The sequence below is a fragment of the Mirounga leonina genome, unplaced genomic scaffold, assembly GCF_011800145.1.
Source record: "Mirounga leonina isolate KUSES-001 unplaced genomic scaffold, KU_Mleo_1.0 Mir_171, whole genome shotgun sequence".
Taxonomy (NCBI): Eukaryota; Metazoa; Chordata; class Mammalia; order Carnivora; family Phocidae; genus Mirounga; species Mirounga leonina.
Window position 1 is genome coordinate 22,068,315 of NW_023270436.1, and position 129,686 is coordinate 22,198,000.

General features: G+C 51.9%; 5 protein-coding genes and 1 non-coding gene across 20 annotated transcripts in view; 3 read left to right on the forward strand and 3 right to left on the reverse strand.

The window, feature by feature from the left end:
- The window catches only part of EWSR1 (EWS RNA binding protein 1), a 79,529-nt gene extending 72,470 nt beyond the window's left edge, over positions 1-7,059 (forward strand). For 5 of the 8 annotated variants that reach the window (XM_035017290.1, XM_035017289.1, XM_035017292.1 and 2 more), the window contains 6 exons: positions 3,782-3,911; positions 4,719-4,841; positions 5,324-5,486; positions 5,927-6,024; positions 6,316-6,568; positions 6,659-6,698. In XM_035017290.1, coding sequence (XP_034873181.1) covers positions 3,782-3,911; positions 4,719-4,841; positions 5,324-5,486; positions 5,927-6,024; positions 6,316-6,568; positions 6,659-6,698 — 807 coding nt within the window. Of the gene's footprint in view, positions 1-3,781; positions 3,912-4,718; positions 4,842-5,323; positions 5,487-5,926; positions 6,025-6,315; positions 6,569-6,658 lie in introns of all 8 variants that reach the window. The other 3 variants (XM_035017288.1, XM_035017295.1, XM_035017287.1) reach the window with 2 other exon arrangements.
- A 6,135-nt stretch (positions 7,060-13,194) lies between these two features.
- On the forward strand, positions 13,195-18,765 carry GAS2L1 (growth arrest specific 2 like 1). Of its 3 annotated transcripts, none has more exons than XM_035017304.1 (6): positions 13,195-13,315; positions 14,079-14,928; positions 16,294-16,401; positions 16,490-16,586; positions 16,685-16,856; positions 17,413-18,765. In XM_035017304.1, the coding sequence occupies exons 2-6, from the start codon at positions 14,185-14,187 to the stop codon at positions 18,446-18,448; spliced, it is 2,157 nt and encodes a 718-aa protein (XP_034873195.1). In that variant the 5' UTR covers positions 13,195-13,315; positions 14,079-14,184; the 3' UTR covers positions 18,449-18,765. The 3 variants fall into 3 exon arrangements, with proteins under 3 accessions (XP_034873195.1, XP_034873196.1, XP_034873194.1); XM_035017305.1 differs by having other exon boundaries at positions 14,277-14,928; XM_035017303.1 differs by having other exon boundaries at positions 13,195-14,928.
- Positions 18,766-18,926: 161 nt separating this feature from the next.
- RASL10A (RAS like family 10 member A) lies at positions 18,927-21,700 on the reverse strand. Of its 2 annotated transcripts, XM_035017307.1 has the most exons (4): positions 21,002-21,700; positions 20,459-20,563; positions 19,827-19,951; positions 18,927-19,556 (listed from the first exon to the last, which is right to left on the reverse strand). In XM_035017307.1, the coding sequence occupies exons 1-4, from the start codon at positions 21,218-21,220 to the stop codon at positions 19,289-19,291; spliced, it is 717 nt and encodes a 238-aa protein (XP_034873198.1). In that variant the 5' UTR covers positions 21,221-21,700; the 3' UTR covers positions 18,927-19,288. The 2 variants fall into 2 exon arrangements, with proteins under 2 accessions (XP_034873198.1, XP_034873199.1); XM_035017308.1 differs by lacking the exon at positions 20,459-20,563.
- Positions 21,701-30,973: 9,273 nt separating this feature from the next.
- AP1B1 (adaptor related protein complex 1 subunit beta 1) lies at positions 30,974-86,005 on the reverse strand. 5 transcript variants are annotated; one of them, XM_035017309.1, is made up of 23 exons: positions 85,865-86,005; positions 65,261-65,322; positions 61,939-62,044; positions 59,385-59,520; positions 58,389-58,634; positions 56,820-57,010; positions 55,769-55,990; positions 52,890-53,010; positions 52,304-52,399; positions 51,185-51,300; positions 50,660-50,825; positions 45,070-45,168; positions 44,286-44,545; positions 43,249-43,450; positions 42,468-42,488; positions 41,770-41,913; positions 36,941-37,086; positions 35,000-35,129; positions 34,618-34,702; positions 33,806-33,892; positions 33,545-33,699; positions 32,857-32,865; positions 31,924-31,998 (listed from the first exon to the last, which is right to left on the reverse strand). In XM_035017309.1, the coding sequence occupies exons 2-23, from the start codon at positions 65,295-65,297 to the stop codon at positions 31,924-31,926; spliced, it is 2,850 nt and encodes a 949-aa protein (XP_034873200.1). In that variant the 5' UTR covers positions 65,298-65,322; positions 85,865-86,005. The 5 variants fall into 5 exon arrangements, with proteins under 5 accessions (XP_034873201.1, XP_034873203.1, XP_034873202.1 ...); XM_035017310.1 differs by lacking the exon at positions 85,865-86,005 and having other exon boundaries at positions 30,974-31,998; positions 65,261-65,297; XM_035017312.1 differs by lacking the exons at positions 42,468-42,488; positions 85,865-86,005 and having other exon boundaries at positions 30,974-31,998; positions 65,261-65,297.
- On the reverse strand, positions 36,295-36,391 carry LOC118018726. The gene has a single exon (XR_004681472.1). It is a non-coding gene; the product is annotated as a small nucleolar RNA SNORD125 (small nucleolar RNA).
- A 37,197-nt stretch (positions 86,006-123,202) lies between the features above and the next one.
- Positions 123,203-129,686, forward strand: part of NEFH (neurofilament heavy) — a 7,938-nt gene continuing 1,454 nt past the window's right edge. Inside the window, 5 exon segments of the mRNA XM_035017477.1 lie at positions 123,203-124,085; positions 125,928-126,127; positions 127,130-127,254; positions 128,884-129,684; position 129,686. The exon segment at position 129,686 is cut by the window's right edge and continues 1,454 nt beyond it. Of these exon segments, the coding sequence (XP_034873368.1) occupies positions 123,203-124,085; positions 125,928-126,127; positions 127,130-127,254; positions 128,884-129,684; position 129,686 (2,010 nt within the window).

A 129,686-nucleotide genomic window follows, 5' to 3' on the forward strand; every position in this document is an offset into this window, starting at 1 on the left:
AGAGGGAGAAGCAGGCTTCCCAGAGCAGGGAGCCCGATGTGGGGCTCGATCCTAGGACCCTGGGATCATGACCCGAGCCGAAGGCAGACGCCTAACGACTGAGCCACCCAGGGCGCCCCACTTTAATTTTTTTTTTTTAATTTAAATTCAGTTAGCCAACATAGAGTACATCATTAATTTTAGATGTAACATTAGTTCAGTAATTTATAAGTTGTGTGTAACACCCAGTGCTCATCACACCACCTGTCCTCCTTAATGCCCGTCAGTCATCCTGTTAATAATGTTCTAATTACATGCTGTCTTCTATGAAATGCCTGTTAGTCTTGTACTCAGTCTTCATTGGGTTATCATTTGTTGTTTTACATATAGTTCTTTATAAAGAATTTTTTTTTTTAATTTAATTTTACTTTATTTTTGAGAGAGAGCAGGGAGTAGGGGCAGAGGGAGGAGGAGAGAATCCCAAGCAGGAGCCCAATGAGGGGCTTGATCTCACAACCCTGAGATATGACCTGAGCCAAAATCAAGAGTCAGACACTTAACTGACTGAGCCACCAAGGCGCCCCTACATACAGTTCTTTATGTTCTCTGAAGGCTGATCCTTGTCTGATATTGCACATGTATTCTCCCAGTTTCTAACTCCTTTTCTTTTGACGAGTAGAAGAAGCTGTTGATGTAATTGAACTTATCGGTCTTGTCCTTACTGGTTTGTGTCTATTTGTAATACAAGACCTTCTGTTCCAGCAACATTTATTGAAGGATCCATCCTTTCCTTGATGATACATACTTAATCTATCACTTAAAATTCCACCCGTACCTGGATATATTTCTTTTTTCTTTTTCTTTTTCTTCTTTTTTTTTTTTTTTTGTAAAGATTTTACTTATTTATTTTAGAGACAGAGCACAAGAGGGGGGAGGGTCAGAGGGAGAAGCAGACTCCCTGCTGAGCAGGGAGCCCGATGCGGGACTCGATCCCAGGACCCTGGGATCATGACCTGAGCCGAAGGCAGTCGCTTAACCAACTGAGCCACCCAGGCGCCCTCTTTTTTCTTTTTCAAGATTTTATTTATTTGACAAAACAAGCAGGGGGGAGCAGCAGAGGTAGAGAGAGAAGCAGGCTCTCCACTGAACAGGGAGGCCAGTGCGGGGCTTGATCCCAGGACTCTGGGATCATGACCTGGACTGAAGGCAGATGCTCCACCTAATGAGCCACCCAGGGGCCCCCCCCCTTTTTAAGATTTTATGTATTTATTTGATGGGGCAGGGGGTTGGATCTATTTGTAATGGTCTTGTGTACTTGAGTTACTTTGTATGATTCTGCACTAATAGCACAGCTGTTTTTATGCTAATTCTTGATATCTGTAATAAAGCAAATTCTTCTGTTTTGTTCTTTTTCCTCAGGAATGCTTTGCTATTTACACCTTGTTCTTCTATATACATTTTAGAATTCTACTTACGAAGTTCTTTAAAAACCACAACTGGGTGTTTATGGAATCTATAAGATAGTTTGAGGAGAACTGACATTTTTATAACACTGAGTAGTTTAAGGACGCCTGGGTGGCTCAGTTGGTTAAGCGACTGCCTTCAGCTCAGGTCATGATCCTGGAGTCCTGGGATCGAGTCCCGCATCGGGCTCCCTGCTCAGCAGGGAGTCTGCTTCTCCCTCTGACCCTCCTCCCTCTCAGGCTATCTGTCTCTCATTCTCTCTCTCGCAAATAAATAAAAAATCTTAAAAAAATTAAAAATTAAAAAAAAAAAAACTGAGTAGTTTTTTCCATGAATATCATATGCGCATTTACTTAGGTCTTTAGTAAAGACCATCTCCTTAAAGGTTTTGCAAGTCTTTATTATTAGTTTTTGTTTTTTGTTTTTAAAGATTTTATCTGGGGCACCTGGGTGGCTCAGTCGGTTAAGCGACTGCCTTCGGCTCAGGTCATGATCCTGGAGCCCCATGATTGAGTCCCAAATCGGGCTCCCTGCTCAGTGATGAGTCTGCTTCTCCCTCTGATCGTCCCCCCCCTCATGCGCTCTTGCTCACTCTCTCATTCTCAAAGTCTTAAAAAAAAAAAAATTTTTTGTTGGTGGGGAGCACGAGCTGGGAGAAGGGCAGAGGGAGAGGGAGAAGCAAGCAAGCAGGCTTCCCAATGAGCAGGGAGTGCTACATGAGGCTCGATCCCAGGACCTGGAGGTCATGACCCAAGCCAAAGCAGACGCTTAACTGCCTGAGCCGCCCAGCCCCAGTCTTTATTAGTTTTATTTTTTTAGATTTTTAGTTGTTATTGTGAATGGTCTTTTTCAAATGACATTTGTGGTGGTTACAACTATATAGAAATAGATTTGATTTTGGTAGAGCATAGGAGATGCATAATGAAGGTTTCTCTCTACTTGTGATGTATATAGTATGTTGTTTATTCAGGTATGTGTGGGTTTTTTCCCCTGGTTAAGAAAGTAGCATATAGGGCGCCTGGGTGGCTCAGTCGTTAAGCGTCTGCCTTCGGCTCAGGTCATGATCTCAGGGTCCTGGGATCGAGCCCCACATCGGACTCCCTGCTCGGCGGGAAGCCTGCTTGTCCCTCTCCCACTCCCCCTGCTTGTGTTCCTGCTCTCGCTATGTCTCCCTCTGTCAAATAAATAAATAAAATCTTTAAAAAAAAAAAAAAAAAAGGAAGTAGCATATACTGTCAGTTTTGTAAAATGAAATTTTAAAAACACATAGCCCCATCATTCGTACCGCTATTTTGCCATATTTCTTTTCAGTCTGTATATGTCCTTTATAAAAACATAAGTATTAGTATGTATATCTTATAAATGTTAGCTTTAAAAAAAAAAAGACGCCCTGTAAATCAATACTCTCAGGTATCACTAGGTGTTATATAAACAACATGTATAAATTAGACTTTGATCATATGCACTTTTAATGCAGAAAACAAATGAAGCCATATTCTTCTTTTTCTTTTTTTTTTTTTTTTTTTTTAAGATTTTGAGAGAGAGAACAAGTAGAGGGGAGGGGCAGGGGGAGAGGGAGGAGCAGACTCCCTGCTGAGCAGGGAGCCCGATGCGGGGCTCAGTCCCAGGACCCTGAGATCATGACCGGAGCCTAAGGCAGACACTCAACCGACGGAGCCACCCAGGTGCCCCGAAGCCATATTCTATAGTGTGGCTCCTGAATTCAAGCCAGTTGGATCTGGTGTTCAGCTGAAAAGCTATGGTGTGTTCTACCTGTGGAGGAAAAATTGGCTGTGTTAGGCTTAAGGATGCTTCTAGCACACTCACAACCCTGTATACTGTACTTACTGATGTAAGGGTGATTTTCACTTTATGCTAGACTGGCTTGTGTGATGGCATCAAAGCCTGACTGCCTCATAAGAGGCGGCTGTTGTCACTGGGAGTCTGTTAGTGTGGGCACAGAAAATGTTGGGGCAGGTGCAAGGACACCAGGAGATGACAACTAGGGAAGCAGTGGGAACCGTACTGTTCACTTACACACTTTGGAACTTTAGGCCTGTTTTGGTTTTCATGACACCTACACCTAAGAGGAAAAAATCACCTAAGTATATATTTGTTGTGCAATTTAGGAAATAAGGCATGCTTAGTTCCACTATTCAGAGATAAACTAACGTCCTACTGAATGTGTCTATGAAAAATTACTACTTTTGGCAATTTAGGGGACTTTTCTGAATTTCACGTGGACTTTTCCCCCAAAAAGCAGTGTTTCTGGTCACAGCCTGACTGTGCTATTTTTTTTTTTTTTTTTTTTCCTGACTGTGCTATTTTATGTGCCTAGATGAACAAGAGAACCGGACAACCCATGATCCATATCTACTTGGACAAGGAAACAGGAAAGCCCAAAGGTGATGCTACAGTGTCCTATGAAGACCCACCAACTGCCAAGGCTGCTGTGGAGTGGTTTGATGGTAGGAGCCCCACAGTCAACAGGGGGTGCTCACTGGGGCACATGAAGGGTCTTGTAGCAAATGTTGCCCATGTCAACCTGCTTGCTTATGTATGTAATTCTGTTAGAATATCATTCTCCGAAGTGGTTTTGGGGACAAGGGACAGGTACACGTGGCAGAAAGGAGGAACTTGAGAGCCATAGGAGCGGGAGACTGGAGGAGGAGCACCAGCTGGCTGTTGGGAAGCAGTGTGCCTGGCTCCCTTCTGCCATGGGAGGGCCCCATTGCTGGCCCTGGGTTAGGAGATCCCTTATTTTGAGTCATTATTACAAATCCATCTTGCCTAAAATTGTAAATACTTCTCTAAGCATGGGCAGAAGGTACAGATCACCGCACAAAAATCCGGTATACATTTGAGTTTAAATATATCCATATTTGGCCTTGGCATTGATTCTGGAACTTTCCTGCAGACAAAGTCAACTTGAAAGTGTCAAGGGACAGGTCTGGCTCTCATCTCCTGGCCACTCTCTACTGTACTCCTGTCCCTACTGCTCACCCTTTGTGGGGCAAGGGTGCCAGTGCACTCGGCCTTCCCCTGGCTTCCCTCCCTAGGGTGCAGGGGTTTTGACGTATCTTTTGACAATGTTTTGTGGCCTTACTGGTGAAGATCTTCGAGAAGGTTGTGGATGGGGCACATGCTACCATGGGGGTGGTTGAGAGTGACGGTGTGGTGGAGTCGGGGAGCTAGGAGTGGTCTAGCCTTGCCCAGTCCCTCAAAGATGGAAGAGTTGCAAGTTGGGAGTAATTGGTGCTGTTCTCTTGATCCAGGGAAAGATTTTCAAGGGAGCAAACTTAAGGTTTCTCTTGCTCGGAAGAAGCCTCCGATGAACAGCATGCGGGGTGGTATGCCTCCCCGTGAGGGCAGAGGGATGCCGCCGCCACTTCGTGGAGGTATTTACCAGACATCTTTCCTGAGCTGCTTTTGTGTTGCTGTCAATGTTTTTTTACGCTTGTCTTTGAGAAACTTGATTTCTAGAGTGTAGACAAGCCCATTAGAAATAAAAAGGCATGTAAAATCAATACTGAACCACTGAATGCTGACAGTTAAAAGTTTGCAGGACTGAAAGAAGAGAAGAACAGGTTTCTTGGTTAGGGGGGCTGGAGTGCCTGGCTGTCAGCCCCGGGCTGCCATTTATTTACTCTGCTTGGGTATCTCTGTCTGCATGAGAATGCCCGTTCTGTACGGGTTGTGGGAGCGAACTAAAGTAATGTGCACAGGAGGCGTGCAGCTGGGTCCTTGAGCCTGCAGAAATGTCTGCGGCAAATGAAGGGACGGTGACAGCTGTGATCTGTATGAATTCCCTTAATGATAGAGATTTCCTCTGCAGCAAATCTAATGCTATACAGAGGTGACTGGCTCTTTCTTATTGCAGGTCCAGGGGGCCCAGGAGGTCCTGGGGGCCCCATGGGTCGTATGGGAGGCCGTGGAGGAGACAGAGGTGGCTTTCCCCCGAGAGGGCCTCGGGGTTCCCGAGGGAACCCATCCGGCGGAGGAAATGTCCAGCACCGAGCTGGAGACTGGCAGTGCCCCAATCCGTATGTACTTCTCTTGACAAATTGAGACCCTACACTAGTGAAGTCACTCTCTGTCCCACCCGTTCCCATTGTGGAGAGGAGGACTGCTGGATTCTTTGTCTTATCTCGAGGAGTATAATGATGACCCGGATTCATGGGGTGGGTGGGTGGCCTAATCAGTCCATCTTCAGAGCCTTCTGAAGGAAGTCATGATCCCACTGGATTCCTGGGGTCCACGTGTACATACAGGGTTGTGCATTTTCTGGATCCTCCACCGGTCTTTCGGGTGCATTGCTGCATGAGGCTGTGGCTCTAAAGCCATTTTCTGTCAGCAGATCCTCTTAATGGTGTTTGACCAGGCTCCAGGGTTTGTGCTGGCGGAATACGGTGTGTGCTTGCTCACGTTTGCTTAACTGCCTTAGCTCGGTTAGCGATTTCTGTTGTGATGTAATTTTATGCAGGGGGTGTGGAAACCAGAACTTCGCCTGGAGAACAGAATGCAACCAGTGTAAGGCCCCGAAGCCCGAAGGCTTCCTTCCACCACCCTTTCCACCCCCGGGTAGGTACAGGTTTTGGGCGCATCCCCTCAGCATCTTGGTTCTAAACCTCTCTTGTTGCCTTGGTGGGCTTGGTAAACAACTGCCGTCCACTGCTCACAGCCAGGTCGGTGTCCCAGGAAGTGTAGTCTTGGCGCTGGAGCCCTTGAGATTCCATCATCTGTTCTAAAGTGTGCCCCAGAGATGCAGACCGAGTAAAGCGTCTGCTTTGTGTCTGCTCTGGGAGAAGGCAGCAGATCCTGAGCAGCCACTCGTCCTCCCCGTCTTGCTGCTGATCTGTCCTTTTCCTTCAGGTGGTGACCGTGGCAGAGGCGGCCCTGGTGGCATGCGGGGCGGAAGAGGCGGCCTCATGGACCGCGGTGGTCCCGGTGGGATGTTCAGAGGTGGCCGTGGTGGAGACAGAGGGGGCTTCCGTGGTGGCCGGGGCATGGACCGAGGTGGCTTTGGTGGAGGAAGACGGGGCGGCCCTGGTGGGCCCCCTGGACCTTTGATGGAACAGATGGGAGGAAGAAGAGGCGGGCGCGGAGGACCTGGAAAGATGGATAAGTACGTGATGGTGCAGGCTTGGGGCGGGCTCTGGTGGGAAGCTCCCTCTCCTTTGCCCCTTTTCACCCCTCACCCCTTTTGGCCCTGCAGAGGCGAGCACCGTCAGGAACGCAGAGACCGGCCCTACTAGACGCAGAGACCCCGCAGAGCTGCATTGACTACCAGATTTATTTTTTAAACCAGAAAATGTTTTAAATTTATAATTCCATATTTATAATGTTGGCCACAACATTATGATTATTCCTTGTCTGTACTTTAGTATTTTTCACCATTTGTGAAGAAACATTAAAACAAGTTAAATGGTAGTGTGCCGAGTTTTTTTTCCTTCTTTTAAAGATGGTTGTTTAACTAAGACTAAACAATGGGAACCCCTTGTGAGCATGCTCAGTATCATTGTGGAGAACCAAGAGGGCCTCTAACTGTAACAATGTTCATGGTTGTGATGTTTTTTTTTTTTTTTAAATAAAATTCCAAATGTTTATAAACAGTCATCCTTCTCGGCCTCTGTTGCACAGTCGCTGCGAGTCTACTTGGAGTGCACCCTGACCCGCCAGATAGGCGCTCCTTCCAGCATCCTGGGAGGGGAAACCCGAAATGGTCAGGATGGCACCATGTCGGGTGTGGTACTGCCAGCAAGGAAACGGGGGGTGCGTGGTCACCTTCACCCAGAACCCTAGCTCTAGCCACGGGGACACTGGCCCAGGTCTGGCTGATTTGCAGGGAGGAGCTCCGTGGCAGAGGGCCAGGCACCGTGGCTGCCTGGCTCCCAGGCCCCCAGGCCATTGTCTTGGTTTAGCGGGCGTTCCAAGTCGGGCTCCACATGCTTCAGAACAAAGGTCTGCATCAGTGACCGCTAATGGGAACCGTTTGATGTGACGTTTTCTTGGTGTTACCAGGTCAGAGTTTGTGAACTTGGTAAATAGAGGCCGCTGTTCAGCTCTCTCTGATTGCCTTGTGTGAGGTCAGAAGCCAGGGCTTTTCCCCAGGAGCGTGTTTCTGAAATTGCGGAGATGAGAAGAATCCCAGACCCTTTACCTCTGGGCCTTTTTGGTCAGTCTGGTCTGGTCTTGGACTTGGTGAAGACTCTTTAGACCCAGGCCAGCAGATTTTAAGTCTTGAGGCCCTCCTGTACATGCGTGATTTCAGGCGTCCAGAGATTGAGGCCCTAAAGTGCCTTCCTGGCAAGAGAGGTTTTCCAGGTAAGCAACTGGATGTAACCCAGTCTGCAAACAGTTGATCACCAGATGCTCAAGGAAGAAATGCAGGCCTAAACGTAACCCAGTCAGCAAAGACCAGCTGGGGCAGGGCTGCACACAAGTCCTGAAGGGGGCTGGGCGCTTCTGGAAATCAGATGTTGGCAGCTAGGACTCCTGGCTCAGAAGCGCAGTTGCTCAGTGTGCTGACTTGAAGCAGTGGAGCGAGTCCTGCGTGACCTAAAGTCGCAGCCGCAGCTTCTCAGCATAACTATATTAGTCCATATTTCCAGAGTCCACAAATTGTATCTTACTCTGGTTTTTCAGAGCTTAAAGAATGATAAGTGAAACCAGCTAGTGTTTGAAGCTTTAAGGAGAGATTGTCACCTTTGCCAGCGGAAGGCACAAGAAGAATTTGGAATAAATTATTTCCTCTCCATCCCTTGGCCCACGAGAGCAGGCCTTGGGAAACCTCTTAGCCCGGGCGCCCCTCCCTGCTCACAGTGGCCCTGCTGTCCTTAGGGTTTGCACTACTCGCCCGTGCTCTGAGGCAGACAGGGACGGGTCCTGGGCGCACTCCCAGCCCTCCTGGACGTACGCGCGACACCTCTGTGGCTTCATCTTTTGCGTGACGAGTCATTTCTCAAGAATAGGCATTGCTCTCCCACCTCTGGGAAACCCCTCATCAGCCCCTCTAGGTGCCAAGCCATTTTTCTGTTCCCCTAGTGCCCACCCACTCCCTAGAACCGACTTCAGTCTTGCTTCTACTGATAGGGTAGTTCTCAAAGTCCCCAGTGACCACGTTGCCAAATCAGTGGTCCCTCCTCGGCCCTCTGGTGGCTGCTGTCCCCCCCCACACACACCGACCTCGAAAGGTAGGAAGGCCGCCTCTGAGCCGCACTGCCTGGCTGGCCTCCTCCTGAGTGATGGGCTCACAGAGGGGCTGGAGCTGGCCCCTTCCTCCAGCCCAGCTCAGCAAACCGGGGCGCCTGCCGCCTCGCGCGGAGCCTCACCGTCCTCCTGGCCGCCCTGTTCTCGTGTTGCCCCGGCCCCCGACCCAACCCAGCAGGCTCTCTTCAAAGGACAGTATCTAAGTCACCAGCGCCCCCCACCTCTCGTTCGCCACCCCTCGCCGGGCTCCCCGCTTACCCCGGCCCCTCCAGCCCTTGGCCCCAGACGCCAGAGTGACTTCTTGACACCTTAAGTTCCCGCAATTCTTACAACTGGCCAAGGCCTTCCAGCCCACGTGCCATGACCCCCGAGGCCCCTGTGACCTCAGCTGCCCCGCTCAGCCTTGCTGGCTGGAGTCTGGCCACACAGGCCAGTGCTACTCTCCAAGGGGCCCTGGCGGGTGTCGGAAGCATCAGAGCCCGGGTGCACACCCTGAGGCCCAAGTTTAACCACGACATCCCGGGCTCGCGCGGGGTGCCCAGCACCACCTCGCTGCATTCCCTAACCGGGAAGCCGCTGAGGAGGGAGCCTACCCGCGTCTCCCGGATGAGGCGGCGGGCGAGGCCAGAGTCGAGGGCAGCGTCCCTGCAGAGCCTGCGCTCCCCGCACGCGGGTGTCCTGTGTCTGGGAGGCCGGGGCTCTGGCAGCTCGGGGTAGGGCTCAGCCACCGCCCGGCCCGCAGCCCGTGCTAAGGGGTGACAGGCAGCCCTTCGGCGTTCCCTGGCTCCCGCCTGGGGCTTGAGGCTGCCCCAGGAGTGGCTCGTGTCCCTGCCTCGAGAGGGGCTGTCGCCAGCACCGAACAGTCCTGCGAGAGGTGTTTATGTCCTCGGCGCCTAGGCCCGGGGTTTGGTAGTGTTCATGTCGGAGGGCTGACTTCTCTCAGCCGAGGGGAACGTCTGCCCGGCTTCCAAGCTCCGTCTCCAAGGGCGGCGCGAAGCCGGTCAGTGCCCCTGGAGCCGGACGGGGAGGAAAAGCGGGGCTGCGGCCGCCAGGGAAGGCCTGCTTCCGTCCCACAGCCTGCTCCGAACTCTCCAGGAGCTCTTGGTCGGGCACACAGAAACTGTTTCCGTCACGGCCTCGTGGGCCCGCGAGGCCCCGCTCCACAGTCCCGGGCAAAGGCTGAGGCGTCGGTGGGGACAGCGACCGCGGACCACAGCGAGTGGCTCACCTGGCCCGGGGGAAGGAACGTGGGGCTCCAGGCCTGCAGCAGCTGTGGGGCCGAGGACAGGGCCGTGACCGGGGCCAGCAGCCGAGGCAACGGGGAGCCAGGCTCCCGGACACCGGGACCCCAGGGCCAACGGCTGGCTCTCCCGCTCCCCCCACCCCTCAACACACACACGGAGCTGCCGGGCACAGGGCAAGTGACGGACAGTGCAGCCGAGGCAGGCGGGAAAGCGGGCCCTCTGGGGCTTTCCGGCTTCGATTTCTCTCCTGGAGGGCACAGGAGGCAGCCCAGGGAAGCGGAGGGTCACTTGTCCCACAGCCGGGGCGGGAGCAAGCAGCTGTCATGCTTGGACCCGCCTTGGAACAGAGGAGCCCGAGGAGCTCCTCCCCCAGGGCTGTGCTCACAGGCTCAGGCTAACCCGCCGGGCTTGGGGTGGACCCGACCAGCCCCTGAGCTGCCCGGCACCAGGGCCGAGTCCCGCCAGTGAGGGCTTTACTTGAAGACTCCGTGGCCATCGTCTGACCTCCACCTGCAACCCAGGCCAAGCACACAGTTCCCCGGCACCCAGCAGTGGAGGCCAGAAATCCGGCCATGTGCCCACTGGCCACGGGCAAGACCAGGTCTGCCTTGGATGCACAGCCTCCCGCACACCCTGCGGGAATGGGTTCAGGACAACCATAGCCCTAACCTCCTGTCCCTCCAGCAGTTTCTGTGACTTCCCTTGGTCCTGCAAGGAACAGCAGAGGTCACCACACAACAGAGGGCGTCAAAGCTGAGGCCCTCCACAGCCTGGGCCAGGAGTCTGGCCATGCCAGTCAGCCCTACCCCTGCTACCTGTCCTATAATCAGACTGTTGGAGTCTGTGCTCTGGAGGGGGCCTCTGCGATGGCACGCCACAGCGCAGGGGATGGGAGATAGGGAGCAGCAAGCCCCCACCCCCGTGTCCCCTCTTCCTCAGAGGAATAGTAGACATCTGTCCCGACTGCTAACGAACGATACCATTTTCACAGCTCTATGATGCAACTGTCCCATTGTACACGTAGTACAACTGAGACTCAGCTTAACCATCTCACCCAACGGTGACCAAGAGCAGGGCCTGGGTTCAATCTGACCTCTCTTATGTCTAGAGCCCTGTCACTGAGCAAGGTAGATATAAGCAGGAATCAAACTCCTGCACAGCTACTGACCGCACACATCCCTTGCCCTCTCTGGGCCTCAGTGTCCCCACATGGTAAGATGAGAACACATAAAATCATCCTACCTCATGGGATTATTTTGAGAACTAAATTACTTCATCTCCACACCTTGCTCTTCCCCCTGAAACCGGAGTTCCCTTGCCCCATCTCCAGCAGCCCTTTCTCCCAGGTATCAGCTGTCCCAGATCTGGGAGTCATTCTTGACTCTGTCCTCACATTCACACCCATTCACCAGCATATCCCATTAGCTCTCCCCTCAAATACAGCCAGAATCCACCATTCTCCACCATCCCCACTGGTAGCACCTGGTCTCCTCGGGGGTTCCTGCCCTGCCCACCACAGCAACCACAGGGAACCGGTTGAGACCTAAGTCGGGTTACACCCCTCCCCTGCAATAAATCCCTCCATGGCTCACATGTCCCTCCAAAGAGATATGGCCCACAAAGCCTTACTCGCTCCGCCCCCCAATCTCTCTATCCTCATCCCTCCCTCCACCCCAGCCTCACAGGCCTCCTTACTCCTTCTTGAACAACCACATGCCCACCTCAGGGCCTTTGCACTGGCTGTTCCCTCTGCATGAAACACTCTCCTTCTAACCATCGACACGGTTCCTTCCCTTAGCTCCTTTCCTGACCACTGATTTAAAACTGCAGCCTCATCCCACCCCACACTTCCAGGCCACACCCCCTGGCTCCACCGCTCTCTCTTCCCTAGTGCCTCATCCCTGTTTCAGCCCAGGGGCTGCCTCCCGACCGCACTGTGAACCCTTAGAGCTGGCTGTTTCCTTCCCCACATTTTGCTCTTGGTTCCCAGTGCCAGAAGAGACCCAGCACACAGTAGGTGCCACCTAAGTGTCAGGCATTACTATTACTAGTTACCGGCCTTCCTCACTCTTTGTGGGTAGGAGTGCTGAAGGAGAGGGTAGATCAGAACCTGCACCACTTGGGTATCTAGGACACTGGGCTGTGAGCCCATGAGTCATGAGGACTCAGTGAGATGATGCACGTGATCAGGTCTGGCACACAGTAGGTACTCAACAAATGGCCCTGATCCTTGAATGAGGATATTCCCATTATAGCCAGGTTCAAACCCGGACTCCACCAGCTGCTCTCTTGAGCCCGTCTGGGCAAAAGAGAGTCCCTCCTAGAGGTGACTTGACTAGTTTAGGTCAAGGGCACAGAGCAGGCCTGGTACACAGGAGGAGCTTTATGAAAGCTCTGAGACTTGGCTATGGGTGGTGGTGCTTCCCCCCAGGCTGGCCAGGCCTGGCCAGCGAGGCTGCAGCCCAGCCAGGCCTGGCCTCCCCGCCCAGCCAGCAGCAGGGGGCAGGATTTCCCGGTGGTCCCAGCCAGGTCCTTCCTCTGCAGTTTGAAAAGAAACCAGCAGCAATTAACCCTCCGGAGCCAAACCGACCCAGGCCACTTCATTATCCTCCTCTCCCCTTAATTCTGTGCCTGACCTGGGCAGCCAGAGGTGGTCGGGGACGGGCCTCCCCACAAAGGGCAGGGGCCAAGTTGTCAGATCCGCAGGCCTTAGCCACCTGCCTACCCCTCTGAGCCTCAGTGTCCTCATCAGAAAGACGGGTTCTCTTAACCTCAAGGTTAAAGATGAGCATTCAAGTGAGGAGTGGCACGCCAGGCGGGCAGAATAGGCCATCCTCCCCCTCCATGAGGCCTGCCCTGCTGGTAGGAAGCTCGCACCCGGAGTCACGCTGGCCTCACTTATCTGACCTAGGAAGGTTCACTCCAGACGGAGGTGACTTTGCAGCCCCGGTCCCTATCGCTTCCTGAGTTCTTCTTGGGAACAGGCCGTGCGGCCCTCCCGAGGAGGCAGCTCTCCGGGGAAGGGGTGTAATTAAAAAGGCCCAAACCTCCCCAGGAGTCCAAGGAGGTTTGGAAGGGACCGCAGAGACCAGCCTGAGCGGGGATGGGGCGTCCGGGCTGGTGGGGTCGCCTGGGGGCCCTGGTCCCGCCCCCACTCCAGTCAGGAGACTCCAGCTCCTCCCTCGGTCCGCCTCGCCAGCCCCGGAACACCTCTGGCCCTTTAAGAGCGCGCGGCCCCGCCCGCCCCCTCGGGCCGGATCCGAATTCCAGGGAGGCGGGGCGGAGACGGCGGGCGGGCGGGTGCGGAGGCCTCAGCCGCGGGACCGGATCGCTGTGGCTCGGGCGGCGCCTCCCTGCGGCGGCCCGGCCCCGCTCGGCCCCGCCGGGGCGATGCTCCCCGAGGCCGCAGGATGAGCGAGGTGAGCGCGGGGACCCCCAGCAACCCCTGCCTGGCGCGCACTCACGGGTACCTGGCAGCTGCGGCCTCCGTTCCCCGGGGCTGTGTGACCTTGGGCGGCCCCCGAACCCTCTCTGGGCCGAAGCCGAGAGGCCAGCGGGGGCTGTTAGAGGCCCTTCCGAGTCCCGGCCCCGCACGCACCCGGTCTGCGGTGCTGGGGAGGCTCCTCGGAGGAGGCGGGGCCTGGCTCCGGCACCCCCGGGGCTGCCCCTGGCTCTTGCGATCCGCAGCGCGGCTCAGGTCGGCCTGGCTCTGCCACGCACTGCTCTGCGACCTTGAGCGAGCCCTTGCCCTCTCTGCTCCTCAGTTTCCTCATCTGTAAAATGGAGATAAAATCACTAACACTCAGCCCTGGGCAGGGGCATTGCGGTTACTGTTACTGCTGTTATGTCGTTGTTATAATGACACAGTCCTTAGGGAAGGGGAGCTGACGGAGTACCCGGGACTTTCGCAGAGGAGGTGGGCCGAGTACCAGCCCTGAGTGATGGCCCTAACCATTCCTGCGGTTGGGACCCGGATTCCTGGACAGGTCCTGCCTGTCCACTGTGAGTCCACGCCTGTGGGCTGCATCTCTAAGGCTCTGCTTTCCACTTACCATGGGGGGCAATAAGGATGCATGTGTGCCTGCCAGGGAGGGAGGATTCAGCCAAGTCCCCCACCACCCCCCAGAGGGAAATAGCAAACATTTACAGATACTAAGTCATTCATACAAATTATCTCATTAGGTCCTGCAAGGAAGGTACTATTATTGTACCCATTTCACAGACGAGGAAACTGAGGTACAGTGAAGTTTCTCACAGCCAGCACACAAAACCAGGCATCTGGCCTGAGATGACTGGCGAGTTGCAGGTGGTCAGCGGCTTAGTCTGTACTGAGTGCTTCCTGGGTCCTCACAGCAGTCCTGTGTCCCTGCCCACCCACAGTGACTCGGCTGGCCCGAGCATGGCGGACCCCGTGGCGGGCATCGCGGGTTCGGCAGCCAAGAGCGTGCGGCCGTTCCGCTCGAGTGAGGCCTACGTGGAGGCCATGAAAGAGGACCTGGCCGAGTGGCTCAACGCCTTGTATGGCCTGGGTCTGCCCAGCGGTGGTGATGGCTTCCTGACGGGGCTGGCCACGGGCACCACCCTGTGCCAACATGCCAATGCTGTCACCGAGGCCGCCCGCGCTTTGGCCACTGCCCGTCCAGCCCGCGGGGTGGCCTTCCAGGCGCACAGTGTGGCGCCTGGCTCTTTCATGGCCCGCGACAACGTGGCCACGTTCATCGGCTGGTGCCGAACAGAGCTGGGCGTGCCTGAAGTGCTCATGTTTGAGACGGAGGACCTGGTGCTGCGAAAGAACGAGAAAAGCGTGGTGCTGTGCCTGCTGGAGGTGGCGCGGCGTGGGGCCCGCCTCGGCCTGCTCGCCCCTCGCCTTGTGCAGTTTGAACAGGAGATCGAGCGGGAGCTACGTGCTGCACCCCCGGCCCCCCATGCCCCCACGGCCGAGGAGGATGCCCCCGAAACTGCCACCCCAGAAGGGGCTCCCGCCCGCGGGCCCCGCATGACACCCAGCGACCTGCGCAACCTCGACGAGCTGGTGAGTCCGCCAGTGAGGGCGCGCGCCCATGGCCCTGCCTTACGCCCGCACCGCGTGCCAGGGACGGGACAGCCTGTCCCATGGGGTGGTGCACATGTTGAGCATCAAGTGTATACCTGGCCCCAAGGAGATGGGCACCACCCAGAGAGGGAGAAGTGCTGGGGGAGGGCACATGGCCCCGCTGGGCCAGGGATAAAATCTGAACTGCACTGCATGATCTCCCCGCTTCCTTTAAGGGCTCCCCGTGCACCAGAGAAGTGCTGTATACTCCCTCATCCAGGGGGCCGCATGATTTGACCCCTTCTGTATGTACTCGAGGGCTAGACAGTTGCATCCACATCACAGAGCTTGAGGTTTGAGTGGGTGCCTGTGACCCTTGGCTCTGAGCAAGATGCCCGGCACACAGTAGGCTCTCGGTGAGTGCCGAGGGAAGCTCCCCAGGGCTCTACAGGCCCACGCACTCCCCCCGCAGCCCTGCGCACATCACCGATCTGGGAAGCCAGGCCCAGAGCTGCTGCTAGGAGCCAGAAGTCCTCTTAGGAGGACGGGATCAGCTCTACTGTGAGCACAAGAGGTGCCAGACCGTACCCCCAGCTCCCTCCTCCTCTTCTCGGGACCTAGGTATCCCTGCCGCCCCCGCAGCCTGGCCAAGAGTTTCCTTCTTATCAGGAGGTTAGGACTATGATGTGCCTATCCCAGAGGGGGTAGCCGGTTGGCCATGGGCAGAGGCTGCCACCCCACCCCTGTCTTGGGCCAGGGTCACCCGATGCTCCACCTGCTCATTTCCTCGGGCTCCACTGTGGGCTGGGAGGCGGGCAGGGCCGCCCACATAGCCAGCCTGGCAGCTCCTGGCCTTGGCGGGGGCATGTGGGTAGATGTGTGCTTGCTGGGCGTGTGGCCTGTGTGTGTGTGTGTGTGTGTGTGTATACACCCACCCTACACGTCTGCGGCACCGATGTGGTGTGGGTCCCCTGCACTCGTGTCCCACGGCCTGCCTCCTCCCAGGACCTGGCCTCCCTGTGGGGCCTCAGCCTCTGTGAAGTAGGTGAAGGGGGAGTGAGGACGGCTTCCAGGACTGCCCCAGGCTCTGGGGCTGGAGGGATGCGCCTCACTGGGGTCCCAAGCCCCCACCTGACCACAGCGCCACCATCCTTTCCTGGTCAGCTCCCTGACCTCTGACAGCCAAAGGGGAAGGGGAGCTGGGGAAAGGTCAAGTGTAGAGCCCGCACCCAAGGCTGGGGCAACGCAATCCGTGCCCCGTTTCCCCGGAAGGACCTGCTTCCTCCTAAGCCTCGAGCTGCTGACATCAGGCCCCAGGAGGAGGGACTGGATCCCTGACCACCAGTCTCTCCTGTCTGACCTCAGGTGAGGGAGATCTTGGGCTACTGCACCTGCCCAGACCAGTTTCCCATGATCAAAGTCTCGGAGGGGAAGTACCGCGTGGGAGACTCCAGTCTCCTCATCTTTGTGCGGGTAAGAGCTCGGGGCGGCCCTGCAGGCCCACGGGGGGCTGCCGGGCCCATCCGACAGGCCGTGACCTGCCCACGCTGGGCTCCCACAGGTGCTGAGAAGCCACGTGATGGTGCGCGTGGGTGGCGGCTGGGACACTCTGGAGCACTATCTGGACAAGCATGACCCGTGCCGCTGCTCGTCCTCGGGTCAGTGCCCATGGCGGGGGCGGGGGGGCTGGGCGGGCAGAGCACTCGTGTCTGTGGCACCACCCTTCACCTGCCACCTGTTCTCTCACCCCCCGCAGCCCACCGCCCGCCCCAGCCCAGGGCTCGCACCTTCTCCCCACAGAGGGTGTCGCCCACCCCCAGCCCTCGCGCTGGCAGCCCAGCCCCTGGGGGCGAGCGACGGAGCTCCCGGCCAGAAGTGACGCCCATTAGCCTACGCACCTCAAAGGAGGGAACAGAGACCCCCCTCAGGTGAGAGGCAGGACGGCCAAGGGGTGGTGGGGGGTGGTGAGGGGTCCCGAGGGTGGCGGGGGGGTGCGTCCGCCCTGGCCTGGATGACGAAGGAGCCTGTGCTCCAGAGTGACTCACACCCTGGGAAAAGTTCCCGTGGGTGGGGGCAGGCCTGGCTTCCTATCTCCATGGCAACCCAAGCAGCCGAACAACACAGCTGGGGCAGGCCCTGGGGGCTGGGTGGCGGCCAGTCCTACCCGCTTCCCCTGGCCTGCCTAGGAAGCCGGAGGCCTGGGGACGGGGAGCTCGGAGCCTGGCTTCTTCCGCTGCCTTGGGGCGGGGGGTGGCCCCGGCTGCCGGAAGCTGCTGCCGAGTCCCTCACTTCTCTCTGGAAGTCCCCAGGAGGACCGAAGCCCTTGACAGCCCCCACCCCCACCCACCCACCACCACCACAGGTGTCTTCCCCGCCCCCAACCACTTGGCTGCTTGTTCCTTCCTCTCCCGGCCCTTTCTGCATGTCAGTCCTGTCTCTGGATGCCCCATCTCTCTCTCTCTCTCTCTCGTTCCCCTGCCCCAGGGCCCGGGACCAGCTGCCCCCCCACCCCCGCTCCCGCCGCTACTCCGGGGACAGCGACTCCTCAGCATCCTCAGCCCAGAGCGGCCCCCTTGGTGTCCGCGGTGAAGACTCAGGCACCGGCCCCCGCAGGGAGCGGCCCAGCCAGCGGCTGACCACAGGCACCCCGGCCTCCCCGAGACGGCCCCCCGCCCCGCGCAGCCAGTCCAGAGACCGACTGGATCGGGGGCGGCCCCGTGGGGCCCCCGGAGGCAGGGCAGCCCAGCTGTCGGCCCCCAGCCCCGCCCGGCGGGCCCGGAGCCAGAGCCGCGACGAGCAGGCCACGCTGCTGGTGCGCAGGGACCGAGACGGGCAGCACTCGTGGGTGCCCCGGGGCAGGGCCAGCAGGGGCTCGGGCAGGAGCAGCCCCCAGACTGCCCGGGCTCGCAGCCCTGCGGCGCCCCGGCCTCTCCGGGTCTCCAGCCCCACCCCAGAGGCGGGCGCCACACCGGCCAGTGCCTTCCGCACCCCGCTACAGCTTGACCCGAAGCAGGAGCAGCAGCTGTTCCGGCGCTTGGAAGAGGAGTTCCTGGCCAATGCCCGAGCCCTTGAGGCCGCTGCTGGCGGGAGCCCCGCAGGACCAGCCTCTGACCCAGCTCGGGCCCCAGACCCCTCAGCTCCTGACTCGGCCTACTGTTCCTCCAGCAGCTCCTCTTCATCCCTCAGCGTCCTGGGTGGCAAGTGTGGCCAACCTGGGGACTCTGGCCGGATGGCCAATGGGCTGCCCGGGCCCCGAGGCCCAGTCCTGTCCAGCTCTTCTGATGAAGGCAGCCCCTGCCCTGGTGTGGGGGGCCCACCAGACGCACCTGGAAGCCCCCCGGCTGGCCTGGAGCTCCCAAGGACCTGGGCACGGGGCCGGATGGACACACAGCCAGACCGAAAACCCTCACGCATCCCCACGCCTCGGGGCCCTCGACGTCCATCTGGATCCACAGAGCCTGGGTCCTGGCATGCCCTGCACTCTGTGAGCCCAAGGGCAGAGCCGGATTCCTGGATGTGATGAAACAGCCCAGTTGCCCCCTCCCCACCCCCGGCCCCACCCCAGGCCCACATTCCTTCTCTTCCTTTTCCTTCGTGGCCTTAACCCCTCTGCATCAGGGAGCCCCCCCACCCCTGTCTCTCGGGTACCAGACCTCATGGGACCAGACCCCTTGGGACCACATGGCACAATGGGACCTCTGTCGTACATTCCGGTTGGGGGATGAGCGTTGCTATTTAATTACTAATATTATTGAATGCCTTAGAGGAGGCCAGTGAGGACCCCTCCTGAGGTCCTGTGGCCCTGCAGAGCCTGACAGTAAAGTATTGTTCCAGCCACTTGTGTCTGCTTCTTGGGATCAGCCTTGGGGCCATCACACCTTTTGGGGAACGCTTATTACATGTTGGGATTCAGGCATTAGGTGCCAGGGAGCAATGCCTGGCAGCTCTGACCTCGAAGCTTGAGACCCTGCGGCCCATCCGAGAAATGGGAGGTGCGCTTGCATTGTTTTCCCCTTTATTACCTCCCGAGAGGTGTGACTTAAGAGTTTGTCCAGTGAAGCCGCAGGAGCAACCTGAGAGCTTCCAATCAGAATAACCAAGTCCAATGGGATTGTAACCCAATGAGGCCCCAGAAAGGACTGCTTGAGCCCAATGTAGCCTGGGGCCTGGCTAGGTCCAATGAGGCTCAAAGAGAGTCCTGTCGCCCAGGAGACTGACTGGGAGGTTTCCTCATCCAATCAGGGAGGAGACTTTGTCCTGTCCAATCCGAGAGAAGTTGGGCAATTTCGTCCAATCCAGGTACCCGGTTGTTCCAATCAAACCACCCTCCCCCCACCATCGGCGTCGTCGTCCAGTTCAGTCACATGAGGCTGCAGCGCGCCGGGTGCAGCGCCCCCTGCAGGCGCAGGGCCGGGTGCGCAGGGCGCGCGCGCACCAAAGCGCAACGCAGCAGCTCGCGGAAAAGACGCAGCACGTGCCAATTGTACTTGGCGGAGCACTCGAGGTAGCCGCAGCGCCAGCCCCTGCGCACCAGGGCGGCCAGAGCGCGCCGAGGCCCGAAGCGCAGCCGCTGCCGGTCCCGCTTGTTGCCTACCACGAGGATGGGAGCCTCGGGTGCGCCCGCCGGCCTGTGGGCCAAATGAGGACGCGGGCTGCCGTGCCGGACACCCCACGGCCCGAGACCCCTCCCCCCCAGTGGGTATATACACTCCTGTGGCCAAAGACACCCCCCCCCAAGGAAATACCAGACCCGAGGGGCCCAAAGACCCCATAGCTGGCAGGCCCGAGACCCGGCCAGGACTGGGGAAGAACCCACCCACTGCCCTTGGGCAAAGGCCCAGCCAGTCTGGCAAAAGCTCCCCTCCTCTGCCCACACACACCTGTGGCCGCGTCCCCACCTGGTCTCCGAGATGCGCTGCCGAAGCGCCTTCACGTAGTCGAAACTGTCCGGGCTGCAGATGTCATAGACGAGCACGAAGGCGTCCGTGTCCTGCAAGCTCCAGTCCTTGGGGTCTGGCCACTCCTGGGGCGGGAGGCCAGAGTTTGCCAGAAGACCCTTTCTCACTCTCTGACTGCCAAACCCTCTGAAGGGTCTTGACGCTAAACCCACAGTTCATCCTCAGGCCCCGGCCGGCCCCACCCCTTGTGCGCCATCTCCCCCCACCAAGCTCCCTAGGCCCTTACGGTCTTCACGGTGGCTAGGGTAAAAATTTCTAACCCGGGCCTGAAGCCCGTCAGCTACCAGCCCTCCTCACTCTCGGCCTCCTCTCGGCCCACCCCCTAGCTTCCTCCTTCCAGCTTTCCAAAGCTCGGCTCGGGGCCCCTTGAGCCCTCCCTCCCTATTTACTACAGCTGCCTCTAAGCCCTGGGCTCCCTATTCCCCAGGCCCTCGGAGACCATGGATTATGGACAGCTGTACACATTCGGGCCTCCCCCGCTAAGCACATGCTGTTCCTTCCACCTGGCAGGCTTCTGCCACTTCTTTTAATCAAAACTTCACTCATCCTTCCAGGGTCAGCCCCAACGTCACCCCTTCCAGGAAGCCCTGCTTAATTCTGCATGCTCTTTCCTCTTCACCTCTCGGAGGCCTCCAGCTCCAAGAATTCAAAGTCTGTCCTGGACTTCGCACAAATTGCTAAACGAGTCACAGGAATAAGGGAGCAGAGAATGACCGCCCTAGAAAGTACACCTGTGTCTGGCCCCATCCTCCCCCCACTGAGGCTCTGCCTAAGGCCCCAAACATACAGTGCTCACCCTCAGGGAGACACAACCATGCTTGCCGTGCACTGATCCAGAGCCACCAGCGGAGGCAGGCAAATATACAGGCACTTTAGGCGAGTGAGAAAAAGCCGCTTTTCAAAATCGCAGGGCCTCGGGCCTGATCTTGGGCAGCTCCAGGCCGTCAAGAAGGAGAGAGACACACACAAACCCCCCAGGACACGTTCATCCTTCAATCCATGAACACAGTTGGGCACCCCGGGGCTGTCCAGGCAGACACGCACGTGTGCACCGAGCACCCGTCACACATACACACACGCTGTTACACGCCCCTGCCCGCCCCTCGAGCGGCTACCTCTGGACCCCCGGGGTTCTGACCCGGACGAGCGCCGTCGCCGTCGCGGATGCTCAGGTCGTAGACCGCGCCGTCGAGCAGCACCGCGGGCCGGTAGAGGCGTGGCCCGTCCGTGGGCCGGTGGCGTTCGGGATAGTCACCGAACAGGAACTGGCGGATGATGGCCGTCTTGCCCACGCCCGGGGCGCCCAGCACGGCCACCCGCAGGCTGCCCCCCATGGCCCGCGCGCCCTGCCGCGCCCAGCGCTGGAAAGCCTCATGGGCCAGCGGCGCGCCGTGAGCCCCGCGTGCCCTGCCCGGTGCGCTCTGGCCCCGCGCTCCTCATCGCCGCCCGGAGCACCGTGGGCCGGGAGAGGCCGGGCCAGAGGACTGAGCGGGCGGTGGTCGGAGGGCAGACAGACAGCCGAGCAGGCCGACGGAGGACGCGCGAGCAGCTCCGGCAGGTGCCGAAGCTCGGGAGAGAACAGACCCCGCGCGCCGAGCAGACACCGCCTCCGCCCCGCAGCGCGGCTGGAGGCGCCGCCGGCAGCGCGAGCACCGAGGTCCGACCTTCTGGCCGCGCGGGTCCCGCAGCGGATCGGGGCGCGGGGGCGGCGCTGCCCCTCGGTGCTTCCGTCCCCCCGTCCTTCTGTCGCTCCGGCGCCCTGAGTCGCCGCCCCAGCCAGCGGCGCGAGCGAGCGAGCGAGCGGAGCTTCCCGGAGGCGGCGATGAGGTAACCGCCGGCCCGCCCCTCCCCACCTCCCCCCTACCCGCCCGGGACGCTCCTCCCGGGAAGGGTCGCGGGAAGGTGACTGGGGCGCAGGGAGCCGGGGGAGGGATCCAGCCCCCTCCGTGTCCCGCGCTCCTCTCACCCGCTCCAAAATAGAAGTCCCTTCCCGCCCACGTCCGCGTCCGCTCCTCCAAACACCTTTCCGGCAAGCTGGCTCCAGACAATCCCAGCCCGCTGGAGCCAGGCCGCCCGGGTCGGATCTACAGCCCCAGCTGTGTGACCTTGGGCGAGTCTCCGCGCTGCGCCGGCTCTCTGCTCCGCAGCCATCAGACGCAGGCACCTTGCTTGAGATCCTACTACGTGCTGGGCCCTTTACTAAGCTGTTGCCTAGTGATCACTCAATCTACAGCCTTATCCTGGTTATCTCCGTTTGAGAGAGGAAAACAGGCCCGGGAGGGGGCTCTCCAAGGTTGGGGGGCAGTGGGCGGCCCCTGACGCACAGCCTGTGGTCTCCTCTGAGGAGCCCTCCCACTTTGGTCCTGCACACAGAGGTGAATGTCCAGCATGAAACAATATATCAGGTGGCCGTCATACAGGTGGGGCTGGACAGAGTGTGCTGAGCCTGGTACACACCGGGTCACAGAAGCTCAGCCCCGAAGCCCTGTCCCAACAAGGCTGAAAGATCCAGAAATTGGTCAGCATCACCTCTGTCACTGCTAAGGCCAAGTTTTCTCCACCTGTAGCCTGTAGCTTCCCTCGAAGCCCAAATTCCCCCTTCCCTGGAGCTAGTGAGAAGCTCCTTCACCATTACAGCTTGGAAAGTCTGGGTTTGTCCAGCCCCCATCCTCTGATTCTGCTTGCCTCCTCCCTGCAGAGGGGGGCTCTCCCGTTTCTCTGACCAGATGCACAGGTACAGACAGCTCTATGTTTCTGCACTGACCAAGGTTTTCACTTGGGTGTCTCTTCAACAAGCATTCCCAGTCTTAAAGCTCACCGGAGAGGCAGGGAGGGAAAGAGAGGGAAAAATCCTACCTTAGGAGAGTAGGTTCTAGAACACATGGGATCCAGGAATTGTAGGAGTGTAGAGTGGGCAGTGGAGGAGAGAGGGGAGCTTAACCCTGAAGTGAGGAGAGGGTGCATCCTCCAGGGAAGCAGGTGATGGCAACAGAAGGTTGTGTACTGGTTGTGTTTTCATCTTCCCATACTGGGTCTGCTTTCACTCTTCTCCTCAGCCACTAGGGAGCTCAGAGCCAGACTTGTGGCTACCTCTGGCAGGTGTTCCAGGTCTTCAAGCCCAGTGAGTGGGGGACTACTGGCTTCATCTTCCTTTCCTGCCATGATTCTTTCCCTTCACCCAACTTCCCTACTCTATAATATTTCAGACTTATGGGTTTTGTGAGCTGCCTCAATTCCTTTGGCGAACAAGGCTGAGCATAAATAAACTAAGCTCCCCTTCCGTTTTGGCATTCAGGAGGGTGCGGGGCTGACATCAGGACAGTCTTCCTTAAGGCCCTGGGTGGGACCCGCATCTCTGACTGGAGCACCCTCTCTTCTCGCTCCTTGGGAACAAGACCACCCTTGGGAGCTAGTTCTGCATGTCCTTCCTCCGGAAAACCTTCCTTGCTTCACTTTCTGACAGAGTGCCTTACTGGGCAAGGCTTCTTCAGAACCAGCAAACAGAGCTGTGTGTGGGTGGGTGGGGGGCATCTCTGGGTCCCAGTGTGCTTTCTCAGTGCATGGTTTGCATGGTTTGGGAATGATGGAGGACACTGGACGGGGAATGTCCTAAAGCTCCTAAAAAGCCCTGCAGACCGCACAGGGGTGACCCATTCCCTAGGAAACTCGTGCGCCAGCACCCCTAGCAGCAGTCCCCGTTTAGCAAGGGCCTGTGAGGTCCCACGCCCTGACCCATAGCTGCATGCTCACTGAGGCCCAAGGGTGCAAAGGTTTTCCTGAGATTTCCCAGCAGGAGAGTGGTGGGGCGGGCACTGGAACCCGGACATTGAGCCATCAGGTCTGACTATCTGAGCAGCCCAGGGACCAGAGGGCCTTCAGGAAAAGATCAGTTGAAGCCTGTGACCCCGTGGGAAGGGACTTTGAGGAAGCCCCTTTCATTCGTGGCGACTGAGCCGAGCAGTGATGGGAGTGGGCCTCCCAGGTGCCAGGCTTCCCAAAGACTAGCAAGCCAGAGAACTTGGGCTGGGATGTGAATTTCTAAGTTTCCCTTGGCGGTCCCCTCACTCCTTCCCCAAGGAGAGGCAGCCGGAGTGCTGTCTGTTGCACCACGGCTCCCAGGCTCCTCACATGCTTCCCATTCGGTGCTCCAGAGAGCACTCATCAAGCATCCATACATCTGTTCCTGTGGAGCATAGGACCTGGTGCTGGGCCCATGGTGGCCAGGCTGGTTCCTGCCTGCCCTCTGTGGCTTGTGAAGGAGCCAGGCATGCAGCCAGGCACAGACAGATGGAAAGGCCTGGGGTCTCTGGGGCTGAGGTGACCCAGGGGAGGCACCAGCCTACTGAGGTTGGGGGCTTAGGAAAGGCCTAATGCCACACCTAAGCTGAGCCCTGAAGGGTTAAGCCACAGAAAGTGGGGTAGGCTGGGAGGCTGTTGGGAGGCCCTGGGCAGGGGCAGGGCAGGCACCGGGTGGAGAATCCTGAGCCCACAGCCTCCTGATGCCAGCCTGCTGAGCACCGCCCTTCCCTGCCACCTGTGCCCACACAGCTTCTCCCCAGCTGGCCTGATTCCAGCCCTTTCCTGGGGTCGAGCACCCTGGACTGCATCCAGCTCCCAGGAGCATTTGCTCTGGGCCCCATCCCGACCTTGCATCATGGTCTGTCCTGACCTTTATCACTTGTCCACAAGTCCACTTGTCCCAACAGTGACTCACCCCCTGAGCCCTGGATGGGGGGTACCCCTCTCTCAGATGCTTGGCATATAGTGTGGGTCCTTGGTCATCCTTATAATGCCACCCACTGAGTGTAGTGGGCAGCCTTTTGAAGGCCCTCAGGACACGAGGAGGCAGCACAGAGTGGGGCTGAGTTTGAGGTCTCCTCCCAGGAGTGTGTAATCTGTGCAAATTACTTAAACTCCCTAAGCCTGTTTCCCTCTCCATAATGGGATAACAATGGTCTTGACTTCACACAGTTGTGGGAGGAGATGAGATAAAACGGAGAAAAAAACAAGATAATTTAGTAAGGTGGGAGGGGTAAAAGACTTGTACATATAAAACAATTTCATTTTTATATGCAAATAGCTACTAGTTACAAAACAACGGAGGGACATGTGTGTCTACATGGGTAAGTGTGCACACAAATATTTCCCAGCTCTGTCTGCTGAGAGGTCCTAGAAGTGCTAGCCCAGGAGCCACAAACACACCCAGCACTTAGATCTTGGTTTCTAAGGCCACTCGCCAATGAAAGGCACCATGCTCCTTGGAGAAATGGCTGATGCTAGGGTTGGGGCAGGACAAATACAAGATGAGCCTGGAGCATCTTGTAATGCCAGAAAGCAAGGGAAGCCGCAAAGTAACGGAAGGATGGGCCACATCAAAGGGACGCAGAGGCTACCCGAAAGAGCTCCCAATGGCCAAATTGGAACAATGTATGCAACAAAATAAATAATGCACTTTTGGATTAAATCCAAATTGGAAAATAAATATCCATTAGTCCAGACTGATATAAATGACTGAATTAATAAATAAATATGGGAGAAGAAACCAATTCTTTCCTACAGAAGGATTTCAAGTCATTCTGTAGCTACTCCCTGCCCCCACAATCCTTCCCAAGTGTAGGCTGCACTTAGTGACTTGCTTCTAAAGAACAGACTAGGGGAAGGGGAAGAGAGTAACTCCACAGTGGAGAAAGCTGGAAACACGACCTTGGCCAAGTGATCAGGCTAACGTGACAGTGATAGACCGATGTTGTGTGCCCCTGATCTGATGTAACAAAGAAGGGCAACTCTCTGGTCTTAAACCCACAACCCCGTCTAACCACGAGAAAAACATCAGACAGACCGAAATTGAGGGCTAGTCTACAACATACCCCACCAGTACTCCTTGAAATTGTCAAGGTCAGGAAAAAACAAAGTCTGAGAAACTGTCACAGATTAGAGGAGCCTGAGGAGACATGACAACCACATGGAATGTGGGATCTGGGAACAGAATGAGGACATGAGTGGGTAAACTAGTCAAATCTGAATAAAGTCTGGAGTTTAGTTTACAAATTATATATTACATAACTTATTTTATAAATATATATTATTCTTTTTTTAAAAAAAGATTTTGACAGAGAGTATGAGCAGTGGGAGCAGCAGGTAGAAGGAGAAGCAGGCTCCCCACTGAGCAGGGAGCCTGATGCGGGACTCCATCCTGTGACTCTGGGATCATGACCTGAGCCGAAGGCAGTCGCTTAACCAACTGAACCATCCACGCACCCAAGGACAAACTAGTTTTAAAGTTCAACTGGGACAAAGAGGGTGAATAAGAGGGCACTATAAATATAGAAATATAAAGGTACAATACTTTTTTTAAAAAATGCAGTGGCCAATGAATAGACAAAATTCTCTGCGGCAGAACAGGGTCCACAAAAGCACTCATATACATATGGAAATGTAATACATGTTACAAATGACATTTCAGCTCTGTGGGGAAAAGATGAATTACTCAGTGAATGGTGTGGAGACAACTGGGTAACCATCTGGGAAAAGAGAAAGTTGGATCCCTACCTTGTCCCTAACATAAAGCCCAGATGGAACAGGATTGAAATGCACAAATGAAGATCAGACAAGCACCAGATCAGGCAAGTATAAAAGAGATTAAAGAAAGATAGCATACAAAAACAATTTCGGCATGGTAAAGTAAAAGACTGTAACAAAATGGGGAGAAATAATGACAGATCAATAAGAAGAGGACCAATAATTATACAAATGGGCAAAAAATATGAAATATGAATATGAAGCAGCTCACAGAATGGACATGCAGGGGCACCTGGATGGCTCAGTCAGTTAAGCATCTGACTCTTGATCTCAGCTCAGGTCATGATCTCAGGGTTGTGAGATCAAGCCCTACATCAGGCTCTGCACTCAGTGCAGTCTGCTTGAGATTCTCTCTCCCTCTCCCTCTGCCCCCAACCCCCACGCGTGCGCATTCACTCTCACTCTCAAATAAATCAATAAATAAAATCTTTTAAAAAAAGAGAATAGGGGGGTGCCTGGGTGGCTCAGTCGTTAGGCGTCTGCCTTCGGCTCGGGTCACGATTCCAGGGTCCTGGGATTGAGCCCCACATCGGGCTCCCCGCTCAGCGGGAAGCCTGCCTCTCCCTCTCCCACTCCCCCTGCTTGTGTTCCCTCTCTCACTGTGTCTCTCTCTGTCAAATAAATAAATAAAATCTTAAAAAAAAAAGAGAATAGGACATGCAAATGGCTGCAAACACACAAAAGGAGGCACATTGAAAACACAGTAAGCGAGGCGCCTGGGTGGCTGTCATTAAGCGTCTGACTTCGGCTCAAGTCATGGTCCCAGGGTCCTGGGATCGAGCCCCGCATCGGGCTCTCTGCTCGGCGGGAAGCCTGCTTCTCCCTCTCCCACTCCCCCCCGCTTGTGTTCCCTCTCTCGCTATATCTGTCAAATAAATAAAATCTTAAAAAAAAAAAAAGAAAACAGTAAAGTACCACTCTTCACCATCAGTTTGGCACACATCTGTACACTGGGTTGTCTGTGACGGTATGGGGGAACGGAGGCATCTCACTCCTGGCTGGCAGGAATGTAAATTGGAGAATTTTTAGCAAGAGCTATCAAAATTATGAGCGCACCTACCTTTGACCCAGCAACTTGTGCCTGAGGAATTTATCCATGTATGAAAGTGAATATTCGGGCGCCTGGGTGGCTCAGTCGGTTGAGCGACTGCCTTCGGCTCAGGTCATGATCCCGGAATCCCGGGATCGAGTCCCGCATCGGGCTCCCTGCTTGGCGGGGAGTCTGCTTCTCCCTCTGACCCTCCCCCTTCTCATGTGCTCTCTCTCTCTCTCTCTCATTCTTTCTCTGTCAAATAATAAATAAAAAAATCTTAAAAAAAAAAAAAGAATATTCTTTGCAGTATTACTCGTACTAGCAACACCCAAGACCAACTCAATGGGCATTGTGGGGCTTCTGCTTTGGGATAGTACCTCCATTCGATGGAAAACCACACAGCCATTATAAAAAGGCATGAGGACCCTCTCTGTAATGGGCTGATAATCTAGAAGTCTCCAACATAGAATATAGTGCAGATCGGGGTGTATTCTATGCTACCCATTGTGTATAAAAGGGGAAAAAGCCGTATTAGACATCTTTGAGTCTCTTTGGAAGGTAACATTGGTTCCTTTGCAGAGAGGAATGAGGAGTAGGATTTTTCACTTCTTTTTTTGCCTTTTGGATTTTGAGCCATGTGAATACATTGCCTTCTCAAAACAAGAAGTACGATTTAAAACAGAAAATGCTATACTCTCCGGTCTAGCAATTCTGGAGCTAGATCCTACAGCTACATCTGTTGCCCATGAGCAAGGGCGTATGTAGGCAGATATTTACTGCACTGTTGCTTGGACTCACAGAAGATGGAAACAGCCCGAATGTCCATCCATAGGCACCAGCTAATGGCAACCTGTTCACACAAGAAATTCTGAGGTGGGTCTGTTTATACTGATAGGTTAAGAAAAGCAAAGTGCTGGTAGTATCTGGAATGTGCTGCCATTTGTTTGGTAAATATCTCTGTGGATCTGCTTCTAATCTAATACAGAATATTCCTGAAAAAAAAAAAAACCAAATCTAGCAACAAAGTTTGCCTCTAGGGAGAAAAACTAAGAACTGAGGAAGGGTGGGAGGGATCTTTTGTGTGGCTTATCTTTTACCAATGGTCCAGAATCTAGCCCTCTCCATAGGAAAAAAAATTTTAAAAAGCAAACCACTAGCTGAAGATAAAGAAAAGAAAATGAGGTCACCCCACAGGCCTTAGCCCAGTGTCTGGCACACAGGGAACCCCTCAGGCTCCTGGCTGAATTCCCTGACTGGCTGGGAAGGCTCAGAACCTCGGCAGGATGCTAAGGCTCCCGAGAGGTGTCAGGCCCTGAGGGGGCAGGCCCGAGCACGTCAGGACCAGGCAGTGTGACCTGAGGAGAGAGAAGAGGCACATGATGGGTCCTCAGTAAGGTGGGGGGAAACAGGGAAGCCAAAGGGTACAGAGTTGGGACTGACTGGCTATCCCCTAAAGCACGTCTCCTAAAAGCCTGGGCCTTAATGGTGCCCCTGGATGCTTGTTTTTCTGATGCAGTGATGTGGGAAGGCCCAGGCTTGGGGAACTGGGAGTGAGCATGCTCTCTGCCTCGGTTTCTTTTTTTTTTTAGATTTTATTTATTTGAGGGGTGCTTGGGTGGCTCAGTTTGTTAAGTGTCTGCCTTCGGCTCAGGTCATGATTTCAGAGTCCTGGGATTGACCCTGGCATTGGGCTCCCTGCTCAGCGGGGAGGCTGCTTCTCCCTCTGCCGCTTCCCCTGCTTCTGCTCTCTGACAAATAAATTTTAAAAATTAAAAAAAAAAAAAGACTTTATCTGAGAGAGAGAGACAGACAGACAGAGCATGAGCAGAGGGGAGGGGCAGAAGGAGAGGGAGAAGCAGACTCCCTGCTGAGGAGGAAGCCTGACCTGGAACTTGATCCCAGGACCTGGAGATCATGACCGGAGCCTTCATCATGACCGGAGCCGAAGGCAGATGCTTTAATCGACTGAGCCACCCAGGCGCCCCACTCTCTGCAAGTGTTAAGACTCTGCTGGGTCCCATCATGCCAGGTGCCCTGTGAGTGGATGAAAGGCACAATCATGGTCAGGTCCTGCCCACAATGGTCTGAGGCCTGAGCACAGCTTTACACGAGGGCAAACCCCAGGTGCTCCATTGGAGCAGGCCAGACTTTCTCCTCACCCCCAGCCACGTGGTCCTGGACCTGTTCACCCAACACCACTCCACTGCGGACAGCTTTTCCTGCACAACTCCGCCCTCGGTGGTAGAGGGGTGGGGAGCCGTGACCCTGGCAGTGCACGCACAGGGCTCTTGGGTGGGAGCCAGGCCCCCTAGCAGTCAGGAGCAACAGGTGACAATGCAGGCCAGGGCGAAAGTCTCCTCAAGGGCTCCAAACCCCTCTCCTCTAGTCCACAGCCGGCGGTACTCCAGATGCATCAGTGAAGGGTCTTCTGAGCCCTGGACTTGCAGGTAAACTGAAACCTGGATTGTGCCATCAAGGGATTTGGTTGGCTCTAGACTTTTCAGCTCCGGGGGTCAGAGGTGGGGCAGTGGAGGGCCAGGTACTCCGGCTGATGCGCTCTTCTTTCAGCCCCCCAGCGCTAGAAGGCAGCAGTGGGTCAGAAGTGGGCAGTGCAGGGAAGAGCTGGGCTGAAATGGGGTGAGGGCACCCAGGCTGCTCCTCCCTTAGAGGCAGGCTGAAGGTCCCAGGGCCACCAGGCACTGAGAACCACAGGCAGCTTTGCCATCGGGGCCCTGCCCAGGGTCTGGCTGCCCTCCCCTGGGATCCAGGCCAACGCCAGCACTGGGCCACAGGGGATGTCCTTGGTGGCAGCTGGGTGGGCACCAGCTTAGTAGCCCCACTCAGCCGGCTGCAGATTCAGGGTGGAGAGGAGCCTGCCCAGACAGGCCTGGTGCCCCGCCTACCCGACCATTCCCTCTCTCCTGCAAAGACCCCCCCACCAGAGTACCTCCCCTCGGCTCCTAGGAGCCTTCGTGATGGCAGGGAGTGGAGGAAAACCAAAACAGAAGTCAGCCCTCTCGGCCAACATCAAAAGGCGAGACAGCTGGGTGGAGTTCCGAACAAGGGCAGGAGCGGTGCCTGGGAGACCAGCAGGCCTCAGAGGTCTGTTTTTAAGGACAGGGTAGAGGGAAAGGCGCTGTCCTCAGAGTGCCAGGGGAGGGGCTAAGCACACAGCTCGAGCCCTTGATCCTGGACCCAGGACCCCACCCACAAGAGCCTCAGGACCTGACACACCGGCCAGGGACACACTTGATGTCATCATTTTTATTCACTTTCTCTTTTTGAAAATAAGAGTAAACATACATTATATATACGTGTGTGTATATTATGTATACTGTAGTATACATATATACGTATATGTATGTGTATGTATGTATACTATGAATATTACAGTTACTGCAGGGATCAGAAAACAATCCTCCACCACTTGGAGGCAATTTTCAGTTCTGACATTTAGTGGAGGGGGAAAAAAGTGTCCGTGATTGCCAAAAGCAGAATCTTTCTTTATTATTAAACAGCAGTACAGGAAAACCTAATGCTCTGTCCGACACAACTGAAATCTGGGAGGCCACGGGGAGGGCAGCAGACACTAAGGAGAAACCCCAAAGAAACCCCAGATGGGAAGCACCCCGCTCACCCACGTGCCCCATCCCTCAGTCCTGTCTCTGCTCCAGGAACACAGGGGACGCCAAGGACTATATTGTAGGCAGTCACCATCTTCAGGGGCAAGAGGAATGGGGTGAGTGGGTATGTGCAACTGCCGGGGAGCAGAAGCCTGGGCCGAAGCTTTGGACGTTTCTGCCCATCTTGCCCGTATGGGTCAGTGCTCAGGAGGCTGAGGCCCGACTGGCACAACCACAAGGGCCCAGCCTGGGTGGATGCAGAGAGGGAGGGTAGGGGTGTAGGCCCCAGGAGCCCCAGACCCGACAGAGGGGCTCTCCTGGCACACCAAGGGACTCTCCACACACACCAGGACAGCCTGGCCCGAGAGCGGGCATGGGGAGGCCCTCTAACACTGACCCAAGAGAGACTGAGGGGCGGGGGCTTCATGAGAAGCCAGGAGCCCGAGGAGGGAGCCACACAGTCACCCTTCAGGCATTGGTCTGAAAAAGGAAGAGAAGAACCCTGGGTCTGCCTGATCAGCTTCTGTGGCCTCTCTGGCTCTATTTCCTTTGGTCCCCTCCTCACCTGACCCTGTCAGCAGCAACGGAAGAGGGGAGTCCCCGAGCACAGGGGTACACTGAGATTTCACTCCAGGAGGAATGCTGCCCTGCCCTGAGGACCCACGCGGGCCCAGCAGTCAGGACCAGGGAACTCCATGGTGGCCAGGAGCCTTGCTCAGCCTCTCCAGAAAGGAGGTGCTGCCACTCCCAGGGACTCCTTGTTGGGGCTGGCAGAAGGCTGGGGTGGGCAATGGATGGGGCCTCAGTTCTTGAGGATGGTCTCGTAGGCTTGGAACACGTGTTGGGACACCTCTGGCGCTCGACATTTCAGGGACAGCTGCAGAGGGAGAGAGGTCAGGGGATGGAGAGGGCTCAAAATTCCCCAGGCTCCTCTCTGGGGCTGGGAAGGAACCCAGGGAGGGAGGAGAGAGCAAGAGCCAGATGGAAGAGTGTGGTGCGCACACGTGGCCTGCTGGTGGCGTGGCTGGGACAGCTGTGTAGTAAAGCGGAGGGGGTGGCTGCCACGGCCAGCTGAGTGTGGACCAAATATACTCGCAGCCCACACACCTGCCGTCAGCCCAGCCCCCGTGGGCCTCGCAGCATGAATCATGAGCTGGTGGCCGGCGGGGAGGGCCCGGTCCCCGGCCCACAGAGCTGCTGGGGCCCCTTCTCCCCGGGAAAGCCTGGGGTCTCCGAGGAGGTATGGGGGCTGAGAGAGCGCTGGCCTCTGCTTGGAGAGATGGGGGCAGGGGCACCGGGGAGTCTTCCTGGGTTCCGGCACATGCGGTGTTGCCGCAGTGGGAGCCGAAGGGCGGGCAGAGGAGAAGCAAGTGCCACCAGCACTTCTGCCCAAATCACTGCTGCCCCAGGGGGTGATGAGGAAGGGGAGGAGTGCATGGCGCTCCGGAAGCCGGCATGGCCCTGCGAGGCCCCGATCTCCTCTGAAGGGCTGTGTGTGTGCTGTGCGTGCTGGAAAGTGGGAGTACCAGCTCCTCAATCGGGTTCACCTGGTTGGGAAGCTCTGGGGTGCTCCGTGCCTGCGGCCTGCACGCATGGCTGCCCGGCTTTGGGGAGCAGCAGGGGGAGGCGGGGCTAGGAGAGGCAGAGTGCACTGGAGCCAGGCCAGGAGATGGGCTGTGCAAGTGTGGCTGGGGAGGGTGGAGGGGAAAGAGGAAGAGAAGAGCAATCTGCTAACCTCCAGGTCCTGCACCACGGGCACCAGCAGGGAAGGTGGGCATGCAGCAACCAAACACAGGGAGATGGAAGTTACCACCGCCGAAGCCACTGCCGCAGCCCCCACCCCACCTCAGAGCCAGCGCCGCCAGCAGGGCCCGGGGAGCAGCGTCTGGAGGGCCACGCCTGCCAGAGACCAGGGTGCAGGGGGAGAAGCAAAGCCCGGCGCTCTCTGGGGCCTGAACAGCAGCACGGCCGCCAGGACAACCACGCACTCTGTGGAAGCCATGTCCTGACTGCGGTCTGACACAAAGGCCGGGAAGGACACGGTGCTCGCTGGCAGCACCCTCCCAGGCAGGCCCTCGGGCAAGGGAAGAGCGGGAGGAGGGCCAGGGCCTGGGCCCAGCAGTGCCATTTCCCAGTCAGGTGGGCCCTGGGCCATCTGGGCCACCTCACGGGGCCCTACTGTATAGAATTTCCTAGTCCAGCTGTTTGGTGACACAGTTTGGTGTCTTATCTGGGTAACCTGATGGGACTGAGTTGGAAGCGAGGGTCAGAATTCTGATGCTCATTCATGTCAGGTTCAACTGGGTTAGAGCACACCCCATCAGACTGACCCCTGGTCCGGGAAGGAGACAGGGAAGGAGAGGCTGCCCGGAACATGAAGGTAGACACGCCAGGGCTGGCAGGGCAGGAGCGGGGACCCTCACCGTGAAGCTGGGGTTGCCCGGCTGGATACGCAGCTCCGCCAGCACCCAGATGCCGTTGGTCAGCTTCAGGGACTGGTAGAGCATGTCCTGGCCCTCCACGTTCCTCTTGGCGACCGTGAAGATGTTGCTGCTCTGTAGCCTGCTGCTCACAGCCTCTGAGAGTGAGAAGGGCCCCCAGTCAGCGGTGGGAGAGGGCCGGGGGTACAGGTGAGGGGCAGTGTGGGCAGGGTGGGAAGGCGGGGGAGGGCTGGAGAGTCCTACCCGCATTGAGGGGGCAGTCTCTGATCTGGAACTGGGCTTCATTTTCATTGGGAATGTCCTTCCACGTGGCCAGGAACATCTGCCGGTCTGCGGGGGGCCAATGTAGAAAGCAGGACCCTGATAAACCTGGGGCCCCACTCAATAACATCCAGCAAGAAATGGGTCTTTTGGGGGTGCCAACTTGAAGCCGAAGACAGGCATTAGCTCTGTCATGGCCCCCTCCTGTTTCCCTGAACAAACCTTCAGCTCTGTGAGAGCGGCCACCAGGGCTGCTCCCAAAAGATCCTGGGCTTCCTCCTCCCCGCCTTGGGCCTTAAATCTTCCTTCCCAGTACCCACATATGCACTCCCACCTGCTCTGGCCCAAGCAGCCTGCTCGTTAATCACAGCCTGTGTCACAGGGCTTCTGTGGTGACCAAGAGGTGACGTGGGCAAAGGCCTTTGCTCAGCTCTGAGCCGGCAGCCCTCCTGGCATGGGGATGAGTCTTCTTAGGGGTTCCAAGCAGCGCACAGGAGATGGACATCGAGTGTGACATGGTCTGGGCTCCCCAGCTCGGGGGGCCGTGGGAGGACTGTCTAAGGACTATGGGCAAGGTGGAGGGGCGGGCAGAGCAGAATTCAGGAGTGACACAGCTCCTGCATGGCATGGCCCCCACTGCGGGACAGAGCTGGCCACACAACACCCAGCGGTCCTTGATGGAGGTGTGACCCTCGCCTCAGGCTGTGCAGAGGGGCCAGCAACTCACAGACTCCATCGTGGGGCCAAGCCAATCATTATATTCCAGGGACTCTCGGGGCACCCTCAGGACTCACCCATCTTCCCATCCTCCACAAAGAGGATGTGCAGTGGGTACAAAGTGCTGAAGTAGAAGACGTCAATGTTGTTCTTCACAGCCACCTAGGAACAAGGCCACCCAATCGGTCCCTGATGCTTGATACCACCTGTGAAGCCCCAGGAAGGGCCTGCTCCCTGTGCCTCCACCTGAGCAGGTTCCCTCACGCACCTTCTCTGGTAACCACGCCCCTCCGTCCCCTCGGATCAGGTCTCCCCTGCCAGATCTCTGGCAAAGAGCACAGCTCCAAAGACACACCCCTTTGCCAACAAAGGCCAGGCCCCGGACCCCTCCAGAAGGCTCCTCCCCTGTGGTAGGTGGGCAGCTAAGGAGTGGGGTGCTTAGCCCTGCCTGGAACACACCTGGAGGTTGTTCAGAGGCTCCATCTTCATGACCGAGCCCACCGTGTTGAGAGGCAGGGATATCTCCACAGTCTGGTTGGGGCTGAGTGGTGCGTGCACCTGGAGGGGGGCAGCAGGGGCCAGGCCGAAGCTGGGGAGAGAGAAGCCCCCGCGGGAATGGCAGGGGGAGCAGGTGCTGACGTGGGATGGGTGGGCTCCTCAGGCTCCAGAGCTAGGGCAGCAGTTGGCAAGAAGCCTCTCCAGTAAGCTGGCGTCACCTGAGCTCTAGGCCCAGGATAGATGGACAAGTTCCTGATCCCCACTCTCAGTGGCTGTGTGGACAGGAAGAATGAGCCCTGGGCCAGCTGTAGGCCTAAGGCCATCTCGGCTCCACTTTCTCTTCTGGGCTTCACACCGAGCAGGCCCAGGTGAGCATGGCCTTGCTCTGTCCTGCACTTGAGAAGCTCCAGCTAATATCAGGGGCCTGAACTATAAGCTGCTTCTAAATGAAGACTCTGAATGCCCAAGTTTCTGCTACCAATCCCCATCTTCCAAGAAGGATGTGACCATCCCAAGCGAGACACCAGGTTTTACTGTCTGGGCTAGAACTGGCCAGAGATTCAGGAAAGCCCTACTTCTTAGTAAAGCAACACGTAGGTAAATCAGGAGGGGAGGATCCCCAGGAGCATGACACACAGGACCATAAAGCAACAGCTCACTGTACCCAGGTTGGGCATTTGATATTATACCAACTCCTACCCTCATAAAAACAGAGAGAGGTATACATTCTCTCATCTTCCAAGACATGGAAACTTGGAGGGGCAGGCCTGTGTTCAGACCCTATGGGATGAGTAGCACTGCTGAGATCCAGAGCTTGAGCTGCCTGACCTGGCCTGCACTCTGCTCACGATGGGAATCAGACCTGCCTGGGACATGGTGGGAGACGATGTGGGGAACCCCAGGCCTCTGTGGTGGCCCGCTCTTCAGGCTTTCCTGGAAGATTCCCCAGAGCCTGCTGTGTGATCCTGGGCAAGGCATTGGTCCTCTCTGAGCCCAGGTGTCATTATCTACTGAAAAGGGAAAAATGGCATTGACCTCACTGGGCTGTCAAGTAGCTCAAAATAAGATAATACTTCTAAAGTCCTCGGCACAGGGCCTGCCACCTAGGGCGTTGTCAGCACGCTCTAAGTCTGTTGTGAGTAATCGTCGAGACTTCCCCTTGGAACCTGGAGTGCTTCTATGAACTCTAGGGCCATCTGATGGTAAGTAGCAGAGCTGACAGAGGGTCAGGACCCACCGGCCTGAGGGCTCTCCCTGAGGAAGCAGCCCCTTCAGTCAACTTCTTAGAGGCTCAGTTTGCTCATCACTAGAGCCGCTCAGGAAGAAGAATCATCAGGAGAGGCTGCTTGGGTCCCCCAGAGAGCCCTGGCCTAGCTGGCCTGGTCCATGAAGACTGCAACGGTACCAGAGAGGAAACCTTCCCCAGGACCTCCAGAGCAGGGGACCTAGTGGGGTGAGGAGCCCAGAGCAGCACCACTCCCAGAGGCCCCGTCTGATGGTTTAAACCTGTGTCACAGGGGCTGGCTGGGAGGCAGGCCCACTCCCCATCAGCGCTCTTAGAGCTAGGCCCTGAGGTGGCAGCAACTTAGGCCTGGAGAGGAAGCTCCATCCTGTCATGTGGGGTGTTTGCCGAAGGCGGGCTCCTAGTCTGGAGCTGCGGATTTTTGTCAGCAAACGCTCTTTGAGCAGTGGAGGAAGGCGAAAATAAGGGGAGACAACCTACCCCTCTGCCTGGTACTTTGGAGTCCACATAAAGAGGTCATGGGGAAGGGAAAAAAATCATTGCTTTAGAGAGTTTTGGCCTGAGATGCAGTTGTGAGGCACCAGAACCCCCAGAGCTCTTGGCCCCTGCCTGCGGTCACCAGCAAGGGCTCTCGTCACACTGGCCTTGGGAGCGCTCACCTGTTGCGGTTAAACTGGATGGCAAAGTCAGTCATGACCTGTAGGGCCTTGTTGGTCAGCTGCAGGTCCATGGAGATGGAGCCCACCTGGCGGGTGAAGGTACCTGAAATCTCCAACCCCTTGGCCTTCATGGCTGGAAGCCACACCTGGGAAGACAGTGGAGAGGAGGCTTGTGTTTGCCACTTCCCTAAAAGTTAACAGCCCACCTGAGGTGATCCACCCCCCAGCCAACTCTTCTCCTTTACCGTTTTCTCTCCCTCTCCTTTAGGGGCCTCCCAGATTGACCACACCTGCCTTTACCACTAGGAGATGGCCATGTGGATCTTGGGATGAGAGGAACAATCCTGCATGGCCTACGCAGGGCCACCACCACAGTGTGGCTGTGTATCTGAGCAGCGTGGTATAGAGAGGTGCTTGCTATGCCCAAGGGATGACGTGAGTCTTCAGAGGTCCAAGAAGGAACACTCAGTAAGTAGTGGTGACAAAGGTGATGAGGTAAGCGGGCCCAGCCAGCCTCCTGAAGAGCCAAGTAGAGTCAAGAGGAGCCCAAGGGCATCCAGGGCCTCAGCCAGAGCCCGAGGCCTCCCTGGCTGTCACAGTCTGTCCTCTCCTCACAGAAGGCAGGGCTGGCCTTTTCGTTGTAGAAACTGGGCTCACCAAGGACAGTACCTAAGAGAACCTCTTGCCTGGCAGGCCCTCTGCTGCTTGGTTGTCACAGCAGTCTCAGCTCAAGAGCTGCCTCCTTTGGGAAGCCCGCACCTAGGTTCCTCCCTACATCCACGCTACCATGACGTTTTAGCAGATAAATGCGAGCCTGTGTGTCTGTCTCCCCTGCACCCAGTCAGCTCTTTGAGGGAAGGGCTCTGCGTCCTTGGCTTAGAGCTTGCTGTGGCACGGGCATTCGGGCAGTGTTTGCAGAGAGAAACAGCTTGAATTAAAGCCCCAGCCATGAAGGACATCCGCAGGCGTCATCCAGGGCCATGCAAATGCCTCTGAGGCCCTTATTCTCTCAGATCCCTCACAGCCCACCGCCCCCCCGCCAGAGGTCAAAAGGCCCAGGCCTCCTCGAGAGCTGCCCATGTGTCGGCGAACGTCTCACCATCTCTCAAGGTGCCAACACCAGGAACCTCAGAGCTGTCTGGGTCCCCACCCTCAGCCGACCCCCAAGCCCCATCCCACAGTCACGCAGCCCGGGCCCGTCCCCACCACCTCCTCCATCTGCCGCCAGGGCCTCTGCTTCTCTCAGCAGGCAGCATGTGCGTCAGAGTCAGAGTCCACCAGGTAAGACAGCAGCCCCCGGGGCACCCCAATCCCTCCCCCTGCTCTGCACAGCAGCTCGTCATCTTCTAAAGTGCGAATCTGGGGGCGCCTGGCAGACTCTTGAGCTCGGGGTCATGAGTCTGAGCCCCACATGGGGCAGAGAGATCACTTAAACCCCTCCAATGCTGTGACACTTCCACCGCCCACGGCCTCCATGTCCTGGCACCTGCCTCCGCCGGGCTTCGACTGAACCTGCTCCTCTGCCCCCTGCCCCCTGTCCCCTCTGTCTGGAAAGTGCTTCTGCAGGCCCACCCCCACCCCCACCGTACTCCCTAACCTGATCATCCTTTGTTTCCTTGGGACAAAGGTGTGAGGGCAGAATCACAGGGCTTCAGCCTCAGCTGAGACAGGCAAGCAGAGAGCTCCGAGCCCCCCCTCCACGGGCCACCTTTCACAGCTCTCGCAGAACTGCCTCTGTCACTGAGACTGGCTGCTGCCCGTGGGGACCTCTTTTCTCTTGGTCACCATGGCTTCACGGAGTCTAGCACAGGTCCTACTATGGAACTAACCCTCAATATTTACTGAAGGAGCCAAGGAAACGTCACCACCCACTGGTCCAAAGACATGAGGAACTCCCAAGCTCTTGCGCAGAAAAAGCCTCATTCCCTTGACCAGGAAGGTTGGAGAACACAGTTACCCCCACAGGTGTGGCGGGGAGAATGCACATGGGACAAACCATTCCAGGCAGTCACATGGCTAGGAAAACGTAGATGACACACCCACACCCCAGAGATTCCTGTGTCTAAGATAATGGGGAAAGTCCTGTGTTGTAAGAACTCCTCTTCCAGGCAGCCTGTCCTAAATTCCTCTGACCAGGTGATCCCCTAACCTCTCATTTCTAGCACTCACTGTTGGTTCACCCATCTGGGCCTCCACTAAGAAAAAGCAGCGATGGAGCGCATGGGTGGCTCAGTCGGTAAACGTCTGCCTTCGGCTCGGGTCATGATCCCAGGGTCCTGGGATTGAGCCCCGCATCAGGCTCCCTGCTCGGTGGGGAGCTTGCTTCTTCTCTCCCACTCCCCCTGTTTGTGTTCCTACTCTCGCTATGTCTCTCTCTGTCAAATAAATAAATAAATAAATTAAAAAAAATAAAATGAACACATACACAGAGGGCCAGCTCTGGACTTCATATTCCTGGCACCTCTGCAGTCCTGGCAAGGCCTGGTGCCCACAGGATTGCAGGAGTCTTTGCTGCTCTTCTGTCACTCAGTCCTGCCTTATGCCTGTTACATTGGGCTTTTAACACGTATGCGCTGGCCTCACGCACTGAGGCAGCCAGTCTGGGTAGTAATTAGTGATTCTGACAACCCAGGACACTAAGGCACACAGGACGTTCTCTAACACTGCGCAGCAAGACCATATCGGGATCAGGAGCGGGGGCTTTGGCGCCACCACCCTGCATTCAGTTTCGACTCCATCACTTAGCCGCTATGTGACCTTAGGCAAAAGCATTCAAGATCTGTCAACCGCAGAGCAGGGAGAACAGCGCCATGAGGCTTCTGGCGGGATTCAGGGGGGCGGCGACCCAGCCCCGCGCCTGCAGTCCCTGGCACATCGGCCCGGGGCTCTGGCCACCACCGCTGCAGGCGCGGCTGTCACACCTGGTGAGGCCAACGCAGGTGCCAGCTCATAGCTCCCCAGGCCCGAGAGCTCACCTCGCCCCTAAAGCCCAGCCACGTACTGCTCTGGGGAGGGGACCTTAGCAGAGAGAGAGGGGCTCTGTCTGGGAACGAAGTGGCAGACACAGTGTCTGCCCCAAGCCTTGAGGGAGTCAGGCCAGGTCCATGCCCTCTGGCAGCTTCCTTGAGGCTGAGGCTGTGGCCCACACTGCGCTCTCCTCAGTGCCAGGCCCACATGTTCCTGCCTCGCAAACCCAGCTCTCCTCCCTCTCCCTCACCCCTGGCCATCCCACTGCTGGGGCCAGCATCCCTCCTTCCCCACCAGCCCCCACATCCTGCCAGTTCCACCTCCCGAGGAGCTCTCCAGTGCAGCCTTTTGCCTCCGCCCTCAAAGGTGCCCTTGTCCAGGCGCCATCAGTACACAGGAGTTCCTCCCGGTCTCCTCACTGGGCAACTTACTTCTGTCCTAGCCCTTCCAACCTGCCTGCCACGGTGTAGCCAATGCAATCTCTCTCCAGTGCAAATCTGTTTCATCTCTCTTTAAAACCTTCTAACAGCTCCGCTGCACCAGGACTGAGAGAGACCCTCATGGACTGGCAATGTGGACCCTGCCAGTTTCTTCCCTCCCTAATCTCTCGTCTAGGTGGGAGTCTTGGGGAGTACCAGGCCTAGGCAGCACGGTGGGCATCGATGGGGCAAATGCAGGTGGCATAATGGTGGGATCAGGAATGCTGGACATGCTGCCGGAAGGACAACAGTCCCCTCAGTGAGCAACTCTCTTGCATCCCTGGAGTATGTCTTGCAGGGTTTCAACATAGCCTGAAATTGCTGGGAACCCAACTATGGTGAAAATCAAAGAAAGCCTGTTCTTTGTTTTATGGGCCCTTGACTGGGAGTCAGTCACCATTTCAGGAACTAAAGGCACCACTAGCCACATGGTTCACAGCACCTGAGCTACAAACGCTAGGTGTGGCCGTCGCAGTGACTCTATGCTCCTGCCAACACCCGACAACTTCATCAGATCTTCCAGGGCGGGTGTACCCAAGCCTTTACAATACTAAAATGTATCATTTCATTTTCTTCCCTTTGTGTCTCCTTTATGAAGTGCTGGCGTCTTACTAATTTTGAAGTGATACATATAGGTAGGCTGCACAGTCCACACATCTCCTTTGAGCACAGGAAACAAAGGACGCATTAGACAACGTCCATCATCAATAAGGGGCACCAGGTGGGACAGCCCTGAGAACTGCTGCTCCGACGAGATGGGACCTCTGCCAGTTCTGTGGGAGGTGCAGGCTCTCCCTCCCCTCCAGGCCTGGCCACAGGCTGTGATAGCCACCTGGAGCCTTCTCCCCACTTTCACCTAATTCTGACTTGATCCACAGGCCTGAGCTCCAGCAACCCTGCTCTGGGAGGTCTTCCCAGGCCCCCAGGACCAACCTAGCGTCTCTTCCCTGTGCTCCCAACAGCCCCTGGCTGCCCTCAGCATCGTGTTGGCAAACTGTTGCTCCTGGAGCCTATCCCTGTTGGCCTGAGCCGATTCCATGGAATGGGCCATTTAAGAAACCCAGACATCTGGGGCGCCTGGGTGGCTCAGTCGTTAAGCGTCTGCCTTCGGCTCAGGTCATGATCCCGGGGTCCTGGGATCGAGCCCCACATCGAGCCCCGCATCGAGCCCCGCATCGGGCTCCCCGCTCGGCGGGAAGCCTGCTTCTCCCTCTCTCACTCCCCCTGCTTGTGTTCCCTCTCTAGCTGTCTCTCTCTCTCTCTCTGTCAAATAAATAAAATAAAATCTTAAAAAAAAAAAAAAGAAAGAAAGAAAGAAACCCAGACATCAATGAGTGTCTAACTTCCCTCTGCTCCTGCCACGGAAGGAGGTGTGGTACTTACTGCTTTGGGGGCCACATATGACCCTGACAGCGTGCCCACGCCACTGGTCAGGTCAAAGAGGTCACTCAGGCCACTGCCCATGGATGCTCCTAGGTTGGCTGGGACTGCTGCTGCTGGGGGTGCCACAAAGTTGGAGCCCCCAATCTGAAAAGGAAGGGAAAGGGGTCAGAGGCAGGCATTAGAGGTGGGGACATCAGGGGCCCGGCATGAGTGGAGCAACCCGGCACTTCAGAAAATGGGACGGGGCAGGAGGGGGGGCTGCAGGGCTGTTGTCACACCAGCTTGAAGTTGCAGAGCTAAGACAGGATGACGGGGGTGGAAAAGAAAGACTGTGCCCTCCCATGACCTGCAAGCCTCCAGCCTTAGGGGTGACCTCTGGGAAAGGGCTGCGACACGGGTAAACTAACCCACAGCCCACTGATAAAAGGAGTACCCGAGACCACTGCTGAGAGGCTGTGCTAAGCAGACAGGAGCATACCCTCTAGGATGTCACAGAGGGCCCGTGGAAACTGAGAGCATGGGTGATTCTCGGGATGACAAGGCAACTTTGTGTTAGGGTACTGAGGATGGGACACTGGATAGAAGGCCATGGCTCAGCAGGGAGGGACTGCTCTGACATCATCCACCCCTTGGGATGCTGGGCCAGGACTCAGTAAGAGCAGAGACAAAGGCTTGGTGGCACAAGGGTTGAACCATACCCCTTCAGGCTCATCCCCCATCTCCAAGCAGAAGCAGGCAGGGTGAAGAGAACAGGCAGCCACATGCAGAGAGAAAAGCCAGGAAATAAGACAGAGACAAGAGAGAGAAGGAAAGAAAAGATTAGTCACTGCTGCTCCACTGAGAGGAGTCTGGGGCAAGATAGTGCCAGGCTTAAGGGAGGGCCTGGACCATCTCCATGAAGGGCACTACTTCTGGGGCTTCACTCCACCACCCACGTCTTGTGCCATGGACCTTCCTACCCTTTTCTATGTGATGTCTTGGGGACCTGAGCCAGAGATGGCCAAGTGACAGGGGCTCTGCTACCCCCTCCTGCTGGCTCTACCAGCTGCCTGAAGTCCCAGGGAGATAACCAGTCTAGTCTTAACCAGCCCCTTTCTACAGGGGAGAAGGGACTGTCCCTGACCTCTCATGGGCCTCTCAGGCCTCCTGGGCTGTTGCCCCAAGCTGGTGCAGGGTGTGAGAGTAAGTGGACACCGGTCTGGCTCCTCTAGCCCTATAGGCTCCAGATCTCTTGGGGCTCAGTGGCCCGGCAAGAGACTAAGTCCCGTGTCTGCCACATACTGTGCGCTCTTAGAGGGAAGGTCGCCTGAACTCTTAAAACCTCAGTTTTCTCCCCTTTACGTAGGGAGTGACACAGTCACCTTCGCAGACAGGTGTACCCTGAGGCCCTTGGTTGGTGAATGGCACAGACAGGGTGCTCAGTGATTGCTCCTCTGAAGGTCATTATCAATGTCATCCGGAGGGGGCCCCAGGACATACCAGGCTGTCGAGGCCTCCACCAAGAAGGTCCACAGCTCCCATCTGCACTGAGGAGGTGGCCAGGGGTGGGCCGCTCACCGGGGGGCCGAGGTCCAGGTTGAGGAGGTCACCCAGCAGGTCGCCCTGGGTGGGGATGACATCTGGCTGCTCACCAGAGGGCGCTCCGGCAGGGGCTGTCTCAGGGCTCTCTGTGCTCTCGCTCCTGTGACGACACAGGAGGGAGACAGTTAGTGGGGTGGGTGCTGGGCTGTTTCAGGGAGGTCAGAGTCCTCAGTCTCCAGTATAGGCACCTGGGTCTCCACACTGTTCCAGAAGGGCTGTCTACAGGCCCTCTCCTCTTCCCCTTTCCCATGCCTGATCCATCTTTTTGCCTCTCCAAGAGATCCAGCATCATGGGGGTGAGTCAAGGGAGGGGCCCTCTGTATTTCCACCACTCAGAGCACTCTAAAGACTGGATGCCTGGGCACCTAGGCCAAACCAACCACCAGGGGGTGGCAGAGGAGGCTGAGAAGAACAGGGCTCTGGAATTAGAATCGGGTCTGAGCCTAGCTGGGCTGGCTGTGGGATGCTGCTCCAGGCCCTCAAGCTCTCTATCCTTTTGTCCTTGTATGTTAAATGGGGATACCTCCTAGAGCTATTGTAAGGATCAAATGAGGCCACCTCTGTAGGTAGTAAACATTCATTAAAAAGTCACTAGAACGGGGGCGCCTGGGTGGCTCAGTAGGTTAAGCATCCGACTCTTGATTTCAGCTCAGGTCACATCTCAGGTAGTGGGATCGAGCCCCACATTAGGCTCCACGCTCACTATGAAGTCTGCTTGAGATTCTCTCTCCCTCTCCCTCTGCCCCTCCCCCCGCTCACGCTCTCTCTCTAAAATAAATAAATTGATTAATTAAAAAAAAAAAGTCACTAGAATGGTAATTTCCCTCAGACTCAGGCCTGGCCAGGGGTTACCACATCAGGCCTGAGTGCCTGGGCTAATGAACTGGAAAACTAGGTGGGAAGGCCCAGCCTGGACACTGGCCCACTTCACTCACGAGGCAGTGCGAGGTGGCAGGCTCTTGTGCACCACGCCCCGGCCCCCCTCCACAAAGGCACTGGGAGGCTTATGGTAGACAGACGCCAGGGTGCCAATGTAGCAGATGAGCTCGTCCAGCAGTGTGGGCTCAATGAGGTCTGTCTCTTCAGAGATGAGTGGCTTCTCAGCCAACACCACCTCCTTGGCAGCCACTGGGTCCGTGGAGAGCAGACGCCAGTAGATGTAGCCACGGTCCCGCAAGTCCGGGTTATCAGAGTCCTTAAGCAGTGGGAGGTGATGAGAAGCATATTAAACTCAGAGCAGAGCAATTAGCTGAGAAGGAAGGAGCTCCTCCCAAAACCCCATGACCCAGGCATGGTCACAGCACTGGCCGACGACACTGATTCTGAGAGTCCCATGAACCTGTCCCTAAACATGGCCTGGCCCCTCAATTTCCTCCCTTAGCCCAGAGTTAAACAGTACATTCCCACTCCTGTCCCCACTCCTCACTCCCCTCCAAAGTCTGCCCTCCCTGTCCTACAAATCCTCTGGTTCTCCTGGACCTCCCTCCCCTCTTTTGTTTGCAGTCTGTCTCAACTTCACCACCTGACCCACTCCATCTTGATTTATCTGTGACTGAGTTCCCTGAGCAGAAATCCTGGATCACTCTAGGGCCAATCCCCCAGTGAGGCCAGTCTTAGGGGCAGGACCTTGGCACAAAGGTCTGGCTGGCTCCTTGGACCAAAGTGCGCCCTGTGGAGTGAGACCTACATGGGGCGCAGCAGAGAGGCTGGGGCACTGACCTGAGTGGCCAAGCTGAGGACCTGCTGCACCAGCTCCTGGGTCTCTGTAGGCTTCTTCAGAAACAGTTTCACGATGGCTGTCAGTAGCTGCAGCTGGACCTGCGGGAAGACAGAGAGGTGACAAGGAAGAAGTAACAAGGGCTTCATGTGGGGATGGGAGGAAACCAAATGAGGCCTTAAAAGACGGAGGAGGGCATTTTTCAAAGGCCCTGGAAGCTGAGAGCAGCTTTCCTAGGTTTGCAGTTGGCCACAGCACAGACTAAGGCCAGGGGGCTGTCGGTAGTGCTGAGTAGGCTGGACCTTGGCATTACCACTCAGGAAGGAGCTGGCCACAACCATTTGGCAACCCTACCCTAAGGTCCCAGAAACCTGTCCGGGCGCCTAGCCTCACAGTGCCTTAAGGAGTTCGCAGCTTAAGAAGGCAACATGTGTAGCCGGTGTGCTTCTGAAAAGGACCATCTGTCAACAAGCGGAGATGGTGCCAGCGACGGATGGGCCAGGAGGGCCCACAGAGTCCGCCAGTCACTGAGGAGCAGGGCTTCTACCAGAAGGTGGGAACCACTCCTGCCCAGCCTTCGTCTCTCACCCTGCTGCTGCTGCCTTCACCCGATCATGGGTTCTGCTGCCCTCAGCCTGGCCAACATCTTCTCACCCCTCGGAGCTCATGCTGTCCCCAGCACCCCCACACTTCTGCAGCCTCCTGTACTCCCTCATCAGCACTGCCCCACAGTATTAGAAATGCTTTCCAGCCACCAGCCTGTCCTGTGAAGACAGCCCTCTGAGGGCAGAGATCATGCCTGTCACAGCTGTAGCCCTGGTTACTGCTCTATCGAGTGTCCAGTGCAGGTACTTGCTAACTCAAAAAACATCTCTGAAAGAACAATTCTCTGCACATAGTCCTTCCTTAGCCACATCTCACTTTTGCCAGTCCTGGGACAAGAGGGCAGCCTGAGGCTCCTGAGCCAGGGCTGTGCCAGGGACAGGCCTGTGGCAGGAGGGAAGGAACTGGGCGTGGTCAGCAGGATGAAGGTACAGAGTGGGCTGATAGCAGGAGGCAAGATGGAGGAGATGTGGTCTGTTTCTGGAATCAAGCAATCCAGAGTCCTTGTCATTTAGTTACACGTGGGCCAACAATAGAGGAGCAGTAGGCTGGCTACTGTCAGGGTAGGGGGCAGCCCAGGGACTAGCGTCTAGAACCTGGCTACAGCCCCTGGCCAGGGAGTCCAGGGGAAGCCATTTATCCTCATTTGGTGGGAAGAAGGGTGGCCTGCTTCAGGAGGTTCTTGTGAGCTCACAAAATCACAACTTATGACTGCTGACTTTGAAGCCAGAGTTACATCACACCTCATTTGAACGTGACTCTGGACAAGTCATACAACTTCTCTGAGTCCGCTTCCGCATCTATAATGTCAGTATAAATACCTCACAGGTTTAATGGAAGAGTCCATGAGACAAGAACTGTAAACAACCTGCTCAATACACAACACCTGTCACCATGGCCATCAATATCACCACAGCCAGCACACGGATTCTTTCCTGAGTCCTCCTCAACCCAGGTCAGCTGGCTGCCTGGCATCATTCATTACTGTCGGGTTTGGGCCACCAGCCCGAGTCCTCCTACTCCTCACCAACACACTGACACCCCGCATGTTAGCCTGCATGTTCAAGGCAACCCTCCTGCCATGATGCCACTGCCCCTGCCATCCAGACGGGTGAGACGAATGCTGGACTGACATACCACCCTAGGCAAGAGTTTCTGAGCTCCCTGTCCATGGCTGGAGAGGCCTAGTAGCCCAGGACAAGGGGACTCAAAGAGACAATCTAAAGTTCGTTCCCTGGGGCGCCTGTGGCTCAGTTGGTTGAATGTACAACTCTTGATCTCGGTTCAGGTCTTGATCTCAGGGTCATAAGTTCAAGCCCCGTGTTTGGCTCCATGCCCAATAAATATAATAATAAATATATATATAAATAAAATATAAATAAATATAATAAATAAAGTTCCCAAACTGCAAAGCACTAAACAAGTATTCTTATAAAAACTTTGAATGATGGGGCGCCTGGGTGGCTCAGCTGGTTAAGCATCTACCATTAGCTTGGGTCGTGATCCCATCGGGGAGCCTGCTTATCCCTCCCTCTGCTGCTACCCATGCTTGTGCTCTCTCACGCTGTCTCTCTCAAATAAACAGCAACAACAACAACAAACTTCGAATGGTGTTGTGAACCCAGGAGGCACAGGGAACTGGCCAGTGAATTAAAACCACCATCACCCCCCTTCCAGCAACCATGTGCAGAGCACTGGAGTGGCCAGTTTATACACATCATCCAATCAGCTTTGCAGCAACCCGCGCTGGAGACAAAGAAACTGGCTTGGCAAGTTTAAGTTGCTCCAGGCCACCCAATGGGGAGGAGCATAGATTAGATTGTTTCCTCAAACCAGGCTCCTGCTCAAGCTTTCCCTTGTCCCACTTCTCTAAGCCTGGGCTCTCCAGCAGGCTTTGCCCAAGGGGGAAGTGGGTACAAAAGTATATGGGCAGAAACACCTCCCAGAGGATATCCTCTGCAGTAATCCCACGCAGGACCTGATTGCAGGGGCAGAAGGGATCCCAAGCCAGGCTCTGCTTCTCTCAGACACAAGCAAGTGAGGAGGCTAGTATGGTCAAAGTAAAAGCAGCTCAGGGCAGGCTGACAGCGGACTTGGCAGGTGGTAGTGGGAGTGGGTGATGGTAGGAGTTAGTACTATTATTTTGTGATGGACATCTGTTGTTTTTGCCCACCCAGCATCTAGTCTGTCTTCTGGTAACAGAAATGCTGGCTTTCCTTCAGAGAATCACCCTCCTCTCTGCCCCACAGAGATTGGGATAGGAGTCTGACAGACCTGGCCAATTGGAATCATGGCAATTGGCTCAAGATAATGCAAAGAGGCCTGGACCGCTGCTGGAACTACCAGAGGGAAGGGAGTTAGGGGAGTCACTATGTTGTAAGGACATAGCCTGGAACCACTGACCCCACGTAGGCCTACTCCTGGGAGTCTTCCTAAAGGAGAAGCCACCCCAGGGAGACAGACACAGCCCTGATGCCACCATCTGGGCATCTTCACCCAAGCATGCTGGAAGAGAACACACTCCCAGAACTTACCCGCTACGGGAACCAGTAGGTCCCCTTTGCTGCCTGGACCAATTTACTTTTAAACCAATTCTGATCAACACCAATACTACCATTCATGAATGCTTATCATGGGCTGGGCGCACGTTAAGGACGTTGCACAAAGCATTCCATTTAACTCTCAGAGCAACAGGGTGAGGCAAAGTCTTAGTGTATAGCCACCGAGCCAGGAAGGGACAGAAGAGGGGTTTGGAGTCTGGAGTCTCCTATTCTAAGGCTCATGCTCTGACCCAACAGGTTACACTCCCCAGTTGGGCAGCAAAGATTTCTGCACTTACAAACACATTTTAAAAGCCCTCTTGCAGGAGCAGACAGTGCCTGGTTCACAGAAAAGGGAATACAAATGAAAAGACGCTCAACCCTACTCAACAGAAATGCAAACAAAACCAACCAAGGTACACCTTGTTGTTCATCAGATTGGCAAAAACAGTTTGCGAATGTACTAGGTTGGCAAGGAGGTAAGGGGAGGGCTATGCCACCTCTGAGATTGGACTCTAAACCAGAACAGTCTCTACACCAAAGGGAATGTGGAACAGCTTCCCACGTCTTCAATGCACAGGCCCTTTCGCCAAAAAGAATTTATCTCACAATTTATCCCCCAGCTATACTCGCAGATGTGCCCTACATAGATTATTCATAGTAGTATTGATTAAAAGAGCAAAAGACTGACACCTACATAGCCATCAGGAGAGGCTGGTTAAATAAACATGGAACTATGCAGCCGTAAAGAGTCCCATCAGTTAGTAATAGCACCTTCAGATACATTTTTAAGGGAAAAAGGCAAGGTGCTGTACAATTTGAATGTGTTTAGAGTGCTACCAGTAGTGTTTATTTTTAAGTAATCTCTACACTTAATGTTGGGCTCAAACTCACAGCCCCGAGATCAAAAGTCATACGTATAGCCACATGCTCTACCGACAGAGCCAGCCAGGCGCCCCACAGTATGAGAGGTGGGGTGCCTGGGTCGCTCAGTCGGTTAAGCATCCCACTCTTGATCTCAGCTCAGGTCTCGATCTCAGGGTCATGAGTTCAAGCCCCACGTTGGGCTCCATGCTGCCTGTGGAGACTACTTTAAAAAAATAAATAAATAGGGGCGCCTGGGTGGCTCAGTCGTTAAGCGTCTGCCTTCGGCTCAGGTCATGATCCCAGGGTCCTGGGATCGAGCCCCGCATCGGGCTCCCTGCTCTGCGGGAAGCCTTGCTTCTCTCTCTCCCACTCCCCCTGCTTGTGTTCCCTCTCTCGCCGTGTCTCTCTCTGTCAAATAAATAAATAAAATCTTAATAAATAAATAAATAAATAAATAGAGACAACATATACACAGTGGATCCTCATTATCTGCAGAGCCTGTATTTTGAATTTGCCTATTTCCTAAAATGTACTTGTAACCCCAAAATCAATGTTTGGGGAGCTTTCATGATCTTTTACAATGAAGTGCAGAGCAGGGAAAAGTTCAAGTTGCCTGAGGTACACACTCCCAGCTGAGGTCAAGGAGGTGATGCTCTACCTTGTTGCTTCCGCTCTCATACCGTAAACGAATGTCCTTTTCACAATCTATTTACTTCCACATCTTTCACATTTTGCTTTTTGTTGGTGATTCACTGTTTAAAATGGCCCCCACCCCAAGGGTCATACTTAAGTGCTGTCTAGTGTTCTGAAGCACGAGGAGGCCGATGTGCCTTATGGAGAAAATATGTGTGTTAGAGAAGCTTTGTGCAGGCCTGAATTATAGCGCTGGTGGCCATGAGTTCAATGTGAATGAATCAACGATACATATTAAATGATGTGTCCCTAAACAGAAACACACAAAAAACAAGATTATGTATTGATTGACAAAAATGTTGTGATCAGAGGCTCAAAGGAACAATGGTCTAGTACTCGCTAATTCAGTGTTTGCAGTGACTTTATAGAACATAATTATCACAAATAATGAGAACTAACTATATACATGTATGTTTACTTGCACATAGGGCTGTGTATTCCTTACACTGTCTCTGGAAAGACAAGAAGAAACCAATAAATGACACTGATGATCTCCGTGAGCAGAACTGGGTCGCCAGGAGAGTGGTAGGAAGAAGACTTTTCACCATATGTCTGTTCATATTTTTTCAATTTTGAAGCAAGTCAATTATTACTTATCCAAAGATAAGTATGAAATTAAAGCCCAAAATTTCTGCCTGCCTTCAGTGTCCAGCATCACAGACTGTCCCCACAGTCCCCTATAGGTAACGCAGGGTGAGAGGAAAAGGGGCCACCCCTGTGAGCCCCACCTCACTTATCTGTCCACACCGTCGGTGCTGTATCATGAAGGGCTGGGCCCTCTCAGCCTTCTCGCTGAGGGGAGGGTTTCAGAGTGGGATGGACTGCAGCGGTACCAAGCTGCCTGTCATGACCCACACCCTGGCCCAAGTCGCCCCACCTGATGGCTCACCTGGGTGCTCTCATCATGGAAGCCCTCCAGGAAGCTCTCCAGCAGCTCATCAGCATTGTCAATTCGCTCAGCGTACTCGCCTACAATCCAAATCATGGCAGCCCGGGCCTCAGGCTCATCCAGGGAGTCCAGGTTCTCACACAGTGTGGCGATCACGCTCTCATACCTAAGAGATGAGCACACGGCCAGCATGTGAGCAATGAAGCAGCCCAGGCAACCCAGAGGAGGCCCAGCAGGGGCAGAGAGAGACAGGAAGCTGCCCCACAAGATCCTGAGAAGGCGGTGAGTAATGGAATTTGAGTTTATCTGTTACATTTAAGTGCTTATTTAGTTTGGAGAGTGGAGGAGGGGTGACTCAGGAGAAGTAAGAAAAAAGAATAGGTTTCTTTTGAGAATGCCACCTGTGGCAGAGAAGTCAGGAAGAAGGGAAAGGCTCCTTGTTGCATTTCCTCCCCCACCCCCCGGCCATATGCCTGTCTCCAGCGGAGCCACATCACCCTCACACCGGGAGGGGTGGGCACATACTTGTTGGGGTACTTGCGGAAGATGTCCTTGATGACCACAATGGCTTCCTGGACCACGTAGTTGACCTTGGTCTGGATGAGATCAAGCAGCGTGCTCACACAGCGCTCTGCAGATTGCTGTGGGAAGAGGAATGTGGGCAAGGCCCTTGCACCCACTTCCAACAGAACCTCTGGTGATCATGCCTTGGCCAAGGGCTCAGTCATGTCCTGCCCCCTTCCTTGCCACAGAGGGAAAACAAGAGAACACTCTCCCCAGAAAACAAGTGGGAAAATGAATACAAAATGACAGCCTGAGGACGGCAGGGACCTAGAGAGACAGAATTAGACTGAGAAGACCAGTAGGGGTCCTGAGAGTGGGGCGGGTATCTGAAGTGCTTCCAGGCCAAGCCTCGAGGGCAGTGACTATGCTTCAGCCTGACACTGCCTCACTTCTACTTGTTTCCAAAATGGGCCCCTATGACCAAAAACAGAAAGTCTCTACCCCACCCCTTATTCCAATATGCTGCACTAATGCCCTTGTGGGAGAGATTCTCAGGATGCCATCATAAGCACCAAGGGGAAAATGCCTCAAGGGGCTGGGCTGGGGTGACCAGCTGTCCGAGGATCTCCCAGTCCCCAGTGGACTAACTTAAAGTCAGCTCAGTGGTCAAGGAACGTCACCATAGGCAGAGAACAGGAGGGATGAAATGCCAGGACACAGGGGCTGGACAGCCCTTGGGAGTTTGGAGAAAAGGGCATATGGATAATCGAATCATGATTATTGCTAAAATGTTCAGCAGGCAAAGAACCCTGCTCCAAAACCCCATGAAGTGAAAGCTAAGTCTACCAGGGCCATCACCAGCTGGGGCTGCCCCACCATCTTAGCTAATGCCGCAGGAGAACCCATGGCTACAGATGGGTTTGTTTCATGTGCAACAACTTGAAGGCCTAAAGGTGATTAGAGAGAGAGGAGGAGCCCAAGCAGATCTGCACAATGGGGGCCTTGGGGCCTCCAGTGGTGACCCTCAGGCCTTCCGGGACCAGGAGTAGCTGGCAGGTTCTGCTAGAATCAGACTGGTTTCCTGGTTTCAGCTTCCTTTCCCTTCCTCTCCCCCTACAGAGGACAGTCCCAGAGCCTCACCTCCACCTTGATGGCACAGCGCCCAATGGCTCGCACAGCCTTCCGTACAAAGTCCACATCCACCTCTGTTGCATACTCTTTCAACTCTGCCAGGACCTGTGGCCCAAACAGAGAAGATGGGGTTGGTGGGGCAGGGGGCCTGGGGGGGGGGGGAATCTGCCAGAGTAACCAACATGCCTGGAAAATGGGTATGCAGGGACCCCTAGAAGGATGGGATTCTGCCTCCTGCTCGAAGAAGGGCCAAGGGAAGGACACAGCTATCAGGTGCCCCAAGAGGAAAGCAGGGAAGAACTAGTTGCTGGGACCGGACAACCCTTGTTTAGGCTGAGCTAGCTAACACAGCCACCTAACTACTACTTTTCAATGGATGGATAATAAGTAATAGTAGGGAGAACAAATGCTTTAATCACAAAAATATCAGTTAAGATTTGTTCAGTGCTTGCTTACAGAGCCCTGTGCTAAAGCACTCTTTGTGAGATGAACGGTTACCGGTGAGACCAGGCAGCCCGCTCAGACACCACAGTTTGGTGGTGGTGTTGCTGTCCAACACCAAAGCTCATGCCCCTGGCCACAGCCCTCTGCTGACCTGGGCGATGTTGGCCTGGGAGGCCAGGCGGATCATGATATCCAGCTTCTCCAGCTTCACATAGATGGGGTCATTGTATTTCACAAAGAAGACCTTCATTTCGTGCTTCAGGATCTCAGGCCTGGTGGCAAGACAGGATTGTCCAAAGAGCAACAAGCAAGGCAAAGCTCTGTGAGAAAACCCCTTCCATGTTTACTGGGGCGTTTCTGGGGTCTAAGGTAGATCCTGACATCCGTGAAGGCAGTCTCTGCCACAGCTGCACGTTCCTGGGAGAGGGTCCACTGACTGGCCTGTGCCCAGGTTCTGACTGGCCATTGTATGTCCAACCATATCCCAGGACGGGAAGAGGGAATATGAGCAAGAGAGAGTTCATATTCGAGAGGTAGCAGGCAGCAGGTGACGGGCATGGAAATCAGACCTCCATGCCAATCCCAGCTTGTGACCTCAAGCCTCTGCTTCCTCACTCATGAAATCAGAATGACACCATGTAGGAAGTGTTACCACTGCAGGCCTCAGTCTCCAGTCTTAGAAAGGCCTAGTGTCTGGGAACTCTGTTTTGGGGAGTGTTCCACTGTTCCCTAAATAATAAAGGTGGCTAACTGTGCCTAGACTGTCTGTATAAACCATATGATTTATGCTGAGTATCTGCCTTCCTTCTGGGAGTTTGAGATTTTGGTAGGTGACTATGTGATCAGCCCCCCAGTAAAAACCCAGGGTGCTGAGTCTCCAATAGGCATCCCTGGGCAGAAAAATTACACACATGCTGTTGGATCTTGCTGCTGGGAGACGAATGTGCTCTGTGTGACCCCCTTCATGGGAAGGAAGGAACATAAGGAAGCCTGTACATGGATTCCTCCAGACTCCGCCTGTGTATCCTTGCTATGTCCATACTAAATCTAAGCCGTGAAAACAACTATATGCTGACTCCCACGAGTCCTTCTAGTCTGAACGTGGGGGTCGTCCCAGGGACCCTGACAGACGCCTACATCACAGCGCTGTTGTGAGAGTTAGATGGGAAGCATCTAGCATGATCGATGCCTGCCTCAGAGAAGGCACCTGCTACGGGGGAGCTGTCAGTCACCAGTGTTGCTGCTCCTCCCTCCAGTGGTACCACCCACCTCGTTTCTCTTAGATGAGGAAACCTGAAGGTGGAGGGACTCGCACCAGGTCACACATCTAGTGCTAATAAGGGTGTAATCGAGTCACCACCCTCAACTCCTATTTCTCTGCCCTTTCCAGAACTGAAGAAAGGAAGGGAAAAAAATGAGGACAGCCGGTGAGTAGGGGAGAAGACACAGCAGAGAGAAAGGAGGGACCCTACCCAGGCAGTACTCAGTGCTGCTGTGCAAGCTGCAGGGAGGTCCTGGCAAAGCAAGGAGCCTTTGTCGTGCCTGGTGGGGGAGATAGGGTCCCAAGCTGGGGCAGTGGACATGGTTTCTGCAATCAGGACGTGGCAAAAGCTGCCCGACCACATGGGGACTGGACCAGATGGTGCCTGGGCAACATGGTCAACTTCTTAAGAGATTTGCCATGTTAAATATAGCACAGGGAGCCCTTCATGCTGATAGGGATCTACAGGTCACTACACCTTGCTAAATCCCACACCGAAATGAATCCCTAGTCTCATGGCTTTGTTTAGGCACTCAAAAAGCTTTCCCAAATTTGCCTCCCAAACCTTCACAACTGCTACGATTCCACTGATATCTCTGGGTCCCCAAGAGTGTCCTAAGAACCAGAATCATGCTACAAGGACAGGAAGAAGTGCTGTCTTCCAAGAAAAAATGTCTACAAGAGGCCCTTACTCTGTGCCCAGCAAAGGGGCTGCTGTAATACATGGACGCTCATGAGTTAGTTGCTGAGTGAGCCATTTGACCAAATAGGCTGGGAGGAGAACTCCAGAGACCAGCCCCATTCTGTTTTCTGGAATGTTCCAGAGAACCCCTTCTATTCTGGGCCCCTCAGACCAGCACTGCTGTTTTTCAGCTCTCCCCATCCTGGGTATCAGGTACCTTCTCTTAGGAGCAGTGGCTTCCAGCTGTGGCTGTTCCCATGGGGCCAACAGAAACGGGCTTCTTCCTTTTTTTTTTTTGAAGTAGGCTCTATGCCCAGTGTAGAGCCCAATGCAGGGCTTGAACTCACGACCCTGAGATCAAGACCTGAGCTGAGATCAAGAGTCAGATGCTTAACTGACTGAGCCCCCCCATAAAAGATCCAGCTCTAAATGCCTGGCAACAGAAAACATTCCTAGCTACCTAACAAACAGCCCCCCGGATATGGGCATCTGATCTGAGTGACTCTCGCATACCCCTCCTCAGGCCCAAGGCCAATGCAAAGTCCACAGTACCTCACCACTCTGGGGTCCTCCAAACTCAGAGAATTTGGCTAATGCTATAGACTCTGTCCCCAGCAAAAATACACACACAGAATCTTACACACTGTTTCAGGAGGGTTCTGTGGACTGTGGAGCCATCCACTGTTTGTGGTTAAGAAGCATCACGCTGGTCTTGACCTGATCTGCTACCTCATTAGGCTAAGCCAGGGTTTCTCACCCTCAGCACTACTGACAGTTTGAGCTGGATGGTTCTCTGGGGGTGGGGCTGTCCTGCACACTGTAGGATGCTGAGCAGCATCCTTGGCCTCTGCCTATTAGGTGCCAGTGGCACCCCCTGAAGTCTGACAACCAAAAATGTGTCCAGACATTTCCAAATGTTCTCTGGGGGACAAAGCTGCCTGTGGCTAAGATTCCTGGGTTCAGCTACTGAGACTTCCTACACAGCAACAGGTCAGTTTCCCTTTAGTGTCCTGTTCCCAGGAGGAGACATCCCTCCTCCCCGCCGCCCCCAGGCACACACCCTGCACACATGCGGCAGTCCGGGTACCTTTTCTGTACGATGAGGTTGATGTTGCGCAGGGCCACGTACTGCAGCTCAGGCTCGGCTGACAGCAGCGTGACCAGGGGCGGGGCCAGCTTCTTCAGCAGCGTGCCGTAGTAGTCCAGGTCCTTGGACAACATCTCCATGAACTTCATCAACACCTTCACAGCAGACAGCACCACAGCAGAGTTGGCGTGGGAGAGCCTGGGGGTGACCCGCTCACAGATGCTGGGGTCCATTCCAAGGGGGGCAAACAGGAGAGACAGACAAGGGCAACACCCTGGTTTTAGTTATTGAGAGAGCATGTTTCCTGTAGGAGGATCTAGATCCTGCTTCTGGTGCTTGTTAACTGACCCCAACAGGTTAAAACAACTCTGAGTCTCAGTTTCCTCGTCTAGAAAACGGAGATGATGGGGCCATCTTCCCAGGGTTGCTGAGGGCTTACGTGAGTCAATGCACGTAAAGCCCCAAGCATCATGCACGGTACTTAATAAATACTGGGGAAGTGTCAAGCCCCTCCCTTCCCCCACCCTGTGGCAAGGGCATTCGAAAGGGGCAAGATATCATGTTGGTTACGACCAAAGGTCAGGGGAGACCCAGCCGGGTGACCTGCATGACTTCATCCACCTTCTTAGCCAGTGTTTCCTTACCTGTAAAATGTGGACAATGACGGGGCAGCTTTCACAGAGGTGCTTCAAGGAGCATCTAATGCATAGGAAGCACTCGGCAGAGCCCCAGCCACCCAGAAAGATCCAGTGAATGGTGACTCTGGTGCTATCCACCTCCTTTACTCAGCCCAAGGTGACCGGGGTCTCTGTCAACAACCAGATGCTTGGAGCTTTACATGCTTTACGTGCACTGGCTTCTGTTCTGTCTGTACCATGCTGAGCAGGGAGCTGACTGCCTGGCTCTGGGCTCCCTTGAGATGTGTCTGAGGATGGTCTGTGGGGCAAGGCCCTGGCAAAGGGCCCAGCAGAGGTCTGAGGCCTAGCTCATGGTTGGAGCCCTGAAAGGACCAGGTCCAACTGGGCTGGCAAGCAAAGAGCAGCCTGCTCACCTCTGGGCCTCCCGGTCATCCTTGGGTGTATAGTTGGCCAGGCAGTCCAGGATGAAGATCTGGCCCCACTCGGTGCACTCGTTCAGGGCTGTCAGCAGCTTATTAATGGACTGCGGGTTCAGATCAAGCAGGTTGCTGCTGGGGTGAGACTCAGCGATCTCTGAGAGGGCAGCCACTGCGTTTGCCACCACCTGGTTGAGAGGGTGGAAGGGGCAGAGGCTGGGGGCGTTGCTCGGGCCAAGGGACATTGGGGCTAATCATGCTGGCAGGTCAGAGGTTGAATATCCTGAAAGGAACAGGACCCGATGGACAGGGTCGGCAGCATGAAGACCCACTCCGAGCACTCACTCTACTGACTCCCCTGTGAGCCAGAATGAATGTTAAGTGCCCCCACCAGTGAAAAAAAAGAGGGAAAATAAAAGATCCAGCTCTAAATGCCTGGCAACAGAAAACATTCCTAGCTACCTAACAAACAGCCCATGCCTACCAGCTACAACAGCTCACTTAGGGGAGTGTCAAGTGTGCTTCTTGGAGCTAGAAGATTCTTGCAGAGCTCCTCAAGGCTCCTAGTAACAGATGGGGGCTGGAATCCAGAGGGGTTGCCACGTTAAGCACTGGGCTCTCAAACCATTTCTACCAGAGCAGCTATTTTTATGTGTGTTCTGCAGGGTTTTCACCTTTTCCGTGTAACAGACAGTGCTCCAATGGCCAATCCTGTACTGGCCACTTAGGGTCCACGTGTGATCAGTGTTTCCATAGGACAGAGGGGAAAGGCTGGGCTGAGGGGTCTGTGCATTTCACTTTATTTATTTATTAAGATTTTATTTATTTATTCATGAGAGAGACATGCAGAGGCAGAGGGAGAAGCAGGCTCCCCACTGAGCAGGGAGCCCGATGCGGGACTCGATCCCAGGACCCCGGGATCATGACCTGAGCCGAAGGCAGACGCTTAACCATCTGAGCCACCCAGGCACCCAGTGTGAATTTCACTTTAAATAGGGCCTGGTGAACTGCCCTCCAAACTGCTGCCACACCCCCGTCCTCCCAGCCACATCCTGGTGCCCTGCCCCCCAGGCTATGCTACATCAAGGGTGACCCTCTGCAACCCTGCAACCCCAGAGATGTGAGGAAAGGGAAAAGAACCTACATTCAGAGCTCACTGATGATCTCAGTGAGAAGACAGTGACAATGACAGTGACTGGAAGGGGAAGGAGCACACTAGTTTTGGTTGCATGCCCACTGTTACCTTCACAGCTTAAGCCTCACAGCACTCCTGCCAGCCACGGAGAGTTAGATCCATCTTACTGATGAAGAAAAGAGGACTCTGGAAGGTTAGGCAGACTGCCCAAGGTCATACAGCTCATGTGAGAAAGGGCGCAGAGAAGGGAATCCAGGTCTAACTTCCTCCAAAGATGGTGCCTGAACCACTGCAGGCACGAGAACAATTAGCCTACCCAGCAAGGCTCTGACTTCCAGGAACCGGGGAGTGTCTGGTGGAGGATGAAGCCAAAGTGTTCCCAAGCAACCCAGGAGGTAGTGGAAGTGGCATGGTGGGTGGCAACAGCTTACCATGGGGTTCGAGTCAGAGATGAGGTCTTTCAGGGTGTCCAGGAAACCCTGATCCTCTACCAGCTGGGCATTGATGTCGTGGAGCTTGGCTACACATACAGCTGCTGTTTTGCGCACATATGGGTCCTCGTCCTTCAGGCACTTCCGGAGTGGCTCACACAGGTACTCTGTGATCTTGTCAACGCGGATGCAGCCCATGGTCCGCACAGCCAGGGCCCGGATCAGGGGATTAGGATCCTCACAATCCTGAGGGGAACCAGCCATTGGCCGGGGGTAGGGGCAGGCTCGGCAACATCAGACACTGCTGTGGGATCTCCCACCAACTGTGGCCAACAGCACTAAAAGTAAGTGCCATGTGTGGGCATTTAGCATTTGCCAGATGCTGTGCTGAGGCTTTGTGTATGGTTGACTCTGATTCTCACAGCAAGCATACAATACTGTTCCCGTTTTACAGGTGAAGCAGCCGAGGCTTGCAGGAAGACTGGGAGCTCACCCAGTCACAGAGCAGAGCCATGATTCAAACCCACATCCATCCAGCACCATAACCCACAGAATCCCTCATATGCCTGCATCTGAGCATTGCGGGGCGAGGGGAGCTAGGAAGGTTCTAAAAGTACACAGAACTGACACTTCAAGTCTCTGTTTGCTCCTTAATCTAGATGGAAAACACAAAAAGGGGCAAAGTCTAGAAGGGGAACAGAGAAGCTCTCAGATGCTTGCTGAATCCTGCCCTGGCAAAGGATGTAGGATAATGGTGCATCCCAGGGGGACATGGGGGTCAATACAGGCCTTAGGCTACCTCACACAGAATGAGTTAGGGTCTATAGCAACTTATTTTCTGAGAAAGTGGGAGCCCTCTGCTGGAGGACTAGGAGGCCCTCAGGCTGGAAAGGAGACTGAGTGTTTTTATTCAGGGCCATAGTGTCCCACCCCGAGACGGAGGGAAGATGGAGCAGTGAACACCTATGCCCTTCTTCCCACCAAGCTCCTACTCACCTTCACAAAGGTGTTGACAGCCATGATGGCCATGTCGGGCTGACTCTTGGCGTAGTTCATCAAATACAAGTACACCAGCTTCTTCAGCTCCAGGTTGTCTGTCTGCATACAGTTCACCACGTCAGGGAAGAGGGCACTGGAAAGTCAAAATGGCATGAGTCTAGGTAAGGCTGAAGAAAGGAAAATTTTTCAGAGAGCTAATGGGGGGTTTGGGGTGGGGGCGCAGAGACAGTGGATGGGAGAGAAAGAAAAAAATAACAGGACTTCCTAGTAAAAGGGAGGACATCAGCTATGCTCTGTTACCATGAACACTTATGGGTAGCACTGGAACCCAAAAGGTGACTTGAAAAGCAAAGTCTTCCGTTCTTTTCACAAAGTTCATTCATATACTAGCTCTATAACCCATTAGGCCTGGCTCAAACCCAGCTCTGCCTCCTGCTAACTGTATGAAATTGGGAAAATTCCTTCATCCCCCACCCCATGTCTCAGTTTGCTCACCTGCAGGAAAGGTGCAACAAAACCCCATTACACAGGGCCCTTGTGATAATTAAAGAAGACAACATATTTCAGGTATCTGGTCCTTGACATCTAAGAGGTGCAGAATAAATGAAAACAACTATTTTCCTTCCCTGATACTTAACGTCGCCCCCTTATATTTGGGCTGCTGGTTCCAGAAGGCTGTAGGGAAGCAGGGATGGGCCATGCTGCTTTCACGAGGTGAAAACTAGCCCAGCATGTACAGAGCATGCGCTATATGTTGGGCTTGGCACTAAGGGCTTTATATACGTGATCTCAATTAACAGCCCCAAGAAGCCAGTGTGTTATCCCCATTTTACAGAAGACAATACTGAGGCTCATAAATGTCAAATAACTTGCCTGAGGAGCCAGGTCTGGCTCTAAAACCTGTGTTCATGACTGCTGTTATTCTGGGTGGAACCCTTCCCAACACGGAACCCCAGAGTCCCAGAGTCCCAAACCCCTTGAGATGCGAAATATGCTTTGAGGTCAATTTTCTCTCTCTGGAATCATCGCCTCCCCTCTTAAGTCTTGTGACTTAGTGGCCGAGGACATGGTAGACTTAAGAGGTCAAAGTGAGCTCCCTAGGCTCCCTTAGGAAGGAACCCAGTTGATGCTGACATTGATGCATCACCTTGGAAGATGAAGAACCAGGAAGAAAGAGGGGGGTGGAGAGGAGGAACCACTGATGGGCCCGTCACATCAGCACAACAAGTTCACTTGAGACAGAAGAACAAAGATGCTTCCTCTGTGAGGAGGTGACAGCAGTGTTCTAGTTGAAGGGGAGAGTGGCTCTGTCCTGGAAGGATGTGACTTGGAAGGAGGTCCAGTTCTCCAGCAGACGCCCAATCCTTTTGCCACTCTTGTCTATAGCAGGTCTCTCTGCAGAACTGTTTCTACTGTGGCGCTGTCAGGAGGTCCCTTGCTGAGGTGGCAAGAGGATAGGACAATCCGTGGAGAAGTCTGGAGAAGTGTGATCCTGACATGCGGTCCGGATGAGGAACTGCTCCACATCAGCGCCCAGGCCTGTGAGGCACGGAGCTGGGCAGCATAAGGGTACAGAGGAGAGGGTATGGGTAGAAACGCCCTGGATTTGGATTTCAGAAGGGCTGGGCTTGAGTCCTAGTTCTGCTATTAACCACGGGACTGCTAGGCAGTCACTATACCCCTTCTTTATCTGGTTTCCTTGGCAGGAAACACACCATTACCTACAATATGGGAATTTTAAGTATCTGAAGGTTTTCTGCACACTCTCAAATACTGTGCAACTGTTAGGTTGTTGCAGAATCTGGTCCCTGTCCTCGAGGACTTTATGACATAGTGGGCAGGTAAACACAAGTACACATAAGAAAAAGACAAGTCTAGAATTAGTGCCGGGTGACAGGAACACAGAGCAAATGCTGCACATTCAGGCCAGTGCGCTGGGGTGACGAGGGAGGGCAACAGGGAGACCTTGAATGGGTTGTTGATGGGAAACAAGCCGGTAAATGGAAAAGAGACATTCTACACAGGGGAAAAGCACGAGCAAAGGTGAGGCAGCAATGCTACATATGGCCTGCTCTGGAAATCAGATGCAAACCAGAGGCTGCAAAGCGGCGACAAATCTGATGAACCCCATCTGCAGGCACGTGTTAGTGTCACTGCAGTGTTTGTTTGTTTAGTGTCATCTGGCAATCTAAACAAATAAGGAAATTTAAAATGAAAAATCTAGATTTCTTATTCTTTTAAAAAGCCAGGCCTGCCCACGCTGGGTTCATTTTCCCCAGCTGGCAGCAATCCTCTGGAATTTCTGCAGGGTCCCTGCCACATCCACTTCATGGCTTGTTACCTTTTTGACCTTGCCCACCTCCCTCACCGCGCTGCCGCCCGACCCCGGTAGCATAGGACCCAGGACCCCTCTGTACCTGAAACCTTCTGTTTGGAAAGGGGGTTCATGAAGGGAGCCACAGGTCCCCAGAGATACCGTCAAGGAGCCATCTGAACTAGACCCGAGCTATGGAGCCCCGCTCTAGCTGCCACCCGGCCTACGCCTGCACACCTGACATCTTTGCCCACGGTCATTGACGCAATCACTTTCTTTACCGCCTCCTTCTTCTTCTCCTTCTTGTCACTGCTGAGCTCTGCCTTCAGCTCGAAGATCTCCCCTAAAAAAGGAGGCAGGCATGAGTGATCCACCCCCACCCTGCCAGGGGGCCACTCCCAGTCCCCAAATTCCAAAAGAATGGGAGGCGAGAGGCAGGTAAGAGGCTCTGTGCTGCCAGTGGAGGGCAGCTTTAGGACCTTGGCCTCAGTGACAGAGGTGGCAGAGCGGGACAACTCTGAGGAGGGCAGCTTGGAGGCCGTGCTGGACTGAGCAGAGGGAACTGTGGAAGCTACAAAGGTTCTGAGGGAGACAAGAAGTGTGAGGATAGGTCCTGCGCAGCCAGAGAGTTAAAACCATTCAGAGGAAAGCAAAATTCTCCTCAGCTACCACCCTCACCCAAAGCCCTCAAGGCGGTGTGTGATGGAATCTGGGACTGAAGTTCTGAAAGGAGAGGGCAAGATTTGCTGGATTCCCACACTTGGCTTTTCCTGTTTTCCTAGAACCTCCAGTTAAAACAGCTCACTCAGGGTTTCATTTCCTGAGCCACAATTGGTTGCTCAGCTCTGAAAATGGGAATTCAGCTGCCCCATGAGGGCTCGAGCGCATAATATGCTTTTCTTAAGAACTTGATGATCTGGAAAAAACAAATGAGGAAATAGGGTTGTTCAGGGCCCAGATAACCCCAGTGACAGGTTACAAAGGCAGACTTTGGAATCAGCCAGGCCTCCTGCCCTCAAAACAGCAGCCACCAGGTTTCCTGAGCCTTTCTCTCAGGCAGGCACCACACTTTTCCCCATTTCTCATTTCATCCTCATGACAACGCTGCGTTTCCCCCCATTGTATGGATGAGCAAATGGAGGCTGTGACTTGCCCAAGAACACACCGCTAGTAGCAGGTAGGGCCAAGATTCAAATCGCATCTGCCAGCTCCAAAGCCCATATGCTCGGGCCAACCAAGGATATCACTTTGCTTCTCTGAACCTGTTTCCTTGTCTAATCTCTCTACTTTGACTGGGGCAGTGGATTCTCTCATTTAACACTCAGATGTAAAATGCTCATCTCAGTGCCTGGCACTCAGTGGCCTGCATTAAAGGTGACTGCTATTGGGGCGCCTGGGTGGCTCAGATGGTTAAGCGTCTGCCTTCGGCTCAGGTCGTGATCTCAGGGTCCTGGGATCGAGTCCCGCATCGGGCTTCCTGCTCCTTGGGAGCCTGCTTCTCCCTCTGCCTCTCTCTCTCTGTTTCTGTCTCTCATGAATAAATAAATAAAATCTTAAAAAAAAAAAAAAAAAGGTGACTGCTATTGTTATTTGCCATGTGACCCTTGGCTTGGATTCCTCTTGGAAAAGTCCTGAGCTTCCCTCTCAAGTTACTTGGGGGTGGGAATAAAGCCAAAGACTGTCATGTGGGGGGAAGTTCTGAAGAAGTTCTAGATGGATTTACAGTGAGAAAAAGAAACCTTGCAGGTTTTTATCATGACTGAACAATGTGGTGCTTGGGAAAGAACTTAGATGACAGACAGCAAACAAAGTTAATTAAGAACAATCACACAGTAGAGCCCAGGGCAAGGCCACACTGAGGATATTGCTCAACAGAGCCAGGAGGAATCTGCAGACCTTGCAGTTCAGATGCTTGACTTCTGTAGGACTGGAGGGACACATGCCCTTCCCCTGCAAGAGACTGAGGGGGCCCTGTCTCCCTGCTGCGGGATCTAACAGACCATGATGACTTTGACCCTGGGTCCTGCTGCAGGGCTGTGCCAGCTTTGCTCAAAGCGTTTGGTCAGATTTAATACAACTGGCCCTCAATTGATGGATCTAGGCCTGAGTCACTTCAGTTCTAAGAAAGCTGATGAGGTGAACTTCGGATCTGCCTGTTGCCAAAACGTCTCTTTCCTCTAATGGGCCCCAAATCCAATCAGTCACCAAGCCTACCTCCTCAATCGCATACAAAGCATCTGATTCTCTCTACCCACAATGCTACACCCCAGCCCACCCCCTCCCCCAGCTCAGCTACCTATCATCTCTCATGGCAGCTGTGGTACTGGTCCCCCTGCCTCCCCAAATCTTCACCCCTTCAATTCTTTACTAGAAACTGCCTTGGACCTTCTCTTGCTTAAGACCATCACTGATGTCTGGTTTGGACCCAGGCATCCCTCTAGAGACTCAAAAGATAACCCACAAAAACCCCACCACTGATACTCCAGTACACTTAGCACTAGGTTCACCCCCTCTGGCCCTGCACACCTCTCCAACTCTCCTTCCATCACACTCTTCAGTAACTTGTGCCCAGGTGCTTTCCTTCCCCTGAGCAGAGCAAGTGCTCTGCTCTGCGCCCCCCCACCTCTTCCCCGTTTTAACTAGCTAGCTCTACCCAAGGTTCTCCCACAGCCCCCTGCACTTCCCTTACCACAGCACCTACCACCTTTAGTGTGATTACTATTTAATAGACTGTCTTCTCTGCTTAACTGCAAGCAAAGCCAGGTCAGAGACTCCAATCTGCCTCCACGGCACAGGGAGGGGGCTCAGGAAAAACTGGCTAGAACAATAAAGAAGGGCTCAGCAAAGGACAGACTGCAGGTTCTGGCTCAGCTGCCTCAACAACAGACTCTTTTCATCTGGTCAGCAGGCATGTGTCAATCTCACTTGGAAAGAAGGAGGGAAGAAGGAAGGGCCGGTCAGAAAGATGTTTACAGGGTTAAAGCACATTCATCAGCCACTACAACCACCTCTGTTTCCCAGAAAGCAGAAACAACCACAATACCCTACAACATAAGACTAGCTTAGCAAATTTCAGTGCAGCAACTCAGCAGACCAACACTGAGTAGTTAGAACTGTGGGGAAATGTTTAAGATAATGTGAAATGAAAAACAGGATATAAATTCTGACTCTGACCACGTAAAACATGTGCCCGTGGATAAAAGACCAGACACAGACACACACGTTTCACTGTGGGGTTACTGATAGGATTGTCTTTTCTTTCCTCCAGGAAAAAACATATTTAATAATGTTAGGCCATTCGGAATAAAAGGGGGCTTTTTTCCCCCTCCATTTGGAGCTAATGCTCTTCCCTTCCTGAGTTCTAAGAGAAGTGGTCAATTTCTTATACCATCAACACTTCAATGTTCTGGATCCACAAGGTTAAAGATGCTCTGGGTAATTCCCACCACTTGCTCCCAGGTCTCCACCCCTGCCCCCAAACCCCACGCTGCCAGGGAGAAGGCAGAAGGGTGGAGCAGGGAAAGAGTAGGACAAGACCCCACGATGAAACAAACAGTACCTTTCTTGGTCGTGGTGAAATACTTTGAGTCAGTCATTTTGGTCCCTTATCTGTGCCAGACTCTGCAAGACAGAAGAGAGGGGTGACTTTCTGTTGTGTCCGCTCCATTTTCAGTTACGGAGCACAGGAGGAGGGCAGGATAGAGCACACATGTGGTATGGGAAGATAGCTTCTTATCTCTCTACGGGGTAAATGAGCTATTAAATAATAGCTGATCAGATTTTGGAAGGTAACTCTGAGGGATCTACCAAATTTTTGAATATGTATATCCTTTGACCCAGCAGTTCTACTTCTAGGACTTCTAGGACTCTCCCACAGAAATACTTGCACAGATGTAAGGGTTTTCCTACAGCAATGTCCATAACAATACATCACTGGAAATAACCTAAATGCCCATCAATGAGGGAATGGCTAATGGGGTGGCTCAGTCGGTTGAGTGTCTGCCTTCGGCTCAGGTCATGATCCCAGGGTCCTGGGATGGACTCCTGCATTGGGCTCTCTGCTCAGCGGGGAGCCTGCTTCTCCCTCTCCCTCTGCCACTCCCCGTGCTTGTGCTTTCTCTGTCAACTGTATAAAATCTTAAAAAAAAAAAAAAAAAAAGGGATGCCTGGGTGGCTCAGTGGGTTAAGCAGCTGCCTTTGGCCCAGGTCATGACCCCAGGGTCCTGGGATCAAGTCCCACATCGGGCTCCTTGCTCAGCAGGGAGCCTGCTTCTCCCTCTCTCTCCCTCTGCTTGTGCTCTGTCGAATAAATAAAATGTTAAAAAAAAGAAGGGAATGACTAAATACTCCGAGAAGTCCACAGATTAAAAAGCACTTAGTTAGGGGCGCCTGGGTGGCTCAGTCGTTAAGCGTCTGCCTTCGGCTCAGGTCGTGATCCCAGGGTCCTGGGATCGAGCCCCACATCAGGCTCCCTGCTCCGCGGGGAAGCCTGCTTCTCCCCTCCTTCTCCCCCTGGCTTGTGTTCCCTCTCTCGCTATGTCTCTCTCTGTCAAATAAATAAATAAAATCTTTAAAAAAAAACAACAAACACTTAGTTATAGCTACCCCTTCGTGTGCTCACTCCACCCAGCACTGTTTTAAGTGCTTCCTGCAAGTTAACTCATTAAAACCTCATCACAGCCTTAAGGAGGTATTCCTGTTACCCCATATAGTCAAATGAGCTTGGAAAATGCCAAATTTGAAAAGCTAGGGAGGTTTCTTCTCTCCCCAACTTTTCGAACTTCTCTAACGCTGATATGTGCTATTCAACTCTAGAGAAGGCTAGAATCTGTATACTGTAGACTCTACAGCATTCCCCAAATCTAACTGGCCAGTTTCCTTAAAGCATCTCTCAGGACATCTACCAATGCAAAAGTCACAGTGTGAAGTGCTGTTCTAAGGCAATAAAACAAAGAAAGTACCAAGGCCCCCTCATTCATTCAATATTTACGAAGTATCTACTATGTACCTTCAAGAGTTCCTCTTAAAAGATGAAAGATTAAAGAAGCTACACAGGCTCCAAGTACCCTGGATATATGGCAGAGGCTCCCGGGGTTGTTTACTGAGTCCCTATTACAGCCAGGGGTTCTTAATACATTATCCCATTTAATCCTACCAATAAGGTAGTTGGTTTTAACCCTATTTTACAGATGAGGAAACTGAGGCTCAGGGTTGCTAAGTAACTTGCCCAAGGTCACATGACGTATAAATGGTTAGACTGGGAGACCATCTGAGGTCTGCTTGACCTCAGCAGCTGTATTCTATCAATGAAGGAATTCTGCTTCTCCCATCTGAAAGGGAGGACGGAGCCCTGACAGTGGCTAAGGACTCAGTTCAAAAACCCTAAGACTTTCGATGACAACTGTCCAATCCTACCTGTAGTCTCACATGGTACAGAAAACCACACAATCCAAAAAAACAGACATCTGAATGGAAAAAACTCACTCACTTTGTCCCTTCTGTTGCCTCCGTGGAAGAGACTGAAACAAAGAACCCATCGAGGGCACTTGTTGTAATGAGCACTGGGTGTTATATGTAAGTGATGAATCATTAAATTCTACTCCTGAAACCAATATTACACTGTATGTTAACTAACTAGAATTTAAATAAAACCTCAAAACTAATTAATTAAAAAAACCCACAGAACCTATTAACATCGTCTTTCAATGCATTACTATGTGGGAGCAAGATGGAGGTTACTGGTGGGATGGAGGTGAGAGGTCAAGGATCATTTCAAAAGTCTCTGGAAACAAAGCTGACATGGCTCCTCTCCAGCCCAACTGAATTCTCCAGACCAAGCTGGTATTCACAGCAGGATGGCAACGAGGCTGTTCCCCAACTGAGACACCCAATAGATTTTGTCTTAGTGATCAATGGGAAACAAGTATGTACTGTCTCGGGGGCTGCCTTAAATCCTTTGTGGATCCCTTTGGAATAAAGGCTTCGCTGACAAAACAGTACAAAGGAAAAAACACAATTCTAGTTTCCTTTGCTTTGCAAGGTTGAAGAGGGATGATGGCACTTTTCTGTGGGAGGTGCAGGAAAAAGCCGAAGAGACTGCTGTGTCTGGTGCTGGCAGACCCACAGCAGGGATTCTAACTTGCAGGTCCTGGCAGCAGGAGTCAGGGCTGTGGACAGATCCACAAAGGGAGAACCCACGTCAGCCTGGTCCGTGGCTCTGTCCATCCTCCCCCTTCAGAACTGGCTCAGGGTTCTGCACGTGGCCAGTGTTGAGTTGACAGTTTTTAAAAGAAATGAAAAGGGGCCAAGAGCATCCCAGGGAGCCTTGGCTTGCTGACAGCTCTGTTATGTAACGTTTAGCATTTGTCTCCTAGAGGAGTTACTTACAGTGAAAATCATTTTCTTTGGTGCACACATAAGGCCATTTTCTCAGAGAAATCTCACCAACCTAGAGGTTCTTTCTGGAGTGCTGCGAATGAGCAGCTCAACCAGATAATACGATGTCTGCCACACAACAAAGGGCTGTATGACTTTAGAAGTCACAGGCATGAAAGCACAACGGGCAGAGCTATCCAAAATAGAAGTACCCCATTTCTCAAAGTTTAGTCTAAGAAGAGGGATCAATGAAGGCGAAAGGGCCTAAAAATTTTAGACCAAAAGAATCACAGCAACATATAAACCCCTCCACTGTTAAATCTAGAAGGAAATCAAAGTGAACAAAACCCCAAAACTACTCTAGATGTCTAACTTCAGTGCTGCCCAGAGATTCTTCCTTCTCCAACAGAGGAGGCTGTAGGGGGCTTTCTCCTCATCTGCAGGCACAACACAACATCTGGGGCCCTAGGTTCCCAGAACACAACCTCCTGGGGACAGATTTGTGTTGTATGCAACTGCCCAGGTGGAAGAAAGGGTGGGAAGCTTCTTTTGGGGGGATTAAAAAAAGCAACAGAGCTGCAGGGTCAGCTAAGTAGACCACCACAGTTGCTCATACCCCTATAGCGTTAAGCTTTGATGACACACTTCCTTTTACAGGTGCTCAGCAACTACTCACAACTTAAACTGCTACCCAGTGTGAGTGCTGGCTGCTTCTTTTCTCTGCAATATCTATTTCGCATATCTCTCTGCAGAGAGCCCAATGGGGCTGATGATGCAGAAATCGTATCCCTCTGAAGTTTCACGTACAGGACTAAAGTGGAGGAGGAAGGGGAAGTAGTGAGAAGTGAAAACGCTTTTGCAAAGGCACCCAGAGCACAGATTTTTAAAAACCTCATTTCATGGGCGCCTGGGTGGCTCAGTGGTTAAGCGACTGCCTTCGGCTCAGGTCATGATCCTGGAGTCCCGGGATCGAGTCCCGCATCGGGCTCCCTGCTCGGCAGGGAGTCTGCTTCTCCCTCTGACCCTCCCGCCTCTCATGTGCTCTCTCTCTCTCATTCTCTCTCAAAATAAATAAATAAATAAATCTTTAAAAAAAAAAAAAAAACACCTCATTTCACTGTGGAAGATCAACTGCCCCTGGCTGATCTGCTACGGGTGGCTATCTCCTGTGTCCTTTCTCTGCAGTTACCTCTTAGATGTCAGTGCAAGAGATGTTTCATTCTCTCTACAGGAATGGAAAAAACCCTACAGTTCAGTCTAAAGGATCAGACTTGTGGATGCCACAGGGAAGTCGGGTGCTTTCCCTGGCACTACTCAGCCATTGCCATACACTGCATGCCTCCTAATGGAGGCCAAAGGGGCTAAGACCTTGTTTGATGGATCTGACTGTGTACATGAGCCACAACTGAAAGCAGCCAGCCAATTCAGGCAAGAAAAAGTTTAGGGTTTGGATTCTATCTTTGGAAGTGACAGGATGCACATTAAAAAGCAATAATCAGGGGGCACCTGGGTGGCTCAGTTGGTTGAGCGACTGCCTTCGGCTCAGGTCATGATCCTGGAGTCCCTGGATCGAGTCCCGCATAGGGCTCCCTGCTCGGCAGGGAGTCTGCTTCTCCCTCTGACCCTCCCCCCTCTCATGTGCTCTCTCTCATTCTCTCTCTTAAATAAATAAAATCTTAAAAAATAAAAAAATTTTAAAAAATAATAAAAATAAATAAATAAATAAATAAATAAAAAGCAATAATCTGGGGGAATTTTTGGTTTGGAAACTGCTCTGGCCAGTGTGATGAGTCACTTTTGCTAAGGAGAAAGCATTCTGGGCTGGGATACCCTTCACTTTCAGCATTCACTGGCTAAGGAATGCCTGGAGGGGAGGGAAAGTCAAAATTAAAGAGGGGCACACCTGGAAGGACTGGTTTTGTCTTTGAAGAGCCACTGATGCTGTCCTTACCTTAAATCTACCTTCCCACTTTGATCCTATAATCCCAGGACCAGTCCCTATTAATCTTACTTAAAAAAAAAAAAAAAAACACCTACTGACGCTCCTGCTTTCCCCTGCCACCAGACTTAAAGCAAAAAAACTGAATAATAGGGCGCCTGGGTGGCTCAGTTGGTTAAGCGACTGCCTTCGGCTCAGGTCATGATCCTGGAGTCCCAGGATTGAGCCCCACATTGGGCTTCCGGCTCAGTGGGGAGCCTGCTTCTCCCTCTGACCCTCTCCCCTCTCATGCTCTCTCTAATAAATAAATAAAATCTTAAAAAAAAAAAAAAGAAACTGAGTAATAAAGCCTGAAACAGTAGTTTTAGGTGTTCTAGAATTATAAAGAACTCTCTGATGAGAATCAGTGACACACTGACTAGGACAAAGATGTAATGTAATCTAAGAGAGGAAAAATGAGGTCCTAGGAAGAAAATGGAAGGGGGAAAAAACTCTGAATTTTAGCCACTGGAGTTAGTTAGGTGTAAGGAAAGTTCTCAACACTTTTTAAATTTGTGAGGTCTTCACATATCTAAATGTAGTTCTATGAACAAGAGATAAACAATCTTGGTGTTTTAAACTAATAAAAGAAATTTAAATCTATAAAAAATACATTAAGAAAATAAATATTGAATATATTTCAACTTTTCCCCAAGATCTCAAAATTGCTAATGATAACAATAATTATTTTATTTTTATCATTTTTATTTTTTAGGTAGACTTCATGGCCAACATGGAGCTTAACTCACAATGCTGAGATGAAGAGTCACGTACTCTACCAACTGAGCCAGCCAGGTGCCCCAACAATAATAATTTTAAAGGAGAGAATACGGAACTGATGTTAATTTACTTCATCTCTATGATCCAATTCCTCTCTTGAAAATGGGGACAGCAGCACTTGCTCTTCTACCCAGTTCACTCATTTCTTCTGATAGGGGACAATGTGGGAATGAAAGCACACTGACAAGTATAAATACCATGGGGTTCCGGGGCGCCTGTGTGGCTTAGTGGTTTAGGCATCTGCCCTCGGCTCGGGTCGTGGTCCCGGGGTCCTGGGATCTAGCCCCACATTGGGCTCTCTGCTCAGTGGGGAGCCTGCTTCTCTCTCTCCCTCTGCCTGTCGCTCCCCCTGCTTGTGCTCTCTCTGTAAAATAAAATCTTAAAAAATAAATACAATGGGGTTCCATTTACATGAAATTCTAGGATAAGAAGAAGAGGCAAAACTAACTTATGGTGGTAGAAGTCAGATCAGTGGATGCTTCTAGCTGAGAAGGACTGTCTTGAATGGGGCACAAAAGAACTCTAGAGGTGATGGAAATGATTTGCATCTTGATGCAGATACTGGCCAGACTGGTACACTTAAGAGCTGACATATCACTTGTTGTAAATCACAAAGATTTTATTTTTTTTATTTGACAGAGACAGAGAGAGAGCACACAAGCAGGGGGAGTGGCAGGCAGAGGGAGAGGGAGAAGCAGGCTCCCTGCTCCACGGGACCCTGGGATTATGACCTGAGCTGAAGACAGACGCTTAACCAACTGAGCCACCCAGGTGCCCCAAATATTGAATTTTTTAAAAAAATAATATAAAACCCAATGCTGAAGAAAATGGAAAACTGTATACTCTAGAGGAAACAAAGCCTTTCTGAGTGTGACATTAAATCAAGTCTTTAAAAATCTGTGAGTTTGATTATATAAAAATTAAGTTTTCCTGCATGGCCAAAAACATAATAAGAAAGACATATAATAGACACACATACAAATTTCCATCACATCTCAGACAAAAGCCTATTTTCCTTCATACATAAAAAGTATCTAAAAATAGGAGAATGGCAAAGGATGTAGTGCATTCACAGAAAATTAAGAATAATGGTTTAAGCTTACTTATAAGAGAAATTGATACTACAATGAAATACCATCCATCAGCTACTGGACTGGTAAAGACCCAAAAGTCTGATGACATTCCATGTTGGTGCTGATGTGGGAAAATAGATACCCTTATACGATGCTAGTAAGAGTCTAAATTGCTACAACCTCTACACCAATTTGGCAACAGCTATCAAAATTGCAAAGGTGCTGACCCTTTGACCCAGCAAGTTTGCTTCTAGGAATTTCTTCTTATTCTTTTTTTTTTTAAGATTTTATTTATTTATCTGAGAGTGAGAGAGAGAGAAAACACATGAGCGGAGGGAGGGACAGAGAGAGAATCTGAAGCCGACTCCGTGCTGACTGTGGAGCCCAACGCCCATGATCACAAGATCATGACCTAAGCTGGGGTGCCTGGGTGGCTCAGTCGTTAAGCGTCTGCCTTCGGCTCAGGTCATGATCCCGGGGTCCTGGGATCAAGCCCCGCATAGGGCTCCCTGCTCCGCGGGAAGCCTGCTTCTCCCTCTCCCACTCCCCCTGCTTGTGTTCCCTCTCTCGCTGTGTCTCTCTCTGTCAAATAAATAAATAAAATATTAAAAAAAAAAAAAAAAGGATCATGACCTAAGCTGAACTGACTGAGCCACTCAGAAGCCCCTAGGAATTTATTCTATATGTGCAAAAGCTATGTACATACAGTTATTTATGTAGCATCCTTTGTAATAACAAACTATTGTAAACACCTTAAATGTCCTTCCATAGAGGGCTTATTTAAAAATTATGGCACGATAGGGGCGCCTGGGTGGCTCAGTTGGTTAAACGACTGCTTAAGGCTCAGGTCATGATCCTGGAGTCCCAGGATCGAGTCCCGCATCGGGCTCCCTGCTCGGCAGGGAGTCTGCTTCTCCCTCTGACCCTCCCCCCTCTCATGTACTCTCTCTCTCTCATTCTCTCTCTCTCAAATAAATAAATAAAATCTTTAAAAAAAAAATAAAAAATAAAAAAATAAAAATTATGGCACGACAGGGGCACCTGGCTGGCTTAGTCAGTACAGCATGTGACTCTTGATCTCTGGGTCATGAGTTCAAGCCCCACATTGAGTATAGAGATTACTTATTAAAAAAAAAAAAAAGAATTAGGGATGCCTGGGTGGCTCAGTTGGTTGAGCATCCAACTCTTGCTTTCGGCTCAGGTTGTGATCTCAGGGTCATGAGATCAAGCCCATCAGATTCTGCAGTCAGTGCAGAATGTGCTTGTCCCTTTCCCTCTGCTCCTGCCCATCCCCCCCCAGCTGCACGTGCTCTCTCTTTCAAATAAATAAAATCTTAAAAAAAAATTTTAAAAAGAAGAAAAGATAATCTTTTCCTCCAGAAAAGAAGCCAGATTGCTAAAGGATGGGGTGAGAGACTCACCTCTCATCACTCACCAGCTTATGTCTTAGGAATTTTATATCCTGTGCATGTAGCCCCTCTTTCAAATATAATACAGTTTAGAAAACAATGCGGCGTCTATCCAAAACACTGTTCCCAGCCCCATGTTTATCCTCAGTCTCAGCTCAAACACTGCTGCCTTATAGGAGCCTTCTCCAGACCCAGAGGGGCAGAGGCCTCTCTGACATTTGACTCAGTCATATCGTGGACTTCTTCACATCCCTCCTCACGACTCTAATTTGGGATCTGTCCTATTTAATGCTGTCAACCCAGTGACTGGCACAATGCCTGGCACATTCCAGGAGCTCACCAAATGTTTGCTGACAAAATGAATGAAAAGACAGGTTCCCAGAGAAGCTACAAAACCAGGGGCCTATAACAGATCAAGGTAAGAGGACTCCCTGATGAGACCAGTGAGTGACGATGGGGCAGACCAGGGACATAAACCTTTGTGGTTAACTTTCAACAAACATGGCAAGGCTGGTCCAATGCCAAGAGAGCTGCCAGGAAATCTAGCTTTGCTACCAACAGCTATATGACCCAGGGCAAATCCCTCCATCTCTGGGCCTTACTTTTTCTGTCAAACAAGAGAATTCAACCAGATCAATGGCTTTCCAAGCCCCTTCTCGCTTTTAAACTGTTTAAAACAAAAATAGAATTGCTCTGTTTGACATAAGAGTGGGGGACTTAAGCCTAGCTCATTCCACTATGCCCAACTCCCCCTCTTCACCAGGGGCCCTTCAGACAACCCACAGTTCCACAGGACAACAGTTCCAGTCTATTAAATGACAGATAAACTCCCACATCTCACATTCTAGGATTCTCTGCTAAAGATGAGAAATCCATTTCCTCACCAATGAGTGTTCTTCCAGTGTATCAAACAAGAGGAAATGGAGCATGATCATTCTCTGAGCATGACAAAAGACATTTCCAAGGGACAAGAGAAAACAAATTCAGAATGCAGCCAGGGCTACCAAATCTTATTAGGTCTTCAGTAGGAAGGAAAACAGTAACAAGCCAAACAATTCCCCAAATGGCCTGCCAGTGGCCAAGGAAAGGACTTCTAGTCTCAGGGCAGTGATTCATGCCACAGCAACCCATGCTCTGCACTCGGATGAGAGGCATAATGTTGGTGGTGCTAGCACAGTGCACTGCATACCACTGGCACTCGGTGAATTAACAAGGGAGACAATCAGTATTGTGAGATCAGCCAGAGAAGCAGCTTTAGGAAAGGGAAAGGGGAAGGAGATATTTGGTAAGGTCTGATCCAGCTGTCAAGACTCATCTCTGAATTCAAGGATATCTGGGCAGGGAAAAATGAGCCCTAAAAGTCTATGTTGGTGGCTTCCATCTTCAGTGCCATTTAAAACTGTCACTGTTGGGCACCTGGGTGGCTCAGTCGGTTAAGCGTCTGCCTTTGGCTTAGGTCATGATCTCAGGGTCCTGGGATCGAACCCTGCATGGGGCTCTCTGCTTAGTGGGGAGTCTGCTTCTCCCTCTCCTTCTGCCTATCCCCCTGCTCGTGCCCTCGCACTCTCAGATAAATAAATTCTTAAAATAAAAAAATAATAATAAAACTGTCACTGTTAAACCCTTGCCTGATGAAGAGCTGTTCAGAAACCTGCTCCAGGCACATTAGCTCAAGGACAGTTAAGAATAAACTGGGTGGGGGAGGGCGCCTGGGTGGCTCAGTCGGTTAAACGTCTGCCTTCGGCTCAGGTCATGATCCCAGGGTCCTGGGATGGAGCCCCACATCGGGCTCCCTGCTCCGTGGGAAGCCTGCTTCTCCCTCTCCCACTTCCCCTGCTTGTGTTCCCTCTCTCGCTGTGTCTCTCTCTGTCAAATAAATAAATAAAACCTTAAAAAAAAAGAATAAGCAAGGGGGGCGCCTGGGTGGCTCAGTCGTTAAGCGTCTGCCTTCGGCTCAGGTCATGATCCCAGGGTGCTGGGATCGAGCCCCGCATCGGGCTCCCTGCTCAGCGGGGAGCCTGCTTCTCCCTGTCCCTCTGCCTCTCCCCCTGCTCATGCTCTCTCTCTGTATCTCTGTGTCTCAAATGAATAAATAAAACCTTAAAAAAAAAAAAAAGAATAAGCTAGGAAGAGTGAATAAAAGGGGTTAGGGTGGTGCTGCTGTTTCTTCTTCATTTAGAACAGAAAAGCCGAACTTTAATCACCCCACATTTGGCTGTTTCAGTTCTGTCTCAAAGGCACAGGTTGATTCATTCACAAATACTCCCCTACTCTGTGCCATGCTCTGGATTATGTTCCTGCCCCATGAAGCCTAGAGTTTATAATAGAGACAATGATTCTATTCACCACCCAGCAATTACTCACCACTGCTCACCTGACAGTCTCCTTTTAAAAAGGAAATGGTCCTCACAGGTAAGTCCTAAAGTTCACTTTATAGACAGGGAAACAGGTGAGGCCAACTTGAAGATTAAAAGGTGGCTCAGCAGTAGAGAAAACCAGATTTCAGACTTTCTCTCTGAGACAACATGGTCACCAAACTCAGACAGACAGGTTCTTTCAAGTCAGTTTAATAACTATGAGAAAATAAGCTGTGCTCTTTTTTGGGCTTGGCATGAAATTCAGAACAAAGGTGGCAGGGGTAGTAGTAATGGCAAACAGATACGCTCTTTGGGCCAGACACCATGTAAAGAGCTTCACATTTAATCCTCACAAGAATCTGTGGAAAAGGTATTGATAATATCACAAGTTTACAGATGAGGAAAGTGAAGCCCAGAGAGACCAGGGCATTTCTCTGGAGTCACATAGCTAGAAAATGGTAGCACTGACACTCTCTACCCTTGCCTCACAATGAGGCCCCACAGGTCCCACTCTGTCCAGCAAGGCAACTTCCCCTCTCTGAATGAAGCCCTGGCAGAATCAGACACACTCCAAGCTAAAGGATACATGAAATATGTTGCCACATATCCCTGCAGAATCCCTTGAACATTGAATTACAAGTATTTTAGGACCAGCCCATCCAGTTTGGACAACAGGAATGTCAAGTTTGGTAATGTGCCTAGTGAAAGCCTGTCTGGATGAGCCTGCTGAGTTATGGGTCTTCTGGGATTTGGATGAAAAGTAGTTAGCCAAAATCAATCTCCTGAGACCCACTAGCAGTTAAAGCCCCAAAATGAAAAGGAAGTAAAGGCACACACATGCCACATGCAAATGTTCTTATAATAGCACTGAGTCTTTAGAAACTAATTCTAGGGGCGCCTGGGTGACTCAGTTAGTTAAGCGACTGCCTTCGGCTCAGGTCATGATCCTGGAGTCCCGGGATCGAGTCCCGCGTCGGGCTCCCTGCTCAGCAGGGAATCTGCTTCTCCCTCTCACCCTCCCCGGTCTCATGTGCTCGCTCTCTCTCTCTCATTCTCTCTCTCTCAAATAAATAAAATCTTAAAAAAAAAAAAAACTAATTCTAGAATCCTGTGCCAGCTCTCAACTATCTACAGAAAGAAAGCTTGGAAAGATCTGCTGTCAAGAGAAAGAAAGGTTCCTTTGGACTTGAAAAAAGAAAGTAACAGGGGCTTCTTCTGAATAATACTTAAATTAATCAAGAGAAAGAGGCCAAAGACTAGAACGAGGCGCCCTGAGAATTTCAGTTTTCTCATCTATACAATGAAACACTTTCTGAAGATCTGTCAAGTGTTGGAGTCATCCATTCAGCATGTGTAACAGTGTGGGGCACTGTCAACTCTGAGACCGGGGACGGTGCCCCACACAGGAGCATGCCCACAGCAGACAAAGGACAGTTTTCCCACTGGGCTTTTACAGATGCAGAGGCCAAGTAAAGAACTGCAGGTGAATAGCAGAGCAATCATGCCTTCCATATAAATACCACCATTGTTCAGAGGAGGGTGCTGAGACTGGGGGAACATCTAGGGAAGCCCTTTTAGATAAAGAAGTGCTTTCCAGACAGGAAAAGATGAGTCACATTTGGAAAGGGAGGACTGAGGGCAACCTGGAGAAGACCCACAAGATGCCAGCATAACAGGGAGCAAATAGAGACTAAACCACCAGCAACAGTGACTGGGGCGCAGGCTCTGTGCTAAATGGTTTACAGCCCCTCTCTCATTTAATTCTCAAGGTAATCCACTTATAGATGAGGAATTAAAGATGCTGAGAGAGGAGTGACTTATCCAAAGCCAAACAACCATGCGTGTTCAGGAGTTTGTGAGAATCCCTGCCTGGCTGAAGGCAAGGACTTGGAAGGGAAAGGAGCAGATGAGGTTAGGCAAGGAAGGATGAGATTCAGCGATGGTCTTGGATGCGAGAGCGTGTTAGATCCCGCTGGCAGAAGATGAGTGATCCTGTCAAATGACAAGTCTCACAATGACGAGCATTTGACACTGCTTATCATTTCCTCTTCCTTGAAACACTTTCTTCCCCTGGATTCCAGGATGCTATGCACTCTGCTTTCCCCTCTACCCCACTGCCTGCTCCATCTCAGTCTCCTTTGTTGGTTCTTCCTTCTCTCCTTCTCCATTACTGGAGGGCCCCACCCCCACCCTCCATACTATCTCGCCTCTTTGATGAGCTCATCCAGTGTCAAGGCTTTAAGTATCATCTACATGCTGATAACTCACAAGTTTAGACCCCCAGGCCCAACCTCTCCAGTGAACTCCCAGCTCATATATCCTAACTGCCTAATCAATATCTGAACTTGAATGTCTATACAGCTAACAGGCAGCTCAAACTTAACATGATAAAAACTGACCTCCTGCTTCCCCCCATCCCCCAACTGGCTCATCTGCAGTTTTCATGATCTAGTTCATTATCAACATCTTTAACAGGGTCTCAGGCCAAAAACCTCAGTTACCCTTGACAACACACACACTCTCTCATATTCCACATCTAACCTATTAGCAAATCCTATGGGGTCTACCTTCAAAATGAATCCAGAATCCATAAAGTGGTTATTCATCAGCTCCATCACTTCCACCAGGCTCCAAGCCACCATCACTTTTTTTTTTTTTTTTAAGATTTTATTTATTTATTTGGCAGAGAGAGACAGCGTGAGAGAGAACACAAGCAGGGGGACTGGGTGAGGGAGAAGCAGGCTTCCCGCTGAGCAGGGAGCCTGATGTGGGGCTCGATCCCAGAACCCTGGGATCATGACCTGAGCCAAAGGCAGATGCTTAATGACTGAGCCACCCAGGTGCCCCCCACCATCACTTCTTTATTGGGATTGCTACCAAAGCTGCTTCCACACTGCTCTCGACAACACATTTCAGCAACAGGCAGAACAATCCCATTACAGTTGAAGTCAGACAGTGGTACTCCTCTGTCCAATTCTCCCAACGGTTCCGTATCTCACCTTGGAGTAAAAGCCAAAATCTCTACATGGCCTCATGGACTATAGGCTCATATGAGACACACACCCCTTCTGTCTCTCTTTCACACACATACACACCACCCATTACTTCTTCGAACTCTTCTCCCACTGTTTTCTCTATCATTCCCTCAGTTCCAGCCATATGGGGCCTCTCTGCTGATCCTTGAACACAACAGGCACATTTCCACCTCAGGGCCTTTGCAAATGCCGTTCATGTTGCCAGGGAGGCTCTTTCTCCAGATAGCGCCATGGCTCAGTCCCTCACCTCTTCCAAATTTCACTCAAATGTCACCTCCTCTGACCAATTCATTTAAAATTCTGCACATCCCCAACCAATTTCCCCAACTCCCTATCCTTTTTTTTTTTTAAGATTTTATTTATTTATTTGACAGAGAGAGCACAAGTAGACAGAGAGGCAGGCAGAGGGAGAAGGAGAACCAGGCTCCCCGCTGAGCAGAGAGCCTGACGTGGGGCTTGATCCCAGGACCCTGGGATCATGACCTGAGCTGAAGGCAGACGCTTAACCGACTGAGCTACCCAGGCACCCCCCAACTCCCTATCCTTTTTCTTCTTTTGTATTTCTTCAAGATACTTATCACCAACATACTATAAAATATATTTATATTGTCTGTTTTTTCTCCCTCCATAATGTGCTCCATGAGGACAAAGATTTTGTCCATTTTAGTCACTATTGTATCCCTAGCTCCTAGACTGTTACCTGACAAATAGTAGGTGCTCAATAAATGTGTGAATGATTAGTGCTCAACTCTCTTCTTGGGGAAATTTCAAGTTTTGTAAACCAACCTCAGCTAGAGACCAGCTTCCCCATGTTCCATTCACAGGGTTTGCCAGCATCAGACATGCATCTGCTCTGGTTGTCAAGCTATTTTGATAAAATTGAAGTTGAAAATGTCAGACCCCCTAGCCCATTTTAGAGCCAATAAATAAATGGAAGACAAGTAAATAAAGAAAAGAGAGAAGAAAGGGCAAAGGGCAGAAGATCAGGCGGCAACAACTCTGACAGGAGAAAGGTCAAGGCCACCTCCTTCAGTGAGGCCAGATCACCATCCCCTGCTCCCACAGGCATCAGCTCAGAGACTAAAGCTGCTAGAGGTGGGGATGCAAATGCTGGGGGCAGGGGGTCTGACACAGCTGCGATGTGAACACAGACAGGCCCTTCCCTCCGCCTATAACCCTCTAGGCCCACAGGCTTTCTGTGTCAAGCTCGTCATTGCTTTTGCACTTAAGGAGCCTTCTGCCTGGATGATCCTCTCCAGCTTCTAGAGTGGCTGCTCCAACTTATCCTTCAAATCTCGGCTTAGATGACATCACTTCAAAGATACTGTCTCTGGGGTGTGGGTGGCTCAGTCGGTTGGGCGTCTGCCTTTGGCTCAGGTCATGATCAAGCCCTGCATCGGGCTCCCTGATCACTGGGGAGTCTGCTTCTCCCTCTGCCCCTCACCCCGCTCGTGCTCTCTCTCACTCTTTCTCTCAAATAAATAAAATCTTAAAAAAAAACAAAAACAAAGGGGCACCTGGGTGGCTCAGCCGGTTAAGCGTCTGCCTTCGGCTCAGGTCATGATCCCAGGGTCCTGGGATCGAGCCCCACATCGGGCTCCCTGCTCCGCAGGAAGCCTGCTTCTCCCTCTCCCACTCCCCCTGCTCGTGTTCCCTCTCTCGCTGTGTCTCTCTCTGTCAAATAAATAAATAAAATCTTTAAAAAAACAAAAACAAAAACAAAACAAAAACAAAAACAAAAAAACAAAACCAAAAAACCCACAAAGATACTGTTCCTATACTAAGTACATATTTTCCTGCCTTCGCCCCCACCCCCATTCCTATTCATATGTTTGCTGAGCACCTCCCATGTGCCATAAACAGGTCTACATGCTAGGGATACAGCAGTGAATAAATCAGACAAAAATCCTTCCCTTCATGGTGCATACATCCCAATGGCAGACAGGGGCTACAGGCAAGATAAATAAGTACAATATATACTATCTGAGATAGTGATAAATGCTATGGAGAAAGAGAAAACAGGGGAGGAGGATAGGGAGTGTGGAGGAGGGGAGGAAAGGAGGTTAAAATTTAACCAGATGGCCACCTGGAGAAGGTGACAGGACACTGTCTCAACATCCAGCCACTCAGCTTCATTCAAAGAATGAAGAACACAGAAGCAGACTCACCGGCTAATGAAATTTTGTCATTCCACTCTCAATATGGTTAAGACCCTAAAAACAATTAGGTGTGGCAAAAACTATGTGTCACCCAAGTCTATTCCTTCACAGAGCTCTGCTTTAACGAATGTTTTCAGTGCTGAAAATTAACAATGGAGGACTGGTTTTAAAGCTTTGAGACCTGACTTTCAAACCTACCATCTTCCAGCTCAAGTCCACAGAGGAGACGGTAAACCTGGGAGAGCAGTCACTAAGGCGGCAATTCTGGCTGCTGATGGACTCTGGGCATTCTGGACTCAACCAGCCTCTTACCTTAACGAGAAGAGGTCTCCCAACTTTGGGGAGACCCTCTTAATGGAGGTAAGAGCTCAAGCCCAAGGCTAAAGACCCAAAAAGCATGAGGCTTGACAGTCTAAAACCAAAGCCAAGCCCCTCCTCAGCAACATTAAATAACAGGAGACAGGGCGCCTGGGTGGCTCAGTTGGTTAAGCGACTGCCTTCGGCTCAGGTCATGATCCTGGAGTCCCGGGATCGAGTCCCACATCGGGCTCCCTGCTCGGCAGGGAGTCTGCTTCTCCCTCTGACCCTCCCCCCTCTCTTGTGCTTGCTCTCTCTCATTCTCTCTCTCTCAAATAAATAAATAAATAAATAAATAAATAAATAAATAACAGGAGACAATCCAAGAACTAGGGGTTGGGAAAGGGAAGGTGGCCACAGCAGGTGTGACAGGGGCTCTCCAGGGGTCTACACAACTTAACAGGCATAAGCATACCACCGCTGTAAAATGAGAATTGTAATGTCACATACTTGAGGGATCTGTGAGGCTAAAACAGGTCAATACAGGGGCAGCTGGGTGGCTCAGTCAGTTAAGCATCTGCCTTCCGCTCAGGTCATGATCCCGGGATCCCGGGATTGAACCCCAAGTCGGGTTCCCTGCTCAACAGGGAGTCTGCTTCCCCCCTCTTGTGCTCTCTCCCTCTCTCTCTTAAATAAATAAATAAAATCTTAAAAAAAATAAAATAAAACAGGTCAATACATACAAAGTCTTCAGCAGTGCCCCAAGTGGCCTATTGCTATAGGCTGGCCACTATGACTACTACATAGGGAGAGTGGTTACCACCAGCACCTCCTCGCTGTTCCCCAACCCCAAGTCTCTGGAGGCCCTGAAGCACTCTGGTGGTGCCTGTTGAAATGTAAGTCAGATCTCAGAACTCCTGCTCAAAACCCTCTAGCAGCTCCCACCTCAATCAGAGTAAAAGCCAGGGTTCTCATCTTGACCTGGAAGCCCCCTCCATTCTCCTCTGACCTCATAAGCCACTGCCCTGATCATTGCTCACTCAGCTTCCCTGCTGTTCCTCAAACAAGACAGGGACACTCCTACTCTTCACTATCTTGGGCCTGGAAGGCTCTTTCCCCAGACAATGTCACTCTGGTGGCTAGCGGGGTGGTAGCAACAACACCAGAGAGTAGTTAATCCTATCACCGGTCAGACTTCTCCCTATCCCCCTGGAGTGGTATGAGGATGGACAGGAAAGTGCTTTGAATTCCCTCTTCCCTAGTAATCAAAGAATTTTAACAAGTCAATGCAACATTCATTCATTCTCTGAACATTTACTGAGCACCTATGTGCCAGACATTTCACTAAGTGCTAGAGACACAGACAGTTAAGACAAGTCCTCCCCAAGGATTAAGAGCTGTTTACTTAGAAGCCAGCCAAGTGAACAGACAATGACAAACCCACTGAGGAGGTTCAGGCCTGCAAGGTGAGAGAGATGATCAGATGGGAAGCTCCAAGTAGTGGCCCAGCAAAGAGGCATGTGTTGACAGGAAATGGTGTTCAAGCAGAGAATAGCACAAAACAAAGACAAAGAATGTAAAAAGAGTTGAGGGTTGCAGAGTGGCTGAGTTTGAGTTTGACTGGAGCTTGGGAAGAGATGGAAGTGGGGAGTAGGAGAGATAAGGCAGGAGAGCCAGGCAGAAGTCAGCCCAAAAGGCCTTGAAGGCCATGATAAGGAATGTGAATTTTAGTCTGAGGGCAATAAGGAGTCACTGATGGATATTCAAGCAGGATTATTTTTTAAAGGATTCCCCAAGTGCTCAAGTGATATCTTCTCTCTGGTGTTATTTGTTCCTCTCTGTGTGAAGAGAAAAACATAACACTAAAACCATTTCTGGGCTATAATCATGTATCAGTGGCCTATCTCAGGCAAAAAAAAACCTGTTCAGAAAAAGAAACATCTACATGTAACAGATGCCCTCTCAATCTTTCATAATTACACCAAAATGCAAAACCCATACCCAAGCCATGTTTGCTCACTGTCAGCATGTCAGGCTTTGGTGCCAGGCATGGGGGGGTTCTCTGGGAAGTGAGCAGTTAAGACATGCAACAGCTTCAGGGGATGACCAGCAAAACATGAAAGTCCAAGTCCAAAGCCAGTAGGATCAACAGACTAAACTTGTTCTGAAACACGTTTAGGAAGTGAAACGAGAAGGGTGGGAGCAGTCCTGTGTACGTAAAGGTCTCTGTTTGCAGAAGGAAGTAATACCCCACAAACCAGGGTTGACAGCCTTCCTTAGACAGAGGCTCCCAGTAGGCATCAACTGCCTAGGGTCAAGGCAACCAAACGCAGTAACAGTCTCTGCACAAATTTCCTTATCTAATCCCCACACACACCAGTGCTGGGGGTGGGGGGGATAAGGAGAAGGTGGTGGCATTATTTTAGAGCTGAAGTAAAGCAGGCCAAGCCTAAGTAAGTTGTCCAGCTCACACTAACAGGAAGCTGCTGAGCTGGGTTCGGAACCCAGGGTTGACTCATGGGGAGTCCGGCAGTGCTTTTTCCACTACACCTTTGAGCCCTTCAGGCCACTCAGGATGAAGCCTCTGCTCAACCCATACGCAACAGATAATCTCTCCACAACCTCTGAGGGATCTGATTCTTTGAGAACTACTGAGGCTACTCTTTATGACAGTTTTTAAGAGGATGGAGGAGGCTGGTGGGCTCAACTCAGGACAGGGAGCCAGATGCTCTGAGCTTTGCTCATGTTCCCACCATCTGTGACAAGTCACTTCATCTCAAATCCTCCCTTGGAAGGATGGGGATAAGGTGACAATATTAAGTTTCTGTGAATTCAATGGAACTAGAAAAACAGATCATAGAGTTTAAAAAAAGGTACTACAGGGCACCTGGGTGGCTCAGTCGTTAAGCGTCTGCCTTCGGCTCAGGTCATGATCCCGGGGTCCTGGGATCGAGCCCCACATCGGGCTCCCTGCTCTGCGGGAAGCATGCTTCTCCCTCTCCCACTCCCCCTACTTGGGTTCCCTCTCGCACTGGGTTTCTGTCTGTCAAATAAATAAAATCTTAAAAAAAATAAATGTTTTTTTAAAAAAAGGTAATACAGTAATATTTATATCACAGCTTTCTTCAGAAGCATGTGAAAACCTTCATGGGTTCATTAAGGCTTGTAACACCCAGGACTGGATAGGAAGGCAGCAGGTCTTTCTCCTGCTGCTATCAGGGAAACTGAGGCAGAATTGGAGCAAGTGAATATCTGCAAAGGAGTAAGGCTCAGACTCCCAGAGTCTGGTCCTCCATCCATCAAATGACCTCACCATCTCCCAAGCGAGATGTGTGCTTCCCAGCCAAGAAGCCAAGGGGCCTGCACTTTTCTGAGAGAGACAGAGACCCTCCCCTTGAGAACGTTCTTCAAGAACCTAGGGCCAAAAGATCCCCTAGGGGTCATGTGCTTCCTCTCTTTATTCCAAAAGGAATGCAGCTCAACCACTCTTAAGAGACGGTCTGAATATTCTTAAATTAGCTTCATGAATAGCCTGTTTTGTGTGTCACAGTTCTCAATAGTCAGGAAAAACTTTCACTTTTGCCCTGAAATGTAATTACTTATAGCAATAGCCTGCAGTATTGTTTCATCCTAAACATGTGAATCAAATGCCCCTTATGAAGATCAGACGCAACGTAATAAGGCTACATCTTTACATAGCTTCGAATAAATACAACGGCAGCTAAAGGTATCAAACAGCCCCTACATCCCAACCTTGCTCCAGCCTCTTCTGTCTCTGCACTTTGCAGGTCCCTGAAAGCCTGGGTAAGAACCCTGGCTCTGCCGGGCGCCTGGGTGGCTCAGTCGTTAAGCGTCTGCCTTCGGCTCAGGTTATGATCCCAGGGTCCTGGGATCGAGCCCCGCATCGGGCTCCCTGCTCCGTGGGTTCCTGCTTCTCCCTCTCCTCCTCCCCCTGCTTGTGTTCCTGCTCTCGCTGTCTCTCTCTCTGTCAAATAAATAAATAAAATCTTTAAAAAAAAAAAAAAGAACCCTGGCTCTGCCTATACCTATGGTAAGGACTGACCTTGGTTTCCTTGTGGATAAAATGAGGGTATCAACAACAGCTACCACACAAGGGTTGTTGTGAAGTTTACATGTGGCATTGTACCTACAGTGCTTAGCGCGGTGTCTAGCACACAGTAGGAGCTCAATAACTAGTAGCTAGCATTTCGTCAGTATTTTTAGCATGATCACAGGTGTCCCCAGATAACCTGTCCATGAAAACCCGACAGAGAGACCAAGCCCAAGCCTACGGCGGGGCAGGCGCGCAGAGCCGGTTCTTGATTTTTTTCTTTTTGAACCTTGGCAAAGAGATAAGGCCCTGAATGACAGGGAGGCCTCAGGATGGAAGGAGGAAGCCAGGACCGGGAGAGGAGTTTCTCCCCCGGCGAGGGGCGGACTCCTCGGGGCCTAAGTCTAGGTAGGAGTCTCTCGGGAGCACACCCCAGGAGGGGCTGCCGGCTGGGGCGGCCGGGATTCAGTGGTGGTCACGAATGAATGAACCCGCAGTCCTTCTGCCTCGTCGTGGCTTGGGAAGCCACTCTCGCCCCTCTAGCGCCCCGTCCTCTCCGTGACCTCTGACCCCACAAACCCCTCACCTCAGACCACCGCCTCCCCGCCCCACTCCTTCTCCTGCCTCGCCGGACTCCCCGCTTCCTCACCCACAGGTCCGAACGGCTCCCGGCACCACGGCGCGGCTCGGCTCGCCAGCAAAATGTCCGCGGCCTCGTCCTCCCGCTCCCCCGGTGCGTCCGCGCCGCCGGCCGCTCAGAGCCCCGCGGCTGTCACCGGCCGAGCGGAAGTGAGCTGCCCGCGCGCGGGCACTTCCGGTGGACGCAGGCCTGGGGGCGGGGTCAAGGGTGCAACCCGGGCGGGGGTGGTGCCCGAGGGGCGGGGCCAGACGAATTAACCCCTCCCCAGCCGGGGCGTTCCCTCGCCGCTGCCACCCGCAGAGTGCTAAAAAATTAGCTAAGTAATTTAAGTAACTTAAGGTGACGACTTTAAGGGCCATCTCTTCCTTCTGTGTGACAGACGGGGAAACTGAGACTCTGAGAAAGGCAAGGTTTTGCTCAAGATTAATTTCCTTATGAATGTTAGAGTCAAAACCAGAACTGTAAATCCAGTCTAGCGCTTGCTGCCCTTCAGGGCAGCCCTTTGGAAATTCCGACTGGAAGAGTTAAACCCATGTGCCTCCGAGGAACTTTTATCCAAGAGGAACTTCATAATATCCCATTTTCCTTTGCTGGGTCTGCCAGGACGTTGAGTCCCATAATCACCTCACTCCCGACTCTGGTACTATTAACTTTCTCCTTACAGATAATTTCTGATCATCCCCCTTAAAACAGTATTTCGTCACTGCACTTTAAAAATGTTTTACTGGGAATGAGTTTAACTATGACAAGCTCATATTCTGACTCTTAGAGCATTTTCTTTTTGCCATGATAGTGATTTCATTAGATTTGGGCACATTTGTAATCAGATATGAATGCCACCTCTGTCAAAGGTGTTTTCAGCAAAGATAATAATTAAAGGTTTATAAACTAAACTTCAGGTTGAGAAAAGAACACCTATTTTTAAAAAGGTGCTTATTACTAGGAGCGCCTGGATGGTTCAGTGATTCTTGGTCTTGGGGTTGTGAATTCAAGCCCCACAGTTGGGTGTAGAGATTACTTAAAAATAAAATCTTAAAAAAAAAAAAGTTCTATTTTTACATTATGAGACCATTAATGTCAGACTGAAACGCTAGTCACTTAAAATGATTTAGAAGTCTAGTAACATTTACCCGTTTCTTATATGTAAAAGGTAACTTTACTGCTTCCTCAATTCTTTACAGGAAAAGTAAAGAACATCTTGTTTTTGGGTGTGGGGAGGAAGTATTTCAATTATGAACTATAAATATATATAACTGGAAAGTGTTATTTCTGTTTTAAACCACTCCGGTTAGCTAAAGATATATTTGTGTTGTTTTTGAGTACTTGTATAGGGTTTTTTTATAATTATAAATTTAGTGAGCACTTCATATGTGTAAGGCACTCCTTTTACATATATTGCAGCAGTAAACAAGAGACTTTGGCTTCACACTCTTTCTTACATTATTCACCTAAATATTAGAAAATATTGCTTTTATTTTATTTATTTATTTTAAATATTTTATTTATTTATTTGACAGAGAGAGAGACAGCGAGAGAGGGAACACAAGCAGGGGGAATGGGAGAGGGAGAAGCAGGCTTCCCGCCAAGCAGGGAACCCCATGTGGGGCTTGATCCCAGGACCCTGGGATCATGACCTGAGCCGAAAGCAGATGCTCAACAACTGAGGCACCCAGGCACCCTGAAAACATTGCTTTTAGATACATCGCTATCATCAGGTTATAAACCAAATATAAATAAGAAAAGGAATTAGTTTCATCCTCTAGATTATATAAGTAAAAGGTTAGCATTTGAAATATGTGTTAATTCAAGCCCAGGGGGAAGGATGAAGTCAAACATTAACCTAATGAAAATTTTTTGCTAGTGAAAATATGAAAACCTGATGATGGGGTGCCTGGGTGGCTCAGTCGGTTAAGCGTCTGCCTTTGGCTCAGGTCATGATCTCGGGGTCCTGGGATCAGCCCCCAGTCGGGCTTCCTGCTCTGCGGGGAGCCTGATTCTCGCTCTCCCTTTGCCCCCCCCACCCCCCACCCCCGCTCGTGCTCCCTCGCTCTCCCTCTCAAATGAATAAATAAATAAAATCTTAAAAAAAAGAAAAATATGAAAACATGAATAATGGCAATGTTTGTTTGCTTTGCCTTTACTTACGTTTTTCACACTGCTTAAATATTAGATATTAAAAAGCCAATCATGGGTTCCTTTGTACCTCTACTGACATGATTTCTTTTCTTTTTTTTTTTTTAAGATTTTATTTATTTATTTGCTAAAGAGAGAGAGGGAGAGCACAAGCAGGGGGAGTAGCAAGCAGAGGGAGAAGCAGGCTCCCCTCTGAGCAAGGAGCCCAATGAGGGACTCCTTCCCAGGACCATGGGATCATGACCTGAGCCAAAAGCAGATGCTTAACCGACTGAGCCACCCAGGTGTCCCTCGACTGACATGATTTCTTAAGGTTTGTTCGACCTTTGTTTTGCTTATCTTTGTGGCATACAGCCTGATTAATAAGGTGATAGTAAAAGATACATTTTTTCTTTTCACTTTTTTTAACATTATATTTTTAAGTAATCTCTACACCCAAGGTAGGACTCAAACTTACAACCAAGAGTCACATACTCAGGGGCACCTGGGTGGCTCAGTCGTTAAGCATCTGCCTTCAGCTCAGGTCATGATCCCAGGGTCCTGGGATCAAGCCCCGCATCGGGCTCCCTGCTCCGTGGGAAGCCTGCTTCTCCCTCTCCCACTCCCCCTGCTTGTGTTCCCTCTCTCGCTCTGTCTCTCTGTCAAATAAATAAAATCTTAAAAAAAAAAAAAAAAAGAATTATCACTTCCTTGGGCACCGGGGTGGCTCAGTCGTTAAGCATCTGCCTTCGGCCCAGGTCATAATCCCAGGGTCCTGGGATTGAGTCTTGCATCGGGCTCCAGTCCTGCATTGGGGTCCCTTCTCAGTGGGAAGTCTGCTTCTCCCTCTCCTTCTGCACCCCCCCCACTTGTGTGTGCTCTCTTTCTCTCAAATAAATAAATAAAAGCTTAAAAAAAAAAAAATTATCACTTCCAGGGGCACCTAGCTGGCTCAGTCAGTGGAGAAGGCCCCTCTTGATCTGGGGGTTGTGAGTTCGAGCCCCATGTTGGGTGTAGAGATGACTTAAATAAATAAGTATATTTTTTAAGGGGTGCCTGGGTGGCTCAGTTGATTAAGCGACTGCCTTCGGCTCAGGTCCCGGCTCAGGTCCCGCATCTGGCTCCCTCCCTCTGACCTTTCCCCCTCTCATGCTCTCTCTCTCTCTCATTCTCTCTCTCTCAAATAAATAAAAAGTCTTTAAAATAAATAAATTTATTTTTTTAAAAAGGAATGATCACTTCTAGTAGATAGTAAGTTACAATTGAATATGATAGTTTCTAATATTCTCTTAGATGTACCTAATTTACCAAAGGAAAAAAATATATATTTACCTGATGCTCTTCTAAGGAATTATGATACTGAAAGTGTGAAGGCGGTTAGTTTCTTAGTCTGTTTCAAATCAACAACACTTTTATTTGGAATGATTATTGCAAAGTGCAGAATGTCTTTTATCCAAGAACTTGAAGCATCCCTGGAATTTGCCAGTGCACGTGCCCATTTTAGAATGCCATTTCCTAAAATAATCCACTAATGTTTTGAACATTTTCATCATTTGGTTTCTCTTTCTGCTAAAGAACGATTAAATCCTAATGTAGGGGCGCCTGGGTGGCTCAATTGTTAGGCATCTGTCTTCGGCTCAGGTCATGATCCCAGGGTCCTGGGATCGAGCCCCACATCGGGCTCCCTGCTCCGCGGGAAGCCTGCTTCTCCCTCTCCCACTCCTCTGCTTGTGTTCCTGCTCTCGCTCTCTCTCTCTCTCTCTGTTAAATAAATAAATAAAATCTTTAAATAAATAAATAAATAAATCCTAATGTAGCACAGGATCCCTTTGGGCTGAAATCTGCATGGGGCCAATAGCAATTAAACAGTTCTTTAACGCTTCTTCCCCACTCTGTACCAACACCTAGCAAGACACCAAACTCTTATAACATATCTTGTTAGAAATTCATAGTCTGCCCTGTGCCCTGTGGTATCTTCTGCTGTTTAATCATTTTATTTTTTTTTAAAGATTTTATTTATTCATTTGAGAGAGAGAATGAGAGACAGAGAGCATGAGAGGGAGGAGGGTGAGAGGGAGAAGCAGACTCCCTGCTGAGCAGGGAGCCCGATGTGGGACTCGATCCCAGGACTCCAGGATCATGACCTGAGCCGAAGGCAGTTGCTTAACCAACTGAGCCACCCAGGCGCTCCTGTTTAATCATTTTAAAAGGTGGCTGGACATGCAGGTTTTGTCATACATAACCTATTGGGTAAGAAAGATAATCTTTGGTAGTACTTTATGCTTATGGTAGTTCTAGATGGTTTTGTTACTTATGGGGAACTAATAGCAGCTCTCTTAGGCTCAGCTGAGAAGTAGAATAGGAGCTATTATTTTTTTTGAAGGCCAAATAGATCACAGAAAATTCTAGGAAACACTGGAGAAGGCAGTGCATATTTGCCATCATCAAAATACTTATTTGGATTTATGGAATGTGTTTTGTTTTTTAAACGTGTATTTTGGTTCATTTTTTTCATCTTGGCAGTGGAGAGTTTTATTCTCAAAGAATAAAAAATGTTTGGGTTAGGGGTTCCTGGCTGGCTCAGTCAGAAGAGCATGTGATTCTTAATCTCCGGGTCATGAGTTCAAGCCCCACATGGGGTATAGAGATTACTTAAATAAATAAAACAAAAAAAAATGTTCGGGGGGCACCTGGGTGGCTCAGTAGGTTAAGCATCTGCCTTTGGCTCAGGTCATGATCTCAGGGTCCTGGGATCGCCTGCGTAGGGCTCCCTGCTCAGCAGGGAGCCTGCTTCTCCCACTCCCAATCTCCCACTCCCCTGCCTGTGTTCCCTCTCTCACTGTCTCTTTCCCTGTCAAATAAATAAATAAAATCTTAAAAAAAAAAGTTCGGGTTATATGTAGTAAGTAGGCTGCTCATGCACTGGTGACCTGCTTTTAACTTGTCCCTTGGCTAGAAGAACAAAGCTATAGGTATAGATAGTTGTCTAATTTTTTTGGAAACTAATATTTTTCTTACCTCATGAACTATTAGTGGACCTGTGATTGTACTTAATAACCTTATATTTACCTCATAATTCCATTGCAAATAAAGTTTGAGCTCCATGCCCCTTTCCCCTCTTATTTTGGTCAGTGACAAAATAAGTATATGTGTATTTTTTTAATGTACTAGAAAATGTAAAGGTTGGTAATTAGATCACTTACTAAATGATGGGAATGGAAGGGCGCCTGAGTGGCTCAGTTGGTTAAGCGGCTGCCTTCAGCTCAGGTCATGATCCCAGGGTCCTGGGATCGAGCCCTGCATTGGGCTCCCTGCTTGGCGGAGAGCCTGCTTCTCCCTCTCCCTCTGTCAGCCGCTCTGCCTACTTGTGCTCTCTCTCTATCTCTGTTAAATAAATAAATTAAAATCTTTACATAATAAATAAATAAATAAATGATAGGAATGGATCATAATTAAGAATTTGTGTTTTCTCAAAAATAAACTCAAAATGGATGAAAGACCTAAATGTGAGACAGGAATCCATCAAAATCCTAGAGGAGAACACAGGTAGCAACCTCTTTGACCTGGGCCATAGCAACTTCTTGTTAGTCTTCAAAGGCAAGGAAAACAAAAACAAAAATAAACTATTGGGACTTCATCAAGATAAAAAGCTTTTGCACAGCAAAGGAAACAGTTGACAAAACCAAAAGACAACCTACTGAATGGGAGAAGATATTTGCAGATTTCTTATCAGATAAAGGGCTAGTATCCAAGATCTATAAAGAACTTATCAAACTCAACACCCAAAAAACAAATAATCCAGTCAAGAAATGGGCAGAAGACATGAACAGACATTTCTCAAAAGAAAACATACAAATGCCAACAGACACATGAAAAAATGCTCCACATTACTCGGCATCAGGGAAATACAAATCAAAACCACAATGAGATAACACCTCACACCAGTCAGAATGGCTAAAATTAACAAGTCAGGAAACGACAGATGTTGGTGAGGATGTGGAGAAAGGGGACCCCTCCTACACTGTTGGTGGGAATGCAAGCTGATGCAGCCACTCTGGAAAACAGTATGGAAGTTCCTCAAAAAGTTAAAAATAGAGCTACCCTATGACCCAGGAATTGCACTACTAGATATTTACCCAAAGGATACAAATATAGTGATCTGAAGGGACACCTACACCCAAATGTTTATAGAAGCAATATCCACAATAGCCAAAATATGGAAAGAGCCCAGATGTCCATTGACAGATGAATGGATAAAGAAAATGTGATATATATACACAATGGAATATTACTCAGCCATCAAAAAAAAAAGAGAAATCTTACCATTTGTAACAATGTGGATGAACTAGAGGGTATTATGCCAAGTGAGTTAAGTCAATCAGGGAAAGACAATTATCATATGATTTCACTCATGTGGAATTTAAGAAACAGAACAGAGGATCATAGGGGAAGGGAAGAAAAATAAGATGAAATCAGAGAGGGAGACAAACCATAAGAGACTCTTTTTTTTTTTTTTTAAGATTTTATTTATTTATTTGACAGAGAGAGACACAGCAAGAGAGGGAACACAAGCAGGGGGAGTGGGTGAGGGAGAAGCAGGCTTCCCGCGGAGCAGGGAGCCGGATATGGGGCTCGATCCCAGGACTCTGGGATCATGACCTGAGCCAAAAGCAGACGCTTAACAACTGAGCCACCCAGGCGCCCCATAAGAAACTCTTAATCATAGGAAACAAACTGAGGGTTGCTGGATGGGAGGTGGGTGGTGGGATGGGGTAACTGGGGGATGGGCATTAAGGAGGGCACGTGATGGAATGAACACTGGGTGTTATATGCAACTGATGAGTCACTAAACTCTACCTCTGAAACTAATAATATGCTATATGTTAATTAGTTGAATTTAAATTAAAAAAAAAAGAATTTGTGTTTTCTGTGGGGCACCTGGCTGGCTCAGTGGAGGATGTGACTCCTGATCTCAGGGTTGTGAGTTTGAGCCCCATGTTGGGGTTAGAGATTACTTAAAAATAAAATCTTAAGGGGGCGCCTGGGTGGCTCAGTTGGTTAAGCGACTGCCTTCGGCTCAGGTCATGATCCTGGAGTCCCTGGATCGAGTCCCGCATCGGGCTCCCTGCTCAGCAAGGAACCTGCTTCTCCCTCTGACCCTCCCCGCTCTCATGTGCTCTCTCTCGTTCTCTCTGTCTCAAATAAATTAAAAAAAAAAATCTTAAAAAAATAAAATAAAATAAAATAAAATCTTAAGAAAAATTCTAAAAAAGAATTTGGGTTTTCTGTGTTTTTATTGCCTTCCCCATACTTAATATTTTGTTTTGTTTGGGGGGGCGGGCAGAGGGAGAGGGAGAGAGAAAGAATCCCAAGCAGGCTTCCTGCCCAGTGCAAAGCGTGATGTGGGGCTCAATCTCATGACCCCGAAATTTTGACCTGAGCCAAAATCAAGAGTTTGACACTGAACCAACTGAACCACCCAGGCGCCCCTTCCCCATACTTTTTGAATGTGATTTTTTTCTCTGGCATAAGGAAACAAATTCCAGAACTCTGCTGTGTTGAAAGGCTCACTATGCCAAAGGTGACTGTTACTTTTTTTTTTTTTTTTTTGAGTCACTGGCAAGGCTGAGTTCTCTTTCAGTCCCTACCTTCCTAATTTTAAGAAGAAAATTGTCATAACTGAGATTTACTAAGAAATCGAAGGGAGATGTAATGTTCTAGCTTGCATATTATGATTACTAAGAAATTCATCTCCTGCAATATAGCATCTCTAGTTACCCTTCCTTTAAGAACAGAACAGACATATCTCACAGGCTAGATGTGAGATGAGAGTCAGATGCTTAACCGACTGTGCCACCCAGGCGCCTTCTAAATCCCTTTCTGAAGTAGGCAGGGAACAAATAGAAAAATTTTATATGTACGTCCCATGTTCCACATGCTATGCTCAGCTGTCTGGAGGAACTACCTTTCTTTAATGATGAATGTTGGCAAATGCTATCAGCCTCACTGGGGAACAAAATTTCACTGGGGATGTAACATGGAAAGAAAAGAATATCGAACAAAACAAACCAACAAACCTAAAGGTACCAGGGTTGCCTGGGTGGCTCAGTCAGTTAAGCGTCTGCCTTTGGCTCCAATCATGATCCCGGGGTTCTGGGGTTGAGCCCCATATTGGGGCTCAGCGGGGAACGTGCTTCTTAACTGTCCCTCTGCCTGCCACTCCCCCTGCTTGTGCTCTCTCTCTTTCTCACTCTCTCTCTCTAATAAATAAATAAAATACAAAAAAAAACCCCCAAACCCAAAACCCTAAAAGGTACCAAGCTGGAGAGCCTATGTGAAAGTAAGTTAGTGGTAAAAGCAGTCAGAGCTTTAAGGTTTCCCAGAAGACGGGCTCCTGGGTGGTTCATTCTGTTAAGTGTCTGACTCTTGATTTCAGCCCAGGTCGTGATCTCAGTGTTATGAGATTTTGCCCCGAGTTGGGTTCCGCGCTATGTGGAGCCTGCTTGGGATTCTCTTTCCCTCTCCCTCTGCCCCTCCCCTGCTCACTCATGATCTCTCTCTCTAAAAATAAATAAATATTAAAAAGAAAAAGATTTCCAAGAAGACAGAAGTCACAGTGTTAGTTTGTTCAGGAAGGACATCCGAGGGAAGGGGGCATTGGTGCTAGGCCTTGCCCAATGAGAACAGAGCCTCGCAGGCTGAGATGGAAAGACAAAGCAATCCAGGGACAACAGTGCAAACGCAGGAAGGCAAGAGAGCCAGGCATCTGGGTCCTTCAGAAAGCATTTCACAAGTCCCTCCTCCGAACCAGGCCCTGGGCTGGGTGTTGGATAGTCACATGGGTGAGGCAAGGCCCTGCCTTTGCTGAACCTACAGTCTGTCTGGGGAGAGTGACAGAGCAGCAGACCCAGTGTGATTGGTGCTGTGATGGGGGATGCCCGAGAGGCTACGGGAGTCCAGAGCAGGGGCTGAAGCTCCCTGGAGTTGGGGAGACCAGGGGGAGGCCTAGACAAGTGGAGGGCATATAATCTGGAAGTGCAGAAAACAATGAATGTTTATGGAGCACCTAGGGTGTGGCAGGTGGTATGTAGAGGGTCTCATTTGCCTCTCATATCAGCCCCATTTTATCTGGGGGTGGGAGGGGATGTAACTCTTAAGAGCTTAAGTCAAACAGTGTGTGAGTGTCAGAGCTAAGGGCCTGGTCCTAGAGCCCCTTATAAGTCCCACTCATTCACCTAAAATCTATTCATCACTCCCACCTGAGCCAGCCATAAGGGGGATACATGAACAAGGGCTAGCACAAGCTCTCCTTGGGCTACTGGTGAGTGTGGGAGAGAGACAAACAAAGGGGCAATTATAACACAGCCCAGAAGGACCAGGGAGGCACAGGAGACTTGAGCAGCAAACTCGCCCTGGGAAAGGCAGGGAAGGTTTCCTGGAGGTGGTGACATCCAGCCCAAGCTGTGAAGGATGATATGGCTACTATCAACCAGGCATTGTGCTAGGCTCTTCCACGTATTAAGTCACTGGACTCTTCCCAACAGTTTAAGTTTCCATGACTGTCCCCAGGTAAAACTGAGAAAACAGGCCAGTAGGCACACTTCCCTGTGGGCCTGGGTCTCCTCACTCACAGCTCTGCCTGGCAGGAGAGCTAAAAATATAGTACTACTATATTAAGGCACAGCTTAATGTCAAAGACTGGATACTTACGGTTTGCAGAGGTTGGAGCCAGAGCAGAGGAGGGGCAGCCTCTCAGGGGCTTCCCTCTCCACCCCCACCACCGAAGCCACTGGTCCCTCTGCCTGAGTCCCACTCATCAAATCCTGACAGCTGTGGCTAGAACAGTCACACCTGGGTCTTGCGCCTCTCACCCGGTCCTCTGAGACCCCAGGCCCAGGAGGAGCCCCTTGCTTCAGGAGGGTGGCACAGAGCCTATGATGGTCAAGCCCGCCTGGATAGAGAACTGACTTCTCCCAACAAATACACCACTGGTAACAACAACATCACCTCCTGGTTGGACAAGGGTGTTTTAAAAACTTTTCTTCAAGTCCTATTCACTTTCCAACCTGCCCTATTGAGCTGGCTGATGTGGGACGGGCCTGTCTACCTCTTTTAGCCTCAGTTTCTCCTCCTTGTGAACGCTGTACTCAATTATGGGCCAAGCACCATCATGTGCCCTTGACGTCCATCCCTTCATGTCACCTTCACCATTCTCAAGAGGTGGGGGCTACAGTTACCCTCACTTTATAGGTGAGCACGCTGAGGTCTAGAGAAGACGAGGAACTTTCCTACTTTCACAAGGCACCAATGGACTGAGCTGGGAGTGAAGGCTGGTGACGGTAGGGCCCATGCTTTCCCCTTCCCCCACCCATACCTGCCTCACGGGGTTTCATCCAATCAGAAGGTTGGGAGTTCTTGTGGTGTCGCGAAATGACCGAGGACCTGCTGCTGGCGCTGTGTGCCCTTCAAAAAGTCCTTTCCTCCTTCTGACACACACAATCTCCCTACAGGTCCTTCCCCACCCTCCCGCCACAGTGGTGCGTAACCAACGAATGTTGCACCAATTAAGTATCATTTCCGCCTATGCCCACTAGAGGGCCCCCAAGTGACACTAACTGCCATGCTTCCCTTCCTATGTAATTGATACAAAGGCAGCCCCACAGCATCTCTGTCCCAACCTTCTTTCTAGATTCTTCTTCCTATGTGATTACTAGTCCTCTACTTCAATTTCTGCTTGCTTGCTGTTTTTATTATTTTTACCCTAGAAATTACTAAGAGTTACCTCAGATCCTTTGGGGAGGGAGGCAGGAGGTGACTTTGTGCAGTCTCACTAACAAGGCCAGCATTACAGCTGCTGAGGTGTGGGCTGGCTCACTTTGCTGGCATGAGGCTGATGCCGACTGGCTAGGTCCAAGGACCTGGGGGCCAGGGGAGGGGGGCGTCCCCGCAGGACCAGCCAAGAGGATCCCTGGCTTCGTGCAGGATAGAAATCAAATGCGAGCCAAGAAGTGAGAGCAGAGTTTATTAAAGACAGAGTGAGAGGGTAGATAACAAAGCGTCCGCGAGACTCGGGAAGGAAAAGAAGAGTGAGTCTCATCTTTGCCGGGGGCCTGGGGTTTTTATTGAGGATTTATTGAGGTCTGGTGCACATGGCTTCTCAGGCATCCAGGAACAAAGACGAGTGTTTAGGTGTCCTCCTAAGTCACTTCTGCCCTGGAGCCAGGGGGCTTGGTGAGTCAGTGCTCTTGGAAAATGTTCGTGACGACCCTGCCCAGTCACTCCTTAGATGTTATCTGTGCTGCTGGAAGACTCCAAAGAAATCAACTCCTTGACCTTTACAAGGAGGACACACATCACCTGTACGGGACGCATGTGTAGGGAGGGGGTGCAGGTCCTAGCAAGAATAGAAGCAGGAAAGGGAGCAAAAAGCAGTTGTTCTTGGGATCCCCTCAGTTTCCCTGTCTCAGGGCAGTGACAGGTCTGCAACTGCCCCACCTACCCTGGGATCGACATTTGGCTCTGACTCCTGCTAAGCCAGGTGTGTGTTAGATGTGTGAGAAGGATCCTGGCTTCTCCAGAACCCCCACGTACACATCAAGGTTGGCAGCAGCAAGAACCAACCAGGGTTCCAGTCTGCCCACATGGGTTCCAGCTCATTCCTGTGGATCCCGGGATGTTCTGGACCTCCCCTACATTACCCTCCCCCTGCCCTTCCTGACAGCCTGCCTGTCTGTAAGCTCCAGCATCAGACTCAGTGACAACATCCTTCCAGAGACCGCTTAAGCAGCTCCCATAATTGCCCAGGTTCAAAACTGAGACAAATCAAGAGAACTCTCTATGGCCTGGTATTTCTGCTTGAACCCTGACTGAATCAGAGGAAGGACACTGGTTCAGAGCAGGCAGCTTCTTAGAGCTCAGGGCCTCCAAAGGCTGTCGGTGTGAGGTCCTCCTAATAGACCCACTCAAACAGAGTCCAACTTTCCTAACTTCCCTGTAGCCACGTGTGGCTGGAGGAGGAGAGACTTTGGCCAAGCTGGCACTGACAACAGAAAGCTGCACTTACCTGCCGTCCCATGGGCCAAGCAAAACAAAAGGTAACCCAGAATCCTACATAAAACCAGATCCTCTGTATCACATGGGGTACTGTGGTAAGTGGGCATCCGGGAACGGGGGCACCCTGGGGACAAAACGGGTGATGGGAGTCTGTGGGTGGGTATTAACACCCTCCACCAGGATGGAGTCCTGTGCTCCCCAGGAGCAGAGTTTGGACCTCAGTATCCAGGTTGGGACACTGCTTTAGAACTCAGTTGGGTTAAGAGGCACATGGGAGCCGGGCTCCCAGCTGGGGCTGAGCTGGACTTCCATGATACTTAGACTCTGCAGCTTCAGCTGTAGATGGCCACCAGGGGGCTCTCAAGCCATGTCCCGGGAGGCGGTGATATCCCTAGGCTGTGACGTAGAGGAAGAATCCAGGGTAGAGGAGTGGGGTTCTCCAAGGTTGAGCAGGGCACATTCCCTGTGCAAGGCAGTCAGCTACATGTATAGGAACTCTTGGTGCTGTAGCTCATCTGATCCACCTTGGGTAGCTGGAGGTACAAAGCTGGGTTAGTGCCCCTTGGGACCCCCATTGGGGCTAAACTCATGGAAAGGCCTGAGGCTATCATCATGCAGGGTGGGGAGGCTGGAAGGTGGCAGGCCTCAGACTCATGAGGATTTTTTTTTTTTTAAGATTTTATTTATTTGAGAGAGAGCAGAGTGGGGGGGGAGGGGGCAGAGGGTGAGAGAGAAGCAGACTCCCCGCTGAGCAGCGAGCCCAACAAGGGGCTCGATCCCAGATCCCATGACCCCGGGAGCATGACCTGAACTGAAGGCAGACACTTAACTGAGCCACCCAGGCGCCCAACTCATGAGGATTTCTGATACTCCTTCCCTGCTCACCAACTGTGTGATCCATCACCCCCTATTCAGACCTCAGTTTCCCCATCTGTACAATGAGGAGGCTGGATCAGATGATCATTCAGGTGGCTTCCAGCCCACCAGTAATAATGGTGATGATGGTGGCAAAGATGATAACCGTACCATTTGCCAAGAACCCATTATGTGCTAGACTCCACAGACTCCACACAAAACTCATTTAATTCGACTGTCTCCCTTAATCTACATGGTGTAGGTGCGACTGTCACCCCCATTTCATAGGTGAAAACACAGAGGCTCATACAGCTGCGAAAGAGTTGGGCTAGGAGAGAGATAATACAGCTGGTAAGAGCCCAGCTCAGGTTCTGCTGTTTCTGGCTGTGTGACCCTGGACAAGTCACTCACCCTCTCTGTGCCTGTTTCCTCTGATGTCCGCTCCACAGGGCTGCCACAAAGACCAAAAGCAGTAATGCCAAATGCCCGGCATGTGGGGAGCACAGCACATCAATCATTGTTCCATATTAAATGCCTTATTGGGGCGCCTGAGTGGCTCAGTCATTAAGCGTCTGCCTTCGGCTCAGGTCATGATCCCAGGGTCCTGGGATCGAGCCCCACATCCGGCTCCCTGCTCCGCAGGAAGCTTGCTTCTCCCTCTCCCACTCACCCTGCTTGTGTTCCCTCTCTCGCCGTGCCTCTCTCTGTCAAATAAATAAATAAAATCTTTTAAAAAAATAACTTATTAAAAAAAATAAATGCCTTATTATCTGTGGCTGGGATGTGAACCACAGTCCACTTGGTCCCACAGCACCAGCTCTCCACCCTCTGGGTAAATCCCTGCTGAAGCAGGAGATGAAATGCTGTCTGGGTTGAGAACTCGGATTTCATGACAGGCTCAGGTTGCCCCAGCTGCACAGCAGGCTTGCCAGTCGCCCAGAAAGCTGCCCGGCTCCGCTCTCGAGCCAGACGGGGCTGCCCCCACAAGCATTTCTGCTCACCTGGCCAGCAGCCTTCTGCCACCCCATCCCAGCAGGCCCACAGCCAGCCTCTGCCCCCAGGAGCTTCCCATTTGTTCCTCACCGAACTCTCTGAGCCTCCTCTGCAAGGCTCACCTGCTAGATAATGGAATACCTCATAACCTCCCATGGGCTGCCCTTTGGAAGATGTCGCTTCACTGCCCCCCAAGCTGGCTTCCTGCCTGATCCCTTACCTCGTAACCCCCGAGCTGGCTGATTCCCTTGCCCCCACCTAGCTCACCTGCCTGGATACCAAGCGGACACGGTTCTCGAAGACGATATCACTGGTATCTGTGTCTGGTAGATGCCATCAAGAGATAGAACTGGCAGTGTTCCTGGTCTCCTGGGTCCCTACCATCTGGTTTCTACAAAAGTTACTTTGCAAACAGGGTAGCACCTGGGAGTGGAGCGCTTGCTGCCCCAGTGCCTGACAGAGCCAGGCACACAGTGGGGCTCATGAGAATGTGAGTGAATGAATGAATGAATGAATGAATCAATCAATCAATCAATCAAGTGAAAGAATAAACGATGCAGGGCCAGGTTTGGTCTCTGGATGCGGGGGACTCCGGGGCTCTCAATGGCACTGGGAACCCTGGATCTGGGTCCTGGTTCTGTCTGCCACCACTCTGTAGCTCTGGGACCTTGGGCAAAGTTCTCAACCCATCCCAAGCCTGTTTCTTCTTCTGTAAGCCAGGGAGAGTAACAGTCCCAGCCTCCAGGAGCCAATGTGGAGACACCGTGGAGAGAAGTGAGTGCAGCCTGTTATGATTACCCACCCTATGAATGCCCGCCGTCCTGAGCCACCTGGGAGCTAGAGGTGGGTTTGCAGGTGCAGGCGTGATGCTCAGCTGGTCGTGAGGGTGCCGGCATGAAACCTTGGTGCTGAGCTTCTGTCGGCCCAGCTGGGGCAGGACGTGGGGCAGGAAGCCAAAGGTGTGAGCCCCCTGGCCGTCTCGGTGGTCCAGCCCTGTTTACACTCCACCCGGTGTGGCACGTGGCCTCTGGCAGTGGCCTCCTCCCCACCCTCCCATCCCCAGCTTCCCCCGATCCAGACTCGAGTCAGACGGAGCCTTCAAATATTGCATCTGAGACATGGTCAGCCCCTGCCTGAACCCTTCTCAGAAACTTCCCTGGTCCAGCTCTCCACACGGCATGAAGCTCCTAGCCTCTGCCTTCTCCTCCCTCACCCTTCCGCTCTGAGCTCCAACCACCTGGACCTCCTACCCAATTCCTCATGTCATCCTGCCTGTCCTTTGCCCGTTCTCTAGTAACTTCTTGTCACTAGCACGGTAACAAGAATCTGGCTAGGCCCTGTGCTCAGCGTCCTCTCTCCAGGTTGGGGGCCCAACACCAGCTGGGGAGGGATGGGGAGGGGGAGGGTCTGATCCCAACAGCGCCCTCCAACCCCACCCCATCCCCACGCTCTAGGCCTGCGCCCTGGAGGGCTTTCCTGAGCCTGGAGGAGCCAGGCCTGACCGAAAGCCAGCCCACAGCAGGCACTGCGGGCAGCATTCTCCCCAAGTGCCGCACCAAGCTCTTTCTCTGTAACCTCGAGCTCCTGGTGGCCGTAAATCTTTTCCCCGCAGGGAATGCAGAAGCCCTGCCTGGTAGCTCGGCAAGGCTGACTTCCTCACCCTCCTTCTGGCTCCGCATGCAGAACGCTGTTCCTCTCGGGGCCAGGGCAGGATGCCAAGGACCAAGCAACTGCAGCATCCTCGCTGTTCCCCTTCAAGGCCATCCCGAGGGGCTGGGCTCCCCACTCCCCTACACTTCCCCTGTCAGCCTCGCTCTGTCCATTGGAAAAACAAGGGGCTTGGGTCTGAGTCTTTTTAAAAATCCTGATGACGCTCATAACCACTGTCCCTCAACAGCGCTCACCCCCGCAACACACAATTTTGCACAAAACTTTACCTACCAATCGCTTCCCCCACCAGATCCGCCCCACACCTGCCTGATTGGGAATGTCTGCATTTCAGGAGCTACTGTTACTTGCAAAAAGCAAGTTGCAAAACAGAATGTATAATCTTCTTTAAACCTAAATATCAGGGGCGCCCAGCTGGCTCAGTTGGTGAGCGTGTGACTCCTGATCTCGGGGTTGTGAGTTTGAGTCCCACGTTGGGTGTAGACATTACTTAAAAATAAAATCTTTTTTGGGTGCCTGCGTGGCTCAGCTGTTAAGCGTCTGCCTTCAGCTCAGGTCATGATCCCAGGGTCCTGGGATCGAGTCCCACATTGGGCTCCCAGCTCGGCAGGAAGCCTGCTTCTCCCTCTCCCTCTCCCCCTGCTTGTGTTCTTGCTCTCGCTATCTCTCTGTCGAATAAATAAATAAAATCTTTAAAAAAAATCTTTTTTAAAAAACCATAAAAATTAACATTTACTTGTAAATGCATAAAAGGATCTGGAAGAATATATATCATAAATGGTTCCAGAGCTTATTTCTGGAGAGTAGGATTATGGGAGCTTTCACTGTCTACTTCAGACATTTTTATAACTGAATATTTTTTTAACAAATGCATGCTACTTTGAGGGCTTTTTTTCCCCATCTAAAATATAATCCTATAATATTATCGCCAACAATCTCAAATTCTCCAGACCCTTGATCCTTTTGTTGAGCAAGAATGATAATGAGAACTCAGGTTTTTTGGGACGCCTGGGTGGCTCAGTCGTTAAGCGTCTGCCTTCGGCTTGGGTCATGGTTCCAGGGTCCTGGGATCAAGCCCTGCGTCAGGCTCCCTGTTCAGTGCAGAATCTGCTTCTCCCTCTCCCACTCCCCCTGCTTGTGTTCCCTCTCTCACTGTCTCTCTCTCTGTCAAATAAATAAATAAAATCTTAAAAAAAAAAAGGACTCAGGTTTTGGAAGTCTGAGTGATAAGAGATCAACAGGATTAAGACCATGACTTGACACTTAACCACTGGGTTCCTCTGAGCAAGGTAATTCACTTATCTAGGCCTCGCTTTATTCTCAAAAATGGGGTTAGTAGTAACTCCTACACCTCAGAGGACTTCTTACATTGGCAAGAAGAAAAATGTAACAATGTCTTTTTCTCTCTCTCTCCTCTTTTTTTTAAAAGACTCTTGAGTGAGGCAGACTCTTAAGACTCTTAAGACCCTGCCTGGGTCCCCAGTGGAGGTGCCACATCTTGCACCTGCTTCCATTGGCCCTGGCCAATGTCTTCCCAGCTGTCGGGTCTCACCCTGGACCCCTGGAAAGTCCCCACAGGTCCAGGAGCCTCTAGGACAAATGTGGCTAATGGAATCTGTCCTGGACTTTTGTGTCTGGCTCCAGTTCAGCAATGGGGATATAAAAAACCCAGACATCACCTCATCGCTGTTTCATCAAAAAAGGAGACTTTCTCCCTGCACATCCCTGCAGAGGACAAATTCCTGCTGGCTGTGTGGCCTGGGAGGGAGCAGGAAGAGAGGAAGAGGGAAGCTGGGGAGTTCTCCCCATCTTGGGGGTTACAGGGCAGCCCGGGGGGGGGGGGGGTCGTCATTACAGGCCTGGGACTGGCTCCTTGGTAACCATGACGATCCCACTCCCAGGCACTGTGTGGGCCCCTGACAAGCATAAGCCCCTCTACCCCTCCCAACATCCTGTGAGGGAGGTACTGGATTCCTTTTGTCTGAGGTCACTGAGCTACGGCCAGGATTGGCCCCCCAGTCCAACTGACTCCAGAACAAGTGCTCTCAGCTTCCTGGGAGCCAAGAGGCCTGTGGCTTAAGTACAGTTCTCCTCAAATGCCATGTGCGACCTTGGACAGGTCTGAGACCCTTCCTGAGTATCCCCTCAGGGATTTTCAGAGGAAAACTCCAGGCCAACCAACCACTGCCTCTAGAATAGTTCTGCCATGAGTTTACATGTTGGGCTTTCCTGGAAGATCTGGTCTGAACACAGGGCCTGACAGCCTCAGAAAGAAAAATAAAACAAAAAGCAAACAAACAAAACCTCCACAGGGCCAGAGAGTCTCCAAGAGCTAGTACAGGAAGGTTCCCCATGGTCCTGGAAACCCAATGTGCTCTTTCTAGAGGCCAATCCAGCCCCGCCAGCACCCCCCAACCCTGCCTGCTCTGTCACCTGGCTCAGGGTCCTCATGGCTTCTTCTCTATTCCTGCACTGGAGACCCTGTAGGCTTCTCAGGACTCCTCAGCAGGGCTGCCCAAGGCCAGTGCCCCAGCACGACTACACAGAGGTGGGTCTCACCAACCCCCATGCCCTGTCTTCCTTTCCTTTCCCAGTCTTCAAGGTCATTGCCAGGACAGGGGGCCCAAGTGTGTTTCAGGAAAAGCTATGAATCCAGATTTTTATGTTAAATCACCCAGCTGTTAAATGTTGACAAGTGTACCAGTCATTTGCTACGTGATCTTAGACCCATTCCCTGCCCTTCCTCTGCTTTGCTTGGCATCCCAGGGGCTCAACCCTGTGAACTACATTTCCCAAGCTCCTCTGCCAACTAATTCTAGTTAGGTTCAGCCAATGGGAGGCACTGAAGAAAGACTGGCAGGCCGGAAGAGGTCAGGCTATTTCCCATCTCTCCGTGCATGCCAGGGTCTCCTCCAAAGCTTCAGTGCCCTCCAGCCAGCCCATCCTCCATGGGTCCAGGCCACAAATTTGGGTAACCACCCCTCTACTGCCTCCTGTTTGGTCTTTCAAAATTGTCCTTATTGACTCCTCTAAAGTGGGCTCTGTTTTTCTGACTGATATGGCAATTAATTCAAATCCTCTTTATTCTTTTTTTTTTTTTTAAGATTTTATTTATTTATTTGACAGAGAGAGAGGAAGAGAGTGAGAGCACAAGCAGGGGGAGCGGCAGAGGGAGAGGGAGAAGCAAACTCCCCACTGAGCAGGGAGCCTGATCAGGGGCTCAACCCCAGGATCCCCAGATCATGACCTGAGCTGAAGGCAGACGCTTAACAACTGAGCCACACAGGCGCCCCTCCCAAATGAAATTTTTTTAATACCCTTGGGTGGGGGGAGGGGCCAAGCAAAGCTGGTCCACAGGCCACATCAGCCTGTGGGCTGCCTGCTTGTGACCTTCACTTTGCAGGTGGCAAATATTCTCTCATGTATTCCCCTGCCTGAGCATCCCAAATCCCATGATATTAATGGGAGAGGACAGATGACCCCCATTCCACAGCGGAAACTAGAGCTCAGGCAGGCATGGCTACTGACCAAGACACCCGATTCCCAGCCCTGTGCTCAGTCTGGAACCCCAGCCAGCTTCCTGTTAGCCGCCTTCCTCCCAGTCTTCAAACCTGCGCACGCGTCCCCTGATGCTCTGACCCCCAACAGAGTGAACTCCTGCAGGGGGCTCCCCCTCAGTGTCACCCGGAGAGTGGGGAAGGGGTGGGGGTCTTTGGGGTCTACATACCCAAGGACATCACAGAACTGGGCACCAAGTAAGAGTAATAATAATGCCAACAACAATAATACAACCTAATGTTTATTCACATCAGTTCCTTCTGCATGTGGGAAGGAAGGAAGGGCTGAGGGTCTTGCATCCCTGACTTCCAGGGGTCAGATGGAAGTTTGGAAAAGCTCAGAGCAGAGGCCTTCATAATTAAAACAAGCCAATGACCAACCTAGCGGGGGCCTACTACATTCCCGGGGCAACTTCAGGTGCTTTCTCTCTTAATCCTCAAGTATCCGGAGAAAACAGAGGCTCCTTAAGGAGGCCCATCGGGTTCCACAGCAGAAAGGGGTGGAGCTGGGACTCAGACCCAAGTCTCCTTGTGCACAAAGACTATGGCACCTACGTACCCTCTGTGCTCACTCTGGCCTCCCTGCCTTTGCCTGGGCTGTTCCTCCATGTGGGGCTGTCTCCGCGAGGGATCATAAAATGAGTGTCAGACTGGGCTGAAGGGGTCCCCCAGGGCCTGCCGCAGTCCTTCCCCCATCGCTGGGCAGGGCCCTGGACCAACGCCCAGGCTCTGCTGCAGCCTGAGAAGAGCCAGGCAGGCCCTCAGCCAACTGCTGAAGAGGCACAATGACGGTGGGGAGAGGGGCCTGGGGCAGAGGACAGAGGCTTTTGGTGACCCCAAATCTCTGCCAGGGCATGGTGGGCACTCTGTGTCAAGCCCTGGGCCTCAGCGGTAACAGGGCATCTCACAGGTGTGGGTTTAAGCCTGGCTCTGAATAACACAAGCCCAGGTTTGTCTGGTAACACACAAACCTGCTCTGAAGGACACTTGAGAATCATCCTAGTTGCCTCCAGGGAGGGGCTGGGTGCCTGGGGAGAGAAGAGGGGAAGGGAGACTTTTCACTGTCTACCCTTTGGGCCTTTGGATTTTTAAACCATTAATAAATCATTTAAAAAGTGTAAGCTCTGGTTTGGTGAATCATTGCTGTGTGACCTTGAGCAAGTCACTTAACCTCTCTGAGCTTCTATTTGCCCAGCTATAAAATAGAGTTAATCATAGCGCTTAGTTCATAGAGAAAGAGTAAGGTATAAATGAAAGTATTCACACAAAGTGCTTAGCATGAGGCCTGAGACACAGTAAAAGCTCTTAAAATGGGATTTCTATTATTATTATTAATACCGTTATTATTATTATTGACCATCTGTCTGTCAGACCCTAAGCAAGGGCTACTGTCACAGTCCCCTGACACCTCCCAAGATCGCTTCCTGAAGACTGAGGCCATTCCAGCAAATGCCAGCTCCAGTACTATCAGGTCTGCGACTTGAGCAGATCATGTCATCTCTCTGTGCCTCGGCTTCTTCCTCTGTGAAACAGAGATACTAGAACTTGCCCGCTATTCACAAGATTATTAACAATCAAGATTTAGTCATTCAACATTTCCCAGTGATCTCTGTACCACATATGGTGGCAGGCATGGGAGGGGTGGTGCCAAGGTGAGGGCAAGAGGCTCACAGTCCGGTGGGAGGCAGCTAAATTAATAGATGCTTGCAACAAGAGAGAGAAGTGGTGGATGGGGGGAGAGGGAGCTAAGAGAGGCCAGCTGAGGAACCTAACCCAGCCTGGGATGAAAAGGGCACCAAGGAAGCCTTCCTGGAAGAGGTGTTACCCACAGCTGAGCACTGAGAAATGACCAGAGGTTGGTCAGTCAGGAGAAAGAGGGTCAGAAAATGCCCTGCAGGCAGGGGTAGCAGTAAGAACAAGGGCTAGAGATGGAAGACCCAGTGGGTTGTTCCAGAATGAGCAGGACGTGAAGCCAGCCCCAGTGAGGGCAGTGGGAAGGGGAGGGGAGGCTTTTGTCATTGACTGGAGAGGACTGCCTGGTTTCAGACACCAGGTCGACCACTTATCTGCTGTGTAACTTGGGCAATTACTTAGCTTCTCTGTGCCGAATGAGGCAAACAGTGCTTATCCCACTCTGTTGTTGTGAGGATAAAAGGGAGTTAATTCACATAAGGTGCTTAGAACAGGGCCTGGCACACAGCCTGGTTCTGTTCTGTCCTCCACAGGTCCAGGCATGCCGTGGCCTTCAGGGAGATGATGCTGACTCAGTGTGTGCTGAGTGGATGAAAAAGTGAGCAAACAGGGCGCCAAGCTCTCTGACAGCCCCATGCCCCCACCATGCCGACCCCAAGGACTGGAGCCTGCTCTGGCCTCCCCACCTTCTGCTCACCACTGATCTGGGATCACACAGACGGCCTGGAGGGAGAGATGCTCCCCCCCAACCCTGGGGAACCATCTCGGCCACAACATGCCGTGTGCTAGTTCATCCCCCATCTCTGACACTGTCTGCAGGGACCTCAACTTGAGAGCCCCAGGCTTGGGGGGCTAGGCTAGACCTCAAAGGGGAAGGAGACCCCTCCCTGTTGATGGCCACCTGCTAGTGCTCTGTCTGACACAGGGGTCCACCTCCAAACACTCAGGTCTGACTCTCCCGATCTTACGGATGAAGAGACCAAGGTTCAGGGAGGTGAGGACTGGCCTGGGGGGAAAGGGGAGTCGCAGGCTCCAGAGCTGGGCTTCTCCACTACCCCCACCACCCAGCCTATCTTAGCTCTCTCTTGTTTGCCTGGCCTGGTTGCTGAGGCCCCTGTTCAGACACACAGGAGACCCAATTCCAAGGTGAAAGATTCATGGTCGGAGAGAGATTAAGAGAAATCAGAAGGATGGATGGCAGTGTTGATACCGCCAAGGTCATTCACACTGTACAAATGGGGGAACTGAGAGCAAGAGAGATTCCGTAAGCCACTCTGAGCTGCTCAGTCCATTCACGGTAGGGCTGTGGTGGGACCTTGTCCTTCCTCTCAATACACAACGTGCCCCAGTATCCAAGGTGCCCAGGGAAGCCCAGCAGGCTGGACACGCTGTCTGCAAATGGGAACCAGGAAAAAAGGGAGAAGGAGTGGTTGGCAGGCAGTTTTGGTGGAAAGAGCTCGAAGGGAGCTGAAAGGCGGTCCTGCAGGTCCAGAGCGGGGACTAGCACCCATCAGGGGAAAGCATGCCCCTCTATCTGTGCCCTCTGCCCACCACAGCAACAGGGATGCTGCAGACGCTGCTGCGGCCCTGGCTGAGTCCCCAGCCCAGCTCACAGCTCCGCAGAGGGAGGGACGTGGGAGGAGATGCTGAGTCGGACTCAGCCTGCTCTAGATCCAGCTCCAGCCGCAGTGAGAGCAGAATGCCCAGAAGGGCCTCCTGGGGGGTGGCCCGGTGACCTTACCCAGCAGCTAGGCGGGAGGAGAGGTCAGGAGCAGGGCTTCAGTTCTCTGCTCGGCCAGACCCGCAGGCCCAGAGAAAAGGTCCTAGAGAAAGGGGGCAAGAAGGGGGGTTTGGGGCCGCACAGAGGAGAAGCTTCTTCAGGCCCCAGGCCTGAGTCTATAAAGGGCAGCGCCGGGAAGGGGCAGCCAGGCCCTGCCCTGGGGGGCAGGCAGGGGGGAGTTGATGGTCTGGGAAGAGGACAGGGGAGATGGAGCCCTGACACCATTCACTGTGTGACAAGATAGCTGAGATGAGGTGACAAAAGGCACTTGATGATCCTGATATTAACGAAATCAACAATAATAGTAATGGTTCCCATGTATTACGTGTAGATGCTGGGCCAGTCACTGTGAGCCTCAGTCCAGCCCCACCCAGGGGGACACTGTTTTTTCCCCATTTCACAGATAACAGAGGCCCAGAATGACAACATGACGCCCTGCCCCATCCCAGCCTGGAGACGCTTGTGTGCCCCTCCTCCCAGGCTCTGAGGTCCAGGCCAGCAGGGCTCTGTCTGTTGCAGGCCTGGCTCTAGCCTCTTCCCAGTGCCTTAAGTGCAAGCTGCACTCAGTACTCAAGATCAGTGGACACATGAAGCCAGTCCCACCAGGGGGCAGACAGAGGGAACATCCCATCTCCCCGCCCTTCTCTAAGTGGAGAAGCATCCAACCTCGCGTCTGTACCCAGCAAAACCGAGTCTGATCTCACAGTGTCTCAAGAGGTGGCCAAGGCCTGGAAAATCACCCCCCTTTCACGTCCTGAAAGTGGCGCCATCGGGCCTATGGGAAAGAGGGGAAACTGAGGCTTAGAAAGGCTAGTGATCTGCCCAAGGCTACAGACACTGAACCAAGACTCCCCTCCTGTCTCCCCAACTTGCCCCCCAAACACACGCTGGGTCAGGAGCCCCAATTTGTGACTCCCACAGCCGCTGGACTTGCCCTTCTAGCAGCCCTTATAAAATTGGCTCCTTATTTGTTCACGGTAAGAGGAGCTGGGATTCCTGAGTGCAGGCCTGGGCCTGGAACAAGCCTCAAGAAATGTGTGTTGACTGAACGATGAAAGAAGGGAAGGAAGGGAGAGAGTTTAAGGGGTGGGGGTGGGCGGTTCAGCTACCGGCCCAGTCACACGAAGCCATTTACTAGCATCAGGGTTCTTCTGACCCCTAACCCTAGAACTTCTGACATTTTGGGGATCTCGCACCTCTTGGAGAATCACTCACACAACCCTGCGCACAGTTCTGGTGGCCCCTGACCCCCGGCAGCTCACCCACAGGCACCCAGGAATAGCGTCTCTGTGCTGCAGGTGGAAAATCCTGTCCAATGTCACCCAGCCCTGTCCTGGGGACACTACAGATGTGAATGCGCTTCATAAAAGCCTGAGGCACGGCACGCACTTCAGCTGTCTCATCTGGAACCATGAGCCTGCACGTTGCTGCAGCCCCTGGCACGTGATACAGTGGTCGTGACACAATTCCTCTGCCTCTTCTGTCCTCAGATGGCCTCTGTGCCACCCCAGGGGCTGCTGCCAGCCAGGGACGTGCAGGAATGCCCGTTAATGCTACTTCAGCCACCAACAGGCATGACAGCCTACGCCAGCCACCTCAGGGGTCGGGGCTGCCTGTTTCTCTTATCTGGGTCCCCTGCTGACTCAGCAGGACCCTGCTTCTCCTCCCTCATTTCCAGCAACACCTTGGTGCCAGGGGGTAGAGGGTGGCAGCATCTAAAGCTCAGGAACTCTCCTAGTCCCCAGAATGGTGCTGCAGACATAATCAATAACAGTTGTGTTTATTGAGGGGTTTCTAGGTCAGAAATGGTGTTAGGTTTTTTGCATATGTTTTCCACCAGATCTCAAACGAAGCTGGTATTATTAGCACCCCATTTTACAGATGTAGAAACTGAGGCACAGACGGGAGAGGTCGACTGCTCGAGGTGCCCCGCTGGGAAGTGGGAGGGCCAGCATTCAGCCTTGGGTTGGTCTGACCTGAGCGGTGAGCTCTGAACCACTGGAGGAGTAAGCCTCCCCCAGCAGTTACTGCTGATCTTCTGGAGAGTGCTGCTCCCCTTCACCCATGTAGAGTATCTGTTCTTGGAAGCCTACCACCAGGGATGTTCTGAGTGAGAGGGCAGATTCACATTCACTAGAAATTCTCAGGGGATGTAAGGTTTGCTGAACCTCAACTTGTCTCTTCCTCCGCAGTCATAAAATATTAAAGCCAGGGGCGCCTGGGTGGCTCAGGCGTTAAGCGTCTGCCTTCAGCTCAGGTCATGATCCCAGGGTCCTGGGATCCAGCCCCGCATTGGGCTCCCTGCTCTGCGGGAAGCCTGCTTCTCCCTCTCCCACTCCTCCTGCTTGTGTTCCCTCTCTCTCTGTCAAATAAATAGATAAAATCTTAAAAAAAAAAAAAAATTAAAGCCAGAGGGTGCCATTGCAATTAGAATGGTCTAGTCTCTACATTTTATGAAGGGGGTAAATTGAGGCTCAGAGATACAGGGGACTTGGCCAAGGCATTCCCAAGTCACAGATAATTGGGAACAAACCCAAGACTCCAGACATCAGGTCAATGCTACCTAAAAATCAAAGAATGTGAGCTCAGGAAACAATGTTCAGGGTCCTCTGGCCCAAGCCTCCCATTTTACAGAAGGGGAAAACTGAGACACAGAGAAGAGTCAGGTCTTCCTTTTTTTTTTTTTTTTTTTTTTTTTAAAGAGTGGGGTCAGTCGTTAAGCATCTGCCTTCGGCTCAGGTCATGATCCCAGGATCCTGGGATCCGAGCCCCGTAATGGGCTCCCTGCTCAGGGGGAAGCCTGCTTCTCCCTCTCCCGCTCCCCCTGCTTGTGTTCCCTCTCTCGCTGTGTCTCTCTCTGTCAAATAAATAATTAAATCTTAAAAAAAAAAAAAAGAGTGGGGTCTTCCTAAGAGCGATATACAGGCAGGCAGAATGCACCACTGATGAACCCAATTTTTTAGTAGCAGTGCGACCTGAGACATATGAGGTGACCTCTCTGAGCCTCATCTGTGAAGTAGAAATAACAAAACCTATAGTGTAGGGTCACTGTCAGCAGTATAAAGGATGTTGGCCCTTAGACCAGCACCCAACACATATTTAGTGCTCAATTCAGGGTATATATTATTAATACTGGTAGGCCCTTGTCATTTTCCCTGTCTGCCATTCTGTCTTCTAGGTCAAACATTTCTCCAGTGTAGTGGGTAAGGCTATGGACTGCTGCTTCAGCCACTTCTTGGCTGGGAAACCTTGGACTGGTTACTATTCTGTGATTCTGGGCCTCAAACACCTCCTCAGTCAACTGGGGACGGCAAGAACAGTACCTACCAGACAGGGCTGTGGTGAGCTGGAAATAACACATGTGTTGGGCTTCATGTAAAGCCAGGCACACAGTAAGTGCTCAATAAATCTGAGCTAGCACTGTTACTTGTTATTGGCATGGCCATGTCTCATCTTTGTCACATCCTAGGCTGCGGGGCGCCTGGTCCACCAGGAAGGGGCTAGTCCCCAGCTGCGAGGACTCTCCAGTCTCCGGAGTACTAACGCAGCAAGGGAAGGAGATCCCAGAGCTCTGCACGTCCACACGGGAGAGCCTGACCTAGCTCTGATTTCTCATGCTTGCCTGCGGGAGGGGAATTCTGAAAATGATGGACGAAATCCCGGGTTTTGCAGTTACGGAAATGTCGCGAGCCCTCATTTTACAGGTGCAGAAACTGAGGTCTAAGGAGGGGGAGGTTGCTGCTCAAAGACACACAGACACATGCCCAGGGCTTGATGCACGGAGTCCTCGCTTGCGGCACCGTCCCCCAGGGAAGAGCCTCTGCCGCAGGAGCCCCTCCCAGAGCCCCGCCTCCGCCGCTCCCGGGTGGGCGTCGGGCCCTCCCGGATGCCCCGCGGCGTCTGTCTGGGCTTTACTCACGACGAAGGAGACGACGGCAGCGAAGGCCGCCTCCACCTTCCCGCGGTCCCCGGGGATGCCTCTGACCCGATGCCGCGGCGACTGAGGCTGCCGGGAAGTCGGGTCCGGGCTGAACGCTGTGCGCCCGGTTTCTCGGAGCCCGGACCTTTGGAGGAGCGCTCGATAACCTTCGGACGCTGTTCGGACGTTTCCGGCGCCGAGGGGCGGGGCTGAACGTGACGTAGGCGTGGCCGTCGCCGCCTGCAGGGGGCGCTGTTGCCAGCGCGATTCCCACTCCCCCTGCTTGTGTTCCCTCTCTCTCTGTGTCTCTCTGTCAAATAAATAGATTTCAGGTCGGATTGTGGGCCAAGCATTCTGGAGGCACAGGAAATGGCTCTGTAGTCCTGGGGCCTTGGTGTCTTGCTCCGGAAAATGGGTTTGATGACAAGTTTGGTGAGCTTTCAGTGGAACCTGGATAAATTTATGAAAGGAACTAGAAGACACATGGATAAATATGCAGTTACTCACCTTGCCTCAGTTTGTTCATCTCTAAATGGGGATAATTGTACCTTCCTTCCCTGTGTATATTGTGAGAGTTGCAAACTGTGGGAAAAATACATATAAAGGGCTTGACACCTTGTAAGCACCCGGTAAATGGCAATGTTTGTGGTAAGAGACAAAGTGCCCTGCCAAGCCAGGAAATAATGTCCAAGACTTGGTTCCTGCCCTCAAGGACCTCCAACCGCAGAACCAGAAACAAGGCAGCTGGCAGCTGCAGTGAAACGACTGGCTGGGAGTCGGACCTGCCACTGACCGCTTGGGCCTCAGTTTCCTCCTCCTTTCTCTGAGGCCCTTTAGCCTGGCTTCCTTGGATTCTGGCTTGTGAAATGCAATCCAAGATGGATTTTTTTTTTCAAAGATTTATTTGTTTGAGAGAGAGAGCATGAGCACACAGAGGGAGAGGGAGAAGCAGACTCCCTGATGAGCAGGGAGCCCGACGCGATCCCAGGACCCTGAGATCATGACCTGAGCCAAAGGCAGATGCTCAACCGACGGAGCCACCCAGGCGCCCTAAGATGGATTATAATTAGATGCATAAGGTGGAGTAGAAATCATAGGAAGTCACCACCAATTGGCATTTATTCATACAACAAATTTCACTGAGCTAACATTCTGGTACCAGATCTTAGGGAAGCAACATTGAATAAGAGATGGCTCTTGCCCTTGTTGGAGCTCACAGATCCATTAGGAACAAATAAATAGCACTTTAGAATAGAGTTAGGGCTAGAATGTCAGAAAGACAGAGGGGCTGTGGGAGCCTAAAGGAATCAGCTAACTTTGGGGGTTAGGGAAAGTACCTGAAGGAGTGAGTAACATGAAGTAGCTGAAGGATAGGAAGGAGTTATGTGAAGGGGGGGGTGAATATTGGAGTGAGGGAAAGGGTTTCAGACAAGAAGCTCAGGGTGAAAGAGAGTATGGCAGAATCAAGAATTTCATGGAGGCAGCCCTGGAAGGCAGAAGAGATTTGGGGAGAGAGAGATGTGGGCAGGGGGGTGCATAAGAGTTCTCTCTTTCCATTCTATCCAGTCCTGCCCCCTCCAAAGCCACCAGCAGGGTACATTCTTGTGTCCTTCCATCTGTGCCTCGCATGTTTATGTCCCCACAGTTGGTTCGCCCATTGCACACATCCTGAGCCTCAGGTGCAAAGACCATTCCCTGCACCCACAGGTCAGAAGGCACAGGCACCATGGACCCCAGCACATGCCATCCTCTAGGACCCAGGACATACACTTAAGTAATGTGCAGGGCACAAGGCACATGGAGAAGGACAAAGGCATTCCTGGGAGAGATCCATTCATGAACAAAGACAGGAAGGTGGCTTTCTATAGCCAGGCTGAGAAATTTTGTGCCTGGTGAGTGCTTTAACATCTCTGGGCCTTGATTTTCTTACCAGGGCTTCTTAGAATGGATGTGACACCTAAATGAGAGAATGTGTGTAAAAGGCAAGAGCAGGAGCTCAGTCAATGAACTTGGAGGATTGGCTGAGAACAGATTTGAAGGTAGTGCTGCTCTAGGGACACTGGCTCAGAATGCACCTCCCCAGGCCCCTCCACCAGAGATTCTGGCTTGAGGATCTGGGTGGACCTGGGAATATGCATTGGTGACCAGCACTGAGGCAGAATTATTTCTAAAATTTTAATAAAAAGCACATTAGCTCCACTAACTCCCCTAAGACAGCAAAGACCTCAAGGTCAGCTCCGTTTCCTCCGTCTTGCACCACTAACTTCCCCAGAAGCCAGAAAGCAGTCAGGCACCCTGGTAAGTGTGACTGAGTCCCCAGTCCAGGTCCAGTCTGGGCTCCTGTCTATTACAGGTGCCTGCAGTTCTGTCTATGGTAGGCGTCTGGCTCAGGACTGAGGAAGACATTTCAGAAACTTTCCTGGCATGTCTCCTCCCTGCTGGCATTTGCTGCTCTTGGGTGGTCCCTTGTGTCTTCACACAGCCTGACTACAGAGCGACAGGCCAGGGTAAGGCTGCCCCCAAGTAAGGCAAGCTTCATGTCCACCAAGCCCAGGGCCATGCACACTTGCAGGAGCCTCTTATAAAGCCCAGGAATGCCTCATTTACCTGCCAACACTGACCATCAGGAATGACCTTTTTTTTTTTTAAAGATTTTATTTATTTATTTGATGGGGGGTGGCGGAGAGCACAAGCAGGGGCAGTGGCAGGTAGAGGGAGAGGGAGAAGCAGGATCCCCACCAAGCAGGGAGCCCGATTCGGGGCTCAATCCCAGGACCCTGGGATCATGACCTGAGTTGAAGGCAGACATTTTTTTTTTAAAGATTCTATTTATTTTTTTTTAGAGAGCGAGAGAGAAACAGCATGAGAGGGGCAAGGGTCAGAGGGAGAAGCAGGCTCCCTGCCGAGCCGGGAGCCCGATGTGGGACTCGATCCCAGGACCCCGGGATCATGACCTGAGCCGAAGGCAGACGCCTAACCATCTGAGCCACCCAGGCGCCCTGAAGGCAGACATTTAACTGACTGAGCCACCCAGGTGCCCCAGGAATGACCTTTTATTCAACTGATAGTTCTCCCCTCAAGCCCTCAACCCCCCAATTTAAACTCATTGACATATAAATTCCTAAAATTATTCTATGTACTGCTTTCTCCTCTGGGATAAAGAAATAAAACATCACTGAAACCTTTTTCCCCCCTGAGAACCATTGTGGAAACTGGAAGTACAGGAGGCCTAGGTGTGAGCCACAGCCCCTCCACTACCTTGCTCTGTGACCTTGGCAGGTCACTTTCTTTCTCTGACCTAGATGTCCTATTCTGTACTAGAAGATACCCTGCAGATCTAGCAGAGTTTTTGCAGACACCACATATGTAGGTGGTCAGCAGAGCAGGCAGGTGCTCACCACACGGAGGTTGCCAAAATTGGTTTCTGGATTACTCAAGATCAATCATGGTTCCGTGGCTACTTTCTACTTATCAGTGTCTCCTCAGGCCAGGTCATCCAGAAAGCTGAGTTGGCTGTCATTTTCACTTCCTGACTATACTGCCTGGAAAGCCTCCTCCCCCAGACACAATGCCAGTTCTCAACACCCCTTGCTTCCACCATGGTGACAGAAGGAACCCCCAGAGCAAAGCCCCAACCGGCTGTGATGTAACTGGGAAAGTGTTGGGTCCATTTCTAAAGCAGTCGTCCTATGGAACCTAGTTGGGCCTTCCCATGAATGCGAAAGGTGGTAGGACAATCCTATAGTTCAGTATACCTGCTGCAATGGAACCCATTAGACCTGAGTTCCAATCCCAGCTCCACCACTTTCTAGCTGTGTATCCTGGGGCAAGTCACTCACCTCTGAGCCTCCAATTCCCAGACCATGAAGTGGAGATAGTATCTATCTACATCATAGAGTTACAGGGATAAGAAGGGTCGGGGTAAAATCAAAGGCACCTCCTCCCCTCCTTGGCTGAGAGCCCTCATTCCTATTGTCGCTTAGCCGCTTGCTCTAGGTAACAAGAATATGACAGCCCTAGAGCATGTGTAACACAGCAAACCTCACCTAATTGCTAGAACTGGTCCCTTAGGAAAGACCAATGAATCACCTCACTCCTATTCTCAGGAATCACAGCCCCAAATCATTCATTCATGATTACCCACAAAGGGAACTGGAGCGGGGGTGATAGGGTGGATCAGTAAATCCACCCACCAGCCCATGACCTTTGCTGCAGAATTCAGCTTCCCACCTGGTGCCACCCCAGGGCACAGACAAGTGGGCAGGCAGGCAGGCCTGCTGCAGGCTTTCATCAGCTGTGGGCCAGTCTCCTGGGGGTTAACCTGTGGGTGGACACTAGGAGGAGGAGACTTATGCAAAACTGCACGTAGTTAAGTTTTTGCTGTTTCCTTCATAAAGGGAATAGAGGAAGGGAGGTTGCCTCCCTTTACTATAAACCAAGCCCTGCAAAAAATAGGACATCTCTAAGGAGAGGGAGGAGGAGGGGAGAGATAAGGAGGACAGAGAAATTGTGGGGAAAGGAGGAGGGATGTGATACAGGGAGAAGGAAAAGAGAGAGGAAGGGGAAAGAAGTGGAGAAAGGACAGGGAAAGGGAGACTGAGAATGTGGGGTACAATTTAGGGAAAGAGAGACAAGGAGAAAGAGAAATGCTCAGTTCTTCATAGATAGATACACTTGATCTTAGCCAAAAGGCTGAGAAGCAATCTTCATAAATATGTACAAATAATTGCTGAAGTCAAAAAGGAAAAGGAATACTAGGGGAGTCTGCAGACAACGGAGTGGACAGGGCTGTAGACCCAGCAAAAGTGACCACACAGCGGGGGTCGGGACGCTCCAAGCTTTCGCGAGGGCTGGGGGAGGGGGGGGAGTTAGCGTGGCTCACTTTTAAGCCTTTTCCAGTCGTCCTGCTGTGGCCTCCCTCCAAGGGCCCAGCCAGCCGGGAGCTGTCCAGATGCCTGGTGCTGAAACGTCAAGGTGCTCACTGGTCTGCCTGTCAGGCAAGACTGCTCAGCCATTGGACAATTCCTTGTTAGGCACCTACCATATGCCTGCCATTGTTCCAAGTGCTGAGGAAAGCAGCAGTGAATAAAACAGACAAATGTCTGGGCCCTTATGAAGCTTACAACCCACGGGAGAAGAGAAGACAAGATAAGAGAGATAAGAACTATCCATGTTAGAAAAGGTCACTTTTAAAAAAAGAAAAAAGTGTCAATTCTTTTTTTTGAAAGTTTCAATGTTATAAATTGTTATTTTCAAGAAAGGGTCATTTATAAAATGTAGCCCTAATTAAATAATAGCTGGTGCTGGACTTTATATCCCTTGCCACTATATATAAATATATATGTGTGTGTATATATATGTATGTAAAAATATAAAGAACATTTATAAATATAAATGTGTGTGTATATATATATATATATATATATATATATGCTGAAGACACAGAATGTTCTATGTGATTTGTCATTTCACTTTTAACAAAATGCTAAATCAGTCACAATTTTCACACAATATTTAATGAGAGAAAAGGTCACATTTTATGGAGAAAAATAAAGCAGGAAGAGAATGAAGAGCTATCAAATGCACCCCTAAACAGTGGTCACATGCTGTTCCCCAGAGAGGAGACACAGTGGTGCAGGATGCCAAGGCTGGGAGTGAGCCCTTACATAAAGGATATGCTGACATTGGGTCACAGGTCACAAGGACTCTCAATTGCATGACCCATCCGGGCACCTTGGTGGCTCAGTTGGTTAGGTGTCTGCCTTCAGCCCAGGTCATGATCTCAGGGTCCTGGGATTGAGCCCCGTGTTGGGGCTCCCTGCTCAGTGGGGAGTCTGCTTCACCCTCTCCCACTGCCCCTTCTCCTCACTCATGCGCGAGCGCTCTCTCTCAAATAAATAAGATTAAAAAAAAAAAAAAGGATGACCCATTGGAGGCCAGACTCCAACCCTCACTTGTTCCCTCTCTGGGTGCATCTCACTCCTTCACCCTCAGGCCATCTGTGTCCACTGTGCCAGAGAAGTGAGTTTCCACCCTGTGTGTCCAACATCAGTTTAGTCCTGGATGATTTGAGACACTGGGCTCATTTCTGCTTTATCAGTGGGTCAACTCAGGCAACCCCCTTCCTCACTTTACTTCCTCAGTTTATTCATGTATAAAATAGCAACAATCATCCTTGTCTAGTGAACAAGGTTTGAGGAGGTACCAAGGAGAAAGTGGTGGCTGAGTTCTCTCTGCAGTACACACATGGGGGCGGGGGGCGGGGGAGGATTTCCCCTCACTGAAGTCTCATTCTTTAGAGTCCCCAGTGCTCAACACAGGGTCTAATCCCATAGATGCTGAGTGAATGAAGTGAGTGACAGCAATGTTCGGTTGATGTTCAAGGAGAGCTGTGTACTGCTTTATCCTTCACACTGCAGCCCTGTTCCTGAAGAGCACTAACCTTGGGGTCCACAGAGATTCTAGATAGTTTTGCCATAAGCTTCTTTGCTGCAAGTGTTTTCACCACATAACTATTTGGCTGTGAGGCAATTTTCCCTTAAAAGATTAAAAAATAACTGGTTGATAGTTTGGTTTGATAGTTTGTAGGTCTCATCAACTGCCTGACAGTTTGGTTTCATTTCTCCATTGACACAGTGCTCCCATTCATATATAATATAAACAGTAGTCATTATGAGGGTCTATACAGTGGTGCAGAATTTTGAACCCACATTTCCCAAAGAACTTTGGAATGTCTATCAACGACATGTGACATTATGCCAAGAACAAGTAACGGTGTAGAGAAGGCCTTTCACAATGCAATACAAAACTCAGTTACAAATATATATCCTAGTATTTGGAAATGGATACCGGTCTTAATGAAGGAAGAATTTTTAGCATAAAAAAGGAAAAATGTGATGCTAAACGAGATGAATCAGCAAGCCAAAAAAAATGTGTAATACTATGAATAAATGATTTTGAGACAAGTGCAAGTACAATCCACAAAATAAAGTCAGTTATTTGAACAGCATTGCCATGAATCTACACACAGTTAAAATGTATTCAAACATTTTGTATTTTGCAATAGTCTTTAAAATTTTGTTATTCAGGGTTGCCTGGCTGGCTCAGTCAAGAGACCATGCAACTTTAGATCTAGGGGTTATGAGTTCAAGCCCCATATTACATGTAGAGCTTACTTAAAAAAACTGTTATTCAAATTTCATGTTTCATTATATCCTTTTTAATGAATGTTCTTCTTTCATTTTTCATGATTTTGCCTCTTATGAGAAAAACAAACATGATCCACAGGAGTCCAGATAGCAGCCCAGAGAGAACACAGGCTGGAGCCCAATTCTGACTGGGTCCTTCAGTGTGGGCCACCATGGGAGACACTTGGGGGCAAGAAGGGCCTATGATCAAATAAGTTTGGACAACACAGCACACTCCACTCATCTTTGGGGGATTTTCAATGTTCATTGCCAAGCCCAGGCTCCAAGAGTTCCTTCAAGAGCCCTATTTAACTCCTTTGGCAATGAAACTCCTCTCTTCCTCTCCTTTTTTGGAGGAACACTTATTATCCTCAAGAAGGTGCCTTGGGAAATACTGGACTAGAATTTGGGAAGAAGAATCCTTCTCCCAGGGGGACAATTTTAGAAGTTTATGGGATTCTAACCTCAGTGTTTTGTGTGTGACTCTCACATAGCAGGTGCTCAGTAAACATGTAATGGATGGATGGATAGACGAATGAATGAATATGTTATTCTATGAATGAACAAATGAATGAATATGTTATTCTACTTACTTCCAAATAGGAAGAATTGAGGGGAGAAAGGTGAAAGTGATTTGAGACCCAAGGACTCAGGACAGAACAATTTTTAGTTTCCTCTAGACCACAAGTTTGGTTGGAGAACTGATGGAATTTATTCATCCATTCATTCATTCAACCAATGACAACACAGAGTGGTTAAGTGCAGTGTAGTGGATTAGCACTAGAGACCTCTGAGGGGATAATTAACTAAATGTGGAGGTAAAGGAGGCCAGAAATGGCTTCCTAGAAGTGAGTCAGAAGGGCCCTTTGGGAAAATGAATTCAAAGCTCCCACCCTCATGTCATTTTTCCAGCCACAAAAATCATGCTTGGGATTTCTTGCTTGGAATCCACAGGGAGCTATGATCCCATGGTTGTGGCCCCCTGACCTTGACAGAATTCATCTTGGCCCCCTGGCCCCCACCCCTCTTTTACAGAGCTCCTCTCACACTCTCCCTTACAGTCAGCTGCTTATCAGCCATCCTACACCCAGAGGATGTATCTGCATTATGCAGATGACTGAAAAACCCAAAGGAACAAGGCTCTACTGGCAAAATGCCAAGCAGAATGACAAGTAAATGGGGAGCCACATGAGAGCATGGAGGCCCTGCTCAAGCCCTCCTAGATGCCATTCTCAGAAGCCTCAGACCAGACACTCAACTCCTTCCTCCCAGCACCGACTGCAAACAAGCCCCTCTGCCCCCTGCAAACTGGCTCATGACTGGATCTTTAAATGGGGGGGAAAAATGCTTCATCATGTTCTGCTTCTCCATGCAGAACCAGAAACTCCCTTCCCCCTCCTTCCTTCTCCCAGCGCACTCTCCTTCCAGTAAATCGTGGTTAAAGGGACAGCACCATCACTTCCTCATCTCTGAAGGTCTGTTTAGAACCAGGGTCTGGGAATGAGGCAGAGGGCAAGGAGAAACAAACTGGTAGAGGTCTTTTCTGGGGGGGATCTCTCTGTCCCCATCCTGGGGATCCACAGAAGGAAAACCAGTATAAACTGGATGTGTAGTGGAGTTGAGTAACTGCCTGAGGGGAGTCTCAGATCTGGGAGGTGAGTCTCAAGGCTCCTTCCCAGAAAAAGATTGTGGGGGTCCTTTCAACTCCCAAAGGAGAAGCAGGACCGCCCAGGTGTGTATGTGAGAGAACTTCAAAGAAAACAGGGGACTGGACCCCCAGCAGAAGGTCGAGGGGCTGGGTCCCCGGCTCCCAGAGTAATTCTACGGGATCATTCATCGCCCCCTCCTCAGTTCCCTTCTGCATAGCACTTACGCAAACCTCCCTCCTCTCCCCCTCCAAGGTAAAGGCAGAGATTAACCCCTTTCTCTCCAGAAGGAGCAGGCCCTGTCCTCGGTGCTGAAGCACCAGACACAGCCCTCCCCCACTCCCAAGGCATTTCACAAGAGAATGAAAGCCCAAGAAAAAGTGATATAACACCAGCAGTTGCAGAGCACCCCAAATCCCAGGGACCCCTTTTTCTATCTGACCCCCCCATTAGGGATTGTGGTGGTAAGGGATTTTGGTGTCCTGAAAGCATCCCACCACTTCACTGGGGGCTAGAAGGGATGCCTATCACTGCACCCACTTCTCTGTTGTGGGGGTTGGGGGAGGGATGACAAGTCAAAGTGGAGGAAATGAGGAGGAAAGAGGGAGAAAGAAGGACTTCCTAGTTGTGGGAAAGAGGCTGCCGCGTCCATGGGCAGTATATGGGCTTCCCTTCCCTAGTTCAGCAATAGACTCCCCCAAAGCAGAAGCTGCTGGGGGTCTCTAGTTGCAGCCTATCTCAGGGCAAGACCCCTCTTGGTACAGATGGGAAAACCAGGGGGGTGGGGACACATCTTGTCCAAGGTCATTTGGCCAGGTGACTGTGGAGCTGACCTCAGAGTGTAGACCCTGGACTGAATGACTCCTAGGACACCTGTCACTTCTCCCCACCCCACACAGGCGCTAGCTCCCCCAACTTCATGCCCAGTCCCCACAGAACCGCCACTCTGGGTTCTCTGACCCTCACACAGCCCACATTCCTCCTGCCTATTCAGGGGACCCTCTGCCTCCTTCACCGAGGGCCCTCCTTGCTGGGGCCAGCTGCAGGGTCTCCCTCCTCCTATACTGCAGAGACCACTGTGTCTCCCATCCTGGCTTCCCTCTCTCCATCCTCTGAGGTGTCTTCCATACCCCCAATTCAGGGTAGCCTTGCCGCCCTTCCCAACTCCAAGTCCCCCTCCCCTATTCCGCAGCCGGCTGCATTTCCTCCTGGCGGTTTCCTAGCTATTAGGGAAAGAGTAACTTCATTCAGGAGTCTTCTATCTCTACCTTCTGTAGCATCCACCATGAGTCCATTTAGGATTACTTTGCTTCCTCCCCTATTCCGGGCTGGCTCCAGACACGCTGCACCCCCTATCCTGAGGTACTCTCTAACTTTCAGGAAAATCTTGTGCCCCCCTCTCATTCAAGGGCCTCCTCATCCTACTGACTACAGAGTCATTCATCGCTCCATCCCAAAGGCACCCTGCCCCTATTCCCACCAGGACTCCTTGTCCTCTCCCTATTTCGGGCCCCTTCTCTATTTCCGAACACAGTAGCAGGGTCTTCTGATTCGCACCCAGGGGTCCCCGCCGTTCCACTCCAGGAGTCCTCTACCCCCTCACCCGACCTCGGGGTGCTCCACTGACGCCGCGTCGATTCCCCTTCACTCCTGAGTCCCCCTGCCCCGCCCCTCTCACTGCGGCGGAGCGGCCTGGCCCCGGCAGCGGGGGAGGAGGCAGAGAGGGCGGGGCCCTCCTCCCCTGCCCCCTCCCCGCCACTGCCAAGGGGCTGGACCCGACCGGGCTTCTATAAAAAGGCCGGCATCCCCCGTACTGCCGCAGTGCCGCCCGCCCCGTCCTGGCCTTGGGTATCCCCCTCCGCCGGCGGCCGCACCTGCTCCGGCCATGATGAGCTTCAGCGGCGCGGACGCGCTGCTGGGCGCCCCGTTCGCGCCGCTACATGGAGGCGGCAGCCTGCACTACGCGCTGGCCCGCAAGGGCGGCGCGGGCGGAGCGCGCTCTGCTGCCGGTTCATCCAGTGGCTTCCACTCCTGGGCGCGGACATCCGTGAGCTCCGTGTCGGCCTCCCCGGGCCGCTTCCGCGGCGCAGCAGCCACCTCAAGCACCGACTCGCTAGACACGCTGAGCAACGGACCAGAGGGCTGCGTGGTGGCAGCAGCAGCGGCCCGCAGCGAGAAGGAGCAGCTGCAGGCGCTGAACGACCGCTTCGCAGGCTACATCGACAAGGTGCGGCAGCTCGAGGCTCACAACCGCAGCCTGGAAGGCGAGGCGGCGGCCCTGCGGCAGCAGCACGCTGGCCGCGCCGCCATGGGCGAGCTGTACGAGCGAGAGGTGCGCGAGATGCGCGGCGCTGTGCTGCGCCTGGGCGCGGCGCGCGGCCAGCTGCGCCTGGAGCAGGAGCACCTGCTCGAAGACATCGCACACGTGCGCCAGCGCCTAGACGACGAGGCCCGGCAGCGGGAGGAGGCCGAGGCGGCGGCGCGCGCACTCGCGCGCTTTGCGCAGGAGGCTGAGGCGGCGCGCGTCGAGCTGCAGAAGAAGGCGCAGGCGCTGCAGGAAGAGTGCGGCTACCTGCGGCGTCACCACCAGGAGGAGGTGGGTGAGCTGCTCGGCCAGATCCAGGGCAGCGGCGCCGCGCAGGCGCTGGCGCAGGCCGAGGCGCGGGACGCCCTGAAGTGCGACGTGACGTCGGCGCTGCGCGAGATCCGCGCGCAACTTGAAGGCCACGCGGTGCAGAGCACACTGCAGTCGGAGGAGTGGTTCCGAGGTTCGTAGGCGCGTGGGGGAGGGGGCGCCCCCTCCTGGCCGGGCCGGGTGCACTCTGTGTGCAGGTGGCTGGGCTGGAGCGTGTGCTGTTCAGCTTCTCCCTGCAAAGGGCGTTCCTCTTCGTTAACTAACAGTTTCACCCCGGGTCTCTGGAGACACCCTCTCCCTTCCTTGAAATTCTGGGTTGTCCTTTGGCTGTCCTCCTCCAGGGTCCTTATATCTGTCCTGCGACTCTGGGTCCCCTCTGTTGCCCCCGCCCAAGATTAGGTAACCCCACTCCAAGGGCCCCTTTCCATCAGGTTCCTTCTACAGTTCCAAAGCAGTGCCAGCTTCTAGTTACAGGCACTGGGGACCCTTTGCCCTTCAAAGTAACATGCCTTCCCTGCCCAACACTGTTCATCCCCCTTGCCTGCACTCTGCAGGGGACCTCATTCTCCAGACCCCTATCAGGCTCCTCCCCAGTGGGGCATTCTCACATCCTTTCTTCCTGGGAGATATCATCACCCCAACCAATGGGTGCATGAGGCTGAGGTGGCCCCTTAATGTCCTCTCTCCCCTTGAGAAGCTGGAAGCTTCTCAAGCTCCCCCCTCCTCCAACTCCGTGCTGCTCTGAGTCAGCTAGATTGCAGCTGCAGCAGCTCTGAAGCTGTACCCAGCAGCTGCAGGGTGACCTTGGGCAACGCTTGCCTTCTCTGGTTTTCATTTCTTTGGGGAGGGGGTTGACCAGCTGAGTCTCTTACTCAGGGGGAGCAACGTGATACTTCCTGAAACTGTGTAAAACTTGCATTTTCCTTGGGAGAGGGTGCAGAAGCTCCAGCGATTTTTCAGACAGGTCTGTGGTCCACATGGGTAAAAATCCTCACCCACCTTGATGGTTTCTAAGTCTTGAGCCAACACTAGCAGGGAAAGCCAGGAAAGCTGGGACTCAGACGCATGGTTTTCCCCATTACTTTTCCTCTCCTTTGCAGTGGCAGTCCCTTCTCCTCCCCCATCTCTGCGGCAAGACTCCTCCCAGAGCAAACCTCTCTGCTATCTTGGGCTTTGTCCTTTACACAGACAAACCATCCCAGGACTTCTGGCCCACCCAGCTGGCTTCCCTTCCCCATTCCTCACTCTCCCAAGACTCGGGCCCTGGGTTTTACTATCTTGGGATTCACGATATTCACTTTCAGGAGATGTAGACTAGTCTCCAGACCTCCAATAGTCCTAGAAGATCTTCTGGGAACCAGCAGCCCATTGCTCACAGGGGCCAGGGTGTGGCTGCCATTGACACAAGGACTCCTGTGCTAGAGAATGCACAGCCAGGTGGGGGAAGGGACAGAGACGCTGGCACGTGGGCCCCAGGCTCTGCAGTGACGTTGGGCTCTCCACAGCCAAAACCTACAAGGAAGGGGCTATGGCTACACAGTGGCTCACAGCACCTTCATGCCTCCAAAGGTCACAGGCTCATTAACTTGATCAGCCACAAGGTCAGAGGTAAGCCCTGTTGGCCAAGTTTTACGTCTGAATCCCCAGCACTGCCAGCCCTTGCTGGGGAGCTGAACCAGGTATTAGGACCAGAATTGGGGGCTTCCTCTGTCCTGTGGGGTTTCAGATCCTGAATTGGGGGAGGCAGTCTCATTTTTGGAACCAGATAGACACTAGATTTGAATCTGCTGCATATTACTAGCTGGCCTTGGACAGTAGTAATTTGCCTATCACAAAGGAGAGGGTATGTTAAGAATCCAGGATGGCACCAGGCACTCAGTAGGTCTTCAACCCATGTGTGTCACCTTTGGGATCTGGGCACTAGAATCCAAATCCAGGTGTGTCAAACTCTGTGCCCTGTCTCCTTCTCCCCCAGTGAGGCTGGACCGACTATCAGAGGCAGCCAAGATGAACACAGATGCCATGCGCTCAGCACAGGAGGAGATAACAGAGTACCGCCGCCAGCTACAGGCCAGGACCACAGAGCTGGAGGCTCTCAAAGGCACCAAAGACTCACTTGAGAGGCAGCGCTCTGAGCTGGAGGACCGTCATCAGGCTGACATCGCATCCTACCAGGTGGGCAGGGATGGGGCAGAGAGCCAGACTACCTTCCCTGGTTGGGTGATCCTGGACAAGTCACTGCCCCTCTCTCAGCAAAGTTGTGGTGGTGAAGACTGTGGGCCTTGGAGTCAGACATGCAAGGGGTACCAGTATGTCTTTCTAGCTGAGTGGCCCCAGGAAAGTTATCTGCCTCTCTGAATCTGAACTCCTCCAGTGCAGTGGGGGGGGGGGGGGGGGAAGAATGTCCACGTTGCAGAGTTGTGAAGGCTAAAGAGATGGACAGACTTTTCATGAGATGAGTGTGAGCCTGCTCAGCACGGTCTGGGTCACAGTGGGCATTTGGTAAACCATAACCAGTGTCTGTGAGCGTGGGTAGCCTGGGGAAGGCCTTGGCAGGTTCCTTCCATTAAAGACAGCTGGCAAAAGAAGATAACACTTTTAAAGAACTTATTATGCAAGTTAATATGTGGTGACTGTGGACAAATTAGGAAATGGAGAAAGCAAAAAGGAGGCAATAAAAATCAGCCATAATGGTTCGCTTTCAGCAGCGGCTCAGTGAGCCTGGGGACAGGGAAGAAGCTTCCGCTGCTATTTAGTGGGCTTCTGTGTACGACTTCAGTCCTCAGCTGCAGGTGCTTCTTCAGCCCTTACTGTGCGGCAGGCACTTGGGAGCATCAGGAGCCAAAGCAGATAGGGCTCTGTTCCTGCGGAGCGTTTTCTAAGCTTAAGAGATCTGTGAAACTTCACCCATCATCCCACTGACCAGTGATAGCCACTGTTGGTGGCTGGTGTGTTTTATTCTAAACCATTCCCCAGGCTGAGATCGAATGCACACACAGCAGGATTTTTGCTCCAGGTGGTTTCCATGGCCACAAATGAGGCTCCCACAGCTTTGGCAGTGTGGGTGTGAGCCTGGCTAGATGGGACTTTGGGTTTCCTTGGTGTGCCCCAGCTTCTCCAGTGCTAAGGGCCAGGCGCTGGCTGGTATGTGACATGTGTGTGACCTCTCCTCCCCAGGAGGCCATCCAGCAGCTAGACGCCGAGCTGAGGAACACCAAGTGGGAGATGGCAGCCCAGCTCCGAGAGTACCAGGACCTGCTCAATGTCAAGATGGCTCTGGATATTGAGATTGCCGCTTACAGGTGAGGTGGGCCGGGGGGGCTTTTGGGATGGTGGGGAGCCCTTGCATTCTTATGAGAAGCTTAGCACTGAGTTTCAAGTTCCCAGCAAGGCGACCTGCCTGTCTCAGAGACAAAAAAGAATTTTTTTTTATTGTGGTAAAATGTATGATATAAAATTTGCTATTTAACCATTTTTAAGTATACCGTTCAGTGGCAGTGAGTACATTTACGTTGTTGTGCAACCAGCACCACCATCTATCTCTAGAACTTTTTTCATCTTTCCGAACTGAAACCCTGTGCTCACTAAAGAATTACTCCCCACTCTCCTTTCCTCCTTTCCTCTGGCCCTGGCAACATCACTCTACTTTCTGAATTTCTCGAAAGTCTTGAGAGTGCCTTCTTTTCATTCTGCCAGTGACTCGGAGGATTAACGTTCCTCACCCCTCCAAATCCAGCCAGCTAGAGGCCTGCTGGAGGGAGGGAAAGGAGGTACTTGAGTTGTCAGGGACCTTGACAACTGTCTTAGGGTTTTTTGGCTCCCTGAGCTTTTGTTTCCTGAGGAAATAAAGTGGAGATGATAACAGTACTCCTATCACAGGGTTGTGGGGAAGGAGGAACTAATCCAGTTCCAGAGCACATCCAGGTACTGCTGGGTGGCCATAGAGAAAGCCCGCAGTAAATGGTAGCCATGAGAAGCCCATGAGACCTCCCAGCTTAGCAATTTCTTGCTGAGAAGCAGGCTGACCCAGTGAAGATCTGTCCCAGTTGCTGGCAGGTGACTCTTCATGTCCCACCTCTTGGGTCTAGTCTATAATCTTGCTGCTCAGAGTGTGGTCCGTGAACCGCACAATTGGCATCTTCACAAGCATGTTGGAAGGTCAGATTCTCAGGCCCCACCCCAGATCTACTGAATCAGAATCTGCATTTTAACCAGATCCCTGGGGGATTTGCATGCTGTTAAATTTGCAAAGCACTGGTCTCTAGGGGTAACCCCTAAACCTACTGTGAGTCGGGCACTGCCAGGTCCTTTTTATTCATTATCTCACTGAAACAACCCTCTGAGGTAGGGACTCTTATGACCCTCTTTTTCCCACTGAAGGAACAGACTTGAAGAGTTTGAGTGGCTTGGCTGAGGTCACATACCTACTGAGTAGGAAAGAGTAGACACTGCTGCCCCCACCCTATTCCTAAAACTCAAAGGATGAGAATATAAAGTGACCAGAGACCCTTGAAATTCCAATGGGAATAGTTTAAGACCTCTTAATCCCAAATTTATAAATGTGGAGTTGTTTGCTCAGACTCCTACCCTCCACTTGAACATTTTAGTTGAGGGACAGTTAATGTAATTTTTGTTAATAGAGGTGTTCTCTCTCGCGGGCCATTTTGGGGTGGGGGAGTTGTTTTATAACTTGCAGCCTTAGCTGCATAAAACAAGAGCAACACCATTGGGGTACAGATTCTGGGTGGTCCCTGGGATGATTTGCTAAGTGACTTTTTCCAGGCTCAAAGTGCCCACCATTCACATTCCTTCCTCCACCAAAGTCCATATTATTGGATTCTGTGGATCTTCAGAGTAACTCAGGAAGACCCCCAACTCCTCAGTCTGCTCTGAGTTAATAATAGTAATGTGTTCCATTATCCATTTGGCAGAAAACTCCTGGAGGGCGAAGAATGTCGGATTGGCTTTGGCCCCAGTCCTTTCTCCCTTCCAGAAGGACTTCCCAAAATCCCTTCTATATCCACACACATAAAGGTCAAAAGCGAAGAGAAGATCAAGGTGGTAGAAAAGTCAGAGAAGGAAACCGTGATTTTGGAGGAACAGACAGAAGAGATCCAAGTGACTGAAGAAGTGACTGAAGAAGAAGAGAAAGAGGCCAAAGAGGAGAAAGGCAAGGAGGAGGAAGCAGAAGGGGGAGAAGAAGAAATGAAGTCTCCCCCAGCAGAAGAGGCTGCATCTCCAGAGAAGGAAGAGGCCAAGTCACCAGTTGGAGCCAAGTCCCCAGTGAAGGAAGAAGCTAAGTCCCCAGCTGAGGCCAAGTCCCCAGTGAAGGAAGAGGCCAAGTCCCCAGAAAAGGCTAAGTCCCCCATGAAAGAAGAAGCAAAATCACCAACTGAGGCCAAGTCGCCAGTGAAGGAAGAGGCCAAATCTCCAGCTGAGGTGAAGTCCCCTGAGAAAGCTAAATCCCCCGTGAAAGAAGAAGCAAAATCTCCGACTGAGGTGAAGTCCCCAGAGAAGGCCAAGTCCCCAGCTAAGGAAGAAGCAAAGTCCCCAGTGGAGGCCAAATCCCCCGAAAAGGCCAAGTCTCCAGTGAAGGAAGAGGTCAAGTCCCCCGAGAAGGCCAAGTCTCCAGTGAAGGAAGAGGCCAAGTCCCCTGAGAAGGCCAAGTCCCCAGAGAAGGCCAAGTCCCCATTGAAGGAGGAGGCCAAGTCCCCAGAGAAGGCCAAGTCCCCAG

What these genes read in the sequence shown, in the direction of transcription:
- GAS2L1 (XM_035017303.1), top strand. Translation starts at nt 14,185, where the DNA reads ATGACTGGCGAGTTGCAGGTGGTCAGCGGCTTAGTCTGTACTGAGTGC. An exon ending in TGCGCAACCTCGACGAGCTG is followed by an intron (nt 14,929 to 16,293) that starts GTGAGTCCGCCA and finishes GTCTGACCTCAG; the next exon opens with GTGAGGGAGATCTTGGGCTA. An exon ending in GTCTCCTCATCTTTGTGCGG is followed by an intron (nt 16,402 to 16,489) that starts GTAAGAGCTCGG and finishes GGGCTCCCACAG; the next exon opens with GTGCTGAGAAGCCACGTGAT.
- RASL10A (XM_035017307.1), bottom strand. Translation starts at nt 21,220, where the DNA reads ATGGGGGGCAGCCTGCGGGTGGCCGTGCTGGGCGCCCCGGGCGTGGGC. An exon ending in AGAACCCCGGGGGTCCAGAG is followed by an intron (nt 20,564 to 21,001) that starts GTAGCCGCTCGA and finishes TGACTCGTTTAG; the next exon opens with CAATTTGTGCGAAGTCCAGG. An exon ending in AGCAGGGCTTCCTGGAAGGG is followed by an intron (nt 19,952 to 20,458) that starts GTGACGTTGGGG and finishes CTCCCGCCCCAG; the next exon opens with GAGTGGCCAGACCCCAAGGA.
- AP1B1 (XM_035017310.1), bottom strand. Translation starts at nt 65,297, where the DNA reads ATGACTGACTCAAAGTATTTCACCACGACCAAGAAAG. An exon ending in AGCCTCTGAACAACCTCCAG is followed by an intron (nt 34,703 to 34,999) that starts GTGTGTTCCAGG and finishes CCTTGTTCCTAG; the next exon opens with GTGGCTGTGAAGAACAACAT. An exon ending in AGACTGCCCCCTCAATGCGG is followed by an intron (nt 33,700 to 33,805) that starts GTAGGACTCTCC and finishes TCTCACTCTCAG; the next exon opens with AGGCTGTGAGCAGCAGGCTA.